General features: G+C 39.4%; 1 long non-coding RNA gene across 1 annotated transcript; it reads left to right on the forward strand.

Annotated features, from left to right (window-relative positions):
* Nucleotides 1–65,200: 65,200 nt before the first annotated feature.
* LOC125184297 (uncharacterized) lies at nt 65,201–116,699 on the forward strand. The gene is made up of 4 exons (XR_007168081.2): nt 65,201–65,928; nt 70,325–70,420; nt 113,974–114,106; nt 116,178–116,699. It is a non-coding gene; the product is annotated as an uncharacterized lncRNA (long non-coding RNA).
* Nucleotides 116,700–121,896: the final 5,197 nt, after the last annotated feature.

Consider the following 121,896-nt stretch of genomic DNA (forward strand, 5'->3'; position numbering starts at 1 on the left):
AGATTTCCATATGCACACTGAATTAAAGGGCATCCTTCTTCTTAAATAAAGCTGGATCTCCCACATCCATCCAGGAATATCTAACAGAGGGGAATTAATTTTAAGCAGTGTGTGAATTCACCTAATCATCTCTATTGCTTAGCTTTAGTTTTAGGAAGAAACCAATTGTGTGTTCAGAAACCATATGTGTTGCCTCTCCTTTTTCCTGTATGAATCTTTTCTCTCACATCTCCAGAAAAGTTTATACCAGAAGACTTATACTTGCAGGAGAAAATGACTTTCTTAATGTACAACAGAGAGCCTCAAGTATCAGGACTGGGTGCTAGGGAAAGCGACTGGCAAGAGGCTTTGTGGAGTTGGGAGGAGGTGTTCCAAGGAGCTCCCATAAGCCACAAACATGCCAAGAGACTCCTAGATTAAAAAGCAGAGCAGGGGTCTGATAGCTGGCAGTGAGGATATACGACCAGATGATGAACACATTCAGTGGGACGGGTTTGGTATGCAGGGAATATAGAGTAGAAAGAAGCTCACTGGATTTCACTTAGGTAGGACGCACAGGATGAGGGGGATGTTGGGCTGAAAAGCTTTGGAAAGGATGTGGGACTGAATACAGGCAAAGGCTGTATAGAAGGAGTAAGGAATGAAGCTTGGAAATGATGGGAATGAAAAAGCTGCCACTCATCACTCATCCAGTAAGACTGGAAAGTAAAAACAACAATAACAAAACAATTCACCATTGCATTGCTTGACAAAATGGCTGTGATATGAAGAAGAGAGGAAAGATGCCCAAAACCATGCCTATTCTCCAGCTGTGGAGATCAACCTGATCTCAAAGCTTTAAGCAGTCCATTTACTCAAGTGGCACAGGTTTGTGTGGCAGATGTGAGGGTTTCCACCCTGCAGTCTGATGCATGTGGGAGTGAATTAGGGAATGTAGGGTGCAGTTTCTGGTCTTGACATTTATTTTAGTTTGCTTTTTAAGTTTGTGAGTATGCTATCAAAAACTCTGTTTAAAGAGTGCTTTGAGAAAGAAGGCTGTTAGCATTTCTTATTAGTAATTTAAATCAGTGTGTACTTTTGACAGTAATCTCAAAGGGTTATTGTGAAGATAAATTAAGGTTTATGAAGCACTTGGTTACTATAATTATAGACTTCCTAGAACAGCCTGTGAGAAAATGGATAAAGCTGTATGTGGAATATGCTGCATGGCAAACTGTGTAGGGACACACTCTTTAAACATTCAAATTAAAATATTAAACAGTTCTGCTCATTCAGTGTAAATCATTTGAGGAAACTTGACCTCAAAAAATTAACATAGATTTTTATTTTTTTCCCCCTCGAAATAAGGGAATTCACATTCCAGTCTGTAATCTGGTAATATTGTATGCATACAATTTCACCTCTTACAAGTCACTTTTTTTTCTGTTCTTGCAATAGTGAATAGTGATCTGTGGAGTTCAGCCAGTAAGTTTAGGAGAGTTGGTTTTCTTTGCATCCAGCTGTTGTTCAAGCTTTTGTTTCGGTGACTTTAAACGGATGCACCTGGCTGTATGAATACCATATTCCACTTGAAGTACTTCTGTATTCTAGGGCTGCTTTCTCCTCTTAATTATATTGGAGGGGGTGAAAGATATAATTCATGTTCATTTTAATTAATTAAAAAAAAAAAAAGGCAAAATGAACATTGTAATATAAAACTGCCTTGTGCTTCTGCATGTGGCCTCTTGAGGGCAGTAGTCTTTCAGAGCTATAGAAAATAAGCTTGCTTAACTTTTCAGTCAAAGCATGCTCCTCGTAATAATCATAATTATCCATTGGCAATGCAGAGGGATGCTAGAATTCATTGTGTCCTTCAATCAATAAAAATGCTGCACTCAAAATTTTCAAGCCAGTTTGTTCTTAAAAGTGTCACACAAGCATTTCTATTTGCGTTTCATTATGGTATAATCTGTGTAACTGAACCATATGTTCAGCTAAAGCTAGGCCTTCTTCTGAAATTCTCCAACTACACTAGAAATGAGCAAGCTTAGAATAAATCTTTTTGTTTCCTTGGAGATCAGGAGATTTCACAGATCTTAGAGCTAACATTGCAAATCTGAGGAAGCCTTCAATCTTTCAAAACATATATTTTACCTGTATTGATCTCGTGAAAGTATATCTTATGTATATTTGCCATACAAATGACATTTTTTAATACTTTAGTGTTAAAATACTCTAGTGTGGCAGGCAGTTATGGGATCCAGGATCCCATTAGTATTCCTAATGGGACCTCACTGCTTCCTTGAACCTGAGAATGTTTAAACTTTTAGTCAGGTACAGACATGGTCTGTTGGATACCAATCTAATTTGACTTGATTCACAGTCAAAACTGAGTTATGGCTCCAGAAAAATCTGTAAGGAAAAGGAGGGGAAACCCAATTCCAATCCAATCCATATCTTTCCTATCACATGATATAATCATTGAATAAAATGCTGGTCCTTGGAGCAGGAATTTCTACCACAAACTTTCCTTTCCAAATGAGTATCCTAATCGTGAGGCTACACTATCAAGCTCTGTTTTGTACTTTCTGCAGCACAAGATACGATGAATTCTCTTCTGTTTGTTAGAATATCCTCAACAGGACGTGTTGTATGCCATCAACATGTATAACCACTAGTCTTCACATCCATGTCTCTTTCTTGAAAGAAATATGTGTCTGCATCTGCAAGTGAAGAGAGAAATTTATTCCAGAAGTCATCCTTTTCCCACAGAAATGTTCTAATCATAGGCTTTTTACGTAAACAAACAAACAACAGCAACAACAACAACAAACTCTTTTTTTTTTCCAAGTGTTCTTGCTTTCTCCTGTTTTAATATGGTGGCAATCACTGTGGTATCTGCGACAGTCCTATCCATAAATTATCTTTTGAGAATGAATCCTGGATTAACTCCTTCAGAAAATATAGGAACAAGAACTTATATTTTCTTGAGTCTGATAAAGCATAAAGGCACAAGATGGACAATGAATTGTGCTTTACATTTATGGCCAGAGCACTGCCTGCACTGGCCTGGAGAATATGGAAACCAAAATTTGAGGTGCCTACGAGGTCTGTGCTACGAAGTGATCCTTTTGGAGCATGACTGATCTGAATTCTGACTAGTCCTGCCTAAAAACTGTTAGCAGGTTGAAAGCATGCTTCCAAGCTTTTTTCCTAATATACTCTGCTAAGAGCAACCAAAATGCAAATCCAGAGATCTGATCTGAAGGGGAGCAATATAAAACATCCTACATGACATTTGCAACTGCTTTGGGAGAAAATAAATTAATAGCAAAACAGTTTGAGAAACAGGCCTAATTTCTTGCAATAGTTATCCGTTTAAACTTCAAAAGTCTGAAATATTTGAAGTTAGCTAAATATTCTTGACTAATGTGCTGATATTAGCAAAAACTTTCTATCATCTTCTTTTCACCTAAAGCCCGCTTTACTACTAAAACAAGACCATGTTTGGCTTTCATAATGACTTGTTTAGAAGCTCTTTAAAATGCAAACAGATTTCACGATGATGTTCTATTATGAGCTACCAACTGCAATTGCACTTCCACTTATCAAAATTATCATGCAATTTCCATCCCTGCAAGCGAAGAAGGATTTACACAAATACCACACATGGTAATAACAACTCCTCATACTTGCCCTATTTATGTATTAGTTGCCCGCCGAGCCAATGAAGCCACTTTGCTTACTGACACGCTACTAAAACCGGTCCAGGGGAGCCATGGGGTTACCGGTGTCCCCAAGCTGTGTAGTACCCTGCCCAAGCCCCCTGCCCGATCCCCTCCTAAGCATCACCCACGTTATTGCTGCGTGGGGCGATGCCGGGGCTGCCCCATGCTGGCCCCAGCGGCCCCACTGCAAGGCACGGCTGGGCCCAGCAGCCACGATGGCAGCGCCTCGCCTCAGGGACAGCCTGGGGAAGAAAGGAGGGCACAGCGCTGCCCGGCAGCCAGCAGAAAGAAAGGAAGAAGGGGAGAAACAGCCCTGCCGGCACCCAGGGGAGAGGCAATTTTGCCCAATACGCTGTCTCTATCCAGACCCATGAGCTTTTCCACCCCATTTTCTCCCCCTCTCCTGCTGAGGCAGGGCAGTGGGAGAGTGGCTGGTGGGTGCCTGGCAGCCAGCCCAGGTTACCCCACATCCATGGCTGGATTTGTGCAGCATCAGCTTTAACACCCAGTTTTGTGTGGCCACACTTAGCGACCTCTGGTAAGTGAAATTTTGGACATGAGCTTTACCACCATTTGTTAGTGGAATAGCTCTCTCTGTGTGGAGCGGTTTAGCACATTCAATTATGTCAGTAGCATAGTAAAAAGTATGCATGGTCTTTTATGCATTTCGCAGTAACAAATATTGGCCTTCTGATTCCCCGCACTCCCTGAAAAACAACACTTCACAAGTAAAAGGGTGAACTTTAGTAATCTATTCCAAATTATGAGCTACTAGCAGTAGCTAGGGTTGCTGTTTGGAACTATAAATTACTATGCATAGATGGTAGCTAGTCATTTTATTTATTTTTCCCTATAAAGCTTCCTGTTGTGTTTAAACTGCTGTAATCCTTGGAAGTGGAAGAACACATGGGGCATAAAAGCTGTCTCTACTGTAAAATTATGACACATGCACAGCACTCATCAGATGCAGGAAAACCAACTCTCTGCTTTTTCTACTTCAAATATTAATTAAACTAAATATAGGTATAATCTTTTATTTTTGTCTAGTAGAATGGCAGGAGTTATTGCTATCTCCAGCAGTGCTGTGTGAATGGTTAAAGAGAAAAGAGAGAGCTAAGCTGCAACTTGCTATCCAAATAGAGATGTACTAAAGGGAATGTGATATGTTCTGACAAAATAAAACAGTTGTGCAGACCCTGAAGAAATGGTAATATGGAAGCAGAGGTACAGAAGCAAAAAGCCATAGTTGGTCTGGAAGATCAGCGACCAGGCTAAACCCCTCAAAAGAACAGCTTACCTGATTGAAGTGAGCAAAATCCTGCATATTTGCGTCTGTTCTCAATTTGATTTGACACTGGCTCTCTAATTGCTACATTTAAGAGTGAAAGACTTGCCTCTGGAAGGCTTTTTTTTTTTTTTTTCCAGTCATTTCTTCCTTCAAAGTCCTGCTCAGGGTGAGACAGGCTAGCTAGTGTCTAGTCTGGAACTTCTAGGCTGGTTATAATGAAAAGCAGGCCTGGGCCTTTCATGTCACTGTGCGGAGAGCAAGCCCAGGGTGTGCGTTTCAAAAGGTGATGCCAGTGCTGTCCAGAAGGTTGAAATGATTTTTTTTTTTGTTTCGAGACCTCAATTAAATAAGACCATTCTTTGGCACTTATGTCAATCAGCATATTTGCTCTGTGTGCATGCAATCCTCCTGCTGAAAATCTGAGCTCTTTGCTGTACTAGGTACAAGAGACTCAAAAGAGGTATCTGCAACAGCATGGGTTTCAGCTGTTTTTTATCTGGTTAAAGACACATGCAATAAATAAAATCCTGTTCTTGTGTTGGGCTATTTCTGAATTTGTTTTTGATATCTCCAGTAATGTCTCTACAAATTTCTGGATAGTGCACTAAAAAGAGAAAGGGCTGGATTTAAGGTAATTCAGTATAAATTGCAGTGTTCATCTACAGAAGCTTCAGTAGCAGAGATCAGAAATTTGTATGTATTAATTTTGTCATTTCTAGCTGTGCCAATTGCATGATTTTCCTTTTTTAACTGCACAGAATGTAATCATTTTTCGTTGAACAGTTAGGAGAGGTGCATTTGGTGCTTTATTTCTCTACAGTTGTGCAGCTTTCCTTCTCTTCTGTTTTCATGCAGAAGAAACAGGTAATTTGAAAGCAAAGTGTGAGCACCTTTGCCACAAGTTTCTCTTTTCTGAACACAGAGTGTTTCAGACAAGGTGCAGGTAATAAATTCTTTATTTTCTAGTTCAACTTTGAGTTAGACTATAGTGCAAAATTTATACAGAACAGAAAAAAAAAGTTAAAGATTGGATTTATTTATTTAAAATAAGATTTTCCTTAACTAACCAATGACATAGAGTTAATATTACACCCAGGTTAGTGGAGCGTTCCCCATGTGGAGTACTTACATCCTATGAAGAAAGTGGAGAGAGAGAGTATTGATGAGCCACTATGATGGTATTGTTTCTTTCCTTCTACCCCTATTCAAAGAGGTATTGGTAGTTGTGGAGCAGGGGTTCTAGGCACATAGAGTGGGCAGGAAAAGACAGAGGGAGTCAGCAGTCTGGGGAACCAAGAGTATTTACAGAACAATGTTTTCCACTGTATTCCTGTGAAGTAAAGCCCTTGCAGAGCCTCTGTGAGTTTCCTGAATTACTCACTGCAGTCTCTGACAAGTGCAGAAGGAAGAACAAGACTGTAGAGGAGATGTATGTTGGGATCACACAGACACAGGTATAGCCTGTAAGTGGACAAATTCTGTTCAACAAGTCCTGAAGAGCCATGTCACTGTGGGGACATGGGGAATCATGATAAATGGAAGCTCATGGCCTCCATGGAGCTTTTCTTGGCTTTAGACAAATTTTATTTTATCCTCATTGTAGTTCTGCTTGCAGGTCCTGATGTATTGTTGACCTGACACTCACACTTTAAATATGTAATAAATTTTTGAATCCTTCCTCTAGGTATAATTACAGGAAAGTGCTTTTAAAGTACCGAATGAAACAGTAGAAACAAAACACAAAAGAAGGAATTGTCACCCTATCTGGCAATCTGATTTCCTCCGTGTTGCTTCTTAAACTGTTTCTGAATAAGCTTTTCTTCTTCAAAAAACAAATCCAAACATTAAACATCTCATACTTGTGTTCTCTGATCACCATTCAAGGCATTGCTAGATTTTTATCTGCCTGCCTTTGACAAAAAGTGATGAGTACTTGCTTTTTGTATTGTCTGCCTAACTCGATTCAGAACTACAATAACCACTTCTAAATTTCAACTAATAGTAGAAATGGGTGCTACTGTTATTTGAGTATATACTAAAGTATGTTCAATCCAGGCCACCCAATTCAAGGCATAGATGAAGATATGGGCTTTACAGAAAGAATCGATAACCTTGAGGAAATAGGCACATAAACAATACAAAGGTGCCCTTGTTACAGCTGATGCAACATGAAGATCTACATAGTACAGATGGTGCTGTTAGTTTCATATGCCCCATCTTCTACTTCCTTTGTGGATCACCATTTACTTGACTGCTCTGTATTAAAGAGGTGAATGAAGACAGGTGATATCACAAGTAATGTTTGCATTTCAAAGTGGTGAGATATGAAGGAATAAATTAATGGGTGTTAGAGAAAGGAAGAACCCTGGAAGATGAATTGGGAGGATAGAGCACATGCTTTTATTTGTGAATTTTTGCAGCCATTTGTATTGTTGGGACATCTGAAATAATAGCCCAAACAAAGCTGGACATGCCAGGTCTCAGAAAACATCACCAGGCTTTGTTCTTCTGTCGTATTTGCGCTTACTACTAAAAAGGCAGCAGATGCGGAAGCTTGATGGAGTTCAGTGGATGTCTCAGTTTGTTGTTTCTTGAGAATACACACAGTTAGGTGTTCACTGAGGGGAATATAGACACAGTTCTCGGAAATCTAGGGAACTAGAGGGGGCTGGACAGGAATAGCAGGTGCAGCATAAGGAAAATGAAGATAAAACAGGAGACAGAGTGAGGGATGATGTGCCACAGGTGGCTACTGATAATTAACTGCAGGTTCAACAGAAAGGGTGAATGGAATTGGAACAAGATATCAAAGTGAGAATTGGAAGAGAAACTATAGGAGGGCATGAACTGGGAGACTCAGATAACCCAGACAGGCAAGTCAGATCAAATAACAGAGCTTTTTTCTAATGATTTTGATGCAAGTACAATTTCTGTGTCATAATAATGCACTCTGCTTTACCTGTTTTATGGTAACAGCCAAAGACTTTTCTCCATGACGGTATGTATTAGAGGTAAGGTGTACTACCCTGTACTGAAAGGTATCTAACCAAGAGGCATATTGCTGCTCAGTGATTTGTTTCTCCATCAGTATTGTTTTGTCATTCAAACTTCATGATTCCTAGTATCAAGATTATTTTTCTTGGTCTAGAAGTAACCATTTCCCTTCAGAGATCTAAAATAAGTTTCTTACCAAGCTATTATGAGTTATTGGAACCAACACGAATTATTTACTTTTGGCATCTTTGTAAAGTAGTTAGAGAAAATGAAAAATTCTTTGCACTAAATGCAGGAAAGAGAAATGTCATATTGTCCCCACCGGCTGCCTGGGTAAGGAACTCCATCAACGTGTGAGAGGGTGAGATGGATTTTTCAAAATAACCATGGACGTCTACAGTGTAAGCAAACGGTATTAGAACAAGTCTCCTGGTTTCCTTTTCTAGACAGTGAGTAAGTTGTTAATATAGTGGCGGGCAAAGCACCCTGGACCAGAGCAGTGAGCATTGCTAGCCTGGCTGAGATCTCTCCTGACCTTAGAACTGATCCTAAACAAGTAAGTCAGAGAGAGGGTAGAAGGAATTCCACCTGTACTGTTGGGTTGTTCCTTTGCTTGAAGAATTTTGAGCCCATATTACCTATTTTACAAGTGAGCAAATGAACCATTGACTAGAGTGCAGCCTAGGACAGCTTTCTCATCCTCCACGGTGGTGTGTGCAGTCCTTAAATATGCTATAGCATCACAGTGGGGATAGCTTGGTATACAATGGCCCGTCTGGGTTCCTGCCTCTTCTCCCTCTCTCTTCCCTCTGTGGTTTCTCCAGTTTGCTTATAGTGTTTACCTATGAATTGAACAACCCTACCCCAGCAGAATAGGGGGTAATTTAGGGCTCTCTCTGGACAAGATCCCTGATATCAAAGGGGTTGGATAAAAAAGGCCCTTCCACTTTTTCTAACTCTAAAATTGTTTTCCAGCTGGATGAAGGAGGTGAAGTCAATGTTGTCTATGTAAGTGGACTCTAGAGGATTAGGAGGACAACACAGGAGACTTGAGGCATAGAAAATAAAATAAGGGACAGGGACATCAACTGAATCTGAATGTTGGACTGGTAGCAGCTTGGGAGGGTATAAAGCCTCTCAATGACAAAAGAAAGAAGAAGGAATGTGATGTTCTTCTTTTCAGAGTTCACAAGGTTAATAATAGCATAATGTTTAGTGATTAAGTTGCTGCATGTTCTTTAAGGGCGAATCTAGAAATTGAATTCATACTAGAATTGCATTTCCTCATTAGATCTTCTAGGATGGCATTGTTTGCCTTTTTCAATATTTTAGGCCGCTTTGTGCTTCTAAGGTACTGTAAAAGGTTATTGCCATAAATAATCATCAGGGTTTTGGTATTCTTGCCAAAAACATTTTCATTTTAATCAAAGCTAAGTATGTTTGGAAAGCTTCAGAACTTGATTAGAAAAGTTTTCAGGTGGGGATATTTGCTTAAAATATACCATCTCTTTAAAGTCATTGCCACACTTTCGTCCCCTTTACCAGTTATTCCATCCAACTGTCTTTTTTTCCCCTCCCATTAGGTAGTGACAGTGCTGTGAAATCTGAGATTTGTCCTAAGGTCAGGAGTGTGGAAGGAGCAGGGGTTCTGATCACAACTGATCTGCATCTTCTGAGACATTATTATCATCCTGAACTAAACAAAAGAGTAAGTGCTCTTAAGAAAACTGAAGGTAAGCTATGCTAAATTGAATGTACCTCTCTTTAACACTCCTTGTCTTTACAAGTCTGGAATCTCCCTCCAGAATGAAAATGATTCTTTTCTAGTCATCTGGCTATAAATCAATGCTGAGTACTTATTCTTAGAACAAAAGTACAAAAACTCTCTTAAAGAAAACATGTGATAAGCTGGTGGTTATGCGAAATGAAGGGTTACAGCAATCTAGTAGTAATTCCTTTTTTAATTTTAAAACCTAAAATAATTGGACACATCTTGCCCTCCTTTACACCTCTGCAAATCCTGTTATATTCAGCAAGGTTTTACAAAGAAGACAAAACTCATCCTTTGCAAATTAAGAAATGAACACGTAATGAGAAAGAAATTGGTTGCCTTCCATTTCCCAAAGTATTCATTTTCAGTAATGAAAATTTACTTTATCACCTTACACTTCATATCTGTCCAGGATTAGAATCTTGATCACAGGGTGTAGCTGTTGCAGCCACTGAAGTCCATTTGGTGGCGTTTAGTTGTTTGGTTTGGTACTAGTTGCTTACTGTACTGGAACCTGGAAAACATAGCAGTGCCCTCAAAATGTAGGAAGTGCCCAGGGTGATAGTTTGGTTCCCATTCTGTGCTGGATGAACGTGGGTTGGTCCTGGGAGACTTTGTGAGACTATTTGAGACTGGAATTGTAAAACTGAGCATCCTCAACAGTTTCGGCAAGATGCTGTGAGACTTCTGTTACTTTAAGGTACAGCCAGCTGTGACCAGCTGAATAATAAGGATGATCTCTTAAATACACTGAGGCATTGATGGGACTCCTGCGCACCTCTCTCAACTCCAGTGAAGTGAACAGAAATTACAGGTGTGCAGTACCTCATGGATAAGGCCCGACTGGGCAATTTGTACAGTCACCGTTGTCAGTGCAGAATTCCTAAAGGAAAGTTAATGCTTGGAATCCACATTACACTGGTCTAAGGGACTGATAAACAGCACACAAAGGGCAGCACATCAGGTACTGACTAAGGGACCAAAAGCATCACACAGAAAAAAACAAAATAGGCAGCTTGTGAGAGCCAGTTGTGATTTTGGATTCACGCAAACACTTAATGTGACTGTGGCATTTTTTCAAATTGTAATTTCCTCTTCACTATCATTATAGTCCTTGAAAAGGGATGACAGTCTACTACCTTCAGAAATGTTCTCTCTAAATAGTAATTGCTTATTTGCATGAATCCTTAACATGCTGTATTGTATAATTGCTGAAACACTGAAAAAATATTGAATATATTCCTGAACAAATACAATATGACTGTCTTCTAAAAAAAAAAAACAAAAACATATCTTGCTAATATTACTAATTGTATGCTTACAGTGTTGCTTGCCAAGATAATGAGGAAAATTGTACACAGGCTACTTTTAAATTACATGTTGGTGAAAAATCAATTGTTTTCTGTCTGTCATGATTTTGCCCAAAAGTAGAGTACAATTTACAGTCTTATTCTTCCATTTATATTATTTTGCTGTTGGCTGAAATTTCAGATATTCCGTGGGAAGGCTTTTTGTTTCTTCTGCACTTTTTTCCTTTGTGTTTTACTACTGATATTTTAAATATATGCTCAAAAAAAAAAAAGCAAAGCAAATACTTTACTGTGACAAGTAGAATGGTACATCCACACCATTATGTCACCATAAACTAACAGCATCGTTGCAGCTGAGTAAATGCTGAAAAATGTCAAACTTGAGATATTGTTAATAATTTTTCCTATGAGCATAGGGCTTAAAAGTAAAATATAATGCCAGACTTATTGTCTTCATGTCGCACCTCCATGATGAACGACTGTAAGATAGCTAAGTTTTAATTAAAAAAAAAAAAAGTCCTTTGACAGGTTTTCAGTGGTGGCTTTAATTGTCACAGCAACCATCATTTTATATGCTTTTTTCTTAACTTTCATCCTTGTATTTTTGATTTTTTTAAATGGAAAACATAAATGGTATTTTTAAAGCAGGGTTAATTTGAATAAAATCAGGAGGTATTGTTGTCATCTTCTGTGTTTGATCTATTTCACACTTTTTCTCTTGCAAGGGTCAGCAGAACTGGAATGCTCTTGTTATCAGAAAAAAAAGAAAAAGAAAAAAAAAAAAGCTCAATGCATGTGGTCTGCTCTTCTGGAGCAGAGGTCTTCTTTTGATCTGATGTTTTCCTAGAACAACAGGTCTTGGTCTCTGGGCAGACCTCTGAAGCACTCTGTTAATAAGGTTGAAAAGAAGAAGATTTGAATTGGGAATACAGTCTCAAAATCATCTATAAACTGTTTCTCTCTGATACTCAGTCCTTCATATTTTGAGTAGTATTTATCTAAAGTATATGTGAGCAGTACTCTCTTGTTCTTCCCAGAGTGCTTTGTAGAGAACATTGTCTTTCAAAGTTTTTTTCCTGTAAGTATTTTGGAAAATAAAATAAACATTTAGAGGAAAAAAAAATACTGTAGTATTTCACTATAATTTAATATTTATAATGGTGATAATAAAGTGGATGTAAAGCCGTCTAAAGACAACTTAAAATTCACCAGAAGTTTCACCTTCAAATGGCATCCAAATGCATAACATAAATTTTCAAGATTAATTTGATTAAAATGCAGCCATAAGCAGATATTTTTTCAACACTGTGAATATGGGTGGGTGAGAGAAAAAATATTTTAAGCTTGTTATGTTGTCAAAGCTGCCTAAATAAGTTTAGAGAGCATCTTTAATGGAAGGTTGTACTTAAAGGTCACTGTTATTACCTTATCAAAAGGTTAGTTGTTCCTAAATGTTCAAAACATTGCTGTGTTAGCTACACATCTCAAACATTGAGCAATCACTTTGATTAGTAGCTGTATATTGGTAAGCAGTCCCTGAGGTAATTTGATGCCCTGGGGGATGAATGCCCACAGAAACAGATGAAGTCAGATTAGCAAATCATTCACCTGCCAGCTGTTAGCACACAACAGTTTCTGAGGCTGTGATCTGCAGTGGTGTAAGTCAGTTTATTAGCTTCTTTGGATGTTTAGAGTCTCTTACCACTGTTTCTGAATATTTCCTCTGACAGTGGTAAGTTCTGAAAAATGCCTTCTTTTCAATTCTTTTGGCCATATTGGCTTAGCTGAGAGGAAATTAATGAGGGCCAACTAAAAAAACTACTACAGGTGATGAGCTATGTGTATAGTGTGCTGCTGTTATAGATTAAGCACAGTGTATTGCTTGACTACATGCACTCTGTTTTGCAATATAATGATTTTAAAAACTGTTGGTCCCTCCCCCAAAGATCTGCATGGCAGATGCACAATGATCACACAGAATCACAGAATTAAAGGGGTTGGAAGGGACCTCGAAAGATCATCGGGTCCAACCCCCCTGCCAAAGCAGGTTCCTCAGAGCAGGCTGCCCAGGTAGGCGTCCAGACGGGCCTTGAATATCTCCAGAGAAGTAGACTCTACAACCTCCCTGGGCAGCCTGTTCCAGTGCTCCGTCACCCTCACTGTGAAGAAGTTCTTTTGCATATTGGTGCGGAACTTCCTGTGCTCTGTTTGTGGCCATTGCCCATTGTCCTGTCCCCACAAACCACTGAAAAGAGGTTGGCCAAATCCCTCTGTCTCCCACACCTCAGGTATTTATACACATTGATGAGATCCCCTCTCAGTCTTCTTTTCTCCAGGCTGAACAGACCCAGGTTTCTCAGCCTTTCTTCATAGGGAAGATGCTCCAGGCCCTGTATCATCTTTGTGGCCCTCCGCTGGACTCGTTCCAGGAGATCCCTGTCTTTTTTGTAGCGGGGAGCCCAGAACTGGACACGGCACTCCAGGTGAGGCCTGACCAGGGCAGAGTAGAGGGGGAGGATCACCTCCCTTGACCTGCTGGCCACGCTCCTTTTAACGCATGCCAGGATCCCATTGGCCCTCTTGGCCGCGAGGGCACACTGCTGGCTCATGGTCAACCTGCCGTCCACCAGGACCCCCAGGTCCTTCTCCTCAGAGCTCCTTTCCAGCAGGTCATCCCCCAGCCTGTACTGATATGCCCGGTTGTTCCTTCCCAGGTGCAGGACTCTACACTTGCTCTTATTAAACCTCATTTGGTTTCTTCCTGCCCATCTCCCCAGCCAGTCCAGGTCTCGCTGAATGGCAGCACAGCCTTCTGGCATGTCGGCCACTCCTCCCAGCTTTGTGTCATCGGCGTACTTGCTGAGGGCAGACACTATTCCCTCATCAAGGTCATCGATGAATATGTTGAACAAGACCGGACCCAGCACCGACCCCTGGGGAACACCACTAGTCACAAGTCTCCAGCTGGACTCTGCACCGCCGATCATCACCCTCTGAGCTCGGCCAGTCAGCCAGTTCTCAACCCACCCTACTGTCCATTCCTCTATCCCACACTTTCTCAGCTTTGCTAGCAGGATGTCATGGGAGACAGTATCGAAAGCCTTGCTGAAGTCAAGGTAGATGACATCCACTGCTCTCCCCCCATCTACCCAGCTGGTGATGCCATCATAGAAGGTAACGAGGTTGGTCGAGCACGACTTCCTCTTGGTGAATCCATGCTGACTACTGCTCATAACATTCTTCTCTTCCAATTGCTTGGAGATGGCATCCAGAACAAGCTGTTCCAACACCTTTCCAGGGACAGAGGTGAGACTGACTGGCCTGTAGTTTCCCAGATCCTCTTTCTTGCCCTTCTTGAAGACCGGAGTGACATTGGCTATCCTCCAGTCTTCAGGCACCTCTCCTGTTCTCCAGGACCTTTCAAAGATGATAGAGAGCGGTTCGGCGATCACCTCTGTCAACTCCCTTAGCACACGTGGATGCATCCCATCGGGACCCATGGATTTGTGTGCACTGAGCCCACTCAGACACTCCCGAACCACTCTCTCGTCAACCAGGGGGGAGCCCTCCATTTCCCAGCCTCCTGCCAGGGTCGAGGAGTCCTGGGGGGGAGTCCTTGAAGCAAAGACTGAAGCAAAGAAAGCATTAAATATCTCTGCCTTCTTGGTGTCTCCCGTTACCAGGACACCCCCCTCATTCAGTAAGGGACCCACATTATCCCTAGTCTTCCTTTTACTGTTTACATACTTAAAAAAACCCTTCTTATTATCTTTTATCTCTTTTGCAAGCAAAAGATACTGTTACAGATGATACTGTACCAAATAATTTTTCAGCATTTGCTAGCTTTGAATGTGTTACATTCATAGAGCAAGGAAAAAAACTTTGTCAAGTATATAGGCCAAAATACTTGTTCCTAAAAATGAAAAATGAATTTATACGCTATGTGGAATTATATAAACTTTTGGTTTCTATCTTTGATATGGAAAAACTTAACCAGTTATTTTAATACTTAAAATAGGAAGACAATTTCATATCTAACCTAGACGTTACCTGTTTTGATTCTTATCCTGTTTCTCTTAGAGTTATCAATATGATTATTAGTGCAGATTTTTGGTGTCATTACTTTTTTCTGTAGTTGCTAGACTGTCTCTGTCTTTTCCATGGGAGGATTCAATATAACTTGCACAAAATGCAGACTTCAGAGATGTTCAAGAATCCATTTACAAAACATTATGTGGGAGGTACAGAAAAACATTTTTAATCATTTTGAAAATGTACAAGGTTATTATATGTCTCTAAACTCTTCAGCAATTTTGTACCTTTTTCTGAAATTGTATTTTCATGCAACTGATGTGCCAAAGTTGTGTCTTAGGAGGGTCCTTTCCTACCGCACTGAATTTGCAAGTGGCTGATGCTTTGAGGAGATGAGAACATCGCAGTCTTTTAGATCGTTGGTTGTGTGAAGTCACAAATTCACAGCTGAGATAACTTTGCATTGCCCACAGGATGCAGAGTCTGTTTTACGCTCTGATATGAGATCTGCTGTGAGAGTACAGCTGATTGGCTGGAGGGATGGGATTCATATGAAATATCAGAATGAAACCAAATGGTTGCTTTTACCCATGCACTAGGAAAGACTCCACAAATTTTAAGTCAGAATATTTACTACAACTGGCACCTGACCCCACTGTCTTTTTTCCAACAAGCAGTTATTCAGTTCATGTTTTCTTTTAACCTTCTTTAATCTATAAGCATTTAGATGACCTGTGACTCTGTTCTTGGTGTCTGAAAATGAGTCCCATATCATTTATTTTTATCCCCAAGCACAAAGACTGGAGTTCTAAGGGGATCACACTGAATACATCGTCTTTTCCATTTTTCTGCCTACAGAAAAGAGTTTGGATTATTGTTAGGGGGAGAAAAAGAAAAAAAATAAAAGGTAACCTCAGCATGATGAAAAATGAAACCTTCTAAATGTATGATAGGAAAACAGAGCATTTAAATGCCACACAGATACACAGTTCTTAACAGCAAAATAGCCTAAGATTACGTTACTAACTCTGTGAACAAGCTATGAAACAAGTATGTTCATGCTGTATGAAGAGACTTCAGTAAATTGTTTTGTTCAGGGATGAACCTGAAAGAAGGAGATCTGTATAGGTCTGAGCTCTCACTGTCAGAAACAGCTGTGTCTACAGAAAATGAATTTGATGTGACCATTTAAACTCATATGGTTCACTTAGACAGCAGTTTCTGGTAAGGTTATCTTAAAAGAGCTCAGATAATGACCTAAGGGCTGTTTTCATTTTGAGATGTGATTGACTTGAGCCCAAAATATAAATCTACATTGTTTCAGAGATCCTTGGTCTTGAGGTAACCATACTATTTCAGCAGTGTTTGTTATGTTTAGATATTTCATATAAGAGATCTGGCATTTGATTTTTTCAATTATTCACCTTTGAGGCCACTATAGTATTTTTTTTTATGGCCAGGAAGGAAGGAAGGCTGTCCTTTCTTCTCTCTTCTTTTGTTCTGGATTTTTTTTTAAATTTGTAAATGGCTCGCATACAAATTAAATGATTAGAGAAAAATAATTCTCTCTCCTTAGTGATGGCATCTGAATGAGCTGTTATTATGCAGGAATGGGAGCCAGTCAGTGCTCAAATGTGGTCGAGAAAGAAAAGCACAATATTAGAGACCATTAGTAAAGGCACAGTGAGCAGAACTGGAAGTGGTATGCCACTGTATAAATAATGTTTTTCATGCCTAAATACAATATAGCATTCTTGTTATTCCACCTCAGAAATGAGCTAGTAGAATAAAAAAGTCATAGATAAGAGCAGCAGAGATGACCAGAGTTGTGAGATGGATTGAACAGACTATTGCACTTCATCATGAAAAAAAGCAGTATGACTAAGGAGGGATATGATAAGGTATGTTGGAAGTTGAAAAGGTGATACATAAGGAATGATTATTCACTGTCCTTCACAATACAAGAGGTTGAGGGTACCAAAAGAAGTTACCAGACTTGAAATTGTCAGCTTTAAAACAAACTAACAGAACTCAATGAGTAAAGCTGGAAAGCATAAATGATGTGAAAATTAAATGGCTAAATTAATAGTGAATAGAATCATTGGCTGGAATCAGACACGATGGTCTACTTACAGACTTGGGCTCCAAAGGCCCCTAAACTATTGATTTCTAGAAGATTTGGCAACAACATAAAGGCAGAGTGTGTCTTCTCTTTGCTAAACATGTGCTGTGACCATAGTTAGACACAGGTTAATGGAGCTTTTGGTCTGTTTCAGTGAGGAAGAAACTTCCTGTATTCCTATAGGTCTTTAAACAGTATCCCTTTAGGAATTGCCACTTATGCCCTTAAATAAAACCTCACTTACTGCTGTCTTTCAAATCAATAATGGGACAGTGATCACAGCTTTCATTACTCTCTGCGTCCTTAGACGTAGCTCTGACAATTGCCATTTGTATTTTATCTGAGATTGGACAGGTAGTGGTTGATGTGTACACATTTCCTTTTCCTCAAGCTGACATGTATTTAATTTAGTTCTGGACTTTGTTCAGCTGCTTTGTGTTGCCGAAATGCTCTAGAGGGTGAGCCTACAGCCACAAATCTTTCCAAGTTTGTGTTCAATTTGCAAATCCTATATTTGTAGCTGAAAAAAAAAAAAGAAAAAAAAAAGCTCTCTCTGTTCTCAGTGGGAGTGTTTGTCAGACCTTTTTTGGCAACAGCAATAAGTAGTTTATGGTCAATTTCATCTAACAGTGGCCTCCCATAAATAAAGATGTGAAACCTTTTACACTCGTTGACTAAGGCCAAAGAGGCTTTTTCTTTTTGCGCACATACTTTGCACACTTACGCATTTCAGACACTAAAAGAAAAAGACGGCATTGGTCTCCAGTTCTGGCCACGCTGCTGAAAGCCTGTATGATGACATGAATTCCTTTGTGTCTGTAAAAATTTGCCTCTGAGTTTGTTGTACCTTTCGGCTATCTGGGATACTCCCATAGTCTGAGAAACTGAATGGCACCTTAACTCAAGATTGCCTCATTCATTGGACCTGGATGTTAACACATCCTCAGCAGTGGTTCAAATAGCTCTATGAGATCCAAAGTTGGCAAACTGAATTTATACTCCAATGAGTCTGTTCATTACTTCCTTATACCTGCTGTTGGGAAATGCATGTACAGCACTGGCCTCCAAATATTGTGCCTTTTTGTTGAGCTATCTTCTTTCCTTATTATATTGCTTCTGTTACAGGCAAGTCATGTTTTGTTTATCTTCTGCCTATTAGATTTCTTTCTTAGTATATTTTGTTCTCCCTTGTTTCCCACTCACTTACTCCTCTGCTTGAGCTACCTAGAATACTTAATCCAGTTCTTCTTTTGAACCTACAAATCAGAATCTCATACAGGTGATATCCCTTTCTATAATCAAAAATTGGTTGTTCTCTGATGAAACTGTTACTAGTAATAGTATGAACTGCGGGAAGAGGAAATTATGCCTCCCAACCAGCAGCAAAAGTGCTTTTTAGTGGGATTTGTTTGTTTGTTTGTTTCATTTTTTCCTCTCAAAATTTGTAGTAGATATCTGTAACCCAATCAAGAGATGGACAGCAGTTTGTATCAATTGTTTCTTGTAGACTTTCCCATCTCAGTAGCTAGAATAAAATATTCTATACTCTCCCCCATTTAGTTTGAATGCATATATGAGATCTTGTTGTGCACAGTGTACAGTGTCTGTCTTAACTGGTGAGTCAAACAGCAAGTAACTCAATGAACCTAGCCAGCTGGTCTTGAGAAGACCAGTATAGGCATCACAAGATGGAGATGAGCAAGTTGATATGTATCTGAGTGTTCATAGCCCCTCAGAACATCTTTAGATATGTTTCTTAGTCCTTTAGTCCTTAGTCCTTAGTTCTTTAGTTTCAGTCCTCTGTTCTTCTGTTGAGTTTACACTTCATATGGAATAATGGAGAAGAATTATTTTAACCCTGTACTGGGCACTTTCTATCTCAATACATTTATTTTCTTTTCTCCCCCATTTTTTGTCAGTGTATTTCTCTGTAAGTCTGCATCTTTCTGCCTGAATGGTAAATGCTTAACCATTCCTCCCCATGAGCATTCAAATATAACCTGCTTACCATGATATTGAAGGCAACCTTGTGCTTGCCACAGCCAGTTTTCTCCCGCTATTTCTCAAAAAATCTGATTTTGATGTCTGTTCCTTGGGTCCCTTTTGAAGCATGTTTGATTGCTTGTGCCATCAGGTTACTAGAAAGGACCTGGAGAGGTCGTTAAATTCTTCCTCTTACTCTAAGGCAGAAACAATTATATCTGTGTCAGTCCTGAGAGATGCTTGTATGTTTTGCCCTAAAATATTTCCTAACATTTCCTGTGGAAACTCCATAGCTTCTGAAGGCAGACTCTTGTACTTCACCATCCTTACCTTTACAAGTTTTTCTCTGCAAATCTGAAAATCCCAAGAATCACTTCATTGTTATTTCATCTTCTAATGGTCATGAATGTGGGGACCATACTGTAAAGAAGATGATGAGAACAATAGCTTTTTGTATATTTAGCACTATTATATAAGCAGTCCTTTACCCCAGCATTTTTTTTTTAAGTAGAGTAAAACAAGGACCAATTTGTTTAACCTGCCATTTAATTCCTATTTTTACACCTCAGAGTCTTCTCAATGTTTTTCCCCTGAGTTTTCCAGTTAGTTACACCTTTTAGTGAGGTATTTGTGTACACCCAATACTTTGAAGCCATCTGAGGTTGGGTAAGGCTGATGTGTTGTATTCTGTGTCTTGCAGTCCGTATGTCTATTAATACCTCCCAGTACGAGCAGTCTTTACACAGTGTTGTAATAGCATGACATTGTTGACGGGAAGGCAGTTTGTGATGATTATAATTCTGTTGTAATAATCTTGTTATAAGTCTGTTACAATCGATTTTCGCTTGCTCCTGTTGAATTGTAATCTCCCTTACCCTCAAAATCTTATGTCTGATTTGCCAGGATCTTTTTGAATTCTGTACTCTACCCTGTATGCTGTGTCCTTCACAGTTTGATGCCATAAATAATATTTAATAAGCAAATGCTATATTCAGTCATCAAGCAGTTATTAAAGATATAGATTGATACTGTACCTAAGAAGGAGTCCTGTGAGTTGCCATGTAATGATGCCCTCAATTTTAACATTAAGTTTTCAATAACTACTTTGATTTTTCTAACCAACTTTGCAGCTTTGGCATATTTCTCTAGACATTTTAGTACCTCCTGAGTTGGCTGATAAAATGTCATGTGAAGTAAATCCTTACTAAAGCCAAGATGCACCAGTCTGCAACATCTGTTTTTCTGTCAGAGAAGGAAAATTTGGTCTGGTCTGATTTATAATATATCTAAAATCTGTCATTCATTTCCCTGTTATGTTTTGTGGTTTGTTTTATTTTTCTTCCAGGTGTTTTCAAATATTAAATGTATCTGAGTATTCAAATGGGAATTGAAATCAAACTTGACTCACCCTTTTTTCCTTCCTTTTTTTGTTTTTTGTTTTTTGTTTTTCCTTTTAGGGATAGTTACTGTACTTTCTCTCATCTGGTCTTCCTGTATCTCACCCAGCCTCCCAGGGATGAACAATATATTCTTCAGGTCATCATTTAATTACATGAAAAAGCCCCAAAATGCATGTGTCCTAGGACAACCTGTTCCAGTACTTACTACTGTCATGGTGAAATAGTTTTTGCTTTTGTCCAATCCAAACCTTCGAAGCTGCAATTTATGGCTGTTGTCCCTTGTTATGTCAGCTACCAGTACTGATTATCATTTGTTTATTTAGCATTTTTCCCACTAAGGGGATTGTTATGGTTGGAGTCTCTATGCTCACCTATCTCAGGCTTATAAATAGAATTTTTTTCTTGGTTTTCAAAGGAGAAAGCATTTTAGGTGAAAAAACCCTCAAATATGAAAACCCAAATATTTACCAGTTTTATTTCGTCAATGATAGCTGGAGTAAGTGTTACTTGAGCTACCAGAGACATAAAGAATGCATTTAACACAATGTTGTGGGCTTTTGTAGGCCATTATGTTATGCAAAGTGATCCTGTATTTACTGAGAACTTGCACATAATTGCAAAAGGCTGGCTATTTTTTCTGTATTTTTTTTGTCTGTCTTCATTTCTCTTAGCAAGGAGATTGATCCAAACAAAACTGAGATATTTTTGTTGAAATTGAATTGTTTTTTTATTTAATTTGTAGCTACTTCTCTGAGCTCATCAGGCAGAGTCCCCTGATTGAGATGTTACCCAATTACATGGGAAGGAAACAGTGGACCAGAAAAATACCTTCCTCCCTTGATCATGACCGTACTAGTGCTGCCTGATTGGATCCTAGTATTTTAAAGCATTATAGCCCCGATTTAGTGAGTGCTTAAACTCATGTATAACTTTAATCATTTGAGTAATTACACTGATGCTAAACATAAGAGGTGAAATTGGATTCGTGTCCTGAGAGGTTTGTCTCATTTATATACTGTGATTTGTTGTATGCAAACAGAGCTAAATCCCAACTCAAGGAAGATCACTGCTCTGCTTACATTCCAGCTTCCGTGCATCATCAAATGGAAAGCAAATAAAAGGTTAAATTACAACTCTGAATATTTCTGATGTGCAAAATTCAGTGACAAATCTGTGATATTTTTTGAAAACCTGAGATGCTGAAACTGTTTCTGAGTTAAAGGAGATATTTTTTTTTTGAGTTCCAGGGATATTTTTTACAGCTCTATCCATTACAATATGAGCACGTCTTATTTCATGCAACACTAACTTAGAGATGCTTTCCTAAGGAGAACTGATTACTTTATTTGTTTTCCTTTAGATAGTGCCAATAGTAAGTCAAGCATAAAGTTTGTTAAGCTCTGCTAATTTTTTGTCATCCTTGGGAACTGTAGATGTACATACATACTGTAGATGATTTGTAAAATTTCATTTTGAAAAATAATAAATTTTGATTTGAAAAATCTGAAAAATGCCTAGATCTTATCAGGAAACCTTTGTGTCTTGTGAACTGTCTTCATAGCTCAGTTGTAAAAAAATGATGATGGGATTAATTCTTTGTATTTGTTGCATAAGCTTCAGACTTGAGGTCTCGTGGGCAGAGAGGTGTTGCAAGTGGTGTTCAGAAGCCTGTAGCACGTATATGGAGGCATTTCTGTAGTATCCTTTGTCTCACATCTCTGAGCTGATTCTGCAACAGTTCAAGAGCAAAGAAATGGGCATCTTAAGGGCATGGTATTGGGTTTAAAGATGGTGCAAATTCAGCTGTTTTTATCTTCAGAGAATCTTCTTTTTCATAACTAATTCCCAAGTTTACTGGAAGTGGAAGCAGCAGTATCAAAGTCCTTAGTGAAAAGCAAGTCTCTCTATGAATTTTTGGATCCAGGAGTTATGGAAGGATTGAATGTGTCATAAAAACAATGTACCTGTCAGTCATAAACCCCATGTAGTGGAAATGTACTTTCTCATTCCTGTGAAAATGGTTATATACAATGGATAGTATGTGCACATTGTAAAAGGAATACAACATTTTTGTTTTTCTTTAATATCCTGGCAGTGTAATTTAAGTGGCTATGAGATGAAACTGCCAAAATTGGGATAGCTGTACAAAGACTGGGACTAATCTGAATCCTCTCTAAAATCCTTGTTTAGGTAACACTGTCCAGAAATGAAATTGTCACACCTTAGATAAATCAAGCAGCAACTGAAAAATAGTTTACCTGAAACCTGTGGGAAAATAATAAGGTGAACTTATCAAAATCAAGCTCTTCCAAAATGTAACTGAAAAGCACAGTTTTCTTTTCTGCCTGCAAAATGAAAAGTTTCTGTTGAATTTACATTAATATATAAAAAAAAAAAAAAAAAAAACCTCCAGTAAAATGGTAAGAGGTTTTGTATATCTGCCAGTAAGAAGTGAAAATACAGGTACAGATCCTGGGGCTTCCACATGGAAATACAATGCAGTTTGAAAAAAAAAAGTTGCCTTTGTTGTTCTTGGGTTGTCATCCTTTGAAGACACTTTGCTGTTTCTGTTTCAATGGGAACAGCAGTTCTAACAGGCCCTTAGCAAACACAAAACTTCTGTCAAGGACTAAGTGGGAGGAATGAAAAAAACTACTGATGTAGGTATAGATCTGAATTGTCTGCAAAAACTATGCTATTCAGATAGTTGATATCTCTGATACACATTTAATGAAGCAAGGCATACTAAATAATCAGCTTAATCAAGAGAATTAGATGTATTCCTACATGCTTTAGGTAGATGAAGGAAAGTCTGTAGTCAACGGGCCAGATCCTTAGATGCAGTAAATCAACACATCTCCATACATACAGAGGTGTCTTACAGCTTCATGAAATTCTGAAAGTAGTTAGGCACGTGCTTAAGTTCTTCTCTAAAACTGGAACGGTACTTAGCTAAAGTTAAGGTGGCCTCAACTGCCAGTGATGTATTTATCACACTGTAGAGTCTTCAAATAAAACAAGAGTGATGAGCAGTTTCTTCTTCACTTTTAAATAGGTTGTGTACACATTGTGTACGTAAAAAGAGTATATTATAGATACATTTTGTGTAGTATACGTCGTACACGTCTGTAAATATATTTTTAAAGCTTTTCTCTAACACCGAGGAAGAACTAGATTTTATTTATTTATTGTAGAATTAAAACTTAGCTACCTATTCAGTGTTAGAAATGTTCTTTCTTTTTTGGGGGAAATGGGGAACAAATTCCACCTTGTGGTAAAATAATTAAAAATATTTCTAATGACGGAATGAAAATTTTCATAATGCACACTTACCTCATCAATTTTTACTAAGAAGTATGGGCTTAGAAAAATATCCACGATCTTTCTTTTTATTAATCTACAAATTAAAAAGTTTTGTTTTGAATGCTAGTAAACTAATTCTAGAGCTATTTCATATCTTTATAGTCATTTTTTGTTTATTTTCATATATTTCAGTATGTTCAGTTAAGGGTTTTCCTATAGCACCTCTCCTCAGCTTTGCTAGGAGGGGGAGGAGAAGCCCTTTTTATAATTTTTGTGTTGGTCTTTCATTTTTCAAATCTTAGAGAAGGCTAATGCGAATACTGATATCGAGAGTTGATAACAAACATGTTCAGGAATCAGAAAGTTCTATGCATACCACTTAGGTTCTTATATTTTTTTCTGTCTTGTCTATATATCAGGGCTAAATAGACCCTTTGTAATAGGCATCATTCATCTAATGTATGACAATCTCACATTGTTATTTGCCTTGATAGCACAGGGCCTCTTTAAGTCCTGAAAGACCTTGTGATGGGACGTAAGCAGGGAAGAGAAGAGAGATCTCTCAACAGAGGGATGTTAACTGTGCTTTCCTTACTTGTTTGTCAGATTCAGCTGTGTGGCCACCAAAATGTCATCTCATGCATAGAGTCGTTACTAGAGAATTTGAGCACCGTTAGTCTGGGGCATCAGTCAGGTTTTCCTTGGGCCTGTATGTATCCAGAACTAGACAGAAAACACTGTAATCACGAAAGATGGGTTGATAACCTGAAAAGAATAATATTCTCATCACATAGAATAAAGATTTCGCAAGTAAGGCATTGGAGCTTGTGAAGTTTCTTTCAAAGTACTAAAAATGGTTCTTTACATGTGAAAAGCCCGATACAAGCTTATTCATTTCCTCAGTTCACCAACTGGCCAGTCTATTCCAGTTTATTCATTAGTGTTAGGAGTCTTGATTTCAGTGCCATATAATTCTCATTATTTACACCTTATCTTATTTTCGTTTTAATTAAAACCCTATGCTTTAATAACATCTCTCTCTGGAAATGATTCATTCTTGCTAGATCATGATTTTTTTTCCTGTGAGTGAGCATGTGTTTTATGAATTTGTATTTGTGTATGTGTGCATATAAAACCTAAAAGTTATTGCTTTTAAAGGTACACCTTGTTTTACAACTTCTTCTGCTAAGTTTCATGGCAAAGGTTGATGTGATGAAATCATCAGCCTTCAATGTCTCCACTTCCTCTGGTCCATCTGTAGCCAGACATGTATGGGATCTTTGAATCTCTACTGTTGTGGTGTACTTTGCAAAATGATCTTTTTTGTCTTGGTATTTCAGTTCAGGGCCTGCCTTCAGGCCTTTAAAATATCTGTGATCTCTTATCTGCTGGGCCTGATGTTCTCTGTGAGCAAGCTGCACAAACTCGTGCACAGAGCATAAATGTCGCTATTGTTGATGATTTTTCTTTGTCAGGTTTGGAGGGGGTGAAGGGAGGAGAGTAAATCAGAAGTGTTTACAAATGTCTAGTAGTCTATTTATATACTTACTCATTGGTGTCCGCAATCAGCTGGAGAGGCCTTCACTTGGGATAGCTGATATTCCTGGAGGAACTGAAGCCAGCAGTAATTTTTTGATGACTTCCCAATTCAAGTGCTGTTCCTTGATGCACTTAACCTTGAAGCGTACACAGAGATGCTAATGAAATTCTTTGTAAATGCTGAATGTTGTCATTATGCAGCAGTTTTATTACAACCAAAGCTGTTATGCACTGTCTTCACAGATTAGCGGTATTTGGGCCTGTCTTATGTAGAGGTTGAAGCCAAGAGACTCTCAGACCAAAGATCCTGGAGAAAGCTGAAGCCCAGCACTTCATAAGCCTTTCCTCTGCCTTCTCCATCCCCATCATTACCTCTGCCATGCTGGAGCAAAGTCCAGACTAATGCCCTCTGTGGCATTTCGGTCTGGTCTTGCTTTCTGCTTTATTAGTAAGACTTACCTCATTAGTTAGCAACAAGCATACTTTCTCCCAGTCTGATTTCCTGAATACTACTGGCCTTAACTTTCAATCAGGTCCCCTAGTATTGACCCTGATAAAATGCTGGAGTTTAAAAAAATGTGTCTTAGCTAAAGCTAGTCTTCTAAAAGCATTCATTTTGATATAGGGTTAAAAAGAGGTGGATATTCCAGATCTTCTTTTGCTTCTTCTTTTTTTTTTTTTTTCTTTATACTCATTATTTTTCATTTCATTTTATTTCAATTCATTTTTAAGTTCTAGCTCTTGACTTTGGTTTTGCCTTTTCCTGCTAGATTAAGCAGCTTTGTGCAACCCAGTATTTTTCCTTATTTAAGACATTTGTAGACTGTAATCAAGCTACCTTTCAATTTTCTTTCTGATAAGTTAAACAGATTGAAATCTTTGTTTCTCAGTGTAAGGCACTTTCTCCAGACCTAAACTAATTTGTCTGGCTTCTTTTTCTCAAGTTCTTCAATTTGTCAGCAACTTTTAAGAAATGAGGATGCCAGAGTTATTTGCAGTATTCTTGTTTAAATTTCTCAAAAGCTATATACAAAGGTAAAATTATTTTCTGCGTCCTACTCACTACTTCCTTGTTTTCTAACTCATTCCTACAGCTTTATAAAATTGCACTTCTGAATTTCATTTGCACTTCAGATTTTTATTTATGCAAAATTCTGTTTCAAGGTTATCAAAACTCCATGAGTGCAGATCAAATTCAGAAACTAGATTCTGCCCAAAGAAGGAGCGAAGTGTTTCAGGATACTACACATTTCAACTATTTTTTAATAGAAAAAAGCTTTAATTTCTCATTGGAAAACTGACCTGTGTTTTAAAGGATGGGAAGAAAGGATTTTTAAATGTTTCAGTTGATTCTTTTTTTTTTCTTATATATTGTTTCTACATATTCTCCTACATACACATACCGTGACCAACACCAGCCAGCACAAAACCAAAATGGTTTGCAACTTTTGCATCTGTGCCAGTCTAAATCAAGGAGGTGAGAAGTGGGTGTAGTCTAGAACTTAACTGCACAGATAGAGACGTATAGTACTGGTGCAAGCTGGAGAAGAATAACTTTGCAGCATATTAGAAAAACTGATGATCTTAACACTTGATGCAAGGACTAAAGAGAAAAAATAGCACCAAATTCCTTTTGGAAGACTGTAAATGTAGCTAAATTATAATATTCAGGCAAATACTCCCAACTTGTTGCAGGGACTAAACAGACAAAATGGTGTCAAAACACTTGTAAATAAAGTATAGCAAAAGATATTCAGGAAGTAGTCCAACTTTTAACTTGCATTTATGTATTCTTACGTTTTACAGAGATGAGAGTCTAAAAACCAGCAAAACAAATCCATACTTGCACCATCACTTGTAGGAAGAGATTGGGCTTTATAATAACGCTTCTAGGGATAGAACATGCAACAGCAGCATTGCTGTTGCCGGTGGTGGAGGAGTTAAGACCTTGAATAGTGGAGGCTGAATTTCTTTGCTTTGTCAAGATAGATAGAATCATTAACCAGGTGATTAACAAATCTAATAAGCACTTGGATTTTTATTTTAGATCCTTGTCTGCTGTTCTTGTAATATTTGTAGCAGAAATTTGTCGGCAAGATGGAGAAGGAAAAGGCTGCCATCAAAGGCTTTATTTCTTTTCCTACCCTGTTTCCCTTTACTACCTCATTTCATCTTGGAGGGATTTTTTCCTTTTCATTGTGTCACATTGGAGTATGGTTATTTTGCAGAACTAGGAGAGGCTTGCAGAGAGGATAAAATATTTATTATATTAAAAACCATTTACTTAGTGCTGTATATGTCTTTTACCTTACTGCAAATCCTTACTGATGTGAACAGGCTATTTTCTTTATTAATGGCTTGAAAACTAGTCTGTCCTTTGAAAGGAGTTTTACTGTCAGGTGACCACACTGAACACCATGTTCCTCCGGAAAAGAGCAATGCAGGTGAAAAATGGCCACTGATTCTGGGCTTCCTAAGATCCTTCTTTTCTAGTGCAGCTCACATGTGCCAGTGGAGACATCATGGCATGCAGCTGTGTGACACCCTGCCACATGATACGCTGGAGGTGGGTGATGCCCCACTTTCTAGCTCGGAGTGGGGATAGGACTCGGCAGAGTTGAGGGGTCAGTGTGGGTCTCACAGGCAGTGAGGAACGGTTGTTAGGTATGTACTTTGTAGTAGCTAAAGTGGAGGGTCATGGGGTCTTTCATCTCCTGAGTTTCAGTCCCTTTGCCCTTGGGTGTAATGTTCTGTAACGTTCATTTGATTTGCTTGACTGTGCCTTTGAATTCAATGGCAGAATCTAGAGCCCAGAATACTTAATTCCAGTACTTAATGAATACGCCAAATATTCAGTTTATTAAAACATCTCTACAATTCCTGGGCTATGTAGCCCATCGCCTTCATACTTCATAGCACAGATTAACACCTCCTGAAGAAATATAGCCACTGACCTGGCAATGCAAGCATTCTAGGAGGATTCCCCAAAATGCTGGAACAAATTCAAAGTTATAGGACGTCCTAAGATAAGGTTAACGTTATAGTTAAAGGTTATTATTTAAGTTCAACAAGCAAATTCAACACTACTTTGTTAACTGGTTAACAGTAATATAATGATGAATTCAGTAAGATGTGTTGTAATATGCTATTTAAAATGAAAATGTTCTGGGTCTATTACGAGCTAATTTATTATATTCATAGGGAAACTGCTGTAAAATTAATGTTGTGTCGTGCTTTAATATTATCATCAAGGAATATTAGTTTTAATGAACAAAGATAATGAAAGAAAGTAGGAAAAAGCAGGAGAAAAAATAATTAAGCCACTGAGTTTTAAAATTCATCACTTTTTAGTGTTCTGTAAATGAATAAATAAGTGGTAGAGTTGATTACTGTGCTGCTGCAGGAGCTAAAGTCACAATAAAATCTAAGGCTGAATTTAAAAACCCTGCAGACTCCTACTGAAGCCTCAGAGTGGCAGCTGCCAGAAAAAGCAAATTAACAAAGCTACCTGCACCTTCCTGAACTAACTGGGAGGTGACGTTTGCCCAGGTGGCAGATGTAGCTAAGACAACAGCCTGTGCTGCTGGAGACCAGTGTTCACCATGGTGTAAGCTGCGATCAATCAAATGTATAGCAGGGTACAGTCACAGGTCTATATGAACACCCCTTTTAATACCACAGCAGTTATCCAGCACTGTCTTGTAGATGGGTGGTGTTAACTTCAGAGGGTTGTCCCTGTGACTTCTGGAGGCACCTTCGGGTGTTCTGGACCTGAATCTTATACTTGGTATCTGGAAGAAAAAACTGTGGTGTATCAAAGAACAGAAATCCAGCTGTCCTTGTAGGCTCCAAAGGTAACTAGGCTTTCTTTCCTTGCCTAAGAAAAGCACAAAAAGGAAAGCAGCACTGTATCCCATGTAATTCCTGTGTTACGGGGCAATAAATAGTTCACTTCCTTGCGCTGGCAGAATTTTCTATGGCTAAGCCTGACATCTGGAGTGCTGTTTATTATGTGAATGGGAGTGGGGAGGTAAGAGGATGCTTTCGTTCTAAATCAAGGTGTGTGAATGTTGTTAGGTCTGATTATAAACAGACTTTTATCTCCTGCTCCAGTCAATTAACTGTTGATGTCTGGCATGCTGTAAATGCCATGAAGCTGTAGATTTTTCAGCTACACTGAGATACACTCAGTTGTCAGTACACTCAGTACTGATTTTCCTCAAATCATCTTTTCTGCACAGAGAGGTTCCTTTTCTTATTGTGCTACGTTATTTCTGCTCTGAAGCAGAGGCTCAGATCCTTTGCTGATACAATGACATAGCTACCCTGAAGTTAATGGAGCTATGGTGAGCCACACCAGTTGAAGATTTGGCCAGTGGGAAAATTTTTATTACAGAGCTCTCTAAAAGGGAAAGATAAACTGGAGAACACCAGGAAAGGGGTATTTAAAAAGAGTGATTTCAATAATTTGATTTCACAGTTTGCTCTGTGATACCAATCATCCCACTATGTAAAAAAAGCTAAAGGTCTCTCAAACAAATCTTCTTTTCTTTCTCCCCTATGACATTATCTTTGCCTGATCAAATGTGTCCTAAGTCTCTCTGTGAACAAAAGTTGCACACTTTGAAACTCACTTCTTAATGCAAATCAGCTTGCTTGTTTTCAGCTTCATAATCCTTTCCACGGCAACAGCCTATCAGGATGTCACAGATAGAAAATGATGACTTTTGATGAGTAATAAGCAGCAGGGGCGAATGAATCCTTCAGGAAGGAAAGGAGAAAAATCCTCTTTAGATTAGATCTAACAAAAACAGCTGAATTTACCAAGCATGTAATTTAAACCCAGTGATGGTATTTGCAAAGTTTACTTGGTCTTAAACTCCCTTTACGTACTCTCTGTGCATGATGCAGCATAACTTCCTAGTCCACTGGGTCCCCATCAGCACAGCAGCTGACAGTGAGAGCCCTGGAATTTGTCCCAAAAGAACATGAAAATCTGGCAAAGCATTCCTCATGAATGAAACCAATGAAACACGGGAGAAATGTTTCCGTGGGGGAATTAGGTGGAGTTTAATGTCCGTGTACTTTTCTGCAGATTTTTACTTGGTAGCGCCTAGGCATAGGAAGCTTTTGTCTCTTCTGTCAGAATTTTCTGCCACTTACTGCTTATTCAGAGGGTGTTTTCCTAGTTACTAGAGGCATAACTAACAACTAAAGGATATTTCTTGCTGCAGGGAGAGTATTTGAGCGACTTAGAGATTTTGTCTTGCTTTTGCTTAGGGTTTATGTTTTTTGAAAGGCTTAATACAGAAATATTGGGGAACTAGAGTCCTGAGCCCTCCCTGAGGCAATGAGTGCTAATGATTAGGCTGGGTGGCCTCCAGCCAAGGGCACTTCAGTGATTTTTAATGTTAATATGTTGCCGCTATTAAAATCTGAGTGTTCATTTGCCTTAGGGTTGCACAGAATGTAGCACACACCCAAATATCCTCCCCGAGAGGGGGAGATGTATGTGTTTTTAACAGGATCTATGCTGGTTTTAGGTCTTTGAAGAACTTTGCATACTTGACTATGGCTGTAGTCACGGCAGCCCATAAGAGGCACCAAATAAGCATGCGGCTTCGAAAGGAAACAGGGAAACAATAGAACTTAAATTCAGCCTTCCTCTGTTGAATTCCCTGATGATTTCCTTCTGGCAGGAGCAGTCTGTGCTTTCTCAAGGAGGTGATGTAGTTCTGTGAAACTTCATGCTGGCTGCTGATGAGCGGCCCCTTATGATGGAAGAAGCATGATTCTTCCCTTGTTATTTCACATCATGTTGCCTTTCCCACATCTACATTAGCCTCAGGAAGGAGTGAAGCCTATTTTACATTCTCTGGCAACCTAAAGCAGCCATGTTGGTGACAATCCCAAATACTGTCCTTTTGTCTTTGGGAACCATTAGTATCTTTGTCAGGCAGCTGATTGTTGGTGTTCCTGTATCTGTTATGCATGTGCTTGGGGCTTGGAGTTAGATGATCTTTCATGTCCCTTCCAGCCATTCTGTGATTCTATGCACCCAGTGGTAGACAGCACCTTACTTCAGGTAACAAACATTTAAAAAACTGGTAGGGATGGAAGGGGAGAAATCTTGTCTTAGAACATCAGCACGCAGTTTTCGTTGTCATTTGGCAGAGGCCACAGTGCTTATGTCTTTCAGAGCAGAAAAAATTACTCCACTGGAGTACATATGCCAACCTGGACTGCCTACCATTTTGACATAAATCACCATTCACATTTTTGATAATAGTTTTACGTGATGGAGATTGGGGAAGAGGTGTTATCCATTGGTAAGCTGATGATTTAAGAACAGACAGTGGAATATGGTGATACTGGATGGAAAAATTAAAGCAGTTATGAGTAATGCCTTTGAAGAATAAGGTGCTTAGGTTGTCGATGTACTGCAAAAAACAATGAAATGATGTGCTTTAGTCATAATGGCATTGAATAAGAAAGGCTTTGGTAGAAAGGAGTCAAAACTCAGACATGACTATAGACATTGCTGGATGAGTTTTGGAAAAACAGGGAATGCAAAAATAATAATCTCTAGCCAGCTTGCATTTTATTCTAAAATACTTCTTAGGATGTGTCTTGCAAACTTCTGCACAACCAAAAGAAACTATTGTCCATGGGGCCATGTCCATCTCCTCTATGCTTAGTCCTGCAAGACTCTGCCAGCACCCCTCATGTGCCAGCTGACCTGTCTTGGCTTTTACCTACTGAATGGAGTTATTAGTGGAACTTGCTAGCCTGCTGTGGGTATTGTGGGGCAAGACAGACAGGTGAGCTCTTTAGCAAGCACGGGTGGAGACTGGAGAACCTGTTGGCCTCCACAGAAGTGAGGGGAAGGCAACTTCCCAGCTCATGGAGTTCATGAAACTGCAAGGATAACCTAGAGGAGGAACTAAGAAATGCTCTTTAGCATATGGTAGGTTTTCTTCTGTCCTCCCCTGTATACAGAATAAACTTAGCAATTATCTCATCTTTGTGTGACTTAGGGAACAAAGATTTAATAGAACCTCAAGTCAGGGGCTTACTTCTTGTCTCTTGCTTTCTCTGTCCTCTAATATTTTTATCTGCAGGTTATGCCAAAACTGTGCCAGTTTACACCTGGTGAAAGTTGGACCCTGAAAGGGGCAATCATAGCCCAGGTTCCTGAGAATCTGTTAAATGCTTTGACTTTCTGTATGAATGTCCCCTCCTTTCCCTGGTGTCCATAGTGAGGCGAAACAGAACAGGCACATGCAGAGGCCTCTGAGAGGCCAATCCCAATGCAGTGCAAGAGTCACCAGTAACTGATTTGGACACTGGATAAAAGCAATGGGAACAAATTAAAGGCAGCAACATTGTTTGTGGAAGTGGGCAGGTAAAATCTGGAATGACTCCTCAGAAATTAGGCTGGGTTTTGAAAAAGGCTTTAAAAACATAAATAAGGGTCTTCAGTCACCACTTTTTTTAAATTTTTATTTATTTATTTTTATTTTGTAGCCATTTTAAGATTTTATGGCAGACCTTCATTGGGTCCTGTAGGATTTTTCTAGTCTGATGCAGAAACAATTGACCTTAATACATGGAGGGAAAAAAAAAATAAGCACCACTTTTGTTTTAGTACACAATTTTAGGGACCAATTCCATCATATTCATTCCAAGTGTCAGTATTAACTGAGTGCGATGATACTCAAATTCTCAAATTGAGATAAAATTTGCACATATAATGATCATGAACAAATTGGTACTAATGGATTTCTATGAATTTGAAGGAACAGGATTTGGCTAGAGCCTGAAACATCCAATTTATATACACAAATTGTAGGATATAGGCTTGAGGAAAAACTCGAGGATTTCACAGAATGCCTCTTCAGACTTTTATGCTGTAGGCTGATTTTTGTAGTTGCAGATAAACAGTTTATATAATGTAAATAATCAGTTTATACTTAGCATTTAATTGCTATTGAAATGTAATTGGAGACCATGGTTCTTTCTCTTAAATCAGGACAGAATTGGCTTGCATTCTGCATGTTTATAGCAGTGAAGTGGAGCTAGCTAGTATTTTCTAAGACTTTGAAAAAGATGTATCAATTTTCACATTTCACTAGTTTGTGCACAGCAAGATGAATCATGCATCAGTGCTAGAAAAATTGTTAATATGCAGTACGTTACTGTTTGTTTATCCAAATAAAAAAGAATTATTTGAAATCAGGTAAACAAATTGCTTTAATGTTTTTATTTTTTTCAGAACTAGTAACACATCATTCTTGTTGCTTACTATTTGGAAACTTAAAATACATGTTTAGTGAACATTTGACTGTTGAAGAACATCCGGAAGTACAAATAGATGATGTAGTTAATACAGCTAGTATGTTTTAACTAGGCTTCATACTTCAATTAGTTTAAGTTCTAAACTGTATAAAGTTCTGTTTAAGGCAGAGCAACTGTTGGAATGAATACATTTGCTTTAAATAGGAGCTCAGTAAATGTTAATGAAAACAGTGAAACTTGAAATGAAGCTGGCACAGGCAAGAGTTAATGTACAGAGCTGTATTTTGGGGTAAATTTTGTTTAAAGAATGCATGGTTTGATTCCTTTCTATTTATTCTAACATTCAAACCAAGTGAAACTCCAGGGAATTATTAGAGAGAAAAATTAAAACAACAGATGGACTTGCAGTTACGTGCATAAGGGCATCTTTTCAAAAAGCCTCCTGACAATTTCAGATATTTCAAGTTATTCTATTTAATTTCAAATGAAGAATTTTTCTTTCTTCTGCAGAGCTGTCAATCTCAGCAAACCCATATGAAGATGATTTAAAAACATCATGAAATACATTTTTCCACTTGTCTTTTTTGAAGTACATTGACAATCATCTTATAAAGTAGGTAGAAAAATGCGTTCCATTTTTTAACGGATGCAAAACATGAGCATTCATATCTTTCAAACTGAGAAGACTGCATTGCTTAGACAGGAATGATTTCTTTGCAGTCAAGCACGTTGACATGGCCTCTGAAGACAAAATAACAAATTTTCCAGTGGTCTGTCTACTCTTAGAGTTAGAAAAAAATGTTTTTGGAAGGGAAGGGGGGTATTACTCAATCAGATCAAACCTACCTGAGTATCTGTAACCCAGGTAGCTGGTACAGTGTTGGATTTGCACCCCAACTGCAATGTCAGAAGATAATGAAATAATTTGAGAATTGCAGGAAAACAGAACTGTTATTGCTATACCCTTTGATTATTTGGCCTTCTGCCAGTTGTTTTTGACTGTCACTATTAATCATGAGGGAAGAACAAAAAGGATAACAAAATCTTTGTCAGCTTCTCCACAGTAACATGACTTAAATGTATGTACAGGCAAATTTTGAAGCTTTGAGGCAGAGCTGTCTAAATATAACTCAGTTTGTATGAAATAGATGAATTAGAACAAGTGCCACAGAACAGCTGACCATAACAGGGGAATATGTTTGGCTACCTCAGTGATGGGCACAATTCAATGACTTAGACAAGTAGATATGCAATACTTACAAACCTGTGAAACTGGCACAGGGCAGTTTCAAAGCAGGCACAGAGCCCCTGTATGAATAGGTTGGAAGAGAGCTAGTCAGCGCACAGAAGGATCATTTTGTTTGCTAAAATGTTCCTCTGCTAACATCACAGCCAGATCAAAGCTGGCTTGCATTGCATGCACAGTTATGGAGCATGAAGCAGCGATTTCAGATTTCTATGGGTGTCTTGCACCTCTGCCCACAGGTAATTACTAGCACTGCACACTGAAGACTTCTTTACCTCTTTAAACAGAGCTAGGCTTCATGCAAAGGGTACTCAAGTTTCTTCAAGTCTCTCCTCTAATTTACAGATGGATAAAAAAAACTCACTCTGACCTTTCTGTTCAATATTACCAGCAAGTGTAACAAACTGGTTTTCGTGTTTTTTGTTAAACTGCTGAGATGGTAATTCACAATTTTGTGTATGGGATTACACCATAGAAGTTCAGATAAATTGAGTATCTATGTGTATAAATGATTTCCTCTTCATTGAGACTATTCAGAACATTGAAAAGCTGGTTCTGTTTTTTTAAGAAATATCACTGCTTCCATAATAGGTTTCCGTGAAGGCAGCAGGGGGAGGAAACATTTTTTAAAAATTTTTATTTTGTATTATTTTGTAGTAATGCTTTGTGTTCAGATTTGAAGCATGAATTTGAAAAGGTTATATATTAATCAAAGTTCTCTTGTTAAAATTTATTTGGTTGTATATTTGATTTATAAGCATCCCATTCAAAGTCTACATTTTGTTACTGAAATCATATCTGTTAGTGTCCAAGTCTGTGTTTTTCAAAGCAAATAACTTTTTTAGAAATACAACAGAAAATTAAATAAAACAAAATGCAAATAGAGTTTGAACAAAACTGTATTTTATTGCTAATAGGTGCCCCCAATTCATTTTTAAATGCTTTCTCATGAGATTTTAGTACTCTGTAACACGAAAATAACCCAATGTCTTTTAAATATTAAATCTTAAATGAGGCTTCAAAGATTGGATGACATATCCAAAAGTTGGACCCATTTACAACAACACTTAATATTTATAGTCACTTTTAATCTAATGGGCTAGAGTTGTTTTATTTTTATTGTAGATTATCACAGCTTGGTGGTAGCATAGCTAATTGAGCTTGCACAGCTAATGCATTGACCCACTCACAAAATGCATTTCCAAGATTTATAGCTGTCACAATGCAACAAAAATTTGCTGATTTACTTAAGAAATGTATAGCACAAGTAAGTGTGAAATGATTCAATAGGTGCCTCTTATTGATGTATTTATTTATTCCTTCTCCATGCCAAAATGAAGTTACTGACTAATGTACATCACCCTAGTTGATATTTACAGTATTAGCTTTGGAAACCTTATTCTGCAAGTGATACTGTTTTAGTTTTCACTTTCCGTCATGAGAAATATATAAAATGTTTTCAGTGTTCTGTTCATAAATTTCAGTGATGTGAGTGAAATCAATCTTTTAAATTTCAATATTGCTTAATGAAATTAATTTTTTTAATGCATTGGTTATACGTGTACAGTCTCATTATTTTTCCCCTGGTCTGATACTAATATCATCATCGAACTTATTCATACTATTAATAGGCAGATTTGGGGCATGTTAAGTCTCATTCAGATCTTAGGCCTCTACAGCTATAACATTAGCTCATTCTTTCATTGTTTCCTGAAGTTTGTCCTAAATTAAGACCAAAGCCTGAATTCAAATCGAGTTCTGGTCTGTAAAAATTACACAATTGAAAGACTCCTCCAGACTTCAGTAGGTGTTTGCATTGGTCCTTTTGTATCAATATGCTTTCAGAATTAGTCTTTGAATTAATTTTGTTTTGAAGTTGATTGCATACCTCTTTCAGAAATGCTGGGAAAAAAAAGTTCACTCTCATTACAGCTTCTGGAAGCTTTGTTATTAATGAGTTCATGATTTGACACCTGGAATATGAAGAAATTTTTTCATGCTTTGGTTAAAAGAGATGTACTGTTTGTGCCTTTTGGGGTAGGTAAGAGAGGCTTTTAGGATATTTTTTTTTAAGTGTGCCAAATAGCAGATATTTCTTGTCCAGCCTCTCCTGTCTGAGAGAGCAGCTTGAGCTTTATGTTCCAGAGTAATTTTATGTCTTACTGAAATAGACTTTTCATGAGAAATGTTTGATCTCCAGTTCCAGGTCTCCTCTGGCACACATAACTGTAGGTCATGGAACCAGTCCTATCCCACTGTTCTACTGAAATAATTAGTAAGTTTGCGGGATGGGCCATATAAACATAGCTATCAACAGTAGTAAAGCTGGATAACCAGTTGTGTTTCAGTATGAATACACACACAGAAGTGTGCTTGGGAATGAGTTCTGAGACTTCCTTCTCAAGGATGGTGAAATAGTAAGTTGTGATGGCAAAGGGACTCTAGAAACTCTTCTTTTTCTTTCTGTTGTAGAAACCAATGATAGAGATGGATGTCTGGGTCTCTTCAATCACAGGAGCTGAAAATCTGTCGGTACACTTTATTTTGATGGTTGGAGTAAAACTACCTCAAAAAGAAAGGGTAACATTTTAATAAAAACCCATAGGCATATTGTTACTGGTAAGGAAGGTATCAGACATAGGAGGAGATTCTTGAAGGACGAGAAGCAAGTAGGGGTCATGCCCATTCACCAGCCAAAGTCTGAGGCTGGGGTTCCTGAAGTTAGAGAACTTCAACTGCAAGTCACCATCAAGAAACTGATGAGAGTTCTGAAGTTGGATCTCATTTTGGACTTTGGCTTGGGTGGACTGTAAAGTTCAGTAGATTTAGTAACAGACTAACTTACCACTGAGGGAGAAAGGAACAGGCAGCCTCCAGAGCTCTAAGCAAGGTTTTGCTTTCCAGTGCTGTACCACGATAGGCAGTGGGATGCAAGCTCAAAGTTTACTTTTGTATAAAGCAAGGACAATGCATAGCATTCACACTGAAGTCAGTGATCACACAGTACATATAACACAGTACACGCTCTCCAATTCTGTCTTCTCATTATAGCATTTCAACTATTTTCTAAGGTGTAGAGATGTGTAGAATGAATTGATCATTTATTTTTAAGACCCTAAAGCAGAGTCAACAAAGTACAAAAATAACTGGATCCAAATGCAGGCACCGATAGCTTAAAAAGATTGGGTTTGTAGTCCACATAGAATGCTGCAGCTGCCTTTAAAATGGATGTGAGGAAAATATTTCAAAGTAGGTTGTGAACATTTGGGCTTACTAGAAATTTATGAAAAATAAAAGTCTGACAACAAATGCATGGCAACAAAGTAGTCTATATGCTTTTATTTTCTAAATCATCTTTTGTGTATACTTTCTCTTGCAAGACATGATGGGTTTTCCTCTGTAGAAACTGTGCCATCTAGATAATAGCTAGAGGTCTCTCCTCCTTTTTCTCTCTGCAGAAGCCAAACCACCCTGGAGTCTCACATATCAAGACATTATCACCTTTGCGGTCCTGAGGATGAACTGACTAAGTCTCATTATTTTGCCAAGATATACACAATACTGCTGAAAAGTATATAATAACTTAGGAAACTATTAACACGAAGTTTATGGCAGTCATAGACGCAGACGTTTCTAGGTCAGTGTAAGATTTCTGCTGTCAAGAGTTCCCAAGACTCTAGATGATGCTGTAAAGAAAGATTCACTCACTGTACTTGAACAGTGAGAGAGAAAGAGAGAGTACTTTAGCCTATTTCTTTGCTAGCTTGGTTCCTTATCTGTTTTCTGAAAGCTGCTGGAAAGCAACCGAGATTTAGCTGCCAGGTCTGAACTACAGGGGTGGAATTGGCAGTAGTAAAAGCAAAAAGATTCAGCAAATAAAAGATAATATAGATCGTCTCCTGTTGTGCCTGTTTTCAAATTACTGTGTTTAAATGAACTTCTTGTTCTGCAAGCTGTCTTTAGTCTCTCGCTTGCTGGCCTCCAATGACCTTTCTCTGATTTTCTTTCTCCTTTATAGTCCCGTGGCATCGCAAACTTTTATCTGCCTTGTTGGTAACTTAAATATGGATAAATTCAACACGTACTTTTAATCCTATGGGAAGTCTCATCTCAATTTCTTGCTGTTTAGGCAATGAAATACAGTGTAAGCTAATGCCTTGTGCAGTAGACTACCATATGATTTTTGCCTTGTGAATATATTTATACAGTAAAATTCCCACTCTGCCTTTTTTTCCTCTGCCCTTGTAATAATTATTGACAATAAAAATCAAAACCTCTAATGTTAGAGGATGAGACCGATGTTATGATCCTGTCTCTCATCTTCAGTACGTTCATAAGGACTGCAAAAAATTCTGTCAGATTCAGTAGGACAAATATGATCTTTATTTTTTCTCATTTTTGTAAGTAAAATTGGCCTAACATAAATGTATCTCATCTACATTTTGGTGATGTTCCTTGGGATATTTTTCCTAGACATTTTTATTGACAGATATAATTAAAAAGAAAAAAAATCAATAGTACTGTGTAATTGAAGAAAAGTGCTGGGGAGGTTTTGTTTTTTTTTGTTTTGTTTTTCTTCCTTTTTTCCTTTTTTTTTTTTTAATGTGTGTGTTACTTCAGGAGTTTCAGAACAGTCTCTGGAGCTTTTTCTAAAGTACGTGGTAGCTGTTGAAAATCAGGCAGATATATGTTTGGCGCTCATGTTCATCTTAATCTCACTGGGCCAAAATAATGGATGAGGAAGGGAAAACTATCTATTGTGATCTCACCATGGCATTTCCCTGCTCAAATGGTTTCAGTGGTCAGAGTAGCATTGCCTGCTAGAGGGAAAGAGTTATCCAGGATTTCTTGGCTTCTTGCAGTTCAGTGACCAAGTATCGGACAGTGGAGCAGGTGCACTGCTTCAGAATGGGCAACTGTATGAACAAGTTGAAAGAGGAGGGCAGCAAGGTACAATTGCAGCGTAGTGATCTTGAAACTCGACTGTGTTGCCTACAGGTAACACCAACAGAAGGATGGCAGCTTGAGGGCTGTTGTCTTGAGGAAGAGTAGTTAGCAGTGACAGTGTTAGCCTGGTAAGCTAAACTACTCCAGGCTGATAGATCCTTTGATACATATGATTAAATGGGGGCTAGATGTCTAGAGCAAGTAATTATTGAAAAGTAGCCTCATGGAGAGCAAAAGACCGAGGGTCAAGAGCCTTGCATGTTAGCTTCTTTGTTACCATGTCATCAGTGAGGATTATCAGAAGGTCCCTACAGTTAAAGTCCCTTTAATTGAGCCCAGAGTCCTTGTCAGTGAGTTGCAGAAGTCCCTAAGGAACTTGTAATGTTTAATGTAATTACACTCATAATGCTACCAGGCTTATGACTATCATAAGCCCAGAGACTACCTTGCCTGAGATACTGGAATACCTGCAGCAAAATAACAAATTGAATTTGGATTTCCCCAAAACTGATGTCTCTAGACAAATCAGTATTTACTTTCTATTCCACCTCTGGTTAAAATGCTTGTGCCAGGAATTTGAACTGCACCACTTTCTGAATGGGTAGTAATAAATTCAAAGTCAAGACTCAACACAAGTATTTGGAAGATGGGTTTTTCATCTCCCCTTTCTTCTTTCTACTTTCATGAGATGGGCCTAACTAAACTACCTAATTCATCTAAATATGACCAACTGTGAGAACTACACCTAGTGAAGCAGCTTTGGGGCCATGGGTGAAAGGCAGGTTTCTAATGTTAAGTGGAATTGTTTTATTAGAAATGTATGCTTCTACTAGCAGAGAAATTGTTGCAAAGTTAAAAAAGTAAAAGTAAGAAAACCTGGGGATGTGTTTCTTCTCGTGTTTAATACAGCAGCCTTGTATGTTTGAGTAGTTTTGAAAACTGCTCATTTTTTTAATCTTTATTTTTAGCAGTGTGCTTTCCTTCAGGGACACATATATACTATTCATTTCACATCCTCTTCCTCTGTGCTAGTGGATCTCACAATGCATTTCATTCATTTCTTTCCTGTCCCAACATGAAGTGTGCAGGGAGGTGAAGGGTGCTTCTTACAAACTCCTATAAACTAGAAGCAATGCAGATCGTGTAATGTCCAAGGGAAAACTATAAAGGAAGGAATCTCAGTCCCGTGAGTCTGTTATTACTGGTCTGTGGCATCGTTATTATTCAGAAGACAGAAAATAAAAAGATAAAGGCTAGAAGAAATCCCACAGGCAATAGTATTCAGGTGAATTTAATGCTAAGATTTTGTTTCCTCTTGATACTTAAGTTTCCCATCAGCTATTTATTTTGTTTGTGCCTTTTTTTTTTCATTCTTTCATATAATTCTCTCAAGTAACAAGAAACCCCTGTATTTCCTTCAGCTCCTTACACAGTTCTTTCTAAATATCTCCTATTCAAAGAGAAAGTGGCTGGCACCACTTCTGAAATCTTCTAAGCTACGACAGGTACAAAGTCCATCAGGTAGCCATGGAAGAAGCTGAATATCAAACTTTTCCAGTTCTATGTGGAGAGGGGCTTTCAAGGGTGCAGAATGCTGCTGCCCAGCCTTTCAGAGGTGTTGCCTCCCATTGGAGCTCAGAGCTTTCAACAGCAATCATCTGCTTCTAGTTCCCCTCCCCGGAAGACATCTCTGGCTGCAGGTACCCTGAGAGAGAACAAGCAGGGTGACACATAGGTAGACTGTCTAGCCTTTATTTGCTCTGGTATAGACGAAACAGATGTCTGTCAAAAATTAGGAGAAATTTCTTCTCAGAAAGACATTTTTAGGCATTGGAACAGGTTGCCCAGGGAGGTGGTGGTGTCACCATCCTTGGGGGTGTTTAAGGAAAGGTTGTATGTGGTGCTTAGGGACATGGTTTAGCGGGTGGCATTGCTAGTAGGGGGATGGTTGGACCAGATGATCTTGGAGGTCTCTTCCAACCTTAATGATCCTATGAAAGTGTGATATATTGTCTATGAAAGTCTTGCTGTGGGTTCACAGCAGTTATTGCATGCAGATACGTTGTACTCACGCGCTTGTGAAAGACACAGTTTCAAAGGACCAAATAACTGAGGAGAAAATATATATGGTCCAGAGTAGCTGAGCAACCCAGAATTAATTTTGTTTTTGGCCAATATTGGAATTTATTTAAGAAAACCATTTCTAATCCGCCTGAGGAAAAGCTGATTTCACAGAGCAAGTCACATCCCCAGCTGATAGTGATTGCTGAGCAACACCCTCTATCGATGAAGAGTCTGGCTTTTCTCTGCAATAGTGGGCTCATTTGCAAGTAACTGATTTCCCCCACACCTCCATCTGTGTGTGTGCTCCCCAGTGATGGGACTGGGTCGTTGCAGGGCACATTTTGTCAGGGTGTTGTATTCTGTGCAGTTTGTGTCTTTGTTAAGGAAACCTCTGCTCACCGGAGATATACCGTGACTCTTTTGCGTCTTGGATAGCGTGCATACTGTTTTCTCCAGATGTATTCAGCATCCTGATGTAACTTCAATTCTTCAAACTGCTCAGCTGGTACAGCTAAAAAAACATGCTAGTATACAACAGTATTTGTGACAGTTTTGAGTTAAGTAAGAAAACTGTGGAATGTTTTCTATATTTATGTCTCTTTGAAATGTTACTTTGCTAATTTATGCCACCCACTGGGCAGCTTGGCTCTCTGCCATCTTTCCTGTTGCCCTGCACAACCATGTTTGTAAGATTGGATGGTGTAACCTGACAATTTAGTGCTTTCAAGTGTTCAAACTTCTCTCAGGGAGATTATATATATTTGGGTTATTTTTCTCAGCTTTACAGCATGCACAGCATAGAAACATTGCTGGAAGGTGAAGTTTTCCATACTTCATAATGTAATTCCGTAATTCTTCTCCTTTTTTAGAATTTATAAAAAGGAGCAGCTCTGAAGATGTATGTGGGCCTGACGCTCTGCATGTGCCTATGGGTGGATCTGATAATAGACTGTAGCAGAGATACTAGAACAGATTGCCCAGGGGAAGTGGTAGAGTCACCGTTCCTGGAGATGTTTAAGGAAAGGTTGGACGTGGTGCTTAGGGACATAATTTAAGGGGCAATATTGGTGGTAGGTGGATGGTTAGACTAGATGATCTTAGAGGTCTTTTCCAATCCTTAATGATTCTGTGATTCTGTGTCAATGGGATCAATGGGCTGTAATTATTCCTGTATCTGTCTTCTACACAATCACAGGGGAAACATCTTCTGGGCTCGGGCCTGTCAATTGCCAAGCAACCTGGCTGTGGTCCACCAACACACTTAAGCACGTACTTGTCTTGAAATAGTTATGTAGAACTAGGTCTTCAAAGAAACAGTTTGCATATTTAAGAGCTGTGTCAATTCAGCACCTAAATAATACAGCATCTTTCAAGAGGAAGCTCTCTGTACCTCCATTTCATCTTCTGTCCTTTGTCCTGTCCTCTTAGAGCACAAGTGCTTGAGGCAGCAATCATTACTCATCCTCTCTGAGTGTGTGTATAGGATTCAGTGTTTGGGGATTTTTATCTGAACTGAACCTTTTTATTGTCTTCAGTAGTCATAACTACCGTTCTATGAGAAAAAAGAGGGACTCTGCATTTCTTTTTAAAATTACTCATTAGTATTCTTACCTCTTCCTCTTGCTCTCCTTTACTCTTGTTAAGTATTCCATTTTTGGCAGACTTTCATATTTTAGGCTGCAATTCAGAAATTCCCATGTGATTTTTTCTATATATATATAATATTATTTTTAAATTTTCGGTTTCAGTAAGAAAATGTTGCCAAGTGCAGAAAAAAAAAAAAAAGAAGGCCTTTTCCACAAGTCCCTGAACTTGACTACTAGGACCATGAGTAACAATGAATTCCAGAAAACAAGTATCAATAGACCACCTTACACTAAGCATGGTAAGAATTTTTTTTAGTTTGTCTGCTCCTTCAAAAGTGATAAAATTAGCAAACAGAGATGGATATGAAATAAAATTTCTTAGCCAGATATTTCCAAATTCTGATGGAAACTTTGTTTGGACCCAAGCTAAACACCTCAAACAACAATGCCATAATTCTGGGCCACTATTGATTAGCAGTGTTGTCAGCACATCATGTGTAAGAAGGTGAAAATATAAACAAATATGGAGGTACCAACATCAAATCGGCAGGATATACTATGGAAAGGTTTGGAATATAAGAAATTGTCTTTAAATGCAATTTATAATGAGCTTGTTTCAAGGGCCTTATAAAGTCTGGCAAGTCGAACATCTTGCAGATGCACTGCCAGAGAAGCAAAGACAGGGACAACATATGACTGCTTCTCTCTGACGGAGAGGCTTGCAGAATTTCCAGAAGTTCTGAAAGGTGCTTGTCAGCCTATTAAGTATTTTCACATGTCATCATAGGTGGCTTGTTCGAGGCTGTGGTTGATAAAGGAAGGTGTCCTGGATCCTTCTCTTATAATTGCTATCCATCATATCTTTTTCTCTTGTGAGTTCCTGATGAACCTGGTACAGTTCAAAAGCAAGATATGCTTTTATGAGTATGTCAGCCTTGAAAACCATATAGCCTTCTAGTCCTGAAAACTTGCAATATTGTTGTAGAAGAGTTGTTGTTGCTGGATTTTCTCTATGCGTTAACAATTTGAAAGTGAATGGGGAAAACCGTCTAGTTCATTCAGGATAAAGGAGACGCCTGTTAACTCCTCAAGTCCTTGAAACCTGGCATTTTTACACTATAATAAAGTAGTTTACTGGCATTCAGTTATCCCTTCACCACTTTCTATATCACTGCTTTAAATTTACAGTATGAGATATGCCTTTTTCTGCATTTTTGCAATATCTCCTCTTCTTCTAGACATCCACTTTGTATTTTAGGCCCTTTGTACATTCTCTTTTTCCATCTTATTTGTCCTTGGACTACTTTATTTTTTCTAGTAACAGAAAATGAAGTCAATGCAGCAGTTATGCAAACCGAGTTTCATTTCGGTTTTTTATTGTTCAATTGCTTCATTAGGATTTTTGTTCTTTCTTCTCATTGATTCAGTTATCACTTTTCTGTAGAGAAATGAGTTCCTTGGGCACTGATCATCTATAATCAAAGAATGTATCTCTGTAGTCATGAGTATAGTGGGGCGGGACTACAACTGCTAATTTGGTTTCCAGCATAATCCTATTTTACCTCCATGTACTCACTCTTGTTCTCTTTCTAAGCTCCTGAGATCCTCTGTGTTTTCCTGACATCTGGCCTCCTTCTCATATCTTAATAATGCTTCTTATATCCTTTCTTGTTTCAATATAAATCCGCCTCCCTCCAGTCATCTTCGCCACCTTCAGACATTCAGTGTTTGTATTGATTATAGTTAGATGGGATTTGCATAAACCGGTGGTTATCTAGCCAATATTCAGAAGTCCTGTGAGTCTGACTTATCTCTTTTTTCTTTATCAGTCATATATAAATAATGATTCTTTAGAGATATTTAAAAAGCAAACATGTGTCTTATGTGCTCTAAACACACTCACAATTTTAGAGGAAATAAAACTCATGTCCTCTTCCTACAAGTAGTCACTGCCTGTCCTACCGGTAGATTGATTTCTACTTTTTGCTCCAACTACATAGCGCAGATTGGTCTCTCCATGATGGCGGTTCATTGTGTTTTTTTTGTTGCATGTACACCAGCCTCTGACAGTCACGTTTACAATGCATTTGTGACATTGCTCAATGGCTATTCGCATAGGGAATGAGAAATTAAAGTAGTCTTCAGACAGAAATAAATGACCCTTACCACTAAGCTAAGGATGTGTGGTGTGTCCAGAAGTGAAAATGTAATTGGGAAGGGTGTAACTGTCATACTTAGTAATCATATGTTCATTTTGGTATGCAGTTACTCCTCTGCTATTAACGGGCATCCTTTTTTATGAAGGTGTTAGAGAGCTAGGACAGGTGAGCATCTTTCACTCAAAGGCCGTTAGAGGTGAAGCATTAGAAGGTGGCTTTGCTGTCTCTGTAATAATGCACTATGGGATAATGAGGCTAGCTCACAATGAATAAAGCCTTGTTCTCCACTATATTAAAATGAATGGTTTTATATGTGATGAATGCATCAAATAGCTACGCAGAGCTTGATGGATAATTGGTAAATCATGTCACCTTTCAAGAGAAGGTCATCTCTTAAACTCTTGTGTCTCAGCTATTTTAACTCCAGCTCTGCTGTCATTTAAATACTTTGATATTCTCAGTGTCAGCAGCTGAATTTGTCTCATTTAATAGTGTCTTTCTCCTTATGGGATTGCATCTCATTGATATATATATGTGACTTTTCCATGATGTTCATTTGAAAGAAAGAGAAACCATAACAAGCATAATACTTCTTTTGTTTGAAAGACGTGTATCAGCTCAGAGTTTTTATATTTTTTAAATGACTGTAGCAATTGTGTGGGTGTATCTATATCTTTTCCTTTGTCTTTAGTACAAAATTCAACTTGATTATTTATCCCATACATAAAAATAACTGTGGATAGAGATTTCTCTAATATTAATTAGAGAGATTACTACAAGCATTTATGGCCATTAGGGACTAACTTCCCAGACAGTAGAGAAAAAGTACTGCTAATAGGCTAGTGTCTATATATATATAAATGCTGGATTTTATTTTATTTTATTTTGCAAAAATAAAATGCATGTTTTCATCCCTTTGATTTAAAAATACAAGTATCTGAAAATTTCTTCCTGAGCCAAGAGGTAACACTGAATGCCTACAAACATAAACTACTTACATGCAGTTTGGAAAGGAGCCTCTTGGCCTCCCATCCCTCGCCAGTGCTTTCAAGCTGAAGACCAGCAATCTGACTGCTTAAAAAAATGAAAAAAAATATATATATATACATATATATATATATATGAAATTGCTTTTCCAGCAGTTTGGGTTTTTAATTACCCTATCAATTTAAGAATGGTATCATTAGTTAAAGAGAATACCAAACAAAGTGTCTATACTTTAGCGAGTAGTCTACCTCTTCCTGCCTGGTACATTTCTCCAGTTTCAGTAGGCTTTATAACACATTTTGGAGGACAGATTAGTTGGAAGATGAGTCCAAAATAAGACCAATGTGACAAAGTCTTGGCCATGGCTAAAGGGGTGTTTTCCTTTGATGACTGAATATACAGACATTTTAATGCAAGGGATCCTGTCCATACTAAGTCCTTTAACTAGTAATTGTTTCCTTTCAAACCAAAAGTAAATCTAAATGAGGGACGGAACAGGGTGTAAAGTAAATAAATAAAGACAATGACACATAATGTGCCATGCAGCTCTGCATACTCATACTGAAACACTACATTTGTCAAGAGCATGCTGGCTACAAGTGCTGTAGATGGGGTTGTATAATGATTTCAATTTTAAGTGCATGGTTTATGTGTTCCCTCCTATCTAGAATCTCAGATTTTGCAAGCTGAAAATGCCCATCCCTTTCAATAATACTCTTTTTCTCTTTCTCTGCCCAAAGACATTTGCTTTATTTGTTAGTTTAAATGCAATTAAGATGTTTCTGAATAAAAGGAGAAAATTACATACTTTTCTTATTATTGTGCTAAATTACTCCCCCTTTACTTTAATGAACAGTTCTTTTGCTGGGATTAAAAGTTGAAATTCAGCAAGAAGTCTTGTTTCTTAGAAAAATTATTTTGATTTATTAGAGTTTGGATGTCTTGAGAGTGCACAGTGGACTGTACTCCTAGCATTGATGAAGGTCCAGCTCTCCATGCTGTAAAACATCGTTATTTCCTCTGAAGGCTGTAGCATGAAGTGTATACTTTGAGAAAGTATACACTTACATATGTAATTAACTGTGGGTGTCCTGCTCTCTACAAAATGTAATTAAACTAAGGAATTCAAGTTAAGTCAAACATTGTTTTCATGTTGTGAACAGTGCTACTTGGGCTAGTGGCTTCTTAGGACAAGTAAATGTTCCCAAATTGGACCATGAAAAGCTCTTCAAGGTACACAATTTCTAAATTCTCATCTATGTCTTCATTAGATTAGGACTATTAAGGGAGGTGGATGTGTTACTTGACAGCAGAACACCAAATCTGTACATTCCCTTCATCTGCTGAATGACTCGGAACTACCCTTACTTACAAAACAACTTGGGAAACAGGATATTAATTTGAAAACGCTTCCTGGGCTCTGCATTTGGTATCAAGGGGGTGGGCAAGAGGCAGAGCACTAAAACCCCTTTGTAATGTTTCTGTAAGTTCCAGTATTCGCCCTCATCTTATTTTAATTCTTATTGCATGGGAAGGAAATGCCATTGTATCTATCTGGCAGTCACATTCCATTAACTTTTTACTGAAGATGAGTGCAAACTAAGGTGCAAGAAAAGGAACCATCTTGTCCGGCATGTCATCATGTGTTTGTGGCAGATTTTTTTGAGCAAAAATATTCTGATTTATGTTTTTACAAATAAAACTGCACCTCTTTTCACTAAGCTTCATTGTGTGCTCTGACAAGGGCACTTAAATCCCTGATTCTCTGATCAATTAAATGAAATGTGAGATCTCATTATCTACCACAAAGGAGTGATTCATGAGAATTGCTTATGTGTATAGGCTGTCTCCTTTAAAAACATACAGTCTTTATAGTAAACTTGCTGGAGACTGGAATAATAGAAGATTGAGGAAGTAACTGGTTTACCCCAAGTAATTTAAAGGCAATGCACAGTGGAAACAGTATAGCCTTCCTTGCACTGGGGTGCATGTGGTATGATATATCCTGTTGGACTTAAGACATCTCCACAATGAGCCATCTTGCATGACCTCACACCGAGGTCATAACCTATTTGAAAATGGATTAACCTGCTTCAGAAAGATAGAAGTTTTCTTTAGGCCTGCAATCATGCAAATCAGAAAGCCTGAGAAGGGAAAGGAAAATCCTGTCTTGTAAAACATGTGGATGGCTCTGGACAGTTCTAGGAAGAGTATATAAATATAGAAACTCTTGGTAAGGAAGTACAGATGTTCTTTTAAGCAAGACATGAAGGAAAAAAAAAAAAAAAAAACAGTGACTGCTGTCATTAGCTCTGAATGACCTGACCTCTGGTTTTCAATTACTAGCAACTTTTCAAAAATATGAACCTTCTTGACTGAAACTTCATTATTCATCCCTTCCTAAACATAAATACTTTGTTTTTAGTGTCTGAGCTTAGAAAACAGACTTTTCTTTGTAAGCTGAAGAAAACTGGGGAGGAAAATATACTCTGTAATAAAAAGAGGGTGTTTTAAATAAGCAAAATTGCTGAATTTTAAAAGCTGACATTTTTTACAGAGATTACACTTACTGAAGGGAATAGGAAGGATATTGGTTTTAATCTGGCCAATTTAGCAGTTGAAATTGATTTTTGAGAATGTACAATAGATTCCTCTTCACTTTCTCATTCAGTGGTGAAGTGAGCAAACCAGTAGTACTGATCTTTACGTCCACATTAGCATGACAAGCTTAAGTTTTCCATTTAGCTACCCAAGTATTTGGGCAACAGCTGCAACAGGGTTTTCTCTGTCCTTGGAGAAAATGGAAGAAACTAGTTTGCTTTGAGAATTCATGTGCAGCTAATAAGAAGCTGTTACTCTCCATGAAGAAGAATGGGCAGCTGTTCACATCTTCTCTTACATAATCTGTGAGATCTTCTTATTTCCTAAGTACAAAAGTACATGTGATACCTGAGAGGAGATGGTATCCTAGTACTTGCACCCAAGTGAATGAAGAAAGTGTCAGAAATTTAGCTTAACCATGTTCTCTTCTGCATTTTCTGAAAATAAGTTTTTGTGCTCTTTCTGCACTGTTTTTCTGTGTGTGGTATAGAACAGACATAGGATTTCAATAAAACTTTTTTGTAACCTGGATAACTGCACTTCGTTATACCTTAGATTTATGTTATGACCACTGTCTAAATACAGACTGGCTTCTTCTTACAGCGGTAGTACCACAAGGAAACTTCTTTAATAATTATTTTCAGCAATCTGCTGCTTTCCTAAGAAAAAATAAAATAAAATTTGAAGATCAGAGAAGCCATACCACAATGGTTTGCTTATAAAAGACCGAAGTGGTTGCTGCTAGTCTTAAGTTTTGAAGTACTATTCAGGGGTCATAGTCTCTTGTGCTTGTGTAAGAAATTTTTTGTCAGCTATCTGATGTTGCATTGCTTCAAGACCATACAAACAGCCTCCTTAAGAATAAGAGAAAAGCTTGCAATTGAACAACCCATGAGCAGTTCCCTTGGATACAAATGTGAATCTGAGCTCACACCTATTCTGAGCTGTGTACAAGTGCACAAGAGGCCTTGGAGAGTCTCCGCTCCTCACTTGAGTGTTCTGCTGTGTGGTCTTGGTGTTTTATTAACAGCCTGTTTATTTTTTTAGCATTTTTGTTATTATTCTGGTAACATTTTGATTAGAGAGAAATTTTGAACTGTACTTCCAGCATGAGCTGTTTTCAGCCTGCTGCCAAGCCAAAACCAAATCTGCCTGATGTTTTCATTCCTTTTATTTGACAAATAAAGACTTGCTGCAGCGTTTTCCTCCTAGTGATGACACCTGATCAGTGCCTGTCTGATTTTACCATTTGTGCTGCTGTGAAGTAAAATGGGGAATATTTGATATTCCTATTGACTTTGACTTCTCAATCACGCATAATTTCCCTCTTTACACCACTCACAATATAGAATCTCAGACAACAGGAATTTCACCTCTGATCATAACCTTAGCTGAGGTCTGGGTGGGTTAAACCATTACTAGGCTTTCTTACATCAGTTCTAGACTTAATTAGAACCTAATCCTAGTACAGCATCCATTCAGGTGGGGAGGACGTGGAATTTACACCATGATGTTTTAATCTAGTGAAGTCTAGTCAAATTGGATTACAGATACATTCTCTTGAATATGTACCTACCTGTGCTATGTATAACAGAACTTTCTTTAAAAAAATAAAAAATCAGAGCAGCATTACTAGACTCCTTGAAGAATTAAAGTTATAACAATGCCCACTTTTTTTTTTTTTTTTCCTAAGTACTCTGGACTTCTCTGCATTTATTTAAACTGGGAGCTAATTTTGCCTTGAGGCTTTTTAGTGCTCGTGGCCTATCAGGTAGTCATCCCCAAAATATAAGGCCTTTTAAACTCCTGTAGTAAAAAATCAGTCCAAGTTGAAAGCAGTTCTACTGACATTCCTGTTATACTTTTACTTTTTCTTTATTGAAATAATCTTTAAGACAATTAGTGTCTTAGTCCATCTTGCATTTTTCCAACCCAAAGACAAAGAAAGTGTTTCTGAGGATGCTGACAGAATATAATATGCATAAATAGAAAGATTGTTTTCCTGTTATTTTGTACATATCTTTGAACAGTTTATTCCTTATTTACGCCTTGGAGCATAGTTTGAGTGGAACATCTGCTGGTATGTGGTTGGGATTAAGAAGATTCCTGTGATCTTTATCTTGTAATGTGTTCCACTATTTTTATATATATATATATTTACCGATTTAAACTGTTAAATTCTGACTGGTTTTGATTGAGCAGATGGAAAATCAGACAAAATATATTTGGATAAACAATGCTCAAGTAGCTTTTTCAAAATTGAGCTAAGTGACTCTTGACAAAGCTTCATCAGTGACATCCAAAAATCACTATCGAAAATTGTAGCCATATAGCCTTAGCACTTCTCTCCACTCTGTTTGATTTTGTCTGTTTGCCAGCATAAAAGGCACAAAAGCTCTACCTTTGCAAGTGTACTAAGAAGTATGAATCATCTGGGTAGCATACCTCTTAAAAGGTCATGGCTAATCACTAAGAAAATGTACTTTATACAGAATAGCTACATGAGGAGTGAAAAAGCCCTAATTAAAGCGCTGTTACTATTACCCACTTCATAATTTAGAATTGATCGTATGCCCGATTGCTTTTTATCAGTGGACTATCTCCAAAATAATTATTTTTATGGAGTTTTCAGGGGCCAGGCTTTAGGCGAGCTTCTGTGCCTGGTTCCAAGTTCTTGTGGCTTGATTTGATGATTGACAGACCAGGCCTGGAGTATTGCACAGCCTGTCCCAGAAAACCTTGGCTGTTTGTTGTAGACCACAGAGTTTTCAGGTGCGGGAGCAGAGCACAGCGTGCAGGGTCCACGGTGGAGCGTGCTTTGAGCCTCGTGGTGTCTTGTGAGACCTCAGAGTCTTCACGGTTGTCCAGGGGGCTACAGGAGGCCTTAAAAGAGCCAAAGGAGCCTGCAGCCCCAGACGCTCCTCTTCCTTGCCCAGAATTGTATCAGTGACGACATGGTTTGGCATGTCTATGGCAGTGACATGTACAACCTTCATCACTGCTTCATGGTGCTAGCGTGACCTGCTCTCTGTAAAAGATGTGACAAGACCTGATGCTTTATCCCGGTGCCTCCAGGGTGCTGCCTACATCTTTGCTCTGTTCCGAGATCTCCCCACCACGGTGGGCTCTGCACTGCAGTGCTCCCTGGTTAGAAATGCCATGCGTGGAGAGAATTGCATAGCTGATAGCAGTGTTGCCTTCCCTGGAGAATATTAAAGGTCCTACAGTACTTTCAGTGAGGACTAAGTACTAACCCTGCTGCTGAGGTTGAGGCTGGTGCTTAACAAAATTGCTCATTAACATCGAGAGCCCACCTGGGCTGGGCCTACTCCAGCAGGCAGCAGGGCAAGGGCCAGGAGAGTAAGCTGCCTTGCATGCACATGTGCACATTTTTGCTCATCCCCACTCATCTTTAGCTGGGACTAGATGTTTTGGAGACAAAGGAAATGTATGTGCATGTGGCGGAAGGTCTCCCCTTCGAGTTTAAATGCATGGTGTTTATTTGCACTGTCGCTTCAGTCCCAGACTGTTTGGAGGGTGAAAGTCTTAGCACAAGTGCTCACCATAATTTGTTGTTGCTACATAGCCACACCATTGGTGTTATCTAGTGCAATTTCTCAAATATTTTTGTTTTGTCGAGTGAAATCTCATCACGGTTCTCATCTCAGTCTCCAGTCTTTGACTCCATATTCTTCTGTCAGCATTAAAACCCCGGAACACTGTGCACGGTTTTGTTTTGAAGTGTTTTGTGCCTTCGTGTGAACTGCTGAGCCTGCCTTTTACTATGTAACCTCCAGCATCGCATTCCCAAGGGAGGCTGGCAAAACATCAAGTGATAGCACGCTGTTTATTTTAACTGACATTGTCATGAGGGTGCGCTGTTAGTCACTTACTTCCCTAAAACGTTGCTGAGGGAGATGCCAGAAAATGTATGAAAGAGCTGGAAGTTTGTCGTTAGTTTTTGTGCTGATAGCAAAAAGGAGAGCACCTGCTGCCCTGTTTGGGGGCAGAGCAGAGGTCCTCTGTCCAGCATAGTGTTTGTGTGCTCCCTAGGAGCTGGTGAAGGGCAGGGTCGCGCCTGTTTGTAACCCATCTTGCTTCTTTCTTCCATCAAATAATGTGAGGAAGGAAAAGTGAGAAAATATAAAATGAACTGAAACATGACTAGAACCGTCTATTTCCCACTCTGTACAAAGTCTTGGGGTAAGCTGGAAGGGATCCAACTGGTTTTAGCAGAGGAAGGGTATTTGGGAATAACATTATGTGTTGATGCAAATTTCTGTAAGAACCTCTGGATGGGATTTTGCATTCATATTCAAATGCAAATATATATAGTGGGTACATAGTGTGGTTTTGTTTTATTTCCAAAGTATTTCTTTCTTGGAACAGAAACACATCTGAAACCTTGACGTAGAATTGCATTTTTCCACTAATGACAAAGCAGGCACCTTGTTTCCAAGGGCTCTTGACCCAACCAGTTTAGCAAATTAATGTTGTAGCTTTCTCAGAATTACCTTTTTCTGTGAAATTAACACATTCCTATGAATCATCAGTGCCCACATTTGACAGATGTCAGTAACCGGAAAAAACATGACCACTCAGGTAACGGAAAGCTGATCACCTAACAAACGGGCTCACCAAACTGTAAAAGGAACAGCTGCCTGAGGGATGTATTTTCTTTTGACTGTCTATCTCTTGTGGTGGTTCTCCTTAAAAAGAAAATAGAGGGAAAGAAGCTTAAGAATGTAATTTAGTTTTTTTGTTTGTTTGTTTTTTAATGTTTTACCAGTGAGTAAAAAATATATATTTATTGACTTGTAATACAGACTGCATTGAGCTCATTGATGAAGCTGGGTGGTTGAGAAGGATGGTACCGCTTCTCAAGCTTTTGGAGATGCTGGTTACCTGATCTGCCACTGATCCATAGCCCTACATGCTGCCATCATATGTGGTCCTTACCAATGGATGCCAGTACCTTTCTCCTTCCCCCAGATCTCACATCTGTTTCAGTCCTTGCCTCCATCAGTAAGAGGAGAGCTAATCTAAAAACGAGCATAGGGGATGATGTGAACAACCAACATGAGAGTCACTTAAACAAATGGATTTGTAAAACTCAAATGTTCTAAGCCTGTCCAACCCAGGACTGCGATTTGAATTAAACATAAGGTAACTTCTTTCACTGAATCGATAAGTGCAAATAACATAGCTTGCAACCATGTTTTATTTCCCAGACAGAAATGGTTCTTAACAGCTTTCTGAAGGCTATGCTTCAGCCACCTGCTGCTAAAGTTGTTTTCTTTTTCCTGGAAAATTTGATCTTCTACAGCATTAAAACAGACAACTATGCATTCAGCATGCTTGTGCATACTTGGGGCTAGAATTTGTAGATGTTTGAGAGGCGTATTTTCTAATGAGCATTATAACTTTCTACAAACTTCCTTTTAGTGAGTATAAATGATAGGGATAGATGGAGCAGTGATGGTACTGTTGGATTATTTTTTTTGCTCATCCTCACTTAACTCTATCTGGGACTAGATGTTTTGGAGACAAAATTCGTCCTTCCTGTTACTAAGAAATGCCCGTTTGCTCCTTAGTAATGAACCTCTTTTTTGCTTCCCTAATAACAGTTTTCACTGCAGGACCCTGTGCTCTTACTATCCTTCTCTAATATGTGCCCTCTGATATGTGGTTTGCTACAGGGACTTTAGAGCATGTATTTTGCAGTACTTGTTTCCATTTTGCAAATATGCTGAAGTACATTGTAATACCAGTTGATTTTTGCAGCTGGCATATGATGTATTTTAGTCCCAACAGGAGAGTGACTTAAACACAGACACTGAGAACAGCTGTTTACAGTGAAATCCTGTTTCCCAGTTGGTTTGCTCTGAGCACAGAGGAGTTCCCTAGGAAAAAAAAAAAATACATAACCTCTGCTTTTACTTTTGTTTAGAATATTCTCCTTCCTAAAGTTGTAAGCTCTGGACCAAGGTTCCACATCTGCTGTTTCCACAACTCTCCTCCAGCAAAGCTAACCTTGATGAAAATTCCCTCCATTAGGAGATTTTTCCTTTTCTGCTATTGCTTTCACTCTCTCCATGCCACCAAGTAGTATGCTTCCTCTGTCCCTCCCCTTGGTGCGCTGTATTAGCAAAACTGTTAGGAACCAACAGTGAGATGTGATACTCTCCAATATTAGAGATCATTACAATTTTATGGGATCTACTTTTCTGTTCCAATACTGTCATATATTACAGATCACTCCCACTTCTCAGTCTATTTCTCTGTACAATTGATCAATACTTAAGTAGCTAGCACGTAAATGACAGAGCAAAGGAATTTAAGATATTTTATTTTGAAATATTCTTTCTGAGCCTAATGTGCAGAATAGGAGAGTGAAAAACCTGAATTCGTATGAATCAGCATACTCTCTGGATGCTAATTTAAACAAGATGAGGATCTTGGGTGCCATATAGTTTCTGATTTTTAAGTTTGTGTCTTAGAGAACCTCTGCAGTTATGCATTAAAGCTGTTGTATGGACAGCAGGCAAACTGCATATATTAACATGTTGTTGTTGTTAAATCTAAACCATTTTTTTTTGTAGAAGCGCTTAAGGGGAGAGAAAACATCCAAAACCTAGTCCAAATTGAGTCTTTACGACAAAGCAAAAATAAAAAGCAAAAGCCTGATGAACTGAACATGTTTTTATTGTTATTAAAAAGAATGTGGATCTGGACTGACAGCTTGTAAACTAAGATGCAACTTGATCTGATTTCAAATGGCCAAAATGTTGTACTATCTTCAAAACATCCCATGGAAATCATGATGTTTTGTTGTTAAATGATTAAATACTCAGGGGCTTGATTTGTCTTCTCAGTAAAAGGAGATTATGCCTCAGAAGAAATTCCTATTTTTTTATGTGGTTACCTTGTGAATTAGCTGTTAAAAGCAAAAGAAAACAAGCTGTATCTCAGCAGCCATGCAAACAAACGTATGCTTGGGTGATCTAGCTATACTTTGCTCCTCATGCTCTCCACTGTTTGCTCCTTTTTTTCCCTGATAACACAGCCAGCCCAACCTTCTTTCCCACTCTACCCTACATGTTCTTATATCCCCATTTCTCTTTCTCTTCAGTGTTTGACGTGGTTGTCTGAGGATTTACCTGGGTACTGTGGAACAAGTGCAGTTTATCAGAGATGCAACTATGTTTTCTTTTTAAACAGCTTTTTCATAAACATTCCTTCCAGCCTAGCTACTAGTGGTTTAATCAACAATAAGGGCAATAAAACAACTCTTTATTTACACTGGACTGACTTACTTGAGTATAATAAGACAGACTTTGGCAGGTGCAACTTCATAGATAATTTATAAAAGCCCAATGGACATTTAGGACTCCCCTACTAGTAATTATATGTGTTTATAAAGTATCTTTTAATAGAGGTGGGTACATGTACACAAGTGATTGTAAAGCTAAATGAACAAGACATATAAGAAAATCTGACAGAATGATTCAGTAGGGAAAGTATAACCAAGGGGAAGAAGGATGGTTATTTATATATAAAAAACACATCAATATGATATTTAGGTTGCCCTGGCAGAGGAGTGAACCAAGAGCTACTATTATTTCTCAGCAAATGATACTAGACATCTCTGCTGGCTCTCAAGCCAGCTCCCAAGGTCTGTATACAGAGATTGGACAGGAGATACTTAAGTAACAATTACCACTGAGTGAGTGAATAAGTGTACAGCATAAACAAATGCTTAATTTTTGACAGAAAAGCAACATCTCCTTAAACACCACGTCTGTCATTCCACAGAAATGAACACTACATTGGTATAAAAATTATACTTTTTTTTTCTCTAAATTATATTTTACAAGTATTCTTTAACATTCCCTAAACCAAACTGTTTATAAAAGTGGCAGTGGAAAAGCTACATCCATTAAGTTTATCTGAAAAATAAAAAGAACCATGCTGTTACTTATGGAAGTGAAAAATAGCTGACCGTCACTTCCGGCTCTTGGTGGTTTACTGAGATATTTTCTGTGATAGAGGGGAATGTACAACCATAAAACTCCTGGAAATTAAAAATAACTCCATAAATAGGTAATATCAAATTACCAATTTTCAACCAAAGGAATGTGGATGCATTGAGAGGGCTACAGCTAACACGTAACATTGATTCATTGAGAGAATACCTGAGGGCAAAATTCACAATCCTGTGTGCAAAATGTAGATGCTCACTCAACAGTTCAGTTCATTACCTTGGTTCTTGTTCCCTCAAGGAATGTCAATGTCTTTTAGCTAGGTCCACGTGTAATGGATGTCACAAACTTAAATGTTGAAGTGCTAGGTAAAAGTTACAGTTTTCAAAGTGATGCTAGTCCAGTTTCAATGCACGTATGTAAATCAACTCATAGGAGCCAAAATATTTTAATTTGTGATTTTTCTGGGGGGTGTTTTATTTTGGTGGACCTTTTCTTTGTCCTCCTCCTCCGTTAAGAACTTTGTCTTTGGTTCCAAGAAAATCAGATTCAGGCCCAGTTTTTGCTGCAGTTCTAGCTGCTTTGTTTGGGGAAATTGCAATACCGCTATTTCAACACAATTCTTAGGTTTCACCCTAAGGTCTCAGCTAACATTCTTCCCATACACACAGATGTACCACTCTCAGGTGGGGGTAGAAAGGAGAGGAAGAAAAGAAGGATTGTGAAGCTGAAATGGCCAGAGGGTGCAAACTGCAGATACTACTATGGAAAGTAAGGATGAGGTCAATGCCATTACCTAATACATGAACACCCAGAACTGAAATTCAGACTGTGAGCCATGTGTTTCATCTGTGTTTGCTGGAGTGGGGAGGGGGAAGGGCAGGGAAGAATGAGCATCATGCTGTGAATCACATATACGATTTTATATTTACAAATATATCAGATATAAAATATTAATTAAATTCTTATCCTGTAAGAAAACTGGAATCTGAATTTGAACACAATGTTTAGTAAACAAGTGTAATCTTCCTAAGAGCACAGGTTATACTAACCAAAAATTAATTTCTCTCTGACTCGTCAGATATTACTAGCTTTGAAGCTATGAAGATGGGTGGTAGAGATAACAGATGTGAAAATCTCACACATTTATATCTAATTTAGAATTAGATTATATATATTTATGTGAAATTTTACTTCATTATTGCTTCAAAGGTTCCATGGATACCAAAGCAATCCTTCTAAAACAGAATACGCAACTCAAAGTAACACGTATTTGGGCCTGACTTTAAAACTGGGTGAGCTTTGCAGTCCTAAGTTATACTTCAAACACAAAAACAAATAATGGATGTCTTGAGCTACTTTGTGCTGGAGATACCAGTGCAGATTTAACCTGCCTCATGGTGGGAAGAACAGCATAGGCGAAAGACATCCCTTTTTGGGATTCTGCTGGCAAAGTGCAAGTAAAGGTCTGTGTGATCTTTAATAATCACCAATAACCTGCTTTTGCATTGTGCAAGTGTGTGAATTCAGCAAGGTAAGTATCCCCTGTTTGTGCTTAAAGCTGTGTTCTGAGCTTGTTTAAAGGAAAAGTTAAGAGAAAGTGAGCTCCTAACTAGGACTTGAGGGACACTGAAACATCTTTTTTTGTCTACTACTTTCTGGGAAGTACAAGACAGAAAACTAGATCTTCATCATGATATGAGAGATACTATTTTTCATCTCTTGCATGATGAAGGATTTCTAAAGTAAAAGTTCAGAGCAATCAGAGGTCAGGAAGACTTCTGCGAAGACATTTGCATTCCCATTCCCTTCCATCACCACGACTAAGAACAGGAAGAGAAAGGAATATAACACAGAATGATCCTGACTATGAGCTGATCTTGTCTGGAAAAAGTAAAGGACTTGTCAGCACTCCTCCACTTATCTTTCTTCTTTTGAATGTTGTTTCAGGCCATTTCAGACGCAAGGGTGTCTGGCTGATTTTGCCCAAACAATAGGTTAGAGTGAACAGTTCCCTTCATGTTATCTGTCAGGATACATCTCTGTGGTTCAGTGCAGGCACTTGTTAGTTGCATCCACTCTGACCTTAGGTTAAATAGCTTCCAGACGGGCACTGGCTCATGCTCTGCCAGTTCGGAGCACAGACAGCACTTGTGTGTGACTCCCTGTGATGTTCTCAGTGGACATACCCTCCAATATGAATGAATACTTTAGATGTCAAAAACATGAAAGAAATTGCCATTCTTCAGGGTGTTTAGGGATAGTGAGTAGGCACCATCCCAAAAGCATGTAAATTCTGGAGAGGCACTTAATGCCATATGGCGGAATTCCAGTTGGGTGTGATCCCGTTACATAAGGGAGCAAGACAAGATTTCAAACAACCTGTTTTTATTTTCTTTCCTGGTGTGTCTTTTTTGTTCTCAGCCCCTTCCTTCTTAAGAGAATGAAAGACTTGGTACTGTTTTGCTATTGTCTATTGAATTTCCAGGAGCCTGTCTTGTCTTAGTTTCATAGGTGAGCCAGTCAAGGAGCAAAAATGCCACCACATGGTTTTAATGACTGACTGAGACGCTTCAGGAATGAACCTCACTCAAGTAAAGTAGCTCATAAACAACTGCCTGGATGAAACATGCTCTCACCAAGCATCTGTCAGGCAATATATGAATGGCAGATCAACTCATACATATCACACCATCTTCCTGTGGGCTATACACAGTCAGGAGAAGGGGCTAAATTCAAGGAATAGTCTGCAATAAATAATTTGCTCTTAGGTAGAATCTTTTCTTCTCCATCCATTTTTCTTCTGGTTTCTGCTCAGCACTTCTGGGCAGACTATTTTCCCAGAGGACTTCGTCAGTTGCCATAGGCTACTGTTGAGAAATAAAGTTCAGTCATAGTCTCTAGTGTAATGTAGAAAGTGAAAGCATTAATTAAAAAAAAAAAAAAAGGGGGGGGGGGGCAAGCTAATACGTACAGCCCTGTGAACAGACCCCAGGCAGCACAGAGCTGATTCTTCTGGTTCATTTCTCCTTCATACTTGGGCATTTATGCTGAGTCAGATAGATGAAACTATGCCTAGAGCAACACTCTTCAAATGTTTTTTTTTTCATGTGCAGAACACCTGTCCCCTATCCCTCCCATTTCATTTAAAAAAGTATGTCTCATAATGTCATTTCTGTCTCTTTCTCTGGAGAAATGCATTCAAATCTATTGATATTTAACAACAACAACAACAGCTCTTCATGGAGATGCTAATTGTCTAAATAGAGGTGCTTTTAGGGTATTTAAGTGGCTTTAAAGTTTTACATTTCAATATGGTTCTGCTTGCTTTTTTAATAACAACTCTCAGACAGTAAACCAGCAAGACATGCTCCAACCCAGTACAGCAATTCTCATTGTCCAGAAAACAAGAAAGTAGCCAACAGTTTATATTCTAAAGGGAATATTCTAAAAGGAATAAAAGAATAAAGGAATATTCTAAAGTTTATATTCTAAAGGGAAAGAAATAGTGTCTTGGACAATTTAGGAAAATCAGGAAATTCTCTCCTAACATTTGACATTTTAGTGGTTAAGTTAACTGTGGTATATATTCCTGTATCTCCTCATCTGAGATGCTATTGCGAAAGGATCTCATTATCCGTAGAATAATGTCCAGCTTAAAAAAAAAAATCCAATGAATTCTTTGCTTCGAATATTTCTTGCAACACAAAGTTCACCACCTAAGAGATTAAATTGCTGTATTGTTTTCAGTTTCATTCTCTTGTTCTTTTGTCTAAGAAAAGGTTTACCTGGTTTATTTTCTATAAGCCATTAGTCATTACATATTACTGTCACCTTTGTTCTTCCTAAATGAGCCATCTTCACTCTCCTCCTACAAAAGTCTTTTTGTGTCTGTTACCCATGTCCCCACTTCTCATGTACCTTTTCTCAATAATTTGCTTGGCATAGTGGGTCACCACTGTATGCCAAGAAGTGGGTTTTCTTTTTATTGTCTTTTTATTTGAGGGGGGGGTGATGTTGTCTGAATCATCTTCTAGAACCACCAGAAATAATTTAGAAGTCAACAGTGTGCACAAGTAGGTCAAATTCTTTGTTGCAATTTGTGTTACCTTGCATTTTATGTGTTGTTGTGTTCTCCGTTCAGCCAGCTTTATTGGATCCCACTGGAGTACCATAGTCTCTCTAGTCTTAATTATCCTGCATAACTTTGTGGCATCTGCAGGTTTTTGCCACCTTGCAACTCTCATGGATCTCCCCATGGTTCATCTGAACAAACCTACCTCACCGTGGGACTTTGAGGCAGCTACTGACAACTTTTGACACACTTTAATTTGACCATTATTCCTTCCCTTTAATTTCTGCCTCACAGCCAGTTTCTATCCAGTGGCGGACTTTAGTTCTGATTTTGTGTTTCCCACTGTACCTGTAAGACATAGAGAGGTATTCAATCCTTTAGTGCCTCCCTGTATGGCAGCTAATTTTCTCTTGTCATATAAGCTATAGATACAAGGCCACCTGCAGCTGTTCCTGACTCCTGCAGGGCAGTAGGCTTGGCCTCCTTCCCAAGGCAAATCCTTCCCCTAAATTCCATGGTCCCTCTAGGAAGCCCATGAGCAGCACAGAGTTGCACAAAACAGTAACACGAAGCTGCCCTTGCCAGTGGTGGAGGAAGGCTTGCCTCCAGAGCATCCCAAAAGCCAGCAAACAAAGCAGTGTTATCTCAGGCAGTCTCATCACTTGAGGGAGTGCAGTAGCATCGCAGTAATTGCACCGCACAAATAGAGATGTCTCACAGATCTAGACTCTCTCTAAATAAGGGCCATTCATAATTCATTGCTGGCTGGTCTAACAGTAGTGGTCATTATGATGAAGCAGTTTGCAGGAAAACGGAATCATAGAAAGCTGTAGTGACTTGATAAATATTAATAAGTTAGTATCACATGGGGCATAACTCATCTTACACACTTCTATCAGCTCTAAAACAGTGCCTGTGCCTGCCCTTGAATTGAGGAGCATGGGTAGTTGCACAGGCCTTAAAGTATACTTCTAATTCAAGCTGGCAAGGGTGATGGAAAGCACTCTCTGGAGGGCAGAGCCTGGAGCCTTGAACTGCAGTTATTACTTAGCATATAATTAATTAGTACTTAGTGTTCCTTGAATGACAGTGAGTTTTTAACACTTAGAAGCACCACACTGCTCAGGAGATCTCTGGATCAAGGCTTTGCTGTCTTGTAGCCAGAGGATTTTGCTTCTTGCTGAAGCAATTTTTGACCAGTTTTGCTTTCATGCTCTGTCTCTACAAACAGTGCAGAAAACAAGATCTCCAAGACCTAACCGGAAATACTGCTTCCTTTCCTTCACCCAATGAAACTAAAAATAAAAAAAGGTGACATTCATTTCTACTGATGTAAGTATTTGCAAATCCGTATATTTGTGAAACTTTAATTTCAGGCCTAAGTTGACCTGACATGTCTTTTTAAGGAGCTTGCCCAAGGCCATGTAGTGACTCTGTGTCAGCCAGAATTAGACCTCAGGAATTGCTGCCTTTCAGTCCACTAGACCAAGCTGCCTCTCACACTGCCATCTTGGCTCTCCAGGCCAGATCAGTTTGATTGGTTTCTACATAGGGCTGATCTTTAAAAACATGCATATCCGAATGGCTTGAGAAACCAAAATAATAACTTTCCATACCCACAGAGGGCACTACCTTTTGACTTTTTCTGTGGTAGAATTAAATCACACCTGTGCCATATGCTTAAAAAGAATATATATATTTTTTTATTATTATTTTTTTAAAGGCCATTTAGAGCTCCAGGACAGTTGGTCCACTGCATCTACTCAGCAGTTCATGTTAACATTTGGACAGGATTGCTCTTTGCCATTTGGCTGACTCCATAAGTGATGCAAGTGGAACTCATTTAAGACTTGAGCACTGTTTCTTCATTATCACTTCTGGCATCCCTAGACTACAAAACTTGTTACCCAGAGATGATATTCTCTCCTTTCTCCTTGTATCAAGGCCTATGCAAACAAGATGGCATCTGTGTTCCTGACTATGTCATGTACCTTAAGGTGCAGTGGAAATCTGTTTCCAGTTAAGGTCCAGCTCCAGAATTTGGCTTCTTCCTTAGTACAACAGAAGTACTGAAACCACTAGTTGAAGGTCTGACACTAATGCAGTTTACAAAGCAAGATAGATTACTTGTATTTCTTTGGGTCTGCTCTGGGAAACTGCTGCTTATAGGATTTTTTAAAGATTCAACCCCTTTAAAACCTTCACTGTACAGACATGGACTAAGTAGAAGGCCATCACAGCTCCTTTTATGAAGTTACAGGAAGTTTACCAGCCTTCAGATTTTAGTGATGTATGCACCGTAGCTGTGGGAGAATTTCTTACCGTCTGCAGGTAATGACATGAATGTCTTGCACTGATACAGTGCCTTTCATCTGTGGATATCAAAAGGCTCTCTAACATTAACTAGTTAAGTGACACTGTTCCAGTGAGATACATCCTTCTGACTTGTGTGGTTTGGGTGGCTGTTATTAGTCTCAGAGCTCTGAAAAAGCTCTCAGCCATGGGCTTGCAAGGCAAAGATAATGTCAGGCAAAAATATGTGGTATTTTTGGAGCCCGCAGACTGGGACAGTTTAAGTAGGGAGGAATACTTTAGTGCCATTTTTATGCATTTTGATGGTGTTCTTAAAAATCGTTTATTGGCATAAAATCTGAATAGCCATGGAAGAGGAGATAAACATATGTCTAAGGATACCTGAAAGCAGTGCTTTTTGTAGGGTAGAGAGTATAAGAAAGTCTTGATGTTGAGTCAAGGTAAAAAAAAGTAACCATACAAGTCCCATATCAGACACAAAACCTTTGATTGCCTATGGTATCATTCCAGCAAGCACCTGAAAGTTGAGATTGCTTTTGGAGCTTTTATCATCCTCCTAATAGATTCTAAAAACATTCTGTCCTTAGATGGATTAATTACTTAATATTTTTATCTGAAAAACATGATGAAATCCTTTTGGCTACTCTTTTCCTGCTGGGCATATGAGTTTCAGTGCTGCCTGTGCTCTGGTAGCCAAGTTCTAGCCTACCTCTTGGAGGGTTGAGGGGATGAACCTTCTGGCAGTTCAGCCTTTGCTGAGGCCAGGCTTTACAGAAGAAGAAAGGAAAGGCTGAATCACCTCCCAAAAGAGACTTGGTGTCTGGCAGAATCCAGCACAGGTAACTCTGAAGCGTTCAGTCTGTACAATGCGGAATGCTTACACCTTGTGGCATAGCTTTTTCCTTTGCTGTGAACTGATGAATTTTTGAGGCAAAGCCCATAGGATTCCATCATCAGTAATGCAGTACTAACTTGCAAAGGCAGCTATTTTGTGTTCTCTGATGCCCTCATTTTGCAATGAGCTTTGCACAAGCAAGAGCTCTTCTCCCGAGCTAGAAACTACACTCCCTTCTGAGGCCAAGCAAGGTGAAGCTCACTGTGGGATTGCAGCCCTGGTTGTCTCCTTTCTGCAGCTGCCAACCACGTTGCAATGGAGGCACTGCCTGATTCTGGGCTGAACTCTGGCCCAGCACCTTTACAGAGGTAGCCCAGAAGAGAAGGACAGGCAATGTAACCATCTATTCACGTATAACTTTCTGTCAAATTCCTTTGCAATCTTTGCTCAAATAGAGGTGTGTGGTTTTTTTAGTTTTTTAAAGAACACACACAATCAATAGTGGGCATGGTTTAGGACAGTCTCGTATTTTTGCGTTTAGGAGGTAGATTGTGCATGATCTAGAAGCAAAGAATTGTGAATATGCATGAGGAACAGTGTTAGAATCCAACCAAGCTCAACAGTGAAGTGTCCTGTTATTAAACCAGGTCACCTTAATTTGAATCAATGGACTTGCTCTACTTCTAAGCATACAAAAAATAGCATTGACTTCAGTGGGACAGCTTGAATCCTTAATGTTAAGGATGAGTTAGAATCTGTGGGAAGGGGAAGTGTAGGTATCACCTCACTTTCCCCATATCAGTACCGCTTTAAAGATGAAAGAAACAGTGGATGCTACTAGCTGTTGTGTCCATAAAGGAGAAGTTACCAGTCCCTTCTTGAAAAAAATAGTAAGTCCACGATTCCTTTACTGTGTGAACCCATCACAAAAACATAGAATCATAGAATATCCCGAGTTGGAAGGGACCCAACTCCTGGGTCTGAGAGCCTTCTCCAAACACTTCTTGAACTCCAGCAGGCTGGGTGCTGTGACCACTGCCCTGGGGAGCCTGTCCCAGTGCCCAGCCACCCTCTGGGTGCAGAACCTTTCCCTAACACCCAGCCTGACCCTCCCCTGTCCCAGCCCCACGCCGTTCCCTCGGGTCCTGTCGCTGTCCCCAGAGAGCAGAGCTCAGCGCCTGCCCCTCCGCTCCCCTCGTGAGGGAGCTGCAGGCCGCCATGAGGCCTCCCCTCAGCTTCCTCTGCTCGGGGCCGAACAGGCCAAGGCACCTCAGCCGCTCCTCACACATCTTCCCTTCCAGACCCACCACCATCTTCGTAGCCCTCTTTTAACATCATAATAAACACCCAACACCTAACCTGAAGAGAACATAAGTCCTAGATGAAGTGAGTTGATAATTATCATTTCATTGTTTAATTGCTATCATGGCCCAAGGACTCGTACCATTTCAGAAGAGGCACAGGTGGCAGTCAAGGTAGATGCAAGATAAAATGTTTGTGTGTTGTGATTTTCACACATAAACTTAAAAATCAGTGTTAAATATGTTTTGATATTACCAAGTAATGCATGGATCTTCTTTTAAAATATTCTCCCTAGAACTGGTGTCTGTTTCTGGCTGATCTTGCTTGGGATGGAATCTCTCTTGTTCTCTCGGACCCTGCGGGAGCCCCCGTGCTAAATGGGGAACTTACAGGCAAGAGAGGGCTTATGCAGAGTATAAGTGTTACTTCTCAGGAGCAAAGAAAAGACTGTAAGGAGCACTCTTACCCCCTTGCTGTGCTCATCTGGAAGAGCTGCTCACCATTACTTTGAAAAGCAGAGAGCAGAGGGCGGTCATCAATTGCAGATGATCAGAGCTAGTCATCCACCCTCAGTGGATCGTTTCAGGTTTAGAAGAAAATGGTGCCCTGAAGTTCTGGTTAAATTTCTGTCAAACTCTACCTTTTATCTCCTTTGCCCCACATTTGTTAATTACCATACTCAATATAATGACAAGTTGTGGGAAAGAAGAAGAAATGTTTTACATAGAGAGATTGTTTTCTATCTTTTATTTGTTCATACAGGTACCTTTTACACACATACAATGCTAATGCACATACAATTCATGCTGTAACAGCAACATAGCTCATTTCTCATGAAAATGTATACTCTTTCAATCTTTAAAGATAAGCCCAACGCCAACTTTAAGTATGCCAGAAACATCACATTCTTGAAGGAGGAGAGAGTCACAACAAATTTTTGGTGCCATATTGTGCTTCATCCCAAGTGTTGGCTGCCTTTTATTGTTGAATTTAGCAACAAAAGGAAATACCATTTGTGTATCATCTGATAAACTAGCATAATGTAGGGCAAGTCGGTCCTACTTCAGCCCTATAGACAGACATTAATGCTCTTGTAGAATTACTGATACTGATGGCTGATGAATATTCTTTTTTACCCATTTTCTTCTTTAAATATTTGAGAAAAAAAAAAAAAAAAGGAAGCCATAATGAGAATAAATGAAGTATTTCTTTACTAAAAATCCTTCTACACATTCCTCCTCCCACTCTGGATACACAAAGAATTTGAGAAAGGATTCTGGTTTTGACTTTGGTCCAAGGACAAGCCTCAGGTGTTGTAAGGCTCCTCAGCATCACCCGTCGCTCAGCTGGTGCAAAGCTTTGAGTCTGGCTCAGGCAAGCACTTGCAGTTAGGCAGAGCATGCACACTGCCAGTGCCCCCGTGCAGGGTGCTGCTGCAACAGGGTCAGGACAGCTGAGCACTGTCTCAGTGAGGTCCTAGGACATGTATGCGAGAGATTCAGGTGGGTGTGAAGCATGTCCCAGAGATGCTGTAGCGGTTCAGGATGGTTTGCTGGCCGTGTGGGTGTCTGTCAAATAATCCATTGCTGCTGTTTGGGGGTGGGAGGTTTAGAAGAGAATGTATTTTCAGAAATACTAGATTTGAGGTCAAATAATGGCATGTCACTGACCTTCTAGGTGAACTGCAATCTTTCTACAATGTTACCTATGCTGAGCAATTCTTCCTCTAGATACAGAAACAAACAAAACAAGCACAAAAAAAGCCCTGCCACATACACACCCACAAACCATGATTTTGCTTAATGAGAGCAGTATTTGCAGTAGAAACTCACTCTGAGCCACCCTCCTAAGTGCTGCCATCATTTAGTGTAAATGGTTTCATAACAGCTTGGAACAAAAATGATTTCAAGTCAGAAATGTGTCATTCGGAGCAAATGCAGAGAGAGGTTCAAGTGACTATCATATGTGAATCACTTTGAATTTAGCTGACTACAGGATATAATTACCTCAATTTATTGTGTTTATGAACATTTCTTTGTGTGTAAAGGTGTTTTTCAGTTTTTAAAATCCTTTTGGTGGACGCAGATTGAGATAAATTCCAACGGAGTGGAAGAAATACCCATATTTCCACATTTGATGTCATTAATTGCTTTAAGTAGCTCAGTACAACGATGCTTTTTATTCGTGCAGTTTGTGTTTAAAGTAAATGCCAAAGACTAGATAAAGGGACATGATTAACACAGATAAATTACAGGGAACACCTTTTCTCTGAGCAGTTTCAGCCACCTCATTTTCAGCCTGTGTTATGCCTAATTGTTAAACAAGGAGCACGCTTTTACATTAGTGACTGAATAGCCTTTTCTAGGTAAACTTTGTCCTAGGAAACAGAGGAAAAAGTCAGTCTCCTTATTGCTTAGTAGTCCTTCTGCCTTCACATCCTTCATACCTAAAGGCTCTGTTTCCAGTTCGGTAAAGAAAAACTTTAGTATTCCTAGCTTTCCACCAGTGATGTTATTTCAAAGGTTAGAGGAAGGGAGAAGATTTGCATAAAAGAACCCTTAAAAAGTAATGGAAAAAAGTGACTCACTCCCTTCCTCCAGACTCTTGCAATACTCAAATTTGAGGAGAACTCAAAATGAGTTTTTTCTGGCAGTGCAACACAACACTTTGAGGAAACACAGTCTGCTACAGACAAACAGTGAAACAATAAAGTGTATGAGCATCTGGCTGTTTTGTATAGTCAGCCTGAGGGAACTTTTTCTTTTATCAGCCCTAGGGGCTGCAACTATACCACCCAGGGTCTTCCTACAGCATGTTAGAAGTGGACAATATTTGCCCTCAGTTACATGCTTGATGTCTGAAAACTAGAAATGTTCCTGTTTTCAAAAAGCTGGTGTGCTCACTTGGTTTGGGAACGCTTCAGAGGCTCTGCATCTACAAGATGGGAGTACAAGATGAGCTTTTCTTCCCGTGAATACAAAGATGGGCTGCCATGGGGTGTAGCAGTTGGGTTTTTTTCTTCTGGCAGGAGAACTATAGGGTAGGAAACCAAGCCAGATGCACCAAAGCTATCTGCCACTGTGTGTATAGTTGTGCTGTTCAGAAGCTTTAAGTAAACCAATTCTTTCCAATGAACTTTGCTATTGATCCAGGGCAGTAAATGTAGGAGTCCGTACTTATTTAATCACATGGAGAGTCATTAACATTTTAAGCATCTCTGTTAACCTGGAACAGCCAGGAAACCCTGACTGCCAGATTGCCTGTGGGTAGCAGAGAAGCAAGCATATTGGTGATTACCACGTTTCTGGCTACACTTCTCTCACTTTCCATTAGGGGAAACATGACCAGAAATCTCTCCTGCCAAAATGTGTCCTTACACCTGCCTCTGTCCAGAATATGTCTCACTTCATGCACACGGATTACAAATGAACAAACACTGTGAGTCCTGGTGTTTCAGTAAATGAGGGTGAAGGGAAGCACTGCCATGCTGTGGCGTCTGCAGATTCTGGTTTGCTGGTTCCCATTTCCATCAGGCAGGATGAAGGTTATCATCCAGTTCCTGGGGTCCTCATTAATGGCTTCTGCACTGGGCAGCAGGAGGCAGTGAGGAAGCTAAAGAGTGAGTGCTGGCCTTTGCATTTTTGCTACAGACGATGCAGTTCCTTAGGCTAGCACCAGCCACTGAGAGACAAACTCAGACCAGCACACAGATAGAGCCAGCCTATTTTTCTCCATTTTTAGGTACCATTCATCCCCCCTTCAAAAGTCCTTCCTTAGTGCACTGTAGTACACTTAGTGTACCTAGATATATTAAGCCTACAGCCCAGCAGTCCTCTGTGAGAAAACAAAACAGCACTGTGCTGTTGCTGCCCCTCTAAGGTCTGCTTTCATAGATTCCCAGCACAGAGCAAGTGCAGGGTTAAAGAGAGAGGACAGGGGATATGGAGGACAATAGCCCCTGCCCTACCTGCATGAAAAGATTTGGCCAGGATGGTCTAGTGCTGTGTCCCATGGGTGCAGCTCCTGCACCATCTTAGCCACGCAAGCCTTCCAGCTAAAAAAGCTGAAAAGCCAGATGGGGACAAGGCTGTGCAGGTAGCCTGCTTCCTCCTGGCAGTTTTCTGGGTGCCCCCACGCTGTGCCCAGATACCTGGTCATTGCAAGACAAGAAACACAATTCTGGCTGTGAGCCCAACATCAGGCCCATGTGGTCCACCCCAGCTGAAGGATTCCTTTCTCCAGCAGGGTGTGGTGCAGTATTCCTGCACCTTCTGAGTTGTGTGCACTTCCTTGCCCGGGGGGAAGAGCCTGCGGCACCGCACACCAAACTTTCACACTGAACTGAGTTCACGCTGGGCTTGTACTCAAGTATTCTGCATTTAATTAGCTCTCAAGCAGTCTGATTATCACTTAGGCCTTTTCTGATAAATGGCGTTAATTCACAGCAATATGCTAATTAAATCACTTGCATTTTGTGCAGTTGACAGAGAAAAGGGGCTGAGCCATGATGATTGTATCCAGATGGAGATGCCCCTTACTCACTGGATTCATGGAATACCACTCGCAGGAGATGCAGGTGAGCAGCACAGGGCTGTTGTTAAGTGCAGGAGACTATCCTGCCTGTGAAAGTTTCTGTAAGAAAACATAAAGGTTAGCCTTTTTCTTCTTACTCACTTCTTTACTATCCATTTCGTTAAGCCTTTGCATTTATGTTCCTAATTAAGTTAACAAGTCAGTTGTGCTGTTTAATTCAGCATATGATATCTCCTTGTGGTGCACACACTTCAATAATAAAGCAGCATTATATAATGATTCTGTTTTTCAAGCTTGGAGTCTAGATCAAATAGAGTATGATATCTTTGAAGACGTTTTTATTGCTGTTCTTAAAAAATATGAATATGATAGTAGGTTTCTTTCCATACTGGAAACCAGCCACACTTGTTTGCTTTGCTTTGGGTTGATTTAATTTACTAGGAAGTATACGTATAATTATCTCCTTCCCTTTTGTCTGTCATATTTCCTGGAGCCCAAGCAGAGCATGCTTCTACACAAAGCAGGCAATGAAAAGAATGGCATCTCTTGAAGGAGATTTTACCTGTTGCTTAAAAGCAATGTCTGTTTCCAAACAAAAATTATGTTAAGGCAGATTGACTGCTCTGAATAGGTTGGAAACAGGCTCTCATAACCTCAGTTAGAATGCCTTGATAACGACTTTTGTGAGATTACAAACTGAATTAGCTACGTAGAGATGTATTTGAAAGTAAGCAGAAAACATACAATTCATACTGGAAGTGTGAACTCTAAGTCTGTTCTATTCATTAAAAACCTACCGGTTGCTGCATGATTTATTACATGTTTTGTAAATAAATCACATCAACATGAGAGGAGAGAGGGAGCCAACTAAATGCTCTTGCAAAGCAATCTTTCACAACTTCCTTTCTGTTGGTTGCATATCATATAATATGGTATAAAATATAGATTATTTGAAGTCTCCTTCCTCAAGAGACCAGAGGCTGTAGGGGTTTCAATTAGAGGAGTAAAAAGGGAAGAGCAGTATATGCAGCTTCTCAAAGGATGGCAGCAGGGTCTTGTGCAGACTGTATGTGGGAGGTGTCGTTCAGGTCTGGTTCGTCTCTAGCACGTATGATGGGATTAGGAGTTTCATTTCCATTATCCGTGCTGTGCTTGGCACTTTACAAAAGAAAGTGTGTTTCTGCCACTGAAGGGTTTACATTTAGGTCAAGACTTTACTAGCCATTAAGTGAGCTTGTGTGAATTAGAGCTGGATTTGCTGATGGTAGCTGGAGGTACAGCCAGGTTGTAACAAGGCTGCACTTGGAAATTTGTAAAAGAGGCAGAAGTACAAAGTGGAGGATGGGAACAGAATTTCTAATGCTAGCATTTGACATCAGTCTGCACAAAATTAGGATTGTGTAGAAGAATGTACAACTCCACTTATGTCAGGGGTTTCAACTAAGTGTCCAGCTGCTTTGCTCTTTTGGAAAACCCCAAAACAACCAAAAAAAAAGCTGGTGAATCTGACCCACTACTTTTAAGTGCCTTGCTTAATACTCTCACTTTCAGGTTTTGTTCTTTCTTTCTTTCTTTCTTTCTTTCTTTCTTTCTTTCTTTCTTTCTTTTTCTTTCTTTTTTTTCTTTTTTAGGGTAAATAAATCCCATCTGTCTTGTCAGTTTTTATAGCATGTTCTGTGTTTATAGTATTTGGCATGGAACTGAGTGTGAATATTAAAAGGTCTATTTCTTACCCAAAGCTTTCTTTTCTTTGGTTATCTTATGATAACTACTGCACAGCAGAGCTAGTAATTTTTCCGTAGCTGTGTTCTGATCAACAGAACAAGAGAATTTCTGAATGGATTCTCCTTCAATTTGAAGCAGTGTTTTCTCATTGACATTATTAGGAATTAACCTGAAATAAATGAAAAGCTACATGAGATTACTGTTCTCATCAGACTTACCTCTAGTGTTTAAGCGTTGATTTTACTGCAAAGAGAGAAGCTCAATCCCCTCAACTGATTAATGGCCTGTTCCCAATTTGCATGCGTGGACAGTATCTACCCAGAGGTCAGAGCAGAGGAGTGAGGTGAGCTATGTTAGTACTTCTTTCTCAGTCTTTCTCAATCGTGGGTTTGGTAGCAAAGACAAAGAGGCTGAGAAGGAAAGCATGTGAAGATTCATGCCCAGGGGAAGAGATCAAAAGGGTCATTTTCAGCTCCATGATGTGTATGTTTCTTTTAATCAGTTGTAATAACAATCAAATATACATAGCAACAAAAATAAAGGCTTCTCTACTTCTGCTTATTCAGCATTTACCAGATTTAGCTCATCTCAAAAGATTGTTTTTAAATTTGTGATAGGGCTTTCTGGTGCTGTTGCTATCCGAGGCAGAGAAAGCAAAAGCAACCACAGGGAGTGATTTCTAGAAACATGGCATGGGGTTAGTAAGAATGAGAAAGGAAGGTGGGCAAGAAGTGGAAAAATGAGGTAAATTGACCTTAAGAGCCTGATATTTCCAGCTACTAATTAGTGAAGGAGGTAATTGCATAGTTGAAACCTAATTTAATATAATTAAGAAAGCCCATTTCTTGAAAATTATAGAAGCAGAGAGGGACACTAGTTTTTCAACTGACTTTAAAAGGACTAACCATGGAGCAATTTCTGGAGTAACTGCTCCTGGAAAGAATACAAAGTCAATCAGGGAACGATCCTGCTTCTCCATGGCCAGTGTGGAGGGCAGTCATTTCCACCACATAGTGGGTCCCTCTTGTTCTGCAAGGCTTCCTCGCTGTCTGCAAGCAGAAACCCACATGCAAGGGTAAGCTTACAGCCGAATGCAATCCATGGTTGCCCTTCATTGCTCGATTTTAAGAAGTGTTTTAGGCAGTTTAAAACTTAGGTCTGAGTCCTGCAAGGACTTACAGGTGGTGGGAATCACACCAGTCTGATCATGGGGTCAAGTTCACTGCAGTATTTTAAAATGCCCGAGCAGCATGTTTCCTCTCAGAGGATTTGTACATAAGAACTACGGAAGGATGAGAGGCTTATGCGGTGTTTAAACTAATGGGAGGTCTGTCTAATGGCTGAGTGTGTTTCAGCTTGTGGGTAATAGGGTATTAGGACAGCTTGAGAGATCACTTGCCTGTGTCCTCCAAAAGAAAACTGGAAAGAAAATTGCAGAGCTGTAGTTTGTTTGTCCTCCGATGCCATACAGGACTCTTGCGTCTTTCAGAATACTATCCCAGTCCATCCAGTGCTGGAAATGCTATGTGCAGTGTCTCCGTGCTTCACGCTGGGGCCAGTCCCAGGCTCAGCACTGGGTCGTGCCGCCCCTGCCCCTGTCCTTGGGGGCTGCAGTGCTGCGTTCCCACGGCAGAGGAGCCATGCGGGTGCACAAGCAGGTGTGGGATGGGACGGGAGCAACCCTCCAAGGACAACGTGGCAGGTCCTGCTGTTTGGGTACCCAGCCCTTCCTTCACAGCCCCAGCACAACCCTTTGCCCTCATCTCTCCCTCCGTTTTGGCAGGAGAAGCCCATCTGCAGCCCCGCCGCGTCTGCTCCTCAGCCTACTGGCAGCAAAGCGGCGTGTGTTGCGTTACTGAGAGGCTTGGAGCCAGCCCGGTCTGATACACTTGTATGTTGCGTATTTACAGCATCTTGTTACATTCCTTATGAGTGCTGACATCTCTGGGTGTAATGTATTCAGGATCAATAACTGCAATTAAAATCTTTATGCATATTGTAGTTAAGAGGTAGGGAGTGTTTGAACAAGTCCCAAGTTAAGGGAGCATATGAAGTTGACAAGCTTTCACTCTAAACTACGGCTGTGAAGGCCAGATCTCAATGGCAGTTTAGTTACTAGTTCATCTGAAACACCCACACTCCTACTCTCCGAGTTATTTTTATTTATTAAAATAGAAAAGAAAAACTTAGTGGAAACAAGGAGTATTGAATTTTCTCACTTGAGGCTATTAAAAATCGATTCTTTTATGTTCAACTAAAAATCTTGAGGGTGTTTTTGATCACTTTCTCTTTTTTTTTTTTTTTTTTTAATCAGCAAAACTCTTAAAATGATTTCCAGTCTATTTGATTCTGTTCTCTATTTACCCTGAAACAAATATCTAGTTCTGGTAAATGTTCTTCCGATGCCCGTTAAGGTGATGTGAGATTAAAAGATAATTCTTAAGTATTTTGTTTTAAATGATTATGACAATATTTTCACCTGAAAATTCTTTTTAAAAAGAAAAAAAAAAAAAAAAAAGAATATTTGCTTCCAGAACATCTCAAGACTGTGGGGGAGGAAAATGTGAAGGAAAACCCCAAATACTCACTCTCACTATGTCCATGAAGGCAGCCAATATCCTTGGCAACAGAATGAAAAGTAGTAGGGAGGATTCTAGCTTACCTCAATCTGTTTTCCATGTACCTGCTCTGAATGTATTTTACCTCTCCCTTTGGCATGTGATGTTGTTACATGTCAATCCAGAAACATTTCCATCTGCAGCACTGGTGTTCTTTCCACTGCAGCAGCTAGCCAACCCCCACACAGAAGAGGTCTCCATCACCATCACTTCCAGTCCATTAAACTTTGCAGTGTGATGTTCTTCCCTGCACATCCTCATCCCTCTGCATCCACCCAGTCTGCAAGGAATGATACTTTTTGTTTCTCCCCCCCCCACCACTTTTTTTTTCCAATTAGTAAAACTCCCTTTTCTCCTTTGCAATGCTTCCTAGCATCAAAAAAGGAACTCGCTGGTGTTTGTTCCCAACCCAGCTGCATCTCCAAGTGTGGGAGCACTCCCTTGCTGTCCTCGCAGATCTGTTCCTACTGCCTGGGAGCTCCAAATGAAAGGAGCTGGTACATCTCTCATCCAAAGACTTCCATATGGTGCTGTACAAGAGTTAGCACCTGGTCATTCCCAAATGAAGGCATAGGGAAAACACAGTAGCAAAAATACTGTATTTCCAGGGAAAATGCTTTGAGATGTAAAGTTCAGTAGAAATGCACGTTAGTCAAGTCTCAAACACATACCTCTATCTCAGCATCACACTGCACATACAGCAATTGCGGACACTTGCATCTACCACCTCATTTCATCTCCAGTGTGATGTCCATACCTCTTGCATACAACCTCACATGCCTCCAGTGCCTGTTGGAAGAAAAAGGAGCTATTCCATTTTGTTAAAGATGTGTCCCATGGTGTGATTCATTAATTTAACACTGTATCAAATTCTTGAAGCCACATCAGCTTTATGGTACCATAAAATGTCCCACCTAACACAGAATGTGAGCACCTTGCAGTACCTACCTAATACTGAAGTGATAATTGCACCATTGCACTGTTTTATGAGGCAGTAATCCAGTTCCTGAGCAGATAAACTACAAGGCTGAAGGCTGGGTAGTTTGTCTTGATGAGGGAACCGTATTATTGTCGAATAAAATAGCAGGATTGTACCATTGCCACTTTCCTGCTCTGGCATAGGGGTGTTTCGGTTTATGTTCTGTTGTTGTTGTTTTAACTCTTTCAATGTACCTTTATCCAGCTACTAAAACTAGACTAAAACCTCTACAAATTTTGGACTAATTTCATTCTGTGTTTAAAATAGTTCACCAGGAAAAGATACTTGCAGCCAATGCAAGCATCTAATGTAAATGTGTTTTCATGTTGTGGGTAGGTAGGCAGTATCAAAGAGTATGACCTGCAAAGCAGTGCACTGCTGGACAGAACTCCCTTTGGTTTGATTCTTGTTTGCTCAATAGTGATTTTATGCCAGGTTCTGATTTAAATGTGAAAGAGTGAAACGGTTCCAGCTCAGGTGTAGCCCATGCAGACATGAATAGTCTGAGCAGAGAGAGGCAGCTCACCGCTCTCTGCACAGTGTGGCGAGGTGCCTGGTGCTGGCACAGCTCAGGGGCACCTGCCTACCAGCCGAGGGAGGCAATACTGATTGTGACCATCCAGATCCTCCACTCTGGGAGGACATGCCTTGAGGATGGGTATCCATGAGTTCTGCCACTGCTGAGGACTAGGCAAAACTGCCTCGCTGCTTGTCACATCACAGGGGAGGTTTCAGCTTCACGCAGCTTGCTCACCCCTTACACGGAAGCGCACGCATGTGCACAAGGGTGTTTGTGCATGCAGGAAAGTGTTCCTCTCACAGTCACCTTGTGACGCCTTGTGAGTTTTTCTGTTTCAGCTGTTGTGTGTCTAAGTGGCTCTTGATGACTTGGTCATCTTTCTTAAGCTGCTGGCTTTGTTATATGAAGCTTCTATGCTGAGCTGTACAAAATCAATAAATAACAATACGGGGATATTTCATCTCCTTTTCCTGCAAGCCTCTGTTCCTCTTGACATACGCAGGGAATGTTGAAAGGCAAATTATTTCCAAATCAAATGATAAACAGTGCCCTTTGATAACTCTTGCTTATATAGGGGATTCTGAAGAGAAAACAAAAATGTCTCTCTTCCTCATAACTTCTTTCCTCAGGCTTAATAGAAAAAGATAAAATGAGAACCATTACAATGGCACACGCCAATTTGCAGGCAGAATATATTGCAGGTGAGTAGGCATTCACCTTCAGAGATAAAACTGAGTCAGAGAGAAAGAGTCCACATTGCCCTTAGAAGAAGTGATCGTTCACATCACACTGGATGTTTTTTATGCCCGCCGTTTGTCTGTCAAGCAGCAGACATCTTTTTGCTGCACTCTGGCCCCACAGTTCAAACAAAATGATGCCATAATAGAAGAGGCTGTCCAACTCATGAGAGTTATTAAATGCCTCTTCCGCTGGACTTAAACCTTTCCTTTCCCCTCACAGAATAAATGATACAGTCTCTTTAATATTAGAAAATAATCATCATCATTATCGTGTAAAACTGAGGGAAAATAGGAAATCATGACAAAAAGGTGACTTCGAATTAAGGGACACATTGTAGCTTGGTTTGCAAGGGGTACAAGAGAATACAGTGCTAGATCCTCTTCTTTCCTATGTGTCACCTACTGAAGACCAGGATGGCAGCCTGAGGAGGACGGCAACCTCCATGTCCCCTGCCTTCCCAGAGAGATGGACAGGGCTGGAGGTGGGTCTCTGTTTGCTTTTTGGTCAGCTCTGACCACAGTGTGGGCACACACTGTGCATGTTCAAGTATCATTGCAAGGTCTACAGTCAGACTGAGGTCTGTATTTTTCCATGGACACAAACTCTCAGAAGTGCCTGTTACTTCAGGATGTCCAGCTTGAGGTAAGTTAGAAGGGATCGTTTTCACAAGGTTTTGAGCAAATCTTTCTTTTTGCCCCATTTCCCTGGCTTCTCTTGAACAGGATTCTTTCAAAGCTCTGGGGCCTCCAGGGGCCACTCAGATTTTAAACACTGTGGTTGCTCTGTAGGTTTTTCTGAACCACCATCTCTGGGCTCCAGCTAAAACTGTAATGCAGCACATAATTGCACAAGTGTCTCCGTAATGGTGCAAATGCAAATTAAATAGTGGGATATTTCACACTGTGCACATAACTCCTGATGCCTGTTTTACAGGCTGCACAATTTAGCAGCATGCTTTTTAAGATGTAGCACTACAGTAGATATTAAATACAAGAAAAATAAATGTATGGTCTTTGCCACAGAATGAGATTTTTTCCTTCCAGGGATGACACCAATGTATACCAAAACAATCTAGTTAGTTCTATTCTTCTGAGAATAATATCTAAAAAAAATAGTACAAGGAAGGCAACCAAATAAAACCTTGACCAGCTACATTAGACTCAGTTTTTAGAATAAATTTTTACCATTTTGAGTGAAGTAGGAGAAGAGTATTCACCATTCCCTGAGCCCTATCCCCTACTGGGCTGTCACAGCTCCTGTCATTGTTTTTTCAGCGGGTCACCTGAAAATCATGCTCTTCACAGGTCCTCTAGCATCTCGTGTTTTGAGGCTGAAGACTGTCCCTCAGCCACTGAACCTTTAAGGACACAGTGAGCAGCATTAACACTGTCTTGCCTGTATTCCACCCTTCTTGGGAGCAGAAAGGACCCAAAACCAGATCACAGCGAGCCAGCTCCTGGCATCTAACCACATGGTCAGCTTTGCCTCTCACAGCTATGGGTCATGCTGTGAGAGCCAAACAAGTAAAGCCAACAAGCAGAAAAAATAGTGTTTATCCTCTATTATTCTTTTCTTTCTCTTCTCTTTATTTTTTTACACATGAAGGAGGGGAATGAAAGAAAGAACCTCCATTGCACCCGCTCACTCAACAGAGCTGCTTTGGCTCAGAGGCAGAATTTTCTTGATTCTGCCCAAACAGATTTGGGCAATGACAGGTTTTGTGTTTCAGAGTACAGGCATCAGCAGGCTGGCTATCTGTTTAGTTTTATTTTTTCATATGACATAATCTCCTTCCAAATAATGCCTCCCATCATCTCAGTTGATGCTATTTCTACATGTGCTGCTCACGGTAGCACTTTCAGCACTGACATTTCAATACGGAGGAAAGCTAAAGGCAGAGATTTCATTACAAAAGCTCCCTTTGGGCTTTTGGCAAGATGTAGTGAGATGCCAGTTGTTCCCAATCATTTTCTGTGAATGAGAATATACTGGAGCATTCAACCAAGCAGAGGATATTCAACATTATTTCCTTCTGGTACATACACCACATTTTGTCATAAGTGCTATGAAGGAGTTCAGTTGATCATGCAATCTCTTATTAGTTTTTTCTAGCATCTCCCAGACCAGAATTTATTCAAAATACATGAAAGTCTTGAAGGCTGCCTGCCACATGTCTTACTCTTGCATACTTCTCCCCCACACACATGCTTTTAACAAATAGAACAGACACAAGAATTGAAAGGTATTCAAACCTGTGTTACCACCAGAAAGGCAGGTGATGCTAAACTATTTTTTTGTTTTCTGAATCTTCCAAATGTATTCTTTCTTCTAGCATTTCATCTATTAGTGTCTTACTGAAGGTTGCGATTGTAATGTATTACTATTTCCTGAGCACTTCTTGTATGTTGTTCAAGTATTTGGATAGACGATAAATTGTATTTCAGCACTTACGTTTTGACTACTGTAGCCCTATCACACCCTAGCCCTATTTGAATTTATTGTGAGACACCTACCTACCTGCCTGTCCAAGTGCAGCTTTCTTCCAGCCTTCCTCGACCAAAGCAGCACACTCCATTGCAGAAGGATATGGTTTGTCCTGAGCTCCTTGGTGAGCAAACAGCAGCAAACTTTCATCTGTTGCTTCCTCAGAAAGGGTCAGAAAGGTTGAAAGAAGTTTGAGAAATAAAAAAAAAAAAAGTACGAAATGTTGGAAAACACACAAAAGTTGTTGTTATCACACTCCTGCTACACCAAGGTGTCCTGCTTGTTCCTGTCGCCAATGCGGATGGCCCCATTCTGCTCTCCTCCGCACTGGCCAGCACTGGCAGGTTGTTTGCTGCTTCTGGGTGAGCTCAGATCTGCCTGCTGCCCATCACTGGGCCATGGTACCTGTGAAAGACAACGATGGCCCATCCACAAGTTAATCAAAGGCAGGAGGTTTTCATATTCCAGCACAACTGAACAAGGCGATGTTCAGCTGGCTCCAGCACCAGTAGAGTAAAACCAAGGCAACTGAACACTGTCTCAGGTTGGCCACTGGAGCACATAACAGAGTTTTTGCTGTTGTGCAGTATATCCAGCACTCGAGACTCTGCTGACCTTGGTCCGTTGTCACTGGTACTCAGCCCAAATAAACTGGTGATAATTTGGGCACTGATGCATTCTCTGCCATAGCACCTATAGCTACTTACACAAAGGACAGAGAGAGGTGAGTACTTGCATAGTCTAGTTTTAGGCACGCAGCTCACATAACGGAGGTAATTCATTAACCCAGTTGAGGTTAATTCTCTCCATGAGCTGTGTGAGGGGAAGTTCCTCAGAAGGGTGCTTCTGGGCAGGAAGGTCACACGGCTGTCAGGCTGACATCCCAGCAGAGGCACGGCTGCTCCCGCGCTGATGAAGTACGAGTACCTTCCAGAGTCAGTAGGCTTCGGGAGAGGAAGGTATCTTATTTCCCAGCAGCAGGAGAATCTTTGGAGGCCAGCTGGGCACTCTAAGGACTCTGTTGCCACCTGAGAAATGTGGAAGGTGATTATGATCTCCAGCATCTTTACGTAATAGTTAGAGGCATGATTCCTTCCACTGCTCTCCTGTTTGTCGTGATTCCTGCCCCAAATCAGCCAGTTTGTTTTCCAACAGCTGTTTTCTTTTTTTTTTTTTTTTTTTTTTTTTTTTAGCCAGGATATCTTTTTCCTGATCCACACAAAGACAGTGCTGGTCTGTAAACACTCTGTTCAGAGGACTGGTCTGTTTTTGTGATTTCTGCTTTGTTTATTTTTTTTTCCCTGGAAACCGCATCATTTGTTTCCCTCTGGTGTTGTTTATTTTACCATGCTCTGATGGACACTGAGGTCACAGCTTTTTACATATTAGTTACTCAAAATGTTTCAAAGGGGTCATCTTGCCTGCCATCTTTCTTCCAGTTTTACATTTGCCCGGAGCTGCTTTAAAGGATTTCCATTTCAGTGGCCCACCCACACACACATGAAGTCTAAATCATGGGTGGGTGGCAATTTAAACTGGGTGAAAGAAGAAAAAAATACCTGCAGCCTTTGTGCTGTCGTCTCTCCATTAATGAGCACAGAATTCACACTCTAGGTTCTGTAAACCTCATTTAGATGTGTCAGCAAGAGCCAGAACTATATTAAAGGCCTGAAACTGGAAAAATAATTAAGAAGGCTCAATGCCAATTACTTTTCATCTTCAAACTGCTGCTTACAGTTCATTCCCAACAAATACTGAAAGGTCATCAGCATTTTTTTTCTTTTTCTTGTGAGCAGGTTATTTAGATTTCTTCTTGGTGTTCTCAGCACTCCATGGTGTGGTGCAGAAAAAGAGCCCAATATACTACAAGCCAAACAGCTCATCTTTCATATTAAGTGGAAGTCAGACAATGACAGTCCATTATTATTATTTTTTTTAATCACAGGTGGTATTCAGGTTTCCTCTATTTTCTGTTTTCTTTCCTATTATCATGGATAATGCAATGGCAATGTAATCGTTTTTAATCAGGTTTAATTATATACTTTATTCTTATTCTTCATCTCTCCCACTTGCTAGAGAGGTGAGTTTCTGTTTCATTCTGCTTCCTTTGTTGGAGCACTGTAAAGCCATCAAATAACGGTATGTGCTAATGTGCCTGCATAGACACAACTGCCCTCCCCAGAAGCCTGCCCTGACTTCAGCACCCTCATTTGGGCTACTCTTGCTGTGAGGATTAATGTCAGGCGTGTCTTGAACTGCAGTGAGTTCGTTCATTGCTGTGTGCCAACGTGCCCTTGGAATTACGCCACATCACAAATTCTGAAGCATCTCTCATGCTGATAATAGGTATGCGTTGTACCTATCGTATTCATCTCAGGGGTCTCGCGCTTCAAAGAAAATGCCAGGCTAATTCTCATAAATATCCCTCAGTATATTAATGCTGAAAGGTGTCCTTCTCATCTTTTGATATTTCAAAGTACAGTTCTGAGGAAAAAGAGTTAGTCTTGGGTTTTAAAAAATCCTATTGTTAAAAGCAAGATGCTCTTACTTATTACCTTGAAAACCCTGGATTGCTTAAATAATTATTAAAATCAATTTAATTTTATTTATACTTTTTCTGTTTTAGTTATTTTGCTTTGCTTTATTCCAGCCGGTAAGGGTTGATAAATTTACTGCGTATTATTCTCTATCATTTCTAAGTCTGGGTTTTCATGTACTGGCAGCATTTGAATTGTAAGTGCTATAGGCAAGAGTACAACGTACTTTTTTTTATTATTCATTTTAATCACCACTGAAATAATAATAATAAAAAAGACCGCACTGAGACATTTATATTTTATCAAGTATTGTGTTTAAAAAAAAAATAAACAACAACACATACTCAGAATGGGGAGGAGGATATCTTTGTCCCCACTCTTTCTTTAAACTGTCCTGACTGGGTGTTCCTCAGCCAAGGTTCAGGGATTCACAGTACAGGTCCACACTCCCTTTTGCATCCTTTTCTGGCTGCTGGTGTGCAGTGCATCATGCTGCTTCCATCTTTTTGTAACCTACTGCCATTCTGGTGACCTTTCCTTCTTTTCTCCAGCCTACTCAGAAGTGAGCCACAGGCCAAAAAAATGGGGAAGGATGAAAATGGAAACAGAATTAGTACTCACAGATTCATCCAGCACATTTTTTTTTTCTGCTCAAAAGGGAAATCTTTGTAACCTTGTCCAAAATGTCGACATATTTTTAAACAAATGTTGACAGGGGTGGGCAAACTCCAGCAAGAGTGTTTATTCTAGAGCTCAGTTCCTCACTCACTGAGACATCTACTGTTATGATATATGCTAAGAAGGGTATATAGGCACTTTCCAGGTTGCAGTAAGGTTTTAGACAGTTTGATAATTCGGCCATCATTCTCCCAGTCAAATCTGAGGGAAACGTGGGTTTGCTCCTAAGGTTGGTTTCTAATAAGCCAATAGAGAGTAGCTGTGGGCAAGGTCATTTAACAGCCGAATGGCCATCATTGCTTTACGAGTGAGCAAAGTTATAACAGACAGGGAAATCTTGAAGTAAAAAAAAAAAAAAAAAGCTTTTAGACAGCTGTAGTATCAGGAGAGGAAAAAAACATACATCTTGAGCTGCTGTAGCACAGAACTACTGGGCCTGTTATTCATGGGCAGAAGGTCTGCAGCCGGCTGTGACAGGTTATTTTCATTAAGACTGGAGAAATCTAATGAACATAGAGGAAGCGGAGCTTGTTTGTCAGTGACAGAGATGCTCGCGCTTCGGAGTGGGAGCTTCAACAATATGGGGATGGCATAAGCCAGAGGTGAAAGCCTGGCTCTGTTCAAGGTTTGAAGGATATGGGATTTTTGCCTTTGACTTCAAGGAAGCCAGGATTTCATGCCAGAAAACTACTGCATCTAACATTGTAAAATGTATCAGTCGTGCAGCCAAAGGATAGATTTAGCTGATGCAGAATTTGTCATATAGCAATGCCGTAGCATCTGTCACAGTGCCTGAAGATGAGAAAGCACTAGTAACAACAACAGAAATTGAATCTGTGTCCCTCTCGTGACAAATGCCACCTGAGTTAGCTATATGTGTGATTTTGACTGAAAATCTGAAACTGGAAATGGATAATGGAGTTGTTTATTCTTTGGCACTTGGTGAAAAGTGCAGAAGTAACTGCTGTACTTTAAATCAACTGTTGATTTTTTTTATATGATTAACAAGGATTTTAAGGTTCATGAGGAATGACTGAGGCTGTTATCCCTGCACGGCACTATAAAAAAGCATTTTATTTTTAATCCTGTGAAGGGCACTGTGAATTGCTTTGGTGGCTTTGACAAAATAACAGCTGTGGTGACTGACGGCTCTCCAGCTGTGTGTGGGGGGAGTCAACAGCTTTATTGGTTTACTTAAAAAGAAATATGGAGTGAACTTCCTACCTTTTCAATGAATGAGGCAACGAAAAGCTTCATGTGGGAAGGTACTAGAACTGGCAAATGTCATGGAAGTTGTTAAAGTGATTAACCTTGTTAGAGGGAGAGTGAAGCTTTCAATGGCTTTCACTCTGTCTCTGACACAAAAGTTGCTGAGAACAGAGTTTGGGGATTGTTTTCTTCAACTTAAAGTGTAAAAGGAGATATTTTGAGAAATGGGAAATATTTTGTCCTTAGAGGATTAAATATTAATTTTCGTGATGAAGCCTTCCGGAGTCAATAAACTACTGCCAGACCTTATCGGCACAAATTGTTCACTACCATTTTGCGTGACTTGGCATTTGCTTATAAGCTGATTCTTACCTCAGGTTTATTTTTAATACAAATTACAAAGATATTAGAAAATACAATGGGCAGAAGACAATCTTCTCAGCCCAGTTATCCAATATATTTATCCTAGAACACCAGATGAAAAATGAATTATCCATAGAAATTGTTAATGTATTTTTTTAATTTTTTTTCTATGGATAGGTTAAAATACTAACCGCTGCATTTTTTCATATCACCGTGTGAATTGACACATATTGTTCTGAGAGACAGCAATGCTGGAAACCTTACACAGGCAAAAAAATATATATATTGATTCAGCAATTCTTGCAGTCAGTCCTGAAAGAGGACATGGTGTGCCATGATACCCAACAACATCCATGTTTCCACAGCCTGGCTTACACTATGAAGTTTGAGTAGGTAACCACTGTTGGATATGGAGTTACCTGTTTCAGCCTGGAGATGGCTGAAATAAAGCATCAGTTTTAGCTGTGGGGGATGGAGTATCAGTACAGGCAGTTGCATGAGGAGCCCCTTATTGTCCATCCCCAAATTAATGGCTTCTGGTGGTAGAAGGGAAATGGCAGCAAACCTGGTTAGTGGGAGCTGCCTCCCAAATGTTCCCCCCAAATTAGAAAAGTCTGCTTCAAAAAGACTCTTGTTCATTAAAAAAAAAAAATCCTCATAGGTGGAAGAACTTCCTATGAGTTTTGAACTCATTAAGTGAAGTAAAAAGAAAAAACATAAACAGATTGATTTTTATCCTTTTACATCCTGTGTCCCCAGCAACGAGTATCAATACAGATGCAGATAGCACAATAAAGGACAAAATTCTTGAAGTGAAATTGCCACCGAAGTCCTTCCTACTGTGTTAGAAATAAATGCTTCTGTTTTTTTATCGGTAGCATGTTGTTTCTGTTAGCATTTTGGAGTGCTAGCCATCCTTCTAAATGATGAGCTATAATGGGCTATTGTGGGAAGAAATGGGGAAATGAAACCAAACCAATATTCTTTCATTTTAGTCCAATTTTATGTCTGTGGTCTTGATCTTTTTCCAGTTTATTTTGGTTGCAGGCCACACCAGTATTACAAAGAGATCATTTGGCTTTTTAGTATAAGTAATTTCTGTTCTAAAGGAATTCCCTTCACCTGGAGGAAATGCTAGTCTAAATAAGACCAGACAAGTGATTGTGCCTTTCTTGAGAATTACAGGTGCTATAAATTTTAGCTAATCCCAGACCCAAGGAGTAAACACTCTAAAGCTCCAGGCCTTTAAACACATGAATAGCTCTATTGAAAACCACGGCACTTTGTGTGTGTTTAAAGCTAAGTACCTACATAAGTATTTACAAGATCAGAATCTAAAGGAGAGTGTATTACCCAAGTAGCTCTAAAACCTAATTTTGGATCTGCTTTCAGATCTGTTTTCAGTTCTAATTTCAATACTGGTATTGTTTGACCCTACTGTCACACTTGGATTGTCCTTCCTGTTCACCACATGACTCCCGAAAAAAACAACAAAACTTTCATGTCTTATCTCTTGACACTACAAAAGAGGGTATTTGTACTGTGTTTCAGTGAAGCCTTTTTTTCGGCACATGAAGTGGACACCATATTCATCTCCTTATCCCCAAAAGATAAGACTGTTTTTATCAATACAAACCATCTGCTGAAATGTTATGGTCACTCCATTAATTCCAGAAAGCTGGTACTTCACCACACCTCAGCAGCTCTTTTCTGCTAAAGGCAGCTGTTTACAATTGCAATCAGACTATTCACCTCTTCTATGTTTTGTTATTCCTGATGCAGTAGGCACTAGGAAAGACTGACTGGGAAGCACTGTAGATGTACTGTGAACTGCAGTGAGTATCAAGGAGAAGTAGTATATTTAAGGAAAGCAATAAAGCCAATCAGTCTGGGGTTTTTCATGTTTGTGGTAAGTGGATTTTTTATTTTTTTTGCCCCATAATTGATTGTTTTATTCTTCCCTGGATGTTTTCTGTTCAAGGCGATGGCAGGCTGGAGGTTTTGTTTTTTTTAATAAGCAGTGTGTCCTGTTGTTTAACTATAAGTACATGTCGAAGACCTTTTAAAGGAGGAAAAGAGTGGGTAAAGACAACTAAGAGGACTGAAGTCTTTCTCTGCTGAAGAGACTGAGATGGCAGGAAGGAAGTTTTTCTTAGCATTGGATGTATGTAACACTAACTCAGCACCCGTTGCATGGAGAGATATCACATTTTAGTGGCTGCTCTGGACATATGACGAAAGACCCTCTAATGTTGTTGTTTGAATGAGATCTTAGCATGTACCTGAGAAAAGTCTGTGATGCTCTTCGTGCTACAGGTTCATCTCCCAAACCTGCTGGTGTTTCCACGTGAATGAGAGATGGGCCGAGGCATATTTGTTACCTGCAGCACATGGCTGCGTTAGAGTACTCCACATAAAATCCCCTGCAGTTCCCAGCAAAGTGATGAATGTAGAAGAGGCTCAGTGAGCTACTATAGCCTGGCAGGGCTAGCTTAAATTGAAACTGATAATCTGTTCTGCTTGGTCTTTCAGGAGTGTGAACGGGAGAAGAAGGAGGTTGTCTGTTAAGTGACGTGTGGAAACTTTTTTAAAATGACTCTGGATATAACCTATTTAATTCCATCAAACTGATTAATTTAACCTGCATGATCTGGTGCTCTAATATTTATGCAGTGGAGATATTACCTGTCTTTAGATTACCAGGGCATTCATTTCTACCTCTGAATGCTGTTTTCATAAAGGCACTCATAGATCATCTTGAAGACCTTGTTAGTAGTGTCTGCCCTTTCTGATGGGTGTGAGACAGGCACCTAGGGCTATGTAATCCTTTCCAAACCCTCTGGTTTAGCAGCAAGCAGAAAAAAAGCTGGTGGGGAGTCTGGGGGCAGACTGCTGCATCTGATGCTGAATGACCTGGGGAAGGAATAACTTCCTGCAAGGATGGACACGGTCAGTGCAGGCCTGAGAAGGGAGCTTGGGTAGCAGGAAGGGGGCATTTGGGTAGCAGAGTGTAGTAGCTTGTAGTAGCTAGGAGAGGGGGGGGAGCTGAGGACAAACTGTAAAAGACAATTCTGTAAAAGAGCCAGCTGTGATTCTGTTTGATGTTTGGACCTGACAAGACTGAGGTGTCTGTGGCAGAGCCTGTCTGATTACAGCCTCTCAGCAGAAAAATTCTGAAATAACTACTGACTTCAGCTGCTTCGAAACATCCAGCTTGAGTCTCATGACTGGGCTGGATCTTCCAAAACTCCTGAGCATCCAGCCCCTGAAAACTGGGATTCAATTTTTAGTATCTTAGTTTGAGTGGGAAGTGTTGGCTTTTGTTTTGTGGCTTTTTTCCTTTAAAGGGAAGCCTTTGAAACCTTAACCTTTAATCTTAGTAACTCCTGAACAATCTTCTGTGTGAAGAGAGGAGATAAATTATTGTGGACTCATTTGAGGATTTACAGCACTTTAACTGCTCACCGTCTGACTCACAGCATTTGCCTCGAAATACAAGGGCTGATTTGAAGCTTTCTCACAGAGCAGGTATTGAGTTCCTATCTGGAGTGAGCAAACACTGTGTGCAGGGTGGGAAATATTCTTTGTCTGTGCATTAGAGTATCTGGATTTATGACTGCTGATGTCTTCAAACCTTTTGCACATCCCTTTTGTGCAAACATTTGAACGATCTGATTTGCTAGTAGTGCTATACATAAGAAGTGGATTTGAGAACTGGAAGGGCTTGTTTAGGGTGCCCTAAATCACTGTATAACAAAATAAGTAGTGGCCTTGCCTGGTGATCATTACATGTCCCTTGTCCTTATTTTCATCCTAGCCTTCCCTCCTTCGAGTGCCTCCCTGTGCTCATTCAGACTAAGAGCCGAAGAGCTCTGTTCAAATACTGTATTTTAGTATTTCTCTCTCCTCTGGGAGAAAAAAAAAAATCAATGATGGGGAAAAGTAGAGCAGCGGGGAACTGACCTGGCTATACTTTAAACCAGTGATGTCCATGATACGAATCTGTTGAGCCGTGTTTTTCTAATCTAACTTAAGAACTTAAGTATAACTGCAAAAAATGATAGATTTGTTTAATTATAATATGTTCTCTTAGACTCCATCTTATCCAGAGCACTTATGCACCCTTCATAAGGTGCTTTCCTCTTGCCTACTACCATATCCAAGTGTGTAAGTCTTCCTATTAATCATAATGCAGTGGCAACACATACATGCAAATATTTCATTAAAATTTTAAGTTGTACAGTAAAACTAGCTTCTGTGAGCAGAATTACTAATATCATAAAGCTTGTAAAATGGGGATGATAGACACAGAGAAACACATATACTGGAATAGCTGTTAGTGTATGGGTAGTGTTAATCATTTGGGATGTAAGAATAGAATATAAGTAGTCACTGTCCTGCAATTCAGATGGATGTTGAACTGCTTGACTGCTATTCTTGTCTCTACAAATTCCTATATAAACAACTAAGATCCTGCTGCTAAAGCAGGCAGTAAGTTTGTGGGTGGCTCAGATTCATCCCCCTGCGTGGAGTCAGACAAGCACATCAAGCTGGTCACTTTGTCTCTGTGGCTTTGCTATAAAAATCCACCTGGAAGGAACCAGAGGAACCAAAAAGATTCTTGAAGAGTCCCCAGTGGTCACTTCTCTGGTAGGTTTATCCTTGTTGGAAGCCTGATGCGAAGAAAATTTCTTCTCTCCCTCTGTGGTGAATTAAAATTTTCTAATGACAAAGCAATTCTGGTGCCATAAAGCACTTCTTTGATTATGAATCAAAAGCAGTGGCATTTAAATAGGCACTTAAATTGCAACATGGTGTGTCCTAACTGGCAGGACACAGATTTGAATTATGTGAATTTATTCCTGTCTTCATCTATCCAGAACCATAGAGATGGTTTTAGCATAACTGACATCTTTCAAGAGCCATATAATATCTTATTTTTGGGGCATAAGTCTTTCAAAGAAAGAGGAAGGCATGAGAGTTTTCCTGTTCAGATGTAGGGCTTGCAAACACTCATGATGCTCAAAGCTGTAGGGGTGGGTTGAAAGGATATGGTACAAGGCTCCAAATCCCACATCTCCAAAAAAGGGCTGCCAAACCTCTGGAAATCCTAGATGCAGTAGCTATGCAGCCAGTCACCAGTTTGTTGGCTGGTCCATGCAGTCAGGGTGAAATTGCTACTTTCTGAAATCCTGTGGTCTTGGAGATGGAAACCTCCATGTTTCACTCTGTAGAGGCTATTTTGCTACCACTTCTGGAAGGGAGCCATATACTTTTTCATTGCATTGTTAGGAGGTGAAGCTAAACCTAGAAGCTGCAACTTCGCATAACTCTTTGAGCTGACAGATAGGAATGCTGCACTGTCAAGTTTATAGTTGTAAATGACACTTCAGTGTTGAGAGAGGCAAAATTTATATTTCACCTCAACAATTTTCTACTGTTTCCTGGTGAATGACACCGACATGATCTTCCAAAGATGGGAAAAAGTGTTGTTAATGCAATGAATTGGTGTTTGCTTTCTGTGCACATTGCATCAGATCCCTGTGTTTTGCTTTGGGTGGCTGGCTTTGTGGTTTTCCAGAATAAAATTTAGGCTAGGTCAATTCAGTTTATTGGGATTCTGATTCCATGGATTCTATTCACATTCTGCATTAAAAACCAAACAACAAAAAAATCAATCTTCATACAAAGGCACTTGTTGCTGGATGCTGTCTTTGCTTCACCCTCTTTCTAGCTGTGTGAAAGGAATTAATGAGGCACAGATCACAAACTGATGTTTGTAGTTGTTCAAGGGCTTTCTTCTTTTGCTTAACTCCACTAAATAAGGACCGTTACATCTCTGCTAATTTCTCAATATTAAAACCGCACTTAAAAGTATTTTCTCATTAATCTGTGACTAACCATAAAATGTAATATTTTCACCATGAAACTTGTCAGCTTTGTCCCAGGCATATACAGTGTTGTAATAATGGATGTTATCCTCCTAAAATACTTCTGTTTTCTATTTAATTTGCATGCATGAATTTTTATACCAATTTTAGTTATCAGTAAATTACTAGGTTTTTATGGGAGTGACGCATGCCTGAGCCGAGGCCTTATGCATCCTGTGACCTAAAAGTCATTCTGCCAGGGATGCTTAACTGTTTTCTAACTGCCTCATTTTTAAGTGCAAATGACCTTTATAAGAGGTGCTGAAATGACAGTGCTGAAGAATGGAGCCCCATTAATCTTTCCAGGAGACTTTAGCAAAGGCTAGAGATAGCACAGGTACAGCAAGAATGTGCAAATGTACCATAGATGGAGTGTGCAAGAGGCAAATATCGGCTGGGCAGCACTTCCAGCTGCAGGTTTAGTCAAAACTTAGATTTTGCGTGAAGCCAAAAATGCTACAGGTATTTTCCAGACCAGCAGCAGGGGAACCTAAGCAGGGGCGAAAGGTTTTGAGTACTGTTCCCAGTGTACTGATGCATCAGGTACTTGAAACCGTTTGCACAGGAGCTCCCAGAATGTACTTAATGCGCTGGTTTCAGCACAGAAACCAAGATCCATCTACAGATGCCACATCAGCTTGAATTCTTGGCAGGTGGAGCATCAATTCTCCTTTTCAGGTCTTTCCGGTTTGGATACTGCCAACATGGCAGAAATGTTCAGAAGGGGCAGGGCTAATTGGGATCTCCAGTTTGAGGTCTGTGTTTCTCGGAAAGAAGATGCATGACGCAGGCTTCACTAAGCCTGGGCATTGAAGTATTCAGCGTGAAACTGGAAATACGAAAAGAAATGGTGTTTTATCATGAAGATTTCTGATCACTGGGAAATACAGAAGTCAGCCGTGGGCACATCGTTCTTTCATTCTGTCTCTTCCCTCCATTTGAATGTTTATTACACTGAAGGGTGCTAAGGTCTGATGCTTTGTGCTATTTTTTTTCTACCTCCCAGTTCAACCCACTAGACTAGAGGGGCTGTAGGAAGCTGCCTGTTTTCTCTCCAAACGACAGAGGCTTAGGACGATGGAAATCAGCCTTGGTGGGCAATGCTTGTATTTGCTATCAGACACAGAGAAATCACACAAAAAGGGTGAAAACCTCTCTTCAGAGCCGTTCACTGCTGGTGCTTTATACATAGATGTACGCTTACACCTACATTTTTCCCCACATTCTAAAATGAAAAATATAATACCATGGAATATTATTTATCAAGTGCTTTTTGCACTCCGTTAAGGGAATTTTGACATGTGACTGTGAAGTCCCCTTTGTCTGCTTCCAGGTATTTTTCTGCTGAATACCTGCATTGCTGTATGCCTCTGTCTCGTGAGGTAAGACCAGTTTTCACTCCAAAAAAAGGCAATGTCTTCTGGTTTCTTTTGATTACCACATACCACATGTGGATATGCGATGGAGAACTGATATATAGGGGAAGCTTGGGCTGTTTGGTAATGGTGAAATTGCTGTAAGAAGGGCTCCCATGTTTACCCTTGCTTTGTTTCCTTCTTTTCTGCTCGTTTGCTTGTTTAAATATTTTATTCTGTTTCTAGTTGAAACAACACGATAGGAAGTACCTTGAGGGAGAAGGAAAGGTATTACTTTGTTTTATGGTTCATTGTTCAGCAGGGGGAAGTTGAAAGTATAAAGCTGTACACAACCCATGAATTGAAAGCCTCAGCCTACAAAGCTATGTGAGGGTTTTGTTGCTTGTTTCTATCGACAAGGAGGAGGGAAGGAAGAAGGGGAGGCTGAGAGTGATTCATTAGAAAGAAAACAGAAGAACTATGATAAATGTATGATGTCTCAAGTACTCTCAGAAATAGGTTTGGCATTCTCTGCTGAAGAAGATATTATGTTATTGGACAAGGCAAATAAATTTGTCTTAAACCTCTTTTTGACAGTCTTCGGCTCTCTGGCAGGTGCATATGCAATGCTTATCCTGCAGAAGTCATGTCTACTAATGTCTTAGCTGATCCTTAAAGACTAAAGTAAGAGAACTGGTGAAAGTCTAGGCCAGAAGACATTTTGATACATCATCAGTACTGAGGTGCATATCTCCTTAAAAGTGCTTTGGAATTATGCCTTCACTTTGTTTGTTGCTTAATGCTTGGAATAGTTCCATGGCTGATATGCTTTCCAAAAGTCTTCTGTTAAATGAAGGCGGTCTTTCGTTGCATTTATGCTTAAACACTTCTGTATGGCAGGTGTTTTTACTATGCTTCTGACAATTGCTCCTTTGTTTTCTTTCTATACAAAATCAGAGACATCCACTACTCTGTTTCTAATATAAAACTTCTACCAGAAAGCCAAATACCAGGTCTGCTAAATTTCCCAGAGGAAAATACTTTTACCCTGAACAAGTCATTATTTTTCACATAGCTCTTGAATGTATTATACAAATTGAAGATATACACACAAACTCAAACTTTTCCAAAAGAAAAGAATCTTAATAAATGGCAATTTCAATAGCCCACTTATTTCTAAATTTCTCTTGCCTGAGAAGTAAAATGTCTGCTTTATTTCCTTGAACCTTGGCGGCAGTGAGATAAAACAACAAGTGGAGAACTGAGCTGTAGACTAGTGCTGGAAGCAATATCTCTATCCTGAGAAATTCTTTCCAGATTTTCAAAATGTTTCCTTAAGTTCCTCACAGAGAGAGAAGTGCTCCTTGCATCTTCTCCTCCTTACCCTTGCCCCCAGCTACACCAAGAGCAGGGTAATCAAAGCGCCTACTTGGAATGTGGGAAACCACAGGCTATTTAAATCAAGCAAACCATCTGGATTTTGGTGGGAAATCAAGCCTTCTTGTGCCAGTCTCCCACATGCCTTCCTTTTGTCATCTGTATCCCCCAGCTAGCTCTGTTACTCAGGTTAGAAAACAAACAACAAAAATAATAATAAAAAAAAAAAAAGAGGAGAACTTTTGCTGCTATAAAGAGAATGAAGTGTTTCATGGAATAGGTTCTGTCTTTTTTTTTTTTTTTTTAACTCCCTATTTGGATGATTAGGTACTTGATGGATGTCTTAGAAGAAATATTTATTCACTATTTTCTGGTGGGTACAAGTAGCTAACATCTGCCATGAGTGCTCAACACTTCACTGAGGAATTAGTAAAAACAACAATAAGAAATAGTCTCTGATTTCTTTCGTGTTTTTTTGTTTGTTTGTTTGTTTGTGTTTTTAGTTAGGTAATGTAGAGAGTAAGGTGTGGTGACCAATAAGCAAAACTTTAAGCTCTTCTTCTTGATTTTTCTTCATTTTTCTTCACAGAAGTATATGCAACCTTATCTTTTTGCCATCTGTAAAAGTCTCTTACCACTGGAAATAAAATTCTCTCAAGTAATGGTTATCATAACATGAGTTAACAAATCTGTGCTCTGTAGGTACACCCTAGAGTACCATAACCTCTGCTGAGGTTTTGTGGCTCATAATGGCCTGAGGTGTGATGTTTCATTATGGCCAAACATGCAACTTACGGTTTACTTTAAGACCTTTGTTACTGGGGGGAGGGGATGAATTTGTTCCAAATCAGTCTTTTCCTGCAGTATTTCCCCCAAACTATTTAGGAGTTTGGACTGTTATATTCATTGAAGATATAACAATTACAATCACCTTTGCAAAATATTCTGTAAAGGAACATCAAAGACTCAATTTCTGTGGCCATGTTTTAGGGACTTACTCTGCATGTGTGTGCACTGAAATTTAATGGACTAAAATAAAAAAAAAAAAAAGATTTATTTTTTTGACAGTGCATTGGTCAAAGTAAGCAAGAAATTGGAAGCCTTCCTGACACTCATCAATCAATGACCTAATAAAATTGATTTAGGGGCAGAAAGGCTAGGAGTGTGTTATTACTACACTATGTTATAATGATGTGAAGATCTCCCACTTGGACACCTGGCTTCTCACAGTGCTCTTTTATTTTTATTTTTGTAATTATTATTATTTTATTTTATTTATTTGTTCCCCTCCAGGGGAGCCCTGGACAAATTACCTGTTTTATTCTGCATTGAGTAGCTCTGTGGGATCCTGCCAATATATTGATGCCTAGCTCCACTCTCATGGTGGGCATTAACTTTTATTCTTGTCCCCTACATTTCACATTCATTTGAAAAAAAACTGAAATCACCTTTCTGGCAAGATCACTTAATAAGCCTCCTTAGCCTTAGAGCCTAATTCAACTGTGCAGGGGCTACCTGCTTCTTCTGTAGTTCTTCAGCTGTAGGACCAAGCTGGAGATTTGCCTGAGCATCTGTAAGCATGAAGGTCAGATGCTATAATTTGTTGTATCTCCAAAACAGACAATTTTACTTCCTTCGAATGAGGAAAAAACATACCACTTTTTCATTTTCAAGCAAAGCATTCCTGTGCCCCTGCTTTTCTCTGTGTTCTATTACTGAAGAACTCCAATTCATACTTGCAGAGTGCCTGGCTAAATGGACCTTTTTAGGGATGCAATTTTTTTTTAAGGGTATACTAGTGTTTATTTGCAAGTTGCAAAGATAATGTAATATCCAGAAGCATTCGATTTTTAATATACAAGCTCAAAAAAAAAAAAATGGAGCATATCCATTAAGCCTTTGAAGTTTGTGCTACAAAGCCAGTTCTGGGTATAACAATAAATATAACTTAGTCATGCTTTTAATCCAGGCACTCTCCATCACATTGAGTGAGAGAGGCCTTAGCAGAAAAAGGGTTGATATGTTTAGTGCTCATCTGAGTCACTGGGTGCATGTTCTTAAAAGTTTGTTAGTATTGATTTACTTGCACCAAAAGCCCTGTACAAAAACAATTGGGTTCAGAATATTAGACTGCTGGCAAATATACATATATATAGGCAATATGCAGCTTGCATTTTATTTTTTGCTACATGAGTTGTCTGGGAAAAATCTGGTGTAGCACTCAGGTACAAGAGCTGCCCTAGATAGTAGCTGAAAGGATAAACCAGACAGTTTGGTATAAATACCTTTTTGCTCCATGCAGAACAGCCAGAATTATGCAAGCTTCTGTGTTTCAAAAAATAGTCACCATTTTCAAATGAACTGGATTGGGAAGAGGCTGCAAGTGGTCATGTACTTTAGGCAGTTTTTGACAGCAGTTCAAAAGTAGGCAGAGTTGTAGAAGTCCTGTCATACACAAAACCATGTATATTTATATAAAGTATATACATTTCCTTACCATTCTTCATTTCCTTGTCTTTACAACTTTCTTCTGCCAAACACAAGTTACAAAGCTGCACCTATATTTGTTCTGTGCCCTTAAGGGAGGAGCCCATTTCACTCAGGTACTGGTCACTTTTTAAAATAAATCATTTTATCAGCATAAATTTGGAGAATCAAAGTTGCCATAGGTGACTTTTACAGGAATATGGGCAAAAGGTGCTCTCCTCCTCATTGACTACAGAGCTTGCAACTTGGAGCTTATACAGGATGGTATCTGAACACATCTGGTTCACCAACTACAGGCAAAGACCCATATCCACGGTAATCTAGGAAGAAACATGATTGGACTCATCTCAGTGGTACAGTAAAAGTTAAAATATCCACCACTCTGTATATTTAATTTTTGCCTGCCACTTCTTACAGAAAAGCAAAGACTGTTCTGCTGGTGAGCTCTCTGACACCTCTAGGATAGGGACAAACCTCTTGGTGTCCAATAAATCTCAAAGTCATCATGTGCAATCATGCTTCTACCACTGCAAATGGAGTGATGCTGGTCTTGCTTTCTCTTATGTGCACCCATAAATTGAAGTGTTTTTAAAAATATGAAAAATGGCCAGATTCTTGTTTGATATACTGTGTGTGCTGGTCTCTAAGCATTTCTGAAAATTGGTGAGCTTGGATTTGCTGGTGAATTACACTGCTTTTCCTTGTACAGAATTACAACTTAGTGAATCTTTTATTCCTGCAAGAGAAACTGAAAATAGGTCATCTGAATTCTCCATTACTATACTCTATGTGCCCCTCGGATATTGGAAAAATTGAGACACGTCAGTTAAATACTGCAGACAAAATAATATGCACATCAATCAACGACTGGAAACAGTGTCCAACATGTTATTTATTGCAAGTTTTCATCAAATATGCATTATTCTAATGATGGACACATTACAAAGACAGACACTTTAGAGAAAAATGATATGGAAGGAGACTAAAAAAGATTGCAGTCTACTTGGTTGGGAAACGTGGTTTAATTTAAAAATCATATAATTGTTATGGGAAGAGTCATATAAATCAAACATTTCAATGTTGACAAGATTTTTATCAGGCATTCTAGTCCTCCGTAGTCTCACCAGTATCGCCCAATGAGCATGTATAATAAAGTCAATTTCCAAGCTGTTACAGTAAGAATAATGGCATAACTTTTCCTCTCTCTCTTTCATTATTGGGAAAGTTTTGGCCTATTTATTTGAACGACATTGGTGTGAATAGGGAAAAGTGCATGAATGTAAAGAAACCATCCACTGTGCCTATAAACTCACAATACAGTACATTGCCCTTGGCACAGCCACTGTTCTTACAAAGTCAATAGAAAAATTCAGTCCAAATTCTTTTCCTCCATATTTCAGTGAATTGGCTGGGTGGAAGAGTCCCCGATTCTTTTTCTTATACTGGAATGAAAAGGTTAAAAAAACAGACTGTGTGGAAAATGGCTGCAGAGAATATAGCAAAAACCTCACAGCATCCTTCCTGCCCACACCATGACATCTCTTGCACAGGCACCTGTAAGTAATGCACCCACTTCCCATTGTTTTGATTTTTCTCCCCTATTTTTCACTAGTTTCTGTGTGTAAATTAGCAATTGCACATGGGGTTAGCTCTCATTTTCAAGTTTGCATAAAGGAAGCTCCATATACACTGCTGTTTCTTGTGAAATCTTCAGAAAGTGATGAGGTTTCAGAAGATGCAGTAGTGGAAGACTGAGCATCTCTGCAAGCCAGTTAAGAATGAGTATCAGTCTGTTTTGGAAGGAAAGATGGCAGCTTAAGGAAGATTCAGGCATTGCCTAAAGACTGAGCTAACCGAAGAGGAAGGAAGCCTGAGGACTTTTTTATTCTCAGCAGCAGTTTCTAATAACATGGTGAATCAATTTTACAGCGCACCTTGACAATAACATGCAGTACATTTTTTGAGTAGGAATTGCATTCTGAACACCTGGAGACTACCTTGTAGACAGCATTTTCCAATAACCCTCACAAAAAAAAAAAAAGTGACATCAGTGGGAGAAGGTGGAGAAGTAAGAAATGAAACTTGTGGCAAATAGGGCTTGCAGCAGTGTAACAACTGACTCTTCTTGGAGTTCAACTCTTAAATAGAAGGCTTGTGTGCCAGGTCCCTAAAATTAAAAATGGATCCAAAGGAAATGACTTCCCAGAGAACAAGCCGACCACTTTGGACTGACTGGACACAAGCCATCAACACAGCTGCCTGTGGCTCCAGCCAATTGCTGGTCTGCATGCTGCTAGGGGAGTGCTGTATCTTCCATAGAGCAGTGAGCATATGGGCCTTTCGACAGCTGGCTCAAACAGAGGAGGAGGAAAAAGTGGCAGCAGAACCCCAGGGTTTGCTTTGTTTAATTATGGTGGACAGGAGAACTTCGCGTGCCAAGGAAGCACATTTAAGATGTGCCTGGAAAAGGAAACAGGAGATTTTTGCCAGGAAGGTGGGTAATTGTCCTTAGCCCTGTGCCATAGAAACATTTTGCATGAAGCTTTTTCTCATATTATTGAATTGATATTTTGAAATGGCATATATTTCTGTCCTTTGAGTTAACTCTAAAATACATAAGCAAGCTGAAGCAATCTGCATGGTGCCAGCAGGAAAATGTAGCATCCATTTTTCTTCTACTCATACCTTTCCTGAAGCCACTCAGAACTGGGAAAACAAAAGCCCAGTGATACTTCTGTTGTTGGTCAAAAATAAAGTTTATTGTCATGGTCAGAGAAAGGAGAAGAGCTTTACAAGTGTAGTGCGGAGATTATATATTGTGTATCTGTTTCTGGCACAGGTTATAAATAGAGCTAGCTGCTCACCATGGATTGGTCTAATGTTGGTTCAAATTAGTGTGAGATTTTGCTGGGACACCTGTGGTCTGGAGAGCAAGTTTCCTTCAAGGTTTGGTCCAGGAAGCTATGATTCTTGCTGCTGTAAATGCAGAAAGATTGGGAACTACATAAATGGCAATAGTATTTGAATTACCTGCTCATCTTCCTAGGGAGAGAGCTTGAATGGATGACGTTACTGCAAAATGCTGTGTTCTGGATGTATTATGCAAGATGTTTATTACAGCTTGATTAAAATTGTGTTGAAAATACACGTTGAAAAAAAAAAAAAAAAGGAGGCACACGTGGATGTCCTTTATTATTTAAAAAAAAAAAAAAAAGGCAGTTCCAGATGGGGATAATCACCTTTTTTCAATTTCTCTTATTACTGCTTGCTTTTAATACCAAGTTTTCTTTGGAAATACACAGTCATTTCTATCGATCAAAAAAACTTAAGAGAATTCTTTATTCTTTTCTCAGTAATGCCAAACTAAGGTGACTTGCATAATAGCATTTCAATATAGTTTTTTTTCCAGAAGGGAAGGAAGAAAGTAACTGGATTTTCAGCAGTTTATATTACACCAAGTTCAGGTGGAAATCTGAACATTCAGGGCACTCCTTTTTGTTTTGAATGATGCCACATCCCCCATTGTCTGCTAATAGAAGATAGATATTCTTTCTTTTCTGAACCGTTTTGTTTTCCAGATTGCATCCATATGGAAAGAATGTAAAGACTGGAGGATTTTTTTTCCATTTGTTAATGAAGTATTTGCAAACAGATCTTGTAATGCCCACTTCTTTAGAAAGAATGCAACCCACCCCAGATAGCTAGAGTTGTAAGAACAGGAGGCTTAATAAGTCAGCAGAGGTACAATAACTAAATGTTGGATCCACAAACAGGTTTACATTGCAGTTTTGTTATGAATGTATTTTTATAATATGGGAGCTCTGTATTAGCATATGACATCTACATGTTATTTTAAAATGCCTCATTTCTGCTCACAAAGCAGGGAAATCAGAAAATAGTTCTTGGTAATAGCCTGGAGTTAGTCTGCGATCATTTTGTTCAAATATGTTTTTCATCTTGAAGTGGAAGTAGGGCATGATCCACATACAATTCCTTTACATTCAGTGAAATCTACCATATATGACTCCATATCTGTATGACTAATGAGTTAGGCTTTGTACTCTAGTAATGAGATTTAATTCAAGAATTAGTTCTCACTTTACGTGTGTTTTTCCCCCTATCTCTGCACAATAATCCCGAATGACCAAGAGTAGTGTCCTCCCTAGCCCTCTTGGAGTGGTTGTTTTAGAAATACAGACAGTATTTCATTGTGCCAGCCAATATCTTCTGTCAGTGAGTCCTCCCATTGACCCTGTTAACTATAGGATTATCCATATTTCTCCCTGTGCAGGGCACAGAGCAGAGGGCTGGGAAATAGCAGTGGGACAGTCTTGGCATGCATGTGGAGGACAGGAGCTTGTGAGGCTGCTGAACACCATGCTCCCAACCCAGCACACAAAGTTGGAAGAAGAGCATTAAGCAGGGGGTTTGAGGAGCAGCTGCAAGGTAGCAAAATGGAACAGAGCCAGGGGCTTGAATTTTATGTTTACAAGTGCTGCTGGAGCTGAGGGCAGAGTCAGACAGAGGCTTTGTCCTCAGTGCCAGAAAAGGAGGGGAAAAAATAGTGTGTACTTTTCCCAAGATAACAAGTTTGTATTAACTATCCGGCTGTAAAACCCTGCACAAACAAGACACCTATAGTTTCTACCACAAGTTCAATACAAAATTATATACACTTCCCTTCTAGGTTCATCTTGCTTGGATTATGTCACTGAAAAAACTTCCAGTACGTTATCTTGACTGGGACTTCTACTGAAAGATATGGCTAATATACATCAACTGTATTGCTGTTTAAAAAAAAAAAAAAAAGGACAAGGGCTTTTGTATTTGTTTTTTTCTTTCTTTTTTCTCTTAGGAAGGACACAGTCTCACTACCCCCTAAAGAAGTGCTACAGACAGTTTCCATCTCTTTTTGCCTGCCTCTATAATAATAAGATCAATTAAGTGGGCACCTTTAGCCTTCTGCCTTACTATACTGTTTTCTGTTCTGTTACTTTCAACCACTTTTCCTATCTATAGCACCTAGCAAAATCTTCCTGAATTTCTTTCAGCTGGACTAGCAATAAAAATCTCTTCATTATTCCTTTCTGGCTCATTTTTCAGTTCCCCACCCCTCCCACCAGCAACCACTCCCCAAGAAAAAAAAAAAATCAATAGTGAACATGTCCATCAAGAAGCACCTTTCTTCTTTTGGAGGAATAACACATAGGATGTAGTGTTGCCTGTTCTAGTGGTAAAACAAACATTCATGCCCAAACATTATATCTGTAGGCAGAAAAGACTAAAATCATAGGTGTGTTCTTCAGCTCTTCTCAGTGCAATGGAAGAAGGTCTCTGCAGGGCCTTTTCTAAAACTTCACCTATTATAAATTGTGACTTTCTCAAGCCATGAGATTTTCATGATTTCCTCTGGGAAATAACTCCTATTTTAATGAATCCTGCTCATTTTCCTATTTAAATATAGCCTTTTTGACTGCGTCTCATTACTATTAATTTCTATCCTTTTGCCATAACACCATTTTCTTTTGTTTCCTTTTATTGCTGTCTTGAAAACTTAGATGTTAAGAAGCTATGAGCTCATTGTAGGATTTTAGGTAGCTTAAATTGTGCCCAGTTTTCAAATTTTGTCTTCTAATTACTGGTAGATGATTTTAAAAGCATAAGCTCTGCCTTTCTGGAGTAACTGGCACAGTGAGGGGTAGGTCTGGGAGGGCCAAAACCCTGGAGAAAGTGATGCTGTAGGTTTCAGTGAAGTGTCCTAAATCCAAACTCACATTAGCAAATACGGCTAAGATATACTCCAGCATAGTTTATTCTCAACATGATATTAAAATCCTCTGAAGTTATCCTGGCTGCTTGCTACAAGTGAAGTCCTTGAATTCTAAATGCTGTTGTGAGCAAGTGGGCCAATTCTGTCCTTGATTAACCTATTAAGCCCCATCCTGCTATCAATGGATTACATAAATATAACTCAGAGCAAACCCACCCTGCTGAAGAGGGGAAATCTTGCTGCTGCTACTCCACTCATGTTCTCTTCTGGTGTTTCCAGAGCGATTGTTCTCCTCTGAACAAAGGAAGGACTTCCCATGCTTGTGACTTTCTTTGGACTGGATCATAAAGAAGTGGAAACTGTCATAAAGTCCTCTGTTTCCAGTTGAGCTACAGTCTTGATTTATAGGCAGCCATGATTCATAAGCTAAATCCTTTATCCCTTAAGTCCCTTTTTGACTGGGAAATTTTGTCTCAAGTGTATGAAGCTGAAAAATAATTTTTGAAATCGAGGTCTGACATAACCTCTTATAGAGAGCAGCATAAGTCCAATTAAATGCCTCTGAGGATCTAAGAAAACTGTTTAAGGTTGCAAATGTCTTTTAATTGTGTTTTGTGTTCTGGGAGAATCCCAGCTGAACGAGAGCCTTGAGAAAGCTCAAGCAACTGATCTCTCTAACCACAGTATAACTAAATAGAGCATCTGAGGATCTCATTGCTTCCCCTACAAATACTCGCATTTAAGATGTCAAAGCTGAGCCTAGACTACACAAGGAGAGAACTCTAAATTAAAACGTGCATTTCGGGAAAGCAAAACAAAAGAGTCATTTATCTCTCAGATTGGCCCCATTTGCCCTGCTCCTGCTGCTATGAGAAACATTCTTCACACCAGGTCTTCTCAGGATATTATCCACAGGGAGAGGAAAGCGGTTCCCACAGTGCCAAAAGTCACAGCATCCATCAAGCATTAAAACAACCCTTTCTGAGGCCTGTTGGGTTGCATATCTTGGGAATCCCATGATGGTGAGAGGGAGGTTGGAGGGGAGGAGAGGAAAGGGAGATTTATACAAGAAATTGTTTTTTTAATAGAAAATCCCCTTTCTTGGAAGCATGGAAGTAATATGCCACTTGTCCTAATGCTTACCTTCTTAATCACAAAAGAAGCCTGCTGCTTGCAGCCAGGAATTTGCAAATATAAACACTGTAGGCAAACTGCTGAAGCAATGCTCTGTGAACAGCCTGCTGCCAGGGCTGCTGCTGCTGGAAATGATGCTCAGAGAGCTCTTGAATGCATGGCACTGGCTTTCTGTTCCATGTGCCCATTTGGCTTTCTGATAGCCAGCTAACTCAAGTACCGCAAGGATACTTCTGGGTGCCTAACCCCAGTTATAGCTTTGTTGAAAATTTCACATTGTCATGGAAATGTCTAACGTCTGACAATTTTTCTAAGTATGTTTCAGCTGGCAAGGTGTTTTAGTGGATTACCTGCCTTAGGAGAGATTTGACCTACCTCCTCAGTTTTCCACCTCTGCTCTTCTTGTAAAGAGGCTGTTGGTAACCGTACATTTACTGTTCAGGTACCCACAATTGTAATGAAACTTTTAGTCATGCAAATGCATGAAGACTGAAATCCACTGCCTTGGCTACCTCCTCTGTGAGCTCCCAAGAGCTGAGGTATTTTACCTGTTTGCCATAACTCAAAGGTTATGAGAAAGGCTCATAACCTGTACAAGAAGAACGTACTATATAGAAAGGGCTAATAAAGCCTAAGGGCTTGCTGCTCAGTGTGGAGTTCAGCAGCCTGAGAAGGTTCACAATGCTGAGCTTAAGACACAAGATCTATGTTCTGTACTGCAGTGCAATTGCTTGAATATCTCATACTTTTATTCTCCTGAAGACTGCTTCTTGTTACCAGTGTGCTCTGACAGCTGTGGGCATTTAGCCTTTATTTACTCAGATCTCACCACATTGATTTGCATGTATGAATCATTATGGGGTGACCATTGTTCTGCTTCACACGAAGTATAGCTTAAATGATGTTGGTTATGGTTATGATGGCAAAAACTTGATGATAAGGAATAACTGCAGTTCTTCATTTCCAAATCTTGCTTCCATCTCTTAAAAAAAAGACGTGTCCAAGAGCACATTTTTATTCATAGAGGCTCTACAGAATAGTTGTCAGCTTTACATTAAGGACAAGAAGTGATTTCTGCAAACAGAGCAGTGATACTATCTTGGTGCTGTTAGAGAGAGGATAACTAGTGCCAGGATGCATAACTGATCTGTCTTAAATGTGTCTGTGAATGTGCGATTGCTTTGCTTTGTATTGCTCAATCAAGAAACAGAAATGGGATTACCCAAAAGGCACTCGATGCTGCAATGACTCTGTAGAAAACTTCTTTTTCACCTTGCAACTTCCTTCAAACTGTTGGTTTGCCAAAGATTTTACAATCTGAGTGCTTCACTACAATTTCCTTTGCAGAACTGCACATTTCCACCCTGCCCTATACTTGAGATGTTATTGCACTTTACTACCATATTTTTGCATTGTCTTCTTGTACCAATGCTGTGTTGACCCTGGGAATCTTGCCCAAGCCCTGCGATAGCTGAATGGCCTATGCAATATGGTTGTGAATATCAATAATGTTAATATTCATGCAGATGACGGTTTAGTCTCAGGCAGCACGGAGAGGTTACCATCACCTGCTCTGTAGAATGATGTTTGCTTATTGATGCTCACTCTTGTCTGTGAGACTCGGCTGTTGCATGGTGCCAGCTATAAAGCTGACGCTTATAACTGCTCTTCTGCGTAAAGAAATGATCATTAACAATACTTAAGATTCATAGTGCTCTATTGTAAACACTGATAGGTCTAGAGGTAATTTTCACTTCCTATTAATGTCAGGGATAAACAGGATGAGTTCATTAACTGGATTTATTCAGTTTGTTGCTGCTGACAAGAAAAATATTAAAGCTTTAGTTGACACCTTTTTCATGGGTACAGAACAGGCTGAGCTTTTGATTTGCTTATTTGAACTTCCAAGACACTGAATATATATCAAGTTTGCCTGTGTGTGGAAGATATGATCTTAATGAATATTAACAGCGTTATTCTCTGTACGTGTGGGCTGACTTTGACGGTGACAGGTAGAGATGGCCTTGTTCTGGGTTTTGGCAGTAGATGCAAGATATTTGCTAGAGGAGTCATGAGAAGCTTCACGCCCCATTGTGCTACCTCATGGTGTTCAACAACCCCAAAAAAATAGTGCCACACTGGGGACAGAATGATCCCTAGCAGTACAGGCTGGGTACGGACTGGTTATGGGGCAGCAGCTGTGCACAAAGGGGGTCCTGCAAGAGCTTGTAGAGAATACTGAGCCATACTTCCCTCAGAGGTACAGTGCAAAAGGACAAGGAGCAATGTTCACAAGCTACAGCAAAGGAAACTCCAACTGGATATAAGGGGAAAACGTTCTGCTGAAGCTGGTCAAGCATCAGATAAAGCATTCAGAGACATCATGGCATCTCCATCCTTGGAGATATTTATAACTCAGTGAGCATTGGCTACAGGGAACCTGGTCTAGTTTTAAAGTAAATCCTGCTTCAAGCAGAGGATAGTGGTGGAGATGTCCCTTCCAACCTCAATTTTTCTATGATTTTCTGAGTGTCTAATTTAAGCAAGTTCTTGGCATTTTTAAGTCTCCATTTTCTGGCCCTGCACATAATAATGTACATGGCACTAGGATAAGACCCCTGGGTGATGTTAGAATTTCATCTCTCTAGCAACAGCAGTGGTGCACCAGCACCAGTAAATCGAAGGAAGATCATAAGGAAATCTCAGCCCAGGGTAGTCAAGGCTTTTAAAAAGGGGGGATTGCAGATTTCCTTCTTCCTGCAATGCTGGGTTCTCTGAGCCTGACTTTGATCTTGCAATTCCTAAGGCAATTAACCAGCCTTTTGAGCTGTCCTTGTTGTGTATGCCCAGTGTGGAACGATAAAGGACGATGGCTTGAAATGTAATTTACTGATTTATATTAGCTTGAGGCCTGTTTCTCTGCAAACCTAATACTGTTAGTAGGGCAAGGAGAAAACAAGCAGTTGAAACTAAAGGCCATTTTATGTGGCCTAATCAGAGGATTATAGTGGAAGAACACATACTTGGCATGAAAATAAATCAGCAATTGGAGGATATTTTCCCCTGGAAAATACCAAACCTTCCATCTGAACCAATGCATTTTTGCATATGTGATTTCCATAAGCATCTGGTAAATAGAGGCTTTCTTGGGATTCAACAGTATGGAAACTACAAAGACTAGTATTAATTTATTAAAAAGTAAATTAAAATCAATGAAAAAGATCTAGAGTGATATTTCACTTGAAGAATTTAGAAGGGGAAAACCACTCAATGAATTATTTCCAAACCATTTTGGGAAAGGAAAGACTTTATTTATTTATTTATTTATTAAAAATATGTGTTTCACTAAAAATTGACAGTGTTGGTAGATTTTCCCCCATGTATTTTATTGGAAAAAAAAATGGAAACAATTTTTAATAAATTTTCAATCACTTACTATCCTCAAGTTCTCTCAAGAATACAAATCTTGTGCCATTTGATACAGCACTAATACAGCAAGCTATTGAACTAAAATGTTTATTTACCTATCGTATCTGACAACAGAATTCACTTGGGTAAAATTTCAGTGTGATTTATCCCCTGAGCTTCAGCAAATATTGCTGCAGCTGTGTGCTTTAGGCCATTGAACAGAAAAGAAAAGAGAGACATTAATTGTATCTTTTAACATGGCCAAGACACATATTTACTAGATTACAGTAATCAAATAGTGTACATCCTTTTCAAAGAAAGAAGTAAAGGAAGGAAGGACAGACGGATGGATGTACAAGTCTGTCTATGAAAAAATGCTTGTGTAGAGCTTTGTGCACTAGATATTTTCCTCCTCAAAGACCTTGTCATCCTTTATACCGGTTGTCACTCTGTCAATGCTAAGATTTGATTAATGTGGAAGGAAACAGGTAGAAAATAGTAGCAGATGGAAATTCTGCACCCAGGCAATAGCTTTTGGTGCTTTTTTGGCTGCTGATAGAGTGAGTGAGGACTTCAGAAAGGGATGAATATTAATATGACTGCATATGCTTGTTCACTTCCAGAGTGTGTAGTTAAAGCAGGAGTGATCAGACCTACTTTTCAGGAGCTAGCTGACTCAGTCCGGTGGACTTGATGTAGCTGTGTCTTTGGCCATGTCTATAGCTGTTTCATTTGGGAAGGTGATATCCCACTTTGAGCTCTTCCTTTGCATGCTTGCAACTCTTTCACTTAGTCATCTCCAGATAAGACAGTGGTGGCTGGAAGCCAGGGGAACGTATTAAATCACCTGGCACATTGAGCAACAATCAATGTCTTTATACAATGCCTGTCTATTTAATAACTTTCTGACTTTGCCATAGAATAAGCCCAGTTTTTCTCTTTTGCTAAGCTTTTTGCCTGATTTTGTTCATATGTCATTTCTATAGCAATGCAAAATTTCCTTTTAAATAAGTACTCTGGATAATTATCTTTGATTCTTTCCTTCCATTAGTTTCAGAAGAAAATCAAGAAAACACAAGCTGTCTTCTTTCTATCTGGGACATGGTGTTTGCATATAAATAAAATAATTTCTGGATCCTCATTTGGCAACTGATGGTTAGATCTTCACCAGAGGGAGAAGCAATGGCTTGGCTGATGGCACTTTGTAGGTGTGCATCATGCAGCGTTGTCTGCTGGAGGGAAGCAGTTAGGGAGGTCAAACACATTTCAAAGCATGCTTGCTAGAAATGTTTGTTATTGGAACTTAAGTCTGCATGTTCTTGCAAGGTCATAAAATATAAACTTTATGAGCCTGATTCTTCTGTCTTTTACAACACTGCACCACTGCTGACGTCTCAGGGAATAAACAGATGCACACTGGCATGAATAAGGGTAGAATCAGTTCCCAAAGCACTTGCTGTTGTATATCTTAAAACTTTCCTGATGAACTAAGCCTCATGTAGTCTCTTTGTATGTATCTTTTCCATTTAAAGCTCAAACGTTTTTGTTCCGGAACTCTCCCTCTCAAATGTAATGAGGTACTCATGTGGCTTGGAAACTCTGAGTATGTACGGTGGTATTCAACTCTACTGACCTTTGCCATCTAAAATTTAGACAACAAATAACTGAGGTTTCCTCTGTGATGAAAAGAATGGAGTGGCTTCCTCACGGGGAACTACTTAGTAACTTAGCATTCTTCAACCTGGAAAATAGGACAGTTGGTTCAGTCTAAGACAGCTGATTGATGTGAGGGTAAATGCCTATAAAAATAGCAGATTGGGTGAGTATGTGTGACTGATTACTCATTGCGTCCAACACATGATCCAGGGGACATCAAATGAGAATAACATGTGGCTGTTTCAAAACAAACACAGGAAGGTAGATCTTCTCAGCATGCGAGGTTAGGTGTCTCATTCTTTGTCACAGCAGTCGTCATCATAGCTCAAAGTCGGCATGGGTTCAAGAATAGGATAAATTTAAAGGAGAAATTTTACATATGTATAAGACTACATTTTTCTGAGGAGATCTGTAGTTGCAAGTTGTTGAAAGCTGAAATGGTATTTCAGAGAGCAGCATATATAAGTTCCTTGTGTTTTATACTCAGACCTTGTGTTTTATACTCAACTTACTTGGTTTTGGACACTGGCGAATACAGTGGGCTGGGTTGGTCTCCATTTTAAATACCAACCCCAGGCAGGGCTGAGTCAGCCTCTAGCAGTACTTCGTAACTGCAACAAGACCTGGATGATTGACTTAAGTTGACTAAATTTGTCTTTTTCCTTTCCTTTCCTTTCCTTTCCTTTCCTTTCCTTCCCTTTCCTTCCCTTTCCTTTCCTTTCCTTTCCTTTCCTTTCCTTTCCTTTCCTTTCCTTTCCTTTCCTTTCCTTTCCTTTCCTTTCCTTTCCTTTCCTTTCCTTTCCTTTCCTTTCCTTTCCTTTTTCCCTTCCCTTCCCTTCCCTTCCCTTCCCTTCCCTTCCCTTCCCTTCCCTTCCCTTCCCTTCCCTTCCCTTCCCTTCCCTTCCCTTCCCTTCCCTTCCCTTCCCTTCCCTTCCCTTCCCTTCCCTTCCCTTCCCTTCCCTTCCCTTCCCTTCCCTTCCCTTCCCTTCCCTTCCCTTCCCTTCCCTTCCCTTCCCTTCCCTTCCCTTCCCTTCCCTTCCCTTCCCTTCCCTTTCCTTTTTTTCTGGAAATACATTGGAAATATGTTGAAAAAATGCTGTTTCTCTGAAAAAAATAAAAATAAATATATATATAATAAACAAGACATAAAGAACAATTTAGATCAGAAAGCCAGCTTGACTTTAGAAGGCTAAGATTTCATCTGTGAGGATGGATGCCGCCTGTTGTGTTTACTGCATATGTTCTGGTAGCCTTGTTGTGAAGACACTGAGTCAAAGATATCATATCCTTCTTTTCATTAGGTAAAGCAGATGGCATGTAGGCAAACATGCAATTGAATTTTCCTCTCCAGACATACTCTAAAACACTTAACATGTTTGCTTGTAAAAAGAAGTATTTATTCATGCTTGTATGATATAATAAAGAGCAGAAACATTTCCAAAGACATTATGAGGTCTGATGACAGGAATCTGATATAAAATATAAAATATAAAATTCAGACCAAAAAACAGGTATATGTTTTTTAAGAGGGGTAACTAAACAAAGAAATGACTAGCCTATCAATGCGTTTGATCCTCTGTTAATTAGATTTTTAAATAAAGACTGGACATCTTTGAAAAAGATGCTTTGCCACTCAACTGAAAGTTAGATATTTGATGCAGCTTTTCTAATGCAGACTTCCTTGTGTGATAGCAGGAGATAGTTTGGCTTCTGTCATGGTTTTTTGCCTTTAAAAGTCTATGAAATGAGTAATCAGTTTTGGTTCTCAGGAAAGAAATAGAGGCACAAGAAGATCAAGTGATGCATCCAAGTTTGTGCTGGGATGGAGACCAGTTCTCCTGATAGTCAACTTAGTGCTTTGATGGTTAGACCAGGTAGCTCCTTGTGAAGAGCTTTACAATTCTCTAAGTAGCTCTACAATAAAGACTTGACTAAAAATCTTATACTTAGCTCCTCGGAGACTCTAAGCAGCATAACTGTCTTCAGTGGAAATACACAGATTTATACCAAGAGCCAATATACAAAATCTGTCAAGGACAGTGTAGAAAAAGGAGGCATACTTTTAAATCTTGCAATTGTTTCCTGTGTTAATTTGTAAGAAAGGGATGCACACAAGTAATCTAGCACTGAGCTGAGACAGCATTATCTCAGATTCTGTTAGCTAATCTCCCATCTGTAAAGCATGCTTTGTTTGGATTATCTACAGGGCACACATTTCTCTGTGAATTTGTTTTCTTTGGGTAATGGGAATATATTCAAGGAAATTAATTTGCAAACAGATACAGTCACTGCTGGATGAATGGATTCTCTCTGGCACTTGAGGTGTAGTGCTGCTGGTATCTGGATTGCTGGCATGTGCAGGAGTCTTCAGATTGCTTGCCAGAAATCTTCCTGTGATGTTCTGAGGAAATGTATGTGACAACTTTGTAGTTTGGAGGGTGGATAGGGAACTTCTGCCAACCACCTGAGAGCTCAACTGGTTTGAGTTTGAGGAGAGGAGGGAAAAGTCACACAATAACGTCTCTTTTAATGCAACAGCGGGCAGTAGCATACACGTGACTGCCAGCATGATTTGTCCCCATCACACCTTTCCTATTTAAAGTCTTTGTTTGGTCCTGCTGTGGAAGTGCACAGTAGAGATGGTTATGACCCTATTTGTTTTATTCAACAGTATAAGCTCCGGTATGTTTTATTTCATGTTTATACTCTAGGCAAACTGGAGACTGTGCATCCCTCAGTTCTGAGGGATGTGTTCTGAGGCTGAACACAAAGAGTCACCAGGCATTTTGCTACCTGTAGGAAGAAGTAAAAAGCCACCTCAGGATCCCTGGTATTTACAGAGCTGTGAGTTGTCTACAGCATCAAAATAAAAATCAGAGGTGAAATGGAAAAGAGGTTAAAAAGGCAATCCACTGCACTTGTAGCAAATAATGCAGAGAATCAGATTTAAAAACATCTTAAAGAAAGTGAAGGATTTGATGCATTTATGAGCAGAAAAGAGACTCTTTAAAAACATTGTCTCTTGAAAATCCTATCTCTTATTTCTTCAAGCCCTAGGAGTTTGTTTTACTGACCTGTCTTTTTGGTTGTTGCTGTACTGACAAAGAGATGGGGAAATTCATTCCTATTTTTAGCTTGGTAGAAGTGCTATTCCTGATATAAAACAAATAACATCAAGGCTCTGGCTTCTGTTAGAAGGCTCTTATTTCTGTTTAGGGCTCAGCTTTTAATGGTGATATGTTTGAGAAAAGTTTGCTTCAGAATAAGTGCCCAGTTACAGACTCAGAGGCAGGTGAGATGTCTTTAAAAAGGTACCTGCTATAAGCTAGTTATCCAAGCTCCTTCTGTAGTTGCTTCAGAGAGAAAGGCATCTCCAAAAGACATTTTTCCCACCTTAAGATAAGTGTCTCAGTTAGTGAGATGTCAAAATTCTGACTTTTGGCAATAACAGCAGTCTTGACACCTAGGTTAAGCTAAATGTCTAGTTTCTAGATGGCTAAGGTTAGGTGAGATGAATCCCATCATTAGCCAGAAGCATAACTCGGTTTATAGCTCCTGGATTTTTTTTTTCTTTTGACTAAAGCAGCATTAAAAATGTTCTTATGAAAGAGTGAAAATTTTTTGAAGTAGACATGTGGACAGTCCTTTAATTTTTATTCCAGTATATTTTGTATAAAAGAATAATCAAGAGCTGTCTGATTCTGATTCAGTCTGTTTCTCAGCTGGATTAGATTCTTAAGGTGGTGGATATGATAGAGAAGGATACGATATTGGTGGACTTCATATTGAGGTACAGAAGGATCGGGAAAAAATTGTCAAATAAGACAGATTCCACTATGCTAATGAGCAAAAGTGTAAGGTGGAAGACCATCTGGAGCCACTATGGAAAACTGAAAAAATATATATATTAACACAGATTCCTCAGAGTATAAAGATGACGAATCCTCTGTACTGTGAACTCACAGAGCTAGGATATAGTCTAAGTTAAAGTTTTCGGTCTTGTAAATATATACTTAAGTAAATATGTTTGTTTCTGTAGTTTTCTGAAGGTGAAGGACAAACATATATCTTAAAGCTTAACAAAAAATGATCTTACTGAAAATCATGGTTTTATGTTTGGTTGGATCAAATGACCTTACCGTCTCTTGAAGGGTCAAATTTTCAACTTGTATAAATCAACATACATCTGTTGAAGTCTTTCTTGTCCTTCCCATTTCATTTTTCACAGTCCTTTAGTCTCATACAAGTGCTGAAAAAAGATAGAATGGCATCTTATGTCCTTGAGAGATTTAAGGCCTTCTGTTTAGCTATATCTAAAGAAAAATGTATTCCATGGGACCCAATTACAATATCTTTATCCCTGAAATACAATTAAAGCATGACTCCATTTCTGCAGCATAGAAGGGACCTAAATTCTGTCTTCGACCATGCTAAAGCCTCTTTATTCAAGGTTATAGCATGGTTTGGGAATATGATTGAGGCTTTTTACACAGTAGAAAGGATTGTCCTTTGACTGTATTCAGGTCATGTTTGAAGCTGCCCACACAACAGAGCCTGTGACCTTCATGGGAGCACAGTGGTGGGGCAGAGATCCCCTCTGACAACAGTATTTTGTAATGTCATGGTTTAATTGCAAGGGTCACTTCGTTTGCCAATAAACGTGAAGGCAGATGAGAAACCAGTGATGTTGTGCTATATGTGAGGTGACGAGTATAGCTCCTTGAACTGAGTCTATTATAAAGGTCTTGTACTGTAACGTGGACGATGAAATTCAGGAACAAGCAAAAAGCTTGTAAATATGTATCTAATTAAATAGCAGTCAAAAAAAAAAATTAGTTTGCATAATCTGAGCCCCTCTGCAGAGGAAGTGGGTGTGAGTTAGACCTTCAGGAGTGGAATGCAGTCTTCTATCTAGTAAGAGGAAGGCCTTTGCAAATATGTTCATATTAAAGACTTTGAGGGCAAAACAATGCAGATTTTATGATGCTAAAACCTTTCATGAACCTGTATGAGTCTGGTTTTTTAACTGTTCAGTGGGGTGAATACTTCAAGGATGACAGAAAATGCAAGAATGCTTTGTTCTGACATTTTCTAAATAAATAGTTTCATATTTTAAAAGCTTTTTTTTGCATGTTCTCCTTCAGTTCCACTAGAAAACTTACAAGTGTGGTTTTAATGGTATAATATAAAGGGGTAAAGGAACTTATTGTACCAGAATGAAATCTTTCATTTTATCTGAATATTTTTGAGTTTCTCTATTTCCCAAAAAATGAAGTTAAATTGTAAAATTCCCAATCACATGCTAAAGAAAATTATTCAAATTAAAGCAACATTATTTCAGTAGATTGGAAATGCATTTGCAACAATTAATGATATTAGCTATAGCTCTTGCTTGAAGCTTTCCTAGCCATCTTGACTGACCTCTCAGATACATGCTTAACACTATGGGATGCTACATCAGTTTCTGTTTCTGAAGAAGGTAGGCCCTACAGAAGAAATATTGCCTTCCTATAAAAGCAGTGCCACAGAAAACAGATTAACTTGCTTGGAAATGTGACCTCACTAGCTTCCTAGCATATTTATTGGGTCTTTCCTGGCCCAAACAGCTGAAAATTCTGGAGGATCAGAAGGCACCTTAGGATTCCCCAGCTCTTTAACCTTCGTGTTGGCACATATATTGATGCATGTTTGTACATCACAGGTACACACATGAAACATCATTTCACTGAATGGAGAAGAAAAGGCTAATGCTCTTCAGCCCTTTCCATGCCCAACTTATATCCTCCTGTGTCTTTATTATTAAGCAAAGAAAAGGCAAAACTAAATGTATAATGCTACATCACTAAGATCATCTTAATGATATCTGACAACCTGCCAAAAGGCAAAGGAGAGGGACAGGATAACATAATGCAAAACTGCACAATAACTAGTGCTGATCTGCCAAAAAGATGTTCAGCCCTTCTGGGAAAAGGTTTGGATTAGCACAAAAGTGATGTTGTTGTGCTTTCCATGAGTTGTCTCCAGAGAGATGGTGGGATTTGCACGTGATGAGAAACAGCCTCAGATCATTTAGGCAGAGAAGGAAAAGGGGGTGGAAGACTTGGCTGAAGTATTGGAAATTTAAAAAGGTCCCTATAACAATTAATCAGTCCTGCCTCTTCATTCTGTCCTCTAGTATGACAAATAAACTACATCATAATGAACTGCACTACTGCAAGTACAGGAGGCCAAAGAGAGCTGAATAGTATTTAAGCTGCATATGTTAGTCACCAAATGTGTTCAAATAAGCTTGTCATACTATATTTAATGGGGAAGGAGTTTTAGAACAACTTCATGAATTTTATAGTTGATATTTATGCCAGTGCAAGCCAAATTGGTATGAACAGCAACCAAGTCTCTTAATCTGCAATGTGCCAGACTCAGCAAAGACTGGGGTCTGCTGAACAAAGAAGCCCTCAGTGGTTAGTCTTGCCCACATGAAGTTGTGTGACCTGGCCATGGTGGTCACACCATCCCAGTGCTCTGCCTCCTGCCTCTGCTCTCCACTTGCTCTGCACCCGCTGCCAGCAGTCAAGAAAACCCATGAGAGTGCCCTGATGATCACAGAGATCTCTCTTTTCCCTAGTCTCTGCTCTTACCTGGGAAAACATGAAGCAGATAAGAAGAGACTTGTGTAGTGGCAGAGCTTTCACCACAGTGGACGTCTGTACTCCTGCTTCCAGGAAGCAGAACACCAAATGGAGCTGGCTCCTTTCAAGGTGAACACGAAACATTTCTATAAAACATTTCTTCTCTGTCATTTTCCATCAAAAAGCATACACTTATACTCACACACTATCTGCTAAACTAGATCTAAAAAAAAAAGTAAATTAAAAAAAATAAACCCACAAATTTAGTCTAATCAAGCTATTTATTTCTTCTCTAGGCTATGATGGTAGGGAGAAAAAGGGGAATTTATTTTTTTTCCGTTTTTTTTCTTTTTTTTGGAAGTGCTGGGAGCAGAAAAGAATGGGGCTGTTTACAATCATAAATGCACAACTGTGTATAGTAGTGATTGCTAAAAGACGAGAGACTATAAAGTGTGGGAGAAAGTGGTAGAGGAAGAGAACCCGGAGTCTTGTGAGTGGAGAGCAATGTCCTGGGAGCCTGACGGAACACTGGAATAAGGAAGAGGGATTGTAGCGGAAAGGAGAGAGAAAGAAAGGTAATAAGAATATGGGAAGCAGGAAGGTAGTTAAACCTACTCAGGGCAGCAAGAAGTAGGAGAGTGAGAACAAGAAATGAGACTGAAAAGCTCTCTCTAATGTATGGCAGGGAGAGTGCATAAGAGCCTGAGAGGATTCGAATGAGGAAAACAAGATGATTACATAAATTTCTGATATGGCTGAATGGCAAACATAAATCATTTTGCTTATACACGTGCTTGTGTTAAATAAAATAAGACATTCCTTATCTTTGAAAGACTTCCTTCATAGTCATGGTCCCCCTTTTAGGGCTATGAAGGGTGATAAGGAAAACTATATAGAATCGACACTTCATGGCTGACTGCATCTCTTTACCTCTTCCTGCTGTTCAAAGTCTTTCATATCTGATAATTTTAGCAGTTGCATGGCCATTTGAGTGTCTGTATTTCACACTATATATGGTTAACTGGCTCTGAGAGCCTACAGGGAGGGTTTCTTCTCCCTCCGTAGCCTCAATATGCAAAGCAGTTCACTGCTACATGTCTACAGATGGTGCACAGCTGAGGTGGATCACTTATGGACAAACAGTTCCTGCTTGGAATGATCACCAACATCTAGGCACTTTCCAGAATGTAGGAACTTAGAAAAAAACAGTATCCAAATTTAGATCATCTTTCATTTTGATTCTTTGATTCAAGGAAAAAAAAAATCCTGCTGATTGAACCAATCCTGGTTTGCTCAATCTGTATTTATAGGGTTCAGAAAGTAGCTGGAGCATTCAGAGCTCTGCCATGTGCTAGCAGCAGGCAAAGTTCATTCAGATCAGATTTTTCCCTCCTCCTCTCCCTTTTGGGCAGTATAACGTAAAAGCCATGTAAATAGAAGTAAAAGTAAAAACCGAACAAAACTTTAACCTTCAAAAATCCTCAGTGATATTGTAGCAACCTTCATGTACCTTTTCAATCTGAAAAATAAAATAAAAGGGGAAACTAAAACATGGAGTCTCTCTCCTATTAGCAAAGACCATTCAGTAAAGATTTTTAAAATGCTAGAATAAAGGAACTTATTTCTGTTACATTTGAGATAGATTAAAAAGCTTGGAGAATGGTGACTAGTGTTATTAGTGATTGTAAAATTAGTGTAAAACTATGTTTATTCATTTTATTCTCACATGTGAAGAGTTCACTCTTTTTACATGTTACGGATTCTCTTGGTCACTGTTCACGGTAGCAGCTGGAGGGGAAAGTCAGACTGCTTGTGAGCGTGTTCTTCCCTTTGCATTTTTCCACACTCCTAATGATTCCCAGGTTTGTAAAAATCATACGGGAAAACTTTCTACTATAATGGCTGTTTAAAATATAAGTACAAAAACCACTAAATGCAGTGTCTTTTAACACAAACATTTTAAAACCACAGCTTCCTTTTGGATGATGGAAAGGCAGAGCCCTCATGCTTCTGAGGTGGGATCTGTGTGGATCGACTGCTGCATCCACAATGCAACAGCTACAAGTCAATAGTGTTCTGCACAGCATAACCCATCTCCTAAGCACTTTCAATTGCAGACCAGGCCTAAGCTCTTCTCTCAGACTCTGCATTTTTTTCCTTAATGTTAAAGGAAACCTTTTATCATACCTTTCTTTCTCAGTCTCCTCTCTGCAAGGTGAACCTGCAAACCTGTTTCTGAAACTCAGAAGACTTGCAAATATATAGCAATAAATTCCAAGTGAGTTGACCTTTAGCCCACAGCTGTGTATCAAGTTACCTTTACAAGGCTGCGTTTCATGCTGTGTATGGGTGAGCTTTAATGGGGAATCTAAATTCTGTTTAATTCATTGGTAAAAGGCCCTTGGTTGATGGAGGCAAGATTTTATTCCTGATTTCTGCTAATCACAAATTCCATAGCTTGCTTACTGACCATTGGAGACTTGAGTTTGGCTCTCAGTCGCCCATTTAGTGCCTGTTCTTTGTAAGCATTGAATGGGTACTTCTGAGTGCTACTACCAACTTTTAATTGAGAAGAAACAACTGTTATGTCCTGGAAAAGGCTGTGAAGAAGATTCAGAATCTTCTTAGTAAGTCAGTGATATTTGAGTCTATATGAACAACTCTGCTCTTCAGAGTTTGAACATGAAATGCATATTATCATTACATCAGAAATCTAGTTCGTTTATCCCTGCTTGAGTAACCTTTGAATTATTAGCTACATCTGCTGCTTTTTGCATTCAGACAATGTCTCATCTCGATAACATGGTTTCCCTTACCTTACTTTAGTCTTCTGTATTTATATTTTATATACTTTGTTTAAAACCCTCGGTCCTGAAGTTTATTCACAAGTATTCACGTTTTTTAAAAGAAGTAATCAGAACTGCTATGCCAAATGCTTCTTACATAGTCACACTCCAATACAAAACATTTTACAGTCATAAAGCTATGTTAAATAAATGTTTTTACTGCAAAATCATGCACTGAGAATTGAGGAGGTACCAAAAATTACATTCCTCTCGACTTTACTTAGCCTTGCAAATTAACTGTTATATGTAGTGATACTCTTTCACAGATTTATCACCAAATAGATTTTCCATAGCACTGCTGCTTCACTTGTGTATAGGCTGCAGCATGCCCTGGAAGTGAGCTGGAGCTGCACAGTGGAATTGTCTCTTTTCTCTTAGAGTCCTTGAAGGTTTGTTGTGGAAAATCAGATGTATGAGCTGTATGAAATTAGGGACTAAAGGAAGGAGATTGTCTTGTGATTAAGGAGGCTGAAGGGCACCTAGAGATTTGAATGTAGTTGTACTTCTGCCTGGAGTCCCAGCATGTCATTTGGCAAGTCACCAGAGTTATTTGTCTCTCTTGTTACGTTTCTCATTTTTTCGGGATGGTGTTGTTTTAAATTTTGGTCCTGAAATCTTATCAGTAGAAGAGACAATCATTTATAGCTGCTATCTAGCTAAATAGGAGTTAGCCTGCACAACACTGGCATGCTTCTTTCTTTGATCTTGTTGAACTTCTTTTTCCCGCTTACGAAATACTACTGTGTGCTCACAGAAGTGTTGACAATGAGTATTTCTGAAACACTTTAAAAAAAAAAGTGTGGGAAAAAAAAAAAGCTGTAGTAAAGCTGACAAAGAAAAGGGCCTAAAGAATTCATTGTTCAATTAAAATTTGGGTCTCATGCTAAGTAGGAGTTGCTCATTCATGATTTTAAAACCAAAAGTGCAACATCTGCAGAATCAATGTTCTCTGTGAGAAAATATCCATTACTTCAACATTTTTCAATTGTTTCTCAGGGAAAACCTAAACAATAAATCCCTTCAGCTTTAAACAGCATAGTGTGGAATCCTGTCTTAAAGGAATTGTAATTTGGGGCTGCATATGGTCCTATGCTAATAAATTAGGAGTGCCTGGGAATGTTCTCAGACAGAAAAATGCTGTTGTCTATATCATAAAATTGTAAAAATATTTCTTGGCACAACTTTGTCCTGAGCCGATTAGCACTTTTTCTGAACAGTTGTATGGGCCAGGGACCATCCCTAGTAGGCAGTTAGAATGTGGCTATCCTGTTTTGAAGAACAAGAGAGTTTAGCACTATGCTCTGCATTTGATGGTCTCAGAAATTATTTTGCATTATGAGATCCAATAGAATACAGCTACATGGAGCATATCATGGAAAATATCACTTATTCAGGGGATGTGGAACTTGAATATGATGAATATGACTCTTATGACATAGCAAACATTTTTATCTAAGGGTTGAGGAAAAAAGGAAGGAAGATAAGTGTATGAAAGCAAGTCACACACTGACATTTCACTGCAAAAACACAAATGATTCATCAGATGAAAATATTTGAAAATTACGACCTACAAAGAATTATGATGTTTAAACATTTAATTATGACGTAGGATGGAAGACATTTTTGAAGTATCAGCATTTCTTCTTTGCAATTATTCTCCTGTAAAGATCGATCTTTTGCACAAGAGCATGAAGAAGGCTATATCCAGTGCAATTTGGACTCCATAAAGGCTTTCCACCCTACTTCTGTTTTCTGTTAGAGTTGCAAGGTAGACATTGCTCAACAGCACCTAAGGGATGTGCAACCACCTTTCTGCACACAGCAAAGGGCAATGATGTTCAGGGCCATGGAGATGTTCTTCTACATGCAGCCCCTGAATTAATGAAGTGAAATCTGTAAAAAAAAAAAAAAAAAAAAAAATTTACCAACTGATGAAAAAATCTGTTTTTATAAAACCTCACAAGAGAGTTGCCTGTGAAACCACCATTGAAAAAAAAAAAAAAAAAAAGGGAGTTTTCAGTGCCATTTCTTTTAGGAGTAAAACAGCAGAGAAGAGCCTACCCACTAGTTCAAAGTAAAGCCCCAGGCTAGCAAGGGAAGAGTACAGAAAGGCATCCATGGCTCCTATGCAGAGAGATGGTCATTACTCCCTTCAGCTGTGACATCCATCACAAGGAATATGTGGAATAAGCTTTCATCTTTCTTCATCCCATGAAGCCCACCCCTTGATGAGGGATGAATCATTCTCATCCCTACCTTATCTTCTCTCTTGAGACCTCATGTTTTTTGTTAGTTTGCACTCCATAAAGGAACCTTCCCTTGAAGGAACCTTTTGAGTTAATTTCTGCTGTTGGAGTCCATCGTGTCCTCTTCCCTTCTTTGCCCCCTTAGTATTGCTCCCAGTGGGCAGTAACATCACCTCAAGATTGCCTTTCCTCCATTTAGTTGGGCAGAATTTTTTCACAGCTATCACTCACTCCTCAGGCTCTTTCCTTGCTGGTGGCTATTCTTGGTTGTCATCCTTCCTCCTGCCCTCCTCCACACTGACCCTTCAGAGGGCTCATTACATCTGTAGTTTCCTGTGGTCCTTCTTTGCCACAAAGTTCATATTTCTCTGCAGATATTTCCCTGCAGATTCTGATGTCATTTTGGAACAAGCTCGTGCAAGCTCTCATCAAGCTCACCTGCCCTTTCCTCTCTCTGATAGCGTAATAGCCACATGATGCAGCTGGGCGTGAGTAGCTGCTATTAAAGCACTGCAGAATCGTCTGCCATGATGAAACATGTCAAGAGAGAGAAGTTCTTCTTCACCCAATGGGCAACAGTGGCCTCTTCTGTCGTCCTGTTACCTCACCCAGTGCAAATGACAGATGGGACTTACTAGTGAGGCAGCTGCTACATGCCCTTTTCTGTCCTGAGCTTTCAGGTGCTCTGGACAGAAACCAAGTAGATTATCAGATATAACTCAGGCTTTGTTTACTACATGCTGTACAGCCCAGACCTGGAAGTTTGCAAGTGTTGTAAACCGTGATGTTCTCTCCCTCTTTCTTTTGCTTTCCCTCCCCAGCTAAGGTGCAGACTGTGGGCACTGAGACATTTTCAGGAGGCATTCTTGTGTTGTTTTCACTCTTACATCTTCTATAGGAGACATAGCATGTGCATGTACAGAATCAAGAACCTTCACCAAAATAGTTGGGAAAAAGGACACATACTCCCCCCTGTATGAATAGGTTCATTAACTTTTCAATTACTATTTCTAAACACTTTTTTTTAATAATATATATTACTTGAAATTAGAGTTTATCCTACCTTTCTGATCAAAAACCTGTAAATGTCACACACCTGTCTGAAAATCACACATTTTGTGCCCACTTCTCTAGCCGGGTTGGTACCTAATGCACTACAGTGCAGCATCAGAGCCTGTTTCTGGCTGGGCACCCTGGGGTGCCCACTGTAACAGGCTGGCCCAGCTGTATGAGGCCACACAGGAGGAGGGAGATCTCCTCGGGGGAAGGGTGCCACTGGGGAAGGCCTTCTCCAGCTGCAGCCAGCTGCTGTCCTGTCAGGTAACTGGACTTCCAGACTTGTCCCTGGCACACAGTACTGTCTCACAGGTGAAGTTGATCATCTCCAGACTGGAGGAAATGGAGGGTGCTGCTCTCTCAGGCTTGAACTACAAAATAAACTTCTCCATTAGTATTATCAAGAGACTCTGCTCAGCAGAATCCCACTGTGACTGCATGCTGCTATCAGCCAAGTGGCACGGGCTCAAATCACAATCGGTAGGTCTCCATTAGTATTTCACTATATATATATGTATATGTATACATATATATATAAACGAACACTATTTTTCATGCAAATTATCCCTTTTGTCTTGGAGAAATGAAAATTTTCTCCCCCCGGAGTTCCTTATGTTAGTGAAGAAGAAACGTAAGGGAATTCCTTTGTCTTTGCCAAGGCCAGCCTGAGCTTTTCTCAAAGTCCTGAACCACAGTAGGAAGTTGCTTGGTCTACAAGGTGCAAAGTCCTGCATCTGTGCAAAGGTGAAGTGATGAGAGGAAAATATGGCTTGGTGAGCAGAGGAAGACTTTTTGCTTGGTTTTGGGACAAAGAACAATGCTGCACGTTAGCATTGCATCTGATACAGTCCCTGGTAGTTATTTACAGTGAAGACAAGGAGCAGTCTTATGAATGTGTGTGGGATTGTAGGTATCAGCAACTTATGCTGTCTTATGAATATCAGAGTATTAATATCTGTGCTACTTTTTTCTAGTCTATATCCTGGGGCTTTCATAACTAAGGCTGTGGAAAGAAAAGAGACCTTTTTATTATTCTAACCAGTATGCTTAGACAGGTTTTCAGGTATCAAAACCTTTTTGTGTTACTCTCTTTTCATCTTCATATAATGAAGTACACATGAAGAAAGCCGGTGTGTTAAAAAGCCAGCATCCACCATCCAAACTGAGGTTGCTGGGTCATACAGACAAGTCAGGAAGTTCCACAGCAAAGTAAAAGTTTGTACGCACACCCTTATTTCAGTTCAGCTGTGTGGGGGAACTTTGAGATGATCTTTCATCGCAGGATCACATGCTGTTTTTCCTGCAGAACCCTGCTCATCCAAATCAGACAAAGAAGATCCCCCCTGGGCCAGCAGCTGGTGGTCTTATTTCTGGCATACTAAAACTGTTTTCAGTGTTTCACTTTTCCACTTCACAACATTTTAGCGTAATGCTCTTGCATGTTAAGAGTGATTCGCCACCTCTTCTTACACAGCACTGTCACTCCAGGTTTGAGGAACATCAACCCCGACACCCACCCTCTGAAAAGCCTTTAAAATGTAGCCTGAAGTCTAATTTACTGTTTCTGTCCAAGATCCTGGAAAATTGTACTTCAGCTGCAGTCACACCTCTGTGGGAATGCCAGTTTCAATCCATTTCAGAGAGGGATTTGGAACCCTTTCCCAGCCCCAAAACTGCTTTGCCAGCTGTTTCCTCCATGCTCATCTCTCCCCTCTAATTCTCTTCGAGTCCTCTGCCGCTCTTGACATAGGGGCTGGGCAACTCCTCTCCG

Source organism: Anser cygnoides, chromosome 2 (genome assembly GCF_040182565.1).
Source record: "Anser cygnoides isolate HZ-2024a breed goose chromosome 2, Taihu_goose_T2T_genome, whole genome shotgun sequence".
NCBI classification, from domain to species: Eukaryota; Metazoa; Chordata; class Aves; order Anseriformes; family Anatidae; genus Anser; species Anser cygnoides.